The 144,179-nt window shown below is 44.9% G+C and overlaps 4 protein-coding genes across 6 annotated transcripts in view; all 4 read right to left on the bottom strand.

The window, feature by feature from the left end:
* The window catches only part of mgll (monoglyceride lipase), a 19,640-nt gene extending 13,915 nt beyond the window's left edge, over positions 1 to 5,725 (bottom strand). The window contains exons 1-3 of one of the 2 annotated variants that reach the window (XM_029723457.1): positions 5,562 to 5,725; positions 4,214 to 4,358; positions 619 to 725 (exon numbers count right to left, since the gene is read on the bottom strand). In XM_029723457.1, coding sequence (XP_029579317.1) covers positions 619 to 725; positions 4,214 to 4,338 — 232 coding nt within the window. In that variant the 5' untranslated portion in view covers positions 4,339 to 4,358; positions 5,562 to 5,725. Of the gene's footprint in view, positions 1 to 618; positions 726 to 4,213; positions 4,566 to 5,561 lie in introns of those variants that run through there. The other variant, XM_029723456.1, reaches the window with a different exon arrangement.
* A 5,896-nt stretch (positions 5,726 to 11,621) lies between these two features.
* Positions 11,622 to 27,356, bottom strand: slc26a6.2 (solute carrier family 26 member 6, tandem duplicate 2). The gene is made up of 19 exons (XM_029723452.1): positions 26,790 to 27,356; positions 24,562 to 24,701; positions 24,305 to 24,415; positions 23,357 to 23,532; positions 23,013 to 23,177; positions 22,745 to 22,897; positions 22,240 to 22,322; positions 19,045 to 19,192; positions 18,789 to 18,902; positions 16,680 to 16,757; positions 16,501 to 16,596; positions 16,124 to 16,230; positions 15,707 to 15,776; positions 14,803 to 14,895; positions 14,449 to 14,571; positions 14,124 to 14,279; positions 13,833 to 13,887; positions 13,360 to 13,493; positions 11,622 to 12,223 (listed from the first exon to the last, which is right to left on the bottom strand). The coding sequence occupies exons 1-19, from the start codon at positions 26,915 to 26,917 to the stop codon at positions 12,200 to 12,202; spliced, it is 2,154 nt and encodes a 717-aa protein (XP_029579312.1). The 5' UTR covers positions 26,918 to 27,356; the 3' UTR covers positions 11,622 to 12,199.
* A 32,925-nt stretch (positions 27,357 to 60,281) lies between these two features.
* Positions 60,282 to 115,533, bottom strand: celsr3 (cadherin, EGF LAG seven-pass G-type receptor 3). Its single transcript, XM_029724408.1, has 36 exons — positions 115,294 to 115,533; positions 111,015 to 114,900; positions 103,390 to 103,727; positions 102,832 to 103,120; positions 95,887 to 96,109; positions 95,230 to 95,345; positions 95,029 to 95,117; positions 94,462 to 94,619; positions 93,537 to 93,700; positions 93,030 to 93,155; positions 92,734 to 92,903; positions 92,373 to 92,558; positions 91,621 to 91,731; positions 90,910 to 91,078; positions 80,008 to 80,149; positions 77,456 to 77,576; positions 76,410 to 76,593; positions 75,714 to 75,815; positions 75,321 to 75,415; positions 75,009 to 75,218; positions 74,714 to 74,897; positions 72,542 to 72,691; positions 72,235 to 72,421; positions 71,768 to 71,935; positions 71,206 to 71,539; positions 68,726 to 68,900; positions 68,503 to 68,615; positions 66,222 to 66,301; positions 65,897 to 66,023; positions 65,618 to 65,737; positions 65,167 to 65,264; positions 64,760 to 64,851; positions 63,637 to 63,810; positions 63,220 to 63,417; positions 62,061 to 63,018; positions 60,282 to 61,806 (listed from the first exon to the last, which is right to left on the bottom strand). The coding sequence occupies exons 1-36, from the start codon at positions 115,531 to 115,533 to the stop codon at positions 61,779 to 61,781; spliced, it is 10,305 nt and encodes a 3,434-aa protein (XP_029580268.1). The 3' UTR covers positions 60,282 to 61,778.
* A 12,158-nt stretch (positions 115,534 to 127,691) lies between these two features.
* LOC115168304 (DALR anticodon-binding domain-containing protein 3-like) overlaps positions 127,692 to 144,179 on the bottom strand; it is a 34,881-nt gene continuing 18,393 nt past the window's right edge. The window contains exons 9-13 of one of the 2 annotated variants that reach the window (XM_029723454.1): positions 135,742 to 135,868; positions 135,156 to 135,214; positions 134,605 to 134,718; positions 132,902 to 132,970; positions 127,692 to 127,732 (exon numbers count right to left, since the gene is read on the bottom strand). In XM_029723454.1, the coding sequence (XP_029579314.1) occupies positions 127,703 to 127,732; positions 132,902 to 132,970; positions 134,605 to 134,718; positions 135,156 to 135,214; positions 135,742 to 135,868 (399 nt within the window). In that variant the 3' untranslated portion in view covers positions 127,692 to 127,702. Of the gene's footprint in view, positions 127,733 to 132,151; positions 132,581 to 132,901; positions 132,971 to 134,604; positions 134,719 to 135,155; positions 135,215 to 135,741; positions 135,869 to 144,179 lie in introns of those variants that run through there. The other variant, XM_029723453.1, reaches the window with a different exon arrangement.

Here is a 144,179-nt window from a genome sequence, read left to right as displayed (position 1 = left end):
CTGGGTCTTCCTTTCCTGTGGAGGTCCTCATGAGAGCCAGCTTCACCATAGTGCTTAATGGTTTTTGCGACTGCACTTGAACTGGAGTGGCCTAGCCAGTCTCCAGACCTTAATCCCATAGAAAATCTGTGGAGGGAGCTGAAAGTTCAAGTTGCCAAACGTCAGCCTCGAAACCTTAATGACTTGGAGAAGATCTGCAAAGAGGAGTGGGACAAAATCCCTCCTGAGATGTGTGCAAACCTGGTGGCCAACTACAAGAAACGTCTGACCTCTGTGATTGCCAACAAGGGTTTTGCCACCAAGTACTTAGTAATGTTTTGCAGAGGGGTCAAATACTTATTTCCCTTATTAAAATGCAAATCAATTTATAACATTTCTGACATGCGTTTTTCTGGATATTTTTGATGTTATTCTGTCTCTCACTGTTCAAATAAACCTACCATTAAAATTATAGACTGATCCTTTCTTTGTCAGTGGGCAAACGTAAAAAATCAGCAGGGGATCAAATACTTTTTTCCCCCACTGTATATAATAACCTTAGAATCGGTCATTTCTGTAGTGTAAAATAAGTGCTACGTCTGTGGCTCTGTAAGAGGTGCTGCAGGGTGTTTAACTCACCATGGTCGTGTGCAAAGACAAGCAGAGACTGTTCCTTCAGGGTCTGGCCGATCTCATCATACGGCCCACAATGCTCCCCTGCCCCATGGGCTACGAACACCAGAGCCCTGCAAGAAATGGGGAAGGAGAAGTCAGTCACATTACATGCACATAAGCACATGGACACACATTAACACAAAAACAACATCCTTGTGATCACCATCAAGAGTTTCATCAGAATAAACCATCCCACATCCTCCAGCGATAGCAGTTATCAGAACCCCGACACACCCTTGTTTCCCCACAGAGCAGCAGAGTTAAGTGGAACCAGACAGAGGACTAATCTACAAAAACAGACACATAGCCACGAGAAAGAGCAGGGAACCAACCCAGCTTGCCACTGCTGCTTTAGTTCCTGTTTATAACCAGTTTGCAAAACTGAGTGAAGCTCTCAGTCAGTGGCAATTAGCCTGAATGTGTTCAGAGAAGGAGATGTGAAAGGAAGAGTAAGAGAGTGGCTGTTCATTAAACTTCATTGGTATCTCTGTTCCAGTTTCTCTCTCTCTTTCATTCTCTCGTTCTTATTTGAGAGCCTCCTGCTGGCTAGAGCTTCCCATGTACTTGTTGGCTAAGGAGTTTCTCAAAGCGCGCCTTTGTGTGAACATAATGTTCCCAACACACATGGGACAGTAGGACTTCTATAGAGCTAATCTCAGTATATTCGGTGTCTTGAGAATGGTAGTAGGGAGTCAAAATTCTCTCCCTCCCTCAATCTCTCCAAGGAATTTGAAAGCCACTTGTCTCCCAGAATGTGGCTTTGAACCAGGCTTATCAAATGCTGCCTCTAGCCTGAAAGAACATCAAGTTTTCCTGCAGCATGAAACAAGCCAAGATGATAATCATCTTTATGGGATGCAGACTGAACTCTGTTTTATAGGACATGGACTGATATCTATCATGAACAGATTCATTCACTCAAACACAATAAGACTGGTCAATCTCTATGGCATATCAAGCTGCACGTGTGTGGTCGAGGTAGGGAGAGGTTGTAAATGAGCCTTGGCCTGAACACTTGCATCTTAATCAGATCAAGGGACTAAGCTGCTCAACACTCCAGGGCCATAGCCCTGACTACAGACTGTGTGAGACAGGGCTGGGGACATCACAGTGAATACAGCTACAACCAGAACAGCCAAATGAGCACATCGTGGTGTGTGTGTGTGTGTGTGTGTGTGTGTGTGTGTGTGTGTGTGTGTGTGTGTGTGTGTGTAAGTGAGTAGTGAGAGAGCCTAAAAGCAATAAGGCAAATATTCAAGTCAGCCTTGTTTGGTAAGGAAATTATTGTAATCCTGATTCAATTGTGTAAAACATCAATAGTGGAATGACCCACTTAACTACATGCAGTGTGTGTGTGTGTGTGTGTGTGTGTGTGTGTGTGTGTGTGTGTGTGTGTGTGTGTGTGTGTGTGTGTGTGTGTGTGTGTGTGTGTGTGTGTGTATGGACACGTTTTAATATACTTGTGAGTATATTAAATGCTTGTTGAAAAGTCCTCACAGTAATAGCAAACCAACAAAAATTCAGAGAAGTGAGGACATTTTGCCGGTCCTCACTTGTAAAAAGGCTATTTTAGGCTTAGAGGTTAGGGTTATAATTAGGGTTATTGGTTAGGTTTAGGAGTTAGGGTTAGGTTTAGGGTTTAATGTCAGGGTAAGGTTTAGCAGTATTTCTCAAGTAAAAACAATTGCATGAAAACGAGTCATCTATCTTTGAATGACAACAAACACTTCATTGAAGAATCTCTACTGTTGACCAATGACCAACAAAGGGACGTAGACTTCAGCTTTTCCAGAAAACAAAATGGTGTGCACAAACAGCCCCCCCAAAAAACTGCCGAAGACCAAAACTAACAAAAACTTCCCAGAATATCATCATAATATATCCAGGAACTGTTCCGGATGGGAAGCACGCAGATGCCTTTACTCTCTATATGCCCAGTCAGGGATGTTATCAACTGACATGTTTTGCAGAATCGGCATGTAGTTGATATTACAACACATTTTTACACAAGCATTTTTTACATTTTAATCCTACCTTTAAAAACTAAGGGGCTGGATCTCACAAAATCATAAAGGGGAGAATCCATAGCTTGTAGAGATTTACACCAAAATGGTCATTTTTATAAATGATGCCACCACATGAACAGAAAGCCCCAAAATATCTTTCTCTCTGATTTTCCCACCCCCATATGAGATGCCAAATACTAGCCTCGAGTCTAAAGAATAGCATGTGCTAAACAAACAGTGCTCTACTATAAACTGACCCATACTACTGTTAGTCGAAGTTATTCAATTAGCAGTATTCTAGCGACCTGATGGTAACCATAGTAACAGCACTGTAGTAAGACTGTGCTGCTGAGGGGGATGAATGGTTGCTGCAGTAACAGTTGCTAGACCGCAGTGCAGGCATGTAAATGGCTGTTGTTGTTGTGTGAGATGTGGGTGTACTGTACTTACTGTGCCATTGGACTAGCCTGCACTCTGTCTGTACTGACTGTACTGACTGCCATTGGACTAGCCTGTACTCTGTCTGTACTGACTGTACTGTGCCATTGGACTAGCCTGCACTCTGTCTGTACTGACTGTACTGTGCCATTGGACTAGCCTGCACTCTGTCTGTACTGTACTTACATTTAACATTTAAGTCATTTAGCAGACGCTCTTATCCAGAGCGACTTACAAATTGGTGCATTCACCTTATGATATCCAGTGGAACAACCACTTTACAATAATACTTACTGTGCCATTGGACTAGCCTGCACTCTGTCTGTACTGACTGTACTGTGCCATTGGACTAGCCTGCACTCTGTCTGTACTGTACTTACTGTGCAATTGGACTAGCCTGCACTCTGTCTGTACTGTACTTACTGTGCCATTGGACTAGCCTGCACTCTGTCTGCACTGACTGTAATGTTGATTGAATTAGGTTCATTCACTAGCAGTGACATTCTGTAGCCTGGCCTATATGACAGGAGCTGTGTGTGTGATCCGAGACAGATTCTCAATCCGCCCACAAACAAGGAACATGCTTCCATGTTTATAGAGAAGTAAAACCACATCCCCCTGCCAGAGCTAGCATGAGTCAGTTGTAGGCTACTGCAAGCTCCATGGTTTGGTGTGACTCTAGCTTGACTACAGTCCAGATGATGTGTACCTCTGTTTCCAGGGCCAACTCTCTGTCTCTGATGTATTGGCGTCTGTTCCATTTTAAATGGTGTTCTGGGGTGAGGGGGCAGGGACCAAGGACAGGTGCATAATAACTTACTGTATTGAAAACATTATGTTGTATCCTATTTGAGTCTGACAGTCTCTAACAGGCTGGTGTAGCCTCAAAAAGATATTATCTTTGTGGAAAATTCGACTTTTTATTATAGGGCACATAGGATACATAGCAGTGAACGTTCTATTAAATAATAAATGCATTGTTTATCATTTCAAAAATACACGCACAACCTCCGGACATGGCAGGTGACGAAAACAATGTCGTTGTCTTCGATCATCCACGCTCTTTTATGGATTATGCCTCGTTTTACACATCACCTGACATTTCTTCCACTGACCTTGGGGGGCCCTCCGGCTCCCAGTAGCGGCAGAACAAGTGCTGTCCGTCGGCGTTGACGATGTGCTGCAAGTCGGCGTAGGGGACACCTTGCGGAGTCCGCCGCGGAGCTCCTTGTTCGGGCATGGAGGCGCCGAGGACCCACTCTGCAACATAAACACGGAGCACAGATATTAGGTCGGTGCTGTACAGGTAGGACAGACCAGCGAAAAACAAGCACGTGACCAAGACTTTCATTGTTCGCTCTTTTTCATTCATTTGCCGGCTGGCCGGTGGTCAGCAGCAAGCGATTCCGTAGTTTATAAATGTCTTTTTCAATTCAACACAGCGATCTACGTCACGGAAGCGTAAGCCTATGTTCAACTCGCCTCCCCCGGGTGACTGTGGTCACGCTTTACCACAACCCCTCCCCCTTCACGCTCAGCAGATGACTTTTATGGCAAGTGCACATTAAATGGATAGCAATATAGTCTTATGTTACAGTAACAATAGGCAGTGCTTGACTTGGGCACACGCTCACCTCAGCTGAGTACCAGCACCTCAAATGTTCTACTGCTTGAGCTCCTGTGTCTCTTAGAGAATATTAACTCAAAAGTATTGTGGAGCTCCTGTATCTAAATATAAACAGTACCGGCACCCAAAATAATTAACGGAACCTATTTCAGTCCAAGTCCAGCACTGACAATAGGCTACAGTGCAGTCAAGGTGACTGAATGTAGGCTACAGAATGAATGTCGTGCAAAAGTAGCTGTCAGTAAGAATTAACCGCGCTATTTCCTGAGGTCGAGTATGACTACATTTTAATAATAACCTATATCAAGTTGATGTAGGCTTGTGAAAACAAATATAAATGTTAACCAATGTGCGCCTTGGAATAGGCTATGGGTCAATTAACTATTGATGACAGTGCTTCTGATAAGCTATAAATAGATCGACCACAGTCTCAAGGGACATGAGTGGACAGTGTCGACCACACTACCAGTTTTGGCACTGTCGATAGTGGGGTCAAATAGCATACACAAGAGATACATATAGCCAGAAATGCTAGATATACTTTGATGTTATTTTTGACAGCCTATGTCAAAAATATGGGTCCACAGTCCATTGTTTCAACACATACAATTTTTCTACTTATAACAATGTAGCTAAACGTGACATTTTTGTGATTTAACTGGCATACCTGTCACATTTGTTACGTTATTATTAGTAGCAACATTGTATCTGTTGAATAAAATTCAATATTCAGAGGTGGACAGTAAACTCTTGTCTGAGATAACAACACGAAATGGAAACAATGCTTGAGGTCTTGTTTTTATAATGATGATGACTGGCTAAAAAAGTTGACCAACCTTGTGTCCTGAAAGGTCTGTCAAGTTTCTGCTTCCTCTCACACGGCTCTCTTCCTTTTCAGCTCTTTCGGTTGAAGTTGCGTGGCTGCTTGTAGGTAATGCGTGCGAGAGAAAACACCAAATACACACACTGACTGAAACCCATTTCCAGCATGCGGATGGAGCTTCACGTATTAGACCAAAACGCCTCTTGTCCTGCTCTCTCTCTCTCTCTCTCTCTCTCTCTCTCTCTCTCTCTCTCTCTCTCTCTCTCTCTCTCTCTCTCTCTCTCTCTCTCTCTCAATCCACATGTGTTCTGCATGTCCAGAGCAAAACTCCTATTAGCTAGAGGTTCTGGGAACAGAGAATAGGTGATGAAGATAGATTATGTTTTGTCAGAGGCCCAGAATAAACCCATCCATTTGTTATTTAATGTTCATGTTCACATACTGGACTTGGCCAGTTCCAATTATAGATTGTTATGGTTGTGCAACTATGGATCATTAGATATTCAGCTTTTTTTCTATTAAAATCTAATGGTCTCTCTCTTTCTCACACACACAGATACACACATGTGCATGCATGCGCACACGCATGTACACACAAACCCGCACACATGTACAGAGAGAGAGAGAGAGAGAGAGAAAAAGAAAGAAATAAAACATTCATGCATGAATACATATACTTAGTGGAATATGCAGAGAAACTAGAGGAACTAGTGTTATGACACTACTATTGCCTTGGCCACCATTATGTCTCCATTGACTCTTGAGTGCCCTGAAGTAATAACAGGTAAGTTACATACTAAGAATTTAAGAAAAACATTAAGGTACAGAAAGGGTAAGTACTGTTACTGTGATGCACTGGAATGTTGTACATCGATCTGGGTTTGGACATTGTAGACTAATGCATTATGATCCAGAAACATGATATCAAATCACATACAGTCCCAGTCAAAAGTTTAGACAAACCTACTCATTGAAGGGTTTTTCTTTATTTTTACTATTTTCTACATTGCAAAATAATAGTGAAGACATCAAAACTATTAGATAACACATATGGAATCATGTAGTAACCAAAAAAGTGTTAAACAAATCAAAATATATTTAAGATTCTTTTCAAAGGAGCCACCCTTTGCCTTGATGACAGCTTTACACACTCTAGGCACACTCTTGGCACTCTCTCAACCAGCTTCATCTGGAATGCTTTGCCAACAATCTTGAAGGACTTCCGACATATGCTGAGCACTTGTTGTCTTCTTTTCCTTCACTCTGCGTTTTTTTTAAATTGATTTAACCTTAAGTCAGATAAGAACTAATCCTTATTTACAATGACGGCCTACCTCAGCCAAACCTGGACAACGCTGTGCCAATTGTGCGCCTCCCTATGGGACTCCCAATCACGGCCAGATGTGATACAACCTGGATTCAAACCAGGGACAGTAGTGATGCCTCTTGCTCACTGAGATGCAACGCCTTATACCGCTGCGCTACTCGGGAGCCCAAACCATCTCAATTAGGTTGAGGTCGGGTGATTGTGGAGGCAAGGTCATCTGATTCAGCACTCCATCACTCTCCTCCTGGTCAAATAGCCCTTACACAGCCTGGAGGTGTGTTAGGTCATTGTCCTGTTGAAAACAAATGATAGTCCCACTAAACACAAACCAGATGGGATGGCGTATCACTGCAGAATGTTGTAGTAGCCATGCTGGTAAAGTGTGCATTGAATTCTAAATAAATCACTGACAGTGTCACCAGCAAAGCACCATCACACCTCCTCCTCCATGCTTCACGGTGGGAACCACACATGCGGAGATCATCTGTTCATCTACTCTGCATCTCACAAAGACACAGCAGTTGGAACCAAAAATCTCAAATTTGGACTAATGTCCATTGCTTGTGTTTCTTGGCCCAAGCAAGTCTCTTCTTCTTATTGGTGTCCTTTAGTAGTGGTTTCTTTGCAGCAATTCAACCATGAAGGCCTGATTCACGCAGTCCCCTCTGAACAGTTGATGTTGAGATGTGTCTGTTACTTGAGCTCTGTGGAGAATTTATTTGGGCTGCAATATCTGAGGCTGGTAACTCTAATGAACTTATCCTCTGCAGCATAGGTAACTCTGGGTCTTCCTTTCCTGTGGCGGTCCTCATGAGAGCCAGTTTCATCATAGGGCTTGATGGTTTTTGCGACTGCACTTGAAGAAACGTAAAAAATTCTTGAAATTTTCCAGATTGACTGACCTTCATGTCTTAAAGTAATGATGGCCTGTCGTTTCTCTTTGCTTATTTGAGCTGTTCTTGCCATAATATGGAGTTGGTCTTTTATCAAATAGGGCTATCTTCTGTATTCCACTACCTTTTCACAACACAACTGATTGGCTCAAACGCATTAAGAAGTTAAGAAATTCCGCAAATTAACTTTTAACAAGACACACCTGTTAATTGAAATGCATTCCAGGTAACAACCTCATGAAGCTGGTTGAGAGAATGCCAAGAGTGTGCAAAGCTGTCATCAAAGCAAAGGGTGGATACTTTGAAGAATCTCAAATATAAAATATATTTTGATTTGTTTAACACTTTTTGGTTAGTCCATGATTCCATATGTGTTATTTCATAATTTTGATGTCTTCATTGTTATTCTACAATGTAGAAAATAGTAAAAATAAAGAAAAACCCTTGAATGAGTCGGTGTGTCCAAACTTTTGACTGGTATAGTTGATGTTTGGGTCCACCCTGCACATAACGTCAGCAGCCCCAGACTGAGTTTAATGGTTTGAGTGGAAGATCTTGTGAAGTTAATGTCACTTCCTGTTTCAACACAGCCACCACCCTCGGCAGTTTCATAACATAGTCTCTGCACAATGCTTTAGAGAGGCTTAGGTCAGAAGCTTTGCATTCCAAACACCTCTTGACGCTTTCAGAGAAGGCTTTTCAAGATCTATCAGTATAACCTGCCTGATCACTGGTAAAACATTCTTTGACTGTAGTGTGTGTTCCCTGACCAACTACCATAAACATGTACAATCTCCCTGTGGAGCTGTATTAGAGTCACGCTTGCAACTAAACATATCAAATCAAAGTTTATTGGTCGCGTACACAGATTTACACGTTTTATAGCAGGTGCAGCAAAATGCTTATGTTACTAGCTCCATCAGTGCAGTAGAATGTCTAGCAAATGCAATACAAATACACAAATAATCTAAAACAAAATCAGGAAATGGCAGAATGAGTCCAATTAACAATCCAAGGAGACACGTATATTAGAGTGAGCAGTGTCAGAATCCACAAGAAAAATATAAATATGTGGTGTGTATAGACAGTACAGTTGAAGTCGGAGGTTTACATACACTTAGGTTGGAGTCATTAAAACTTGTTTTTCAACCACTCCACACATTTCTTGTTAGCAAACTATAGTTCTGGCAAGCCAGTTAAGACATCTACTTTGTGCATGACACAAGTACTTTTTCCAACAGTTGTTTACAGACAGATTATTTCACTTAAAATTCACTGTATCACAATTCCAGTGGGTCAGAAGTTTACATACACTAAGTTGACTGTGCCTTTGTAACGGCTGTCGTGAGAGAGAGTAGACCAAGGTGCAGCGGAGTTAGTGTTCATCATTGGATATTTAATAGCAGAAAGAACACTATACAAAAATAAGAAAAAACCGACAGCCAAACAGTCCTGTCAGGTGCAAAACACTAACAGAAACAATCACCCACAAAAACCCAAAGGAAAACCAGGCTACTTATGTGTGACTCCCAATCAGCAACAATGAACTACAGCTGCGCCTGATTGGGAGCCACACACAGCCAAAAACAAAGAAATACAAAAACATAGAAAAATGAACATAGAACGCCCACCCAATGTAACACCCTGGCCTAACCAAAATAAAGAACAAAAGCCCCTCTCTATGGCCAGGGCGTTACAGCCTTTAAACAGCTTGAATGATGTCATGGCGTTAGAAGCTTCTGATAAGCTAATTGACATAATTTGAGTCAATTGGAAGTGTATCTGTGGATGTATTTCAAGGCCTACCTTCAAACTCAGTGCCTCTTTGCTTGACATCATGGGAAAATCAAAAGAAATCAGCCAAGACCTCAGAAAAAAATTGTAGACCTCCACAAGTCTGCTTCATCCTTGGGAGCAATTTCCAAATGCCTGAAGGGATCACGTTCATCTGTACAAACAATAGTACATAAGTATAAACACTATGGGACCACACAGCCGTCATACCGCTCAGGAAGGAGACGCATTCTATCTCCTAGAGATGAACGTACTTTGGTGCCGAAAAGTGCAAATCAATCCCAGAACAACAGCAAAGGACCTTGTGAAGATGCTGGAGGAAACAGGTACAAAAGTATCGATATCCACAGTAAAATTAGTCCTTTATCGACATAACCTGAAAGGCCGCCCAGCAAGGAAGAAGCCACTGCTCCAAAACCGCCATAAAAAAGTCAGATTACGGTTTGCAACTGCACATGGGGACAAAGATTTTACTTTTTGGAGAAATATCCTCTGGTCTGATGAAACAAAAATAGAACTGTTTGGCCATAATGACCATCGTTATGTTTGGAGGAAAAAGGGGGAGGCTTGCAAGCCGAAGAACACCATCCCAACCGTGAAGCACTGGGGTGGCAGCATCATGTTGTGGGGGTGCTTTGCTGCAGTAGGGACTGGTGCACTTCACAAAATGGATGGAATCATGATGAGGTAGGAAAATGATGTGGATATATTGAAGCAACATCTCAAGACCTCAGTCAGGAAGTTAAAGGTTGGTTGCAAATGGGTCTTCCAAATGGACAATGACCCCAAGCATACTTCCAAAGTTGTAGCAAAATGGCTTAAGGACAACAAAGTCAAGGTATTGGAGTGGCCATCACAAAGCCTTGACCTCAATCCCATAGAACATTTTTGGGCAGATCTGAAAAAGCGTGTGTGAGCAAGGAGGCCTACAAACCTGACTCAGTTACACCAGCTCTGTCAGGAGGAATGGGCCAAAATTCACCCAACTTATTGTGGGAAGCTTGTGGAAAGCTACACGAAACGTTTGCCACAAGTTAAACAATTTAAAGGCAATGCTACAAAATACTAATTGAGTATATGTAAACTTCTGACCCACTGGGAATGTGATGAAAGAAATAAAAGCTGAAATAAATAATTCTCTCTACTATTATTCTGACATTTCACATTCTTAAAATAAAGTGGTGATCCTAACTGACCTAAGACATGGAATTTTTACTAGGATTAAATGTCAGGAATTGTGGAAAAACTGAGTTTAAATGTAGTTGGCTAAGGTGTATGTAAACTTCCGACTTCAACTGTATATCATTTGGAAAAGAAAATGGTATGTACAGTAGTAGGTATATTAGGATGAGTTGTGTTGAGAATACAGTATGTACAGTTGAAGTGGGAAGTTTACATACACCTTCGCCAAATACATTTAAACTCAGTTTTTCACAATTCCTGACATTTAATCCTAGTAAAAGGGCCCAGTTAACTTAGTGAATGTAAACTTCTGACCCACTGGAATTGTGATACAGTGAATTATAAGTGAAATAATCTGTCTAAACAATTGTTGGAAAAATTACTTGTGTCACGCACAAAGTAGATGTCCTAACCGACATGCCAAAACTATAGTTTGTTAACAAGACATTTATGGAGTGGTTGAAAAACGAGTTTTAATGACTTCAACCTAAGTGTATGTAAACTACCGACTTCATCTGTACATACACAGTGAGTAAACAACAGTATATGAAGTGTATATGAAGTGGCCAGTGTTCAATGTCTCTCTATACATGGGGCATTACTCTTAAGGTGCAGGGCAGAGTTCCGGGAAGGTACCTTGCTAGTGATGGCTGTTTAACAGTCTAATGGCCTGGTGATAGAAGCTGTTTCTCAGTCTCTCAGTATCATGCAAATCATGCAGTCTTTTGTAACACTCTCTCCTGACACTGTGCCTTTAAGCGATATAGGCAGCATGCATATGTTATTGACACTCTGAACACTGCCTTGGGTGGTAGAACATGAGATAACAGCTTAGCTACATCAGTAAATGAAGATTATATGACACAGCACATGCAGATACTATTGAACATTAAGTCATTATTTTGATTGACATTGAACATTTGACAAGGAACTGATATAGACATGACTCTGAACACAATGCATCTCTGCAATATAGAATCAAACATGTACGTTGCCAATCACACAGATAACTAACATTATTCTTCCTACAACAAATATAAAGCTAGATATGAAGAGGAACATGTTTTTAGATGTTTTTTTTATTTGTTAACAATTTAAACAATAAATATACAATAGTTTATTTAGCACAGAAAATGTGAATGTCTTTCAATATAAAAGTTTCCCCAAAGGTGTATCTATTTGCTTATAGGAAGGTCATAGAATAATATTATTCTGTTTCAATGTACATCCTTGGCACATTGCATGGAGTACAAGGCTAACATTCATCTGGGTTTGTCAAGGTTTGTGCGTCTCGTTGAAGTGTTTGTATCTGTCTCTCTTTTTAATACATTCTTTCTTTCATACTTTCTTTCTGTGTCAAAAAATATGTGGACATAATATGAATGTCAAGTATTCTGAGCTTTCTAATAAGTACCCAAGTACCATACAGTAAGACGCCTCCATTATCCTCAGTATTCAGAAATGAGTCGCTTGCATTTCCTAGAGAGCCGAGAGGGAGATAGAGAAAGACAGGCGAGGGAGAGGGAGATAGAGAAAGACAGGCGAGGGAGAAAGGAGGAGAGGAGAGAGTGTTATACCATGGCTGGTTTTGTTAGAAATAGTTAACAACTACTAAAGGAAAAAGCTCCACTCAGGGTCACATCCAATGTGGACCACTCTTGTATAGTCACATAGATGTTTGGGGTCACCCTGCACATAACGTCAGCAGCCCCAGACTGAGATTTTTTATTTATTTATTTATTTCACCTTTATTTAACCAGGTAGGCTAGTTGAGAACAAGTTCTCATTTACAACTGCGACCTGGCCAAGATAAAGCGTAGCAATTCGACACATACAACAACACAGAGTTACACATGGAATAAACAAAACAAACAGTTAATAATACAGTAGAACAAAAGAAAACAAAAAGTCTATATACAGTGAGTGCAAATGAGGTAAGTTAAGGCAATAAATAGGCCATGGTGGTGAAGTAATTACAATATAGCAATTAAACACTGGAATGGTAGATGTGCAGAAGATGAATGTGCAAGTAGAGATACTGGAGTGCAAAGGAGCAAGATAAATAAATAAATACAGTATGGGGATGAGGTAGGTAGATAGATGGGCTGTTTACAGATGGGCTATGTACAGGTGCAGTGATCTGTGAGCTGCTCTGACAGCTGGTGCTTAAACCTAGTGAGGGAGATATGATGGTTTGAGAGGAAGGTCTTGTGAAGTTAATGGCACTTCCTGTTTCAACACAGCCACTACCCTCGGCAGTTTCATAACATAGTCTCTGCACAATGCTTTAGAGAGGCTTAGGTCAGAAACACCTCTTGACGCTTTCAGAGAAGGCTTTTCAAGATCTATCAGTATAACCTGCCTGATCACTGGTAAAACATTCCCTGACTGTAGTGTGTGTTCCCTGACCAACTACCATAAACATGTACAATCTCCCTGTGGAGCTGTATTAGAGTCACGCTTGCAACTAAATGCTAAAACAGAGCTGCCAGCAACCAACACCTAAACCCCACAAAACCAAATGTTTGAAAATAACGATTTGTTTTAGTAAAATAATGTGAGTGTGTTTGTGTGTGTGTGCACGTGTCGTGCCCATGTGTGTTAGTATGTTTCACCTCATCATCTTTGTTAATCGTGGCCCTGTCTGTCTGACAGTGAAGCACTGCATCGTGGATTGAGGAGAAGAGACATGCTTTGCTGACTTTCTCGCTGAAGAACCCTCCACTCTCCAGGTTCTCAATAACACAAGCTACAGAAAGAGAGAGAGAGAGCGAGAGAGAGAGGAGGGAGGAATGGATGGAGAGAGAGTGAGTGAGTGATGTGATCAAACATTCATAATTATGGTTAATCAACATTCTTAACTACATAAACATTGGCCACTTTAGTGATTTTGCCTGTATAATCAGTAATGATAAGCAATTTCCTCAATTACATAAGAGAATGCAAGTAAATAACTCAGAAAACATGGGAAACACAGAAACAACTACAGGAACGCCCACTATTTTCAGCACCCAGGGTATGCATGTTACAGTGCTGTATGTTTAGCGTGGAGGTTTTGGTAAAAGTACATGGAACATGTAACACTCACTCTGACATCCACACAGGACTACCTCTACACCGATAGCACCGTAGTCTCTTTGGATCTGAAGCAGCACCAGAGAGGTCAAAGGTCAGGTCAGAGAGAGCGAGAAAGAGACTGCTCCATTCATTTTGCTTGAATTGTGTCTCTCATTTTGGCAACATTGCATTTAGGCATTTTATCAGAGGAAATAGAGAGAGATAGAGAGAAAGAAAAAGAGGGAGAGAAAGAGCGAGGTGAGCTGGCAGAACAGGTTAAACGGTTGAGTAAGATGGATATCAGTGCATACAGACGACTCACATTGCGTAGAGTCTTGACGCCCACAGTATCCAGGAAATTGACTGGACTCAGTTCCAGGATGATGGCACGAGGAAGGGTGGAGACAGGTTTACTCCCTTCCTCCACTGTGGCCACACCCTTCTCCACCTCGTTCTCCGAACTGTCTGGCTCCCCTTCCTGGACAGGACAAGACATGGATGGATCATCCATAAGACACTCACCCAACACATTACCTGCATATTAATCCAATACTCTCCTAACACATTGACCATATTAGTGGATTTCATTGGAGATATACAAACAGACTGGAATGATCTCTCTCTTCAGTGTCACTCCTCCTCCTCACCCATTCCTGTGCATTCTTCTTTGCATCCTTCTTGGCTTTCCTGGCCTCTTTCTTTTCTTTCCTCAGTCTCTTGGCCTCTGCTTTCTTCTTTTGGGAGATGAGTTTGGTGATGTCAATCCCACTCTGGAGACACAATAGCAAGGGAGTGAGACATTCTATCATCTTTTTCTATTCCTGCCTTGGAACATGACAGCATAATGGGGTTGTAGAGAGGAGAGAGGAATGGATGCCATCTTAACAATGTCTGTCACGCTCGCCATACGCACACAGCAGAATGTAAGCAAAACAGCTCAGGCGTTTTGCCAATTTGTCAAAGTATGCTTGTGTAGTGCATAATAATTCCTGTGACCTCACCTTCTCTGCCAGGGCGTCTTGGTACATCTCAGCATTGGCAAAGTAGAGGGTCGCAGAGGAGCGGAAGATCACCACACCAGGGATCTCATTCACCTGAGAGACAATGGTCATTTATATCAATGCTCTTATTATAATAAAGACTAACGGGGGGAGGGGTGCTGGAAAAATGTTTGCCCGTGCTACAGAAGTCTGTACGTGTCTGCTAGTACAGGACCAGTAAAGGCCCAGTGCACTACTTTTGGGGAAAAAAATATATTTTAAAATCATTTGTACTTATTTATGTTTTTCAGTGGCATTTTTCAGTTGCATCACCCTCAGCACCCCTATTTCCCGCGGCTACGATTGAAACAATACAAAAGTGGTTACCCTGCCACTGTTTTGGTAAAAAGCTGAGGGATGGGCGTGGAGAAATGTATCCACTCTCAAATTCATAGACAGAGCGATGGATATCAAAAGTATAGTTTTAACCATGTTGAGGCTATACAGTGTTTGTTTACATTTACATTGTTTACAAACCTTGGAGTAAAACAAGCTAATATTTTGGGTTCTGATCGGTTACGACAGTTAAGGCATTTGTGAATGATATTCTTCTAAAATCAATAGGTGTATATCATTCCTTTATAAGTCCAAAAATGGATGTTGCAACTAATGATTCTAGTTTTAAGGATATGATTGGGGGAGGGGAAGCTGATCCTAGATCTGTATCTAGGGGAAACTTCACCCCAGACCCTAGTTGAAGTACACCTTACAACTGATATACTGTAGAAAACCAAAGTGAAACCCCGCCAGACATAGACCTGATACCTACAAGTTAAAGACTCCCTCTTGATTGAGTGGCGGTATGATTAGAGAGTACGTGAATACGTACTGTATGTTTTTATATCTTGTTTCCATGGATGCATACCTGATTATAGTCCTCCACTGGTCTGTAGATGTCAGTCTCAGGGACCTGCCCTAGGAGGGAGTACTTCGGCCTTAAACGGACAAATAGACAGGAAGCGATTTAACACACGATTTAGTACACAATTTGGTATGTTTTTTCAAAGATAGTTTCATAAGTGGAGCAGATATGACATCTAGTCCCTTTTAAATCTGTTAAAAGGACTTTTAAGAGTGAATGGGTGGTCTAATGATGTGTGGGGTAGATCCAAATGAGTAGTGTTGGATGTTTGTGGTTAGGTGGAGTCTGTCTGGGATAGTTTTGTGTGTGTGTGTGTGTTAGCATGTACACTCTAGTGTGTGTGTGTGTGTGTGTGTGTGTGTGTGTGTGTGTGTGTGTGTGTGTGTGTGTGTGGGTGTGAGAGAGCGGTTGTGTACTCACAGCTGGGTCCTGAAGATGACCGTGAGCATGGAGAAGGCAATGGAGGCTGCCAGGCCAATGTCAGGGTTGAAGAGCACGGTGAGGATCAGAGTGGCCACCCACACCAGCTAGGGAGAGAGGGAGGGGGACACAGAGGAAAGTTACCACACATCCTCCTCCCTCACCAGACTCTCTCACTTTACCCCTGAGACTTCTGTTTCTACTATTACCATATTACCTCTGTGAGGAAAAACCAATTCAATAAAATCTAACTCATCCTCCCCTTTTACCCCTCTATTCTCTTTCTCTGCTCTCCTCCATCTCTCCAATATATCCCCCTCCCCCTCCTCCCCCTGCCCTCTTTCTCCGCTCCCCTTCTCTCTCTCTCACTCACTCACCATATCCACTTTATTGCTCTTCCACAGAGTTGGGATGTCCATGAACTGCTTCATCATGCCATGCAGGTTCACATAGATGATGGCTGCCAACACGGCCTGGTGGACAGAGAGTCAGCCACCAATCACAATCACACACAGAACCACCTCAGTCTACTAACCAACAGCCAATGGAATGGTACCTTTGGCAGCTCTTCAAAGAGAGCCCCAATCCACAGCATGATGACCAGAATCACCATGGCTGAAAGAGCACTCGCCACCTGGGAGGGAGAGGGAGATGGAGGAGGGTTAAAACAGACAACAACCAGGCCCTCCTGTAATTGCGTAATGTTGTGAATATTGAGCCCTGTCTGTTGAAATGATGTGCTAGACAACTCATTATTTCTGTTTTAATGAATCCAAGTGGGTGTGTGATGTGGGTTTTAATTAACGCTTCAAGTGTTTTTTAATGAACCCACTTACAGTGGGGAAAAAAGTATTTGATCCCCTGCTGATTTTGTACGTTTGCCCACTGACAAAGAAAGGATCAGTCTATAATTTTAATGGTAGGTTTATTTGAACCGTGAGAGACAGAATAACAACAAAAATATCCAGAAAAACGCATGTCAAAAATGTTAGAAATTGATTTGCATTTTAATGAGGGAAATAAGTATTTGACCCCCTCTCAATCAGAAAGATTTCTGGCTCCCAGGTGTCTTTTATACAGGTAACGAGCTGAGATTAGGAGCACACTCTTAAAAGGAGTGCTCCTAACCGCAGCTTCTTACCTGTAAAAAAGACACCTGTCCACAGAAGCAATCAATCAATCAGATTCCAAACTCTCCACCATGGCCAAGACCAAAGAGCTCTCCAAGGATGTCAGGGACAAGATTGTAGACCTGCACAAGGCTGGAATGGGCTACAAGACCATCGCCAAGCAGCTTGGTGAGAAGGTGACAACATTTGGTGTGATTATTCGCAAATGGAAGAAACACAAAATAACTGTCAATATCCCTCGGCCTGGGGCTCCATGCAAGATCTCACCTCGTGGAGTTGCAATGATCATGAGAACAGTGAGGAATTTACATTTACATTTTAGTCATTTTGCAGACGCTCTTATCCAGAGCGACTTACAGTAGTGAATGCATACATTTCATACATTTTTTTTTTTTCCCCTGTGCTGGCCCCCCGTGGGAATCGAACCCACAACCCTGGTGTTGCAAACACCATGCTCTACCAACTGACCTACAGGGAAGGAATCAGCCCAGAACTACACGGGAGGATCTTGTCAATGATCTCAAGGCAGCTGGGACCATAGTCACCAAGAAAACAATTGGTAACACACAACGCCGTGAAGGACTGAAATCCTGCAGCGCCCGCAAGGTCCCCCTGCTCAAGAATACATATACAGGCCCGTCTGAAGTCTGCCAATGAACATCTGAATGACTCAGAGGACAACTGGTGAAAGTGTTGTGGTCAGATGAGACCAAAATGGAGCTCTTTAACATCAAGTCAACTCGCCGTGTTTGGAGGAGGAGGAATGCTGCCTATGACCCCAAGAACACCATCTCCGCCGTCAAACATGGAGGTGGAAACATTATGCTTTGTGGGTGTTTTCTGCTAAGGGAACAGGACAACTTCACCACATCAAAGGGACAATGGACGGGGCCATGTACCGTCAAATCTTGGGTGAAAACCTCCTTCCCTCAGCCAGGGCATTGAAAATGGGTCGTGGATGGGTATTCCAGCATGACAATGACCCAAAACACACGGCCAAGGCAATAAAGGAGTGGCTCAAGAAGAAGCACATTAAGTTCCTGGAGTGGCCTAGCCAGTCTCCAGACCTTAATCCCATAGAAAATCTGTGGAGGGAGCTGAAGGTTCGAGTTGCCAAACATCAGCCTCGAAACCTTAATGACTTGGAGAAGATCTGCAAAGAGGAGTGGGACAAAATCCCTCCTGAGATGTGTGCAAACCTGGTGGCCAACTACAAGAAACGTCTGACCTCTTTGATTGCCAACAAGGGTTTTGCCACCAAGTACTAAGTCATGTTTTGTAGAGGGGTCAAATACTTATTTCCCTCATTAACATGCAAATCATTTTTTAACATTTTTGCAATGCGTTTTTCTGTATTTTTTTGTTGTTCTATCTCTCACTGTTCAAATAAACCTACTATTAAAATTATAGACTGATAATTTCTTTGTAAGTGGGCAAACGTACAAAATCAGCAGGGGATCAAATACTTTTTTCCCCCACTGTATCAATGCAACAGAATAATGTATGACTACTGTCATAATGGGAGGAGTCTGTACCTGAGTCTTGCCCCCAGTGCTTTCCTGTACCATGGTGCGGGACATGGAGCAACTGATTGCAAAGCACTGAAACACCCCTCCAATGGAGTTGCTGAGACCCAGGGCTATCAATTCCTAAACCAGGAAGAGACCACTTTCTTCAGTAAATAGGGGAGTGAATAGCACAACCAGTCATTCACAAGCAGTGCATGCCACACATTACAACAACCACACCCAGAGAGATTTCCAATCACATAGTCATTGACAATGTTTTTACCTGGTTGCTGTCAACTTTGTAGCCATATTTTAGGGCAAAGATCCGTCCGAGGGAGATGGCAATGCCGTAGCCAACCACAGACAGAGCGAAGGCATCACCTATCACCTGCCCAAATAGAGAGGCTGTAGGCATGACAGGGGGCTGTAGACTAGGGAGGAGAAACAAGGGTAACTGTTATTCTCCTTGACAAGGATATCTTTGTGTGATCATGTTGTGTACTGTAGTTTGGTGGTTGTATAGCTAGGTATAATGCCATCTGTACGAGTGGTTGTGTAATTAGACTATGTGAGTGAACATCTGGGATGTGGGCTGTTATGGCTGTGCATCTACTGTATGTTGTTTTGTATCTATGTTGTTTTGTATCTATGTGGTTGTGTATCTATGTGGTTATGTATCTGTGGTTGTGTATCTATGTGGTTATGTATCGAATAGCCCCCGCAATATGCAACTTTTCAGGGAAGTTAGGAACCAATATACACAGGCAGTTAGGAAAGCAAAGGCTAGCTTTTTCAAACAGAAATTTGCATCCTTTAGCACAAACTCCAAAAAGTTCTGGGACACTGTAAAGTCCATGGAGAATAAGAGCACCTCCTCTCAGCTGCCCACTGCACTGAGGCTAGGAAACACTGTCACCTCCGATAAATCTGCGATAATTGAGAATTTCAAGAAGCATTCATCTACAGCTGGCCATGCTTTCCACCTGGCTGCACGCCCCACAGCAACTTGCCCAAGCCTCCCCCATTTCTCCTTCACCCAAATCCAGATAGCTGATGTTCTGAAAGAGCTGCAAAATCTGGACCCCTACAACTCAGCCAGGCTAGACAATCTGGACCTTCTCTTTCTAAAATTATCCGCCAAAATTGTTGCAACCCCTATTACTAGCCTGTTCAACCTCTCTTTCGTATCGTCTGAGATCCCCAAAGATTGGAAAGCTGCCCCGCTCATCCCCTCTTCAAAGGGGGAGACACTCTAGACCCAAACTGTTACAGACCTTTTTCTATCCTACCCTGTCTTTCTAAGGTCTTCGAAAGCCAAGTTAACAAACAGATCACCGACCATTTCAAATCCCACCGAACCTTCTCCGCTATGCAATCTGGTTTCCGAGCTGGTCATGGGTGCACCTCAGCCACGCTCAAGGTCCTAAACGATATCATAACCACCATCGATAAGAGACAATACTGTGCAGCTGTATTCAACGACCTGGCCAAGGCTTTCGACTCTGTCAATCACCACATTCTTATCGGCAGACTCAACAGCCTTGGTTTCTCAAATGACTGCCTCGCCTGGTTAACCAACTACTTCTCAGATATAGTTCAGTGTGTCAAATCGGAGGGCCTGTTGTCCGGACCTCTGGCAGTCTCGATGGGGGTGCCACAGGGTTCAATCCTCGGGCCGACTCTTTTCTCTGTATACATCAATGATGTCGCTCTTGCTGCTGGTGATTCTCTGATCCACCTCTATGCAGACGACACCATTCTGTATACTTCTGGCCCTTCTTTGGACACTGTGTTAACTAATCTCCAGACGAGCTTCAATGCCATACAACTCTCCTTCCGTGGCCTCCAACTGGTCTTAAATGCAAATAAAACTAAATGCATGCTCTTCAACCGATTGCTGCCTACACCTGCCCGCCCATCCAGCATCACTACTCTGGACGGTTCTGACTTAGAATATGTGAACAACTACAAATATCTAGGTGTCTGGTTAGACTGTAAACTCTCCTTCCAGACTCACATTAAGCATCTTCAATCCAAAATTAAATCTAGAATCGGGTTCCTATTTCGCAACAAAACATCCTTCACTCATGCTGCCAAACATATCCTCATAAAACGGACTATCTTACCGATCCTTGACTTCAGCGATGTCATTTACAAAATAGCCTCCAACACTCTACTCAGCAAATTGGATGCAGTCTATCACAGTGCAGTCCGTTTTGTCAACAAAGCCCCATATAGTACCCACCACTGCGACCTGTATGCTCTCGTTGGCTGGCCCTCGCTTCATATTCATCGCCAAACCCACTAGCTCCAGGTCATCTATAAGTATTTGCTAGGTAAAGCCCTGTCTTATCTCAGCTCACTGGTCACCATAGCAGCACCCACCCGTAGCACGTGCTCCAGCAGGTATATTTCACTGTTCACCCCCAAAGCCAATTCCTCCTTCGGCCGCCTTTCCTTCCAGTTCTCTGCTGCCAATGACTGGAACGAACTGCAAAAATCACTGAAGCTGGAGACTCATATCTCCCTCACTAGCTTTAAGCACCAGCTGTCAGAGCAGCTCACAGATCACCGCACCTGTAAATAGCCCATCTGTAAATAGCCCATCCAACTACCTCATCCACATACTGTTATTGTCACGTCCTGACCATAGTAAGTTGTTATTTTCTATGGTAGAGTAGGTCAGAGGAGCAATTTCTATGTTCAGCTTCTAGTTTGGTATTTCTATGTTGGTTTTTGTTTGGCATGACCTCCAATTAGAGGCAGCCGGTTGTCGTTGTCTCTAATTGGAGGTCATATTTAAGTTGATGTTTGTCCCACCTGTTTTTGTGGGTGATTATATTTTGTGAGTAGTGTTTGTTCCTCCTGCGTCACGGTTTGTTGTTTTGTCCTTCAGTTTATTTTGGTATTGCATTAAGTTTCACAGTCTAATAAATATGTGGAACGAAATAGACGCTGCATTTTGGTCCGATCATTTAAACAGCCGTGACAGTTATTTATTTTATTTATTTTGCTCCTTTGCACCCCAGTATCTCTACTTGCACACTCATCTTCTGCACATTTATCACTCCAGTGTTTAATTGATATTTTGTAATTATTTAGCCGCTATGGCCTATTCATTGCCTTACCTCCCTTATCCTACCTCATTTGTACACACTGTATATAGACTTTTTCTATTGTATTATTGACTGTATGTTTGTTTACCACATGTGTAACTCTGTGTTGTTGTTTGTGTCGCACTGCTGTGCTTTATCTTGGCCAGGTCACAGTTGTAAATGAGAACTTGTTCTCAACTAGCCTACCTGGTTAAATAAAGGTGAAATAAAACATGAAAAAATATGTATCTGTGGTTGTGTATCTATGTGGTATCTCTATGTGGTATCTCTATGTGGTATCTCTATGTGGTATCTCTATGTGATATCTCTATGTGGTATCTCTATTTGGTATCTCTATGTGTGTATAATGTTCCTCTCCTCACCCAGAGGGGATCTCTCCCACCACTTCCACTCCATACTTCCCCTCCAGGTTGACCTGCCAGGAGATCACCGTGGCGATGATTATCTGACAACAGACAGACAGACAAAGAGATTAATTCAATGTTTGAATCCACATTCAGTAGTAGTGGACATTATACATTATTTCTAGATCTCTTGTAAAACAAATCAGCTATTAAAGTCAATGTTGTCAGAGAGAGATAGAGAGCAACTTTTTTCACAGTTGGAACTTTGAATAAAATATACTCTATCCATAGATAATTGTTACGGTACTTTGTTGTACTTTCATAAAAATAATGTTTAGCTGTTTAAAATAAAGTTACTATATTTTTGTTCTACATTAACAGTGTTCCTCCTACTCCACTTCATTATCCATTGTTTATGCACAAACAATTTTATCTCAATGCCATTCATTTGGTCTAATATTCACGGTGGGATCTAATCTGTTTATCTTCTATTGGGTGTAGGAGGAGTGGGACTGTGACTCACCCCTAGCAGCTCTACAGGAATGGGTACTGGCAGCTTTTTGCCCAGGTAGGTGTTGAGCTCCTTGACCATGATGAGGCCAATGATGGACACCAGACTCACCACTAGGGTGCCTATGTTGGTTTCTGGCACCAGATAGCACACCTCTATCACCGTCTACACACACACAGAGACAGAGAGAGAGAGACAGAGAGAGAGAGATGGGCATCAGGACATGGGACAGGACACATGCTTGAGTATATGCATTTGCCTGTGTGTTTGTAGTACTTACAAAGATCAGGGCGAAGGGTCCGCTGTGGCGTTTTGGACTGATACCAAAGGTGTACTTGAGCTGAGAGACGATGACGTGGATGGCTGCTCCGGTGGTGTACCCTCTGACCAGGGGCTCAGACAGGTAGGTCACCACAAAGCCAAACTGAACCAGGCCCAGGAGCATCTACACACACATTCACACACACACACGGGAGAAGCTGTCATACAATCTCTGCTAATATAACAGGTAGTTTGGAGACGAGTAATGATGACTAACTTTGCCTGAGACCTAAAGACTTTCTAGGCTTTAGCTCAGCAGGCTAACAGTCTTGTGGCATGCAGTTGAAGTTCAGTCAGATTTACCTGGAAGAGGCCGGACAAGAAAGTAACGGCAGCAGCCACTTTCACCCGCTCCGTGTCTCGAGCCAAAACATCCACCATACTCTGATTGGTGGCGTTAACATACATCATGAAGTTAGAGTCTGGGGCCAAGCGCTCTGTCACTCCCCCAATCATCACACTCATCACTGCATATGTACCTAAGAGAGAGAGGTTTATATACAGTAAAGTAGTTAGTTTGAAATTAATGTTCTGACTAGGCAAAACATTAGTGTTGTGTTCACTGGATGGCAAAATAAGGTGTAGTCATCTCGGGTCCTACTAATCACCCCAAATAACTCCAAACAGGTACCCAAAAGAACCCAAAACAACCCCAAAGTACCCAAAACAACCCCAAAGTAAGCAAAATGACCTTAAAACACCCCAAACAACCCAAAAAGGTACCCAAAACACCACAAAAGTACCCAAAAGAACCCCCAAGGTATCCAAAACAATCCAAAAGTACCCAAAACAACCACAAACAGGTACCCAAAACTACGCAAAAAGTACCCAAAACAACACAAAAGGTACCCAAGAGAACCCCCCCAAAGCTACCCAAAACAACCCAAAACAACCTAAAACAAGCACAAAGAACCACAAACAGGTACACAAAACAACCCATAAGTACCCGAAAGAACCACAAACTGGCCACCAAAACAACACAAAACCACCCAAATGATCAGTTGGTTCACGTTTTGGTTTGGTTTGTGCTATATTGGGTTCAGGATTCTATATTCGATATTGTCACGATAGCAGAGATAATAAAAAAGTATGACTGAAATGTTTGTGCAGGTATAGGTTATTTGGGGTTCTTTAGGGTAACTGTTTGGGGTTGTTTTGGATTGTTTGGGGTGATTAGTAGGACCCATGGTCTCTGTGTGTGACATCAAACATTAAACATGGTTTGTACTCTCTACATAGCAAAGAACTTACCCACAGAGATGTGTTTGGACGACCCAAAGATGAAGTAGATGAGGATGGGGTAAAAGGAAGAGTAGAGACCAAACACTGGGGGCACTGCTGCTAGCAGAGCATATGCCATCCCTACAGTGACACAACATATATTCATATTCAGAAGTTACTCAAAGATGGTTATTATATGTTTATTAAAGAGGGTAACAGGGCAATAATACAAGACACATAAAAGGATGTTTTAAATACAGAGGTTATATTTAGTCAGGCAATCAGACCTTGTGGTAGGTGCATGATGCCTACACTGATGCCTGAGATCAGATCTCCGATGGCGTTGTCTCTGAGGGAGTAGCGAGGCAGCCAGGAGAGGACAGGAACAGACGACAACATACAACTCTTCAGCCTGGGGACAGAACACCTGGGAGAGAAGACACACACACACACACACACACACACACACACACACACACACACACACACACACACACACACACACACACACACACACACACACACACACACACACTGAGCCACAGAAAAGCTAACACTAATGAGACATATGCAGGTCTGTGGTTAAAGAGGGTACAGAGATTTGCCTCTAATGTTCTACTGTTTGAGTACCAGCACCTGGTATCGATTACCAGTTCTAAAGTGTTAACCCTGGTATGATAAATTGAGTACCGATAATCTCTTCAAGCCCTGAAACAGGCACACAGGCCCTACTGAGACATACAGGTGTAGGATCTTAATAATTGACATTTCCTGTTGCGGCATAACTATTTTCCTGCTGTAGCATACTTGCTCAAATTAAGATCCTACATCTGTAGGGGGAACTAAGAGGCACACTCAGATACTCTTAGACATACTGTGCTAGAACAACACTAGGATACACTGAGACTATCCAGGCATTACAGATGGTATTATTTTATTTTTTACTGTAGTCAGTTACGTTACTAGCTAAAATTTTGTAATCAGATTACAGATACTTTTGAAAAATTGGAAGATTACTTCTTGGGTTACTTTTATGGAAGGGAAAGGGGATACCTAGTCAGTTGCACAACTGAATGCTGTCCCGCCCTGACCTTAGAGAGCCTGTTTATTCTCTATTTTGGTTAGGTTAGGGTGTGACTAGGGTGGGTACTCTAGTTTTTGTATTTCTAGGTTGGCCTGGTATGGTTCCCAATCAGAGACAGCTGTCTATCGTTGTCTCTGATTGGGGATCATATTTAGGCAGCCTTTTCCCACCTGTTTGTTGTGGGATCTTGTCTATGTATAGTTGCCTGCGAGCACTACATTAGCGTCACGTTTCGTTTTGCTCTTGATTGTTTTCTGTGAGTTTCATTTAATAAACATGTGGAACTCTATGCACTCTGCGCCTTGGTCCGACCATCATTACAACGACGTTCGTGACAAATGCATTCAACTGAAATGTGTCTTCCGCATTTAACCCAACCCCTTTGAGTCAGAGAGGTGCGGGGTGCTGCCTTAATCCAAGTCCAAATCATTGGTGCCCGGGGAATTAAGTTCAGAAAGTGTGTTTGCAGAAAATACGTGACGACACCTTTCTGTTTTCTCAATGACATTCAATTCAGAATTTAAAAAATGCGCAAGTTTAAGTTTGTTCCACCTGAAGGAGTCTGATGACAAGTCAGAGATCCCTCTGATGACAAGTCAGAGATCCCTATGATGACAAGTCAGAGATCCCTATGATGACAAGTCAGAGATCCCTATGATGACAAGTCAGAGATCTCTATGATGACAAGTCAGAGATCCCTATGATGACAAGTCAGAGATCCCTATGATGACAAGTCAGAGATCTCTATGAGGACAAGTCAGAGATCCCTATGATGACAAGTTAGAGATCCCTCTGATGACAAGTCAGAGATCCCTACAGAGATCCCTATGATGACAAGTCAGAGATCCCTCTGATGACAAATCAGAGATTCCTCTGATGACAAGTCAGAGATCCCTCTGATGACAAGTCAGAGATTCCTCTGATGACATACCAAATGCATTTGATGGATGCCTCTCAAAGTGATGCTTCTGAACTTTTGTATAATTTCAGATAGTAGAACGTGGTGTACTGCAAAAAAACATGTTTTTTTCACCCTGATTTTTGGCAATTCATATGATATGTTGCGAATCCAATTCGTAAAATATGCTACGAATTTGTTGTGCTGAAGATCACAGACTGCATTTTTAGGGGGAAAGTAGTCAAAAAGTAACTGAAAGTAATCAGATTACATTGCTGAGTTTGAGTAATTCAAAAGTTGCGTTACTCATAAATTTGGACAGGTAACTTGTAACTGTAACCGATTACATTTATAAAGTAACCTACCCAACCTTGTGCATTATTATACTGAACAATACTCACTCAATAGTGAGTCATTTCTGAGACACAGCATTCTAGAGACGTCAACACTAAACACTGTTTTGTCACAGTTTCATTTCTTATTAGTTTTTTTTCTCAGTTGTATGCAAGGTTAAAGTAAGGTTATCACCTTACCTCAATGACTCTCTGATTTTTTCAGAGAAAGGGACTCTAACATCTGATTTCTCAGCCAACTGGTCCACTTTTCCCTCATCCAGCACCTCTCTGTGCACGCAGTAGCCCACACGCCTTCTCTCCTCCATGGTTGGGCCTGTGTGATCTGCTAGAGTCCCGTATGTGTAGAGGTCACCTCTGATACTTCCTTCAACCTTGTCTCTCCCTGTGCTATGATGTGATCTTATGACTTAAATGTCTTATGTCTCAATAGAAACTGGCTTCAGGTTGATTCTCAAGGATCAGTTGTGATATCCCATTTGTTGTAGTTTCAACTTGTTGAAAGATGTTTCTCTCCTTCAATGCCGGTTTGTCCAAATATGGTAATCCAAATGCTAGATGTATCTGTGTCCAAACTGTCTGAGCCTTTGTACGACTTTGTTCCAGTTTGAGAGGATATTTTTTATTAATCCCTTTGAGATTCACTGTGTTGCCACACTCTTTTCCTCCTTAGCCTTCTCTGTTACTGAGTATTCCCGCTTGTCCAAGTATCTTGACAGTGGACCTTGAAGACAAAACAGAGATATAGTCGTGAAGGTGGGGAGGACTGAGGAGGAGAGCAAAGTCCCAGTCAATCATTTGTCACAGCTGAGATGGACAGCCAGGCATGCGGTTGGACATTGGAGCTTCAAGCCAAGGCAGTGAGACAGCAGGTCTTCAGAAAGAGACATATGAGGAGCCTTATCTGGGCCTGATTAGATAGAGGACATCATTCAGTCGAGTCAGGGATATTAACATTGTTTTTGCTTGCCCTGTGTGGATGGTGTACGACCAGGTTGTTTTCACAAACTGATACGGCCCCAGTAATGATACTAGGGGACCTTGAGGGATAAATAATGAACTTGTTGGGTTGGAGTTTGTTGGACATTCTAATGTTAAAAACCAAAACTTCTTTGGAACAGGTTATTGTTGGTCCATGTGAAAGGAAATGCCTAAAACGACAATCCTGGATGACCTTTCAACTTTGCCCTCCGGTTCACCCCTCTTGTGGAGTCACTAATATGTAACTATATTTATGCTCTCTGCTAGACTTATTATCTATGGGCAGTTCTTCTGTCCCTCCCTTTGCAGTCAAGTTAAACTGCAAAGTTTAACTTGCAGTTTAACACATTTAGGCTATTTAAAAAATAGCCTAGATGTGCATTTTGATGTATGTGTGTGTATATTCATCACTCCTTTCCCCTCAAATATAATGTATACAGTTTTATTTGATCAAGTGTTTGTTTTAAAACAATCTTTTTGTGGCTTCTCAATCTGACATGGTTTTTGTTTTTAAATGGGTTATGAGAAAAGTCGGCCTCGTTTTGTATGCGGAGCTTTATAACGTCTCCTGTTTATATTGTATTCGGCCCCAGTAATGATACTAGGGGACCTTGAGGGATAAATAATGAACTTGTTGGGTTGGAGTTTGTTGGACATTCTAATGTTAAAAACCAAAACTTCTTTGGAACAGGTTATTGTTGGTCCATGTGAAAGGAAATGCCTAAAACGACGATCCTGGATGACCTTTCAACTTTGCCCTCCAGTTCACCCCTCTTGTGGAGTCCCTAATATGTAACTATATTTATGCTCTCTGCTAGACTTATTATCTATGGGCAGTTATTCTGTCCCTCCCTTTGCAGTTTTCCCTCCCTCTTCTGACATGGAGTGGATATTTAATATTTATTAATATTTCATTTCTATCTGAAGCTTAACAGGGGTGTTGCACCTGATGATATATGTTGAAACAATATTACTTTCTTTAGTATTCAAAAGGTTCACATAGAGTTAAATAGAAATGTTGACTTCACAACTTTGCATTGAGAAAAGACTCCTAATGATAAGTAATCTAATGGGGTGTTGCACCTGTCAATCATTAAAAGTAAACCCACCGTTGTGGAAACTGTGTGTGTGTGTGTGTGTGTGTGTGTGTGTGTGTGTGTGTGTGTGTGTGTGTGTGTGTGTGTGTGTGTGTGTGTGTGTGTGTGTGTGTGTGTGTGTGTGTGTGTGTGTGTGTGTTGGAGTGTCAGTGTGAGTGTGCAGAGTCCTATTTGGTCAAATTGTTAATTTTGTGTATGTATTCTTAGAAACAAGGGTGGCTGAACTTACCCCAGTCTCCCCTATGAAACATCAGGTTGACAAGTTGTCATCAGTCTTGTCCTGGAGGCAGAACTGAGCCATTTCCCCAGCTGCAAAGTCTAAATTGCCCATATTGTAAAAATTCCTGAAAACAAAAATGTGCTTTTTGGTCTAAATGTAAGGTTAGGGTTAGCAGTGTGGTTACAACAAGATATCACAGGATAACGTCAGCTTGGTTTCATTTATTTTTTAATGTCACAATAGTTGACGTTTTTCGCAATACGTTACAGTCAATGGGAAAATATGAATGTCACAGGCAGGCAGACAGACAGGCAGGCAGACAGGCAGGCAGGCAGACAGAGACACAGACAGGCAGACAGGCAGGCAGACCGAGACACAGACAGGCAGACAGGCAGGCAGACCGAGACACAGACAGGCTGACAGGCAGTTAGGCAGACAGAGACACAGACAGGCAGACAGGCAGGCAGACCGAGACACAGACAGGCTGACAGGCAGTTAGGCAGACAGAGACACAGACAGGCAGACAGACAGGCAGGCAGGCAGACAGAGACACAGGCAGGCAGACAGACAGGCAGGCAGGCAGACAGAGACACAGACAGGCTGACAGGCAGTTAGGCAGACAGAGACACAGACAGGCTGACAGGCAGTTAGGCAGACAGAGACACAGACAGGCAGACAGACAGGCAGGCAGACAGAGACACAGACAGGCTGACAGGCAGTTAGGCAGACAGAGACACAGGCAGGCTGGCAGACAGAGACACAGACACAGACAGACAGACAGACAGACAGACAGACAGACAGACAGACAGACAGACAGACAGACAGACAGACAGACAGACAGACAGACAGGCAGTTAGGCAGGGAGACAGAAAGACAGTTTCAAGTTTCATGTCAATAAAAACAAAAATTGACCAATACCCTCTTCAGAGTTCATTCAATAATTCATAACAAGGCTCTTAGTTTTCTAGAACTGCAAGACCATTGTGTCCAATGAAGGTCAAAAACGCTTTTGGTTCGATTGACTTCAGATTTCATATGCCGGGTCCCCAGATCACAAATATGTAACATTTGGGAAGATGAAACTTTTTTAACCCTTTGAAACCACCCCTACGACGCCCAGTTAAGTCACTTCAATGTACAGCTTCCCGGGGACACTGTTTAACGATGCCCTGTCTTTCAAATCTTCACGTTAAGAATTGACCGATAAATGAGAGAGGTTGAGGAAGGACAGGACTAAAAACAAAAACAGAACTATTGTAAAATAGATTGTGTCCGTAAAATGTATATATTATGTATAAGCTGGAAGTAGAAGCCTAAGTATTGTTGTTGTCACAACTTCCGCCGAAGTCGGCTCCTCTCCTTGTTCGACGTCCCCGGCTTTCTAGCCATCGCCGCTCCATTTTTCATTTATCCATTTGTTTTGTCTTGTTCCCTGCATAACTGGTTTTCATTCCCCAATCACACTAGATGTATTTATTCCTCTGTTCCCCCTCATGTCTTTGTGTGAGATTGTTACGTGTCTTGTTTGACGCGCTATTTCTGGTGTGCGTTTATTCCGTGTTTATTTCACGAGGTATGTTTATTTGCTTGCACATTATTGTGACTGTTTGCGAGTTTTGCACTTTGGCATATTGGCTGGAGGTTTTCGATGCAGTTGCGTCCGTCTGTTGGTTTCTCCTGCCTAAATAAAGAATGCGCCTGTTCACAAATCTCTGCTCTCCTGCACCTGACTTCGCTCCCAGTACGCACACCATTGACAGTTGTTCATTAATTTACTCCAATTAGTGTAGTGTAGGGTTAGTGGAAAATAATGAAGGAAAATATATTTTAAAAAGATGTGTGAAGAATATATATATATACACATATATACAGTTGAAGTCGGAAGTTTACATACACCTTAGCCAAATACATTTAAACTCAGTTTTTCACAATTCCTGACATTTAATCCAAGTATAAATTCTATGTCTTAGGCCAGTTAGGATCATCACTTTATTTTAAGAATGTGAAATGTCAGAATAATAGTAGAGAGAATTATTTATTTCAGCTTTTATTTCTTTCATCACATTCCCAGTGGGTCAGAAGTTTACATACACTCGATTAGTATTTGGTAGCATTGCCTTTAAATTGTTTAACTTGGGTCAAACGTTTTGGGTAGCCTTCCACAAGCTTCCCACAATAAGTTGGGTGAATTTTGGCCCATTCCTCCTGACAGAGCTGCTGTAACTGAGTCAGGTTTGTAGGCCTCCTTGCTCGCACACCCCTTTTCCACACATTTTCTATGGGATTGAGGTCAAGGCTTTGTGATGGCCACTCCAATACCTTGACTTTGTTGTCCTTAAGACATTTTGCCACAACTTTGGAAGTATGCTTGGGGTCATTGTCCATTTGGAAGACCCATTTGCAACCCAGCTTTAACTTCCTGACTGATGTCTTGAGATGTTGTTTCAATATATCCACAGAATTTTCCTACCTCATCATGATTCCATCTATTTTGTGAAGTGCACCAGTCCCTCCTGCAGCAAAGCACCACCACAACATGATGCTGCCACCCCCATGCTTCACGGTTGGGATGGTGTTCTTCTATCTATCTACAATCTATCTGCAATATTAAAGCTGATCTACCCCCTAAACATTTTTAAAATATATATTTTTTGACCATTCTACAGATGATGGAAGACTGTTTTTGTGTAACTGCAGGGAGAGAATAAAGGACCATGTTGATTAATTAAGCCATTTCTGTCACGTCCTGGCCAGTATAAGGGTTAATTAGTATTGTAGTTTGGTCAGGACGTGACAGAGGGTATTTGTTTTATGTGGTTCAGGGTTGTGTGTTTGGTTAAAGGGTGTTTGATTTAGTATTTCCGGGGTTTTGGTTTATAGTCTATGTTTATGTATTTCTATGTCTAGTCTGGTGAGTGTGTTTCTATGTTGTGTTGATTGGGGTTGGGACTCTCAGTTGAAGGCAGGTGTTGTCTATCTGCCTTTGATTGAGAGTCCCATATATTAGGGTGTGTTTGTGGTTGTTATTTTGTGGGTGATTGTTCTGTGTTAAGCTTAGCTTGGCCAGACTGTTTGTAGTTGTTCGTTCGTTCGTTCGTTTCTTTGTTATTTTTGTATGTTCATTTTTTGAGAGAAATAATAAATCAAGATGAGCATACACGTACCTGCTGCGTTTTGGTCCTCCTTCACCGACGGCAACCGTGACAATTTCCTGTTGCCACATGGAGCTGAACCTCAACATAGGGCATCTCTATAAGCTCACGATTGCTTGTGTGCAAGGACGGTTAGCTAATTCAACCATGTCGCCCGCGTTGACTGCGATTATGTGAGGGCTGTAGGTAATGCTTTTCTATGGAAAAAAGCCTTGTTCTCGGTGGGACCAAGCTCCAACACATATGTTATATAAACAGCTTCTATTTCCTTTCTTTCTAAACCCACAGCAGAAAGAATGAATGACTTGACAGTATGGTCTTTGTGTGAACTATCAGCATGTGGATTGCAGTCATAATACTATACAGGTACTGTACAACCTTTCACTGAGCGAGGTTGAAAAAACCATCCACATTTACCCTCCTGAATTACACTTCATTTGGAAATGATGTGACAAGAGGGCAAGTCAGTCAGTCATGATTTATTTCTATGTAACATGAACCACACCTTGACATTTGTCTTTCCAAACTTTACCAACCCACCTAGGCAATGCCAGTAGTACAGCAGGCCTGCAATGGAAATGGAAACGAGGATGCCATCGTGGAATGACATCAGCTGAGCTCAACCAAGTCTTATCTCATTGGAGGTGGTCCAAGAGAAACAGCCAACGTTAAACCCACACAGACACCTCTTATCATTGCGCAGGAGGGTCAGACTTGGACATGTCACAGAGATTGCAGACAGACAGACCAACCGACTGACTTAGGCTGGCTCCTCTCCCTATGCTGTCTTTTCATAGCTGAAAAGAAGACTACAGCATGTTAATATTGAGCTCAAAATGAAAAACTTTCCATAGTCCTATGCTACAATCTGAAACCGACATGCACAGTACATTACAATCTGAAACCGACATGCACAGTACATTACAATCTGAAACCGACATGCACAATACATTACAATCTGAAACCGACATGCACAGTACATTACAATCTGAAACAGACATGCACAGTACATTACAATCTGAAACCGACATGCACAGTACATTACAATCTGAAACCGACATGCACAGTACATTACAATCTGAAACCGACATGCACAGTACATTACAATCTGAAACCGACATGCACAGTACATTACAATCTGAAACAACATGCACAGTACATTATAATCTGAAACGACATGCACAGTACATTACAATCTGAAACGACATGCACAGTACATTATAATCTGAAACGACATGCACAGTACATTACAATCTGAAACCGACATGCACAGTACATTACAATCTGAAACCGACATGCACAGTACATTACAATCTGAAACCGACATGCACAGTACATTACAATCTGAAACCGACATGCACAGTACATTACAATCTGAAACCGACATGCACAGTACATTACAATCTGAAACCGACATGCACAGTACATTACAATCTGAAACCGACATGCACAGTACATTACAATCTGAAACCGACATGCACAGTACATTACAATCTGAAACCGACATGCACAGTACATTACAATCTGAAACGACATGCACAGTACATTATAATCTGAAACGACATGCACAGTACATTACAATCTGAAACAACATGCACAGTACATTATAATCTGAAACGACATGCACAGTACATTACAATCTGAAACCGACATGCACAATACATTACAATCTGAAACCGACATGCACAGTACATTACAATCTGAAACCGACATGCACAGTACATTACAATCTGAAACCGACATGCACAGTACATTACAATCTGAAACCGACATGCACAGTACATTACAATCTGAAACCGACATGCACAGTACATTATAATCTGAAACGACATGCACAGTACATTACAATCTGAAACCGACATGCACAGTACATTACAATCTGAAACTGACATGCACAGTACATTACAATCTGAATCTGATTTCTAAAGCAACTGCAATCACATCTTCCACCAAAAACAGTACTATCAATGTCCTGAGGGGTACAATATAATAGTAGTGTCCAGTTTCACAATAGGATATATATACAGTACATCAATCACTGTTGAGGGTAGAGCAGGGAGCTTTATAAGGGAGGTTGTTATGGCAGTAACATGACGGTTTGTGGGAATCTGGGAAAGCTGCCAGAAACACACAGTATGGAATATCTCTATCTCACGCTCTCTCTTATGCTCATTATCACACACACACACACACACACACACACACACACACACACACACACACACACACACACACACACACACACACACACACACACACCTTATTCAAAGACTGTCTGTATGGTTGAAGATAACACAGAACACACAGATAACATCAACAACATCAACAACATCCATTATGATATGCTGTGAGGTAGAGGCCCATACATTTTGATCTCACAGCACAGTCATGTTTTATGATGTAATGGGTATTATGTTTGACTGGATTATGCAATATGTTATGCACCAGTCACAAAGCTATTGTTAAAGGCAATCAACCCAATCAAGCAAATTCTTTGTCTGGGTTGAGGTATAGATTATGTTATATTGTCTGGGTTGAGGTATGGTTTATGTTATATTGTCTGGGTTGAGGTATAGCTTATGTTATATTGTCTGGGTTGAGGTATGGTTTATGTTATATTGTCTGGGTTGAGGTATGGTTTATGTTATATTGTCTGGGTTGAGGTATGGTTTATGTTATATTGTCTGGGTTGAGGTATGGTTTATGTTATATTGTCTGGGTTGAGGTATAGTTTATGTCTCGTGGCATGTAGCCTACCTACAGTACCTCAGAGAGCTGAAGAACAGCTCAGCGTTTGCAAAGCACAGAGGGTTGGAGCAGGAGAATACAGTCACTCCAGTTATCAGAGAGAGGGCCATGGCAGCAGTCAGGCCCAGATCCAGGTTGAACAGCAGGGTGGAGATTAGGGTGGCCAAACACACCAGCTGTAGGGAGAGACGGACGTACGATGTCTTTTTATGACGGCTTATTCTGGTCGGCCATTTTTATGACGTCTTATTACTGACTAGAAAATGTCTTTTTCTGACCACCATACGACCAGCAGGTCATAATTCTGACCACTATAACACTTCATATTAAGGGCTCCTTATTACAGTGTAATTGCATGTGTAATTACAGTGTAACAAGTATTGTAGTTAACTGTAACTAATAGTTAGTGTAATAACATGTAACTGGTAGTAATTGTGGTCTGTGATTACAAAGGTGTAACAATTAATGCTTGTTACAAACGGGAAGCTTTCCACTACATTCACAAACGTTGTGTTTTGTTTCTTCTCAGCTGCGTACGATTCAGTAACAACTGTCACAAAGGTTGTGACTCCTCGTGGATGTGCTGGGTGTCCGAGAGATTATGCTCAGCAGACTAATTACTTAACCATGAATGTGGACTGTTGAAAATATATCTCCAGTCAATGTTATTGCTAGCACTTGCCACCAAAATAAAGTGTACCATCTGGGTTAAGGAAAAACACACTATTTCAAAGCATAGTACGTCACTTGGTATTTGGTATTTTATTAGGATCCCATTAGCTGTTGCAAAAGCAGCAGCTACTCTTCCTGGGGTCCACACAGAACATGAAACATGACATAATACAGAACATTAATAGACAAGAATAGCTCAAGGACAGAACTTGTTTTAAAGGCACACGTAGCCTACATATCAATACATACACACAAACTATCTTGGTCAAATAGGGGAGAGGCGTTGTGCCGTGAGGTGTTGCTTTATCTGTTTTTTTAATCCAGGTTTGCTGTTTATTTGAGCAATATGAGATGGAGGGAAGTTCCATACAATAATGGCTCTATACAATACTGTACGTTTTCATGAATTTGTTCTGGATTTGGGGACTGTGAAAAGACCCTTGGTGGCATGTCTGGTGGGATAAGTGTGTGTGTCAGAGCTGTGTGTAAGTTGGCAATGCAAACAATTTGGTATTTTCAACACATTAGTGTTTCTTATAAAAAGAAGTGATGCAGTCTCCTCAATGTAATGTTTGCATAAGTACAATGTAATTACTAGGTGTTACACGGGATTTAGATAGTTAAAATGAAATGTATCTTGAGTGGTACTTACTTGTAATTAATGTGTACTTATACAGTACATTACGCATCCTGACAACCTGGCCCACATTTTAAAGCTTCTGGAAGTTTCAAAAAGGGCTCATCGGCTGTCCCCATAGGAAAACCCTTTTTGGTTCAAGGTAGAACCCTTTTGGGTTCCATGTATAACCCTCTGAAGAACCAAAAATATTATACCTGGAGAACAGGGAATACCACTTAGCAGTCAAATCTTTTTGCCTTTTTTGTGTACATTTTGAGAAACTGTTGTTTTCCTGCTTTGTTGTTGTGTAGCCTACCAGGGGCACTGTCCCAACTACCATACAGTATGTGACCGATGCGCTCGAGCAAGCAGGCTGCCTGCACACAGAGATCTATTGCTGCACGTGATTCCAATCCAAGTTTTAGCTGGAACTGATATGCCTACCTCCTTATTTAGCTACTGAAATTGAAATAAAATGACAATGCATTATGTTAATTGTTTAAAAGCTTTAAGGGAAAATATAACAGTCATATTTTGGGGGGCAAATTCAGGTGCAATACTTTTTGGACTAATTATTGATGGAAATAAATGCAATAAAAATAGTTTTTTTTTAATCCTGGTGGATTGTAGTAGGACATTGAAATAAAATACATAGGCCTATGTGTTATTTGTTAGATAATGGGCAACTGGACATTTAACACATGACCCTAAGCATGATGGGATGTTAACCACACCTGTATGGAAGCACCTGCTTTCAATATACTTTGTATCCCTCATTTACTCAAGTGTTTCCTTTATTTTGTCAGTTACCATGACATATACAGTACCAGTCAAATGTTGACACACCTACTCATTCAAGGGTTTATCTTAATTTGTTCTATTTTCTACATTGTAGAATAATAGTGAAGACATCAAAACTATGAAATAACACATATGGAATCATCTAACAACCAAAAAAGTGATTACTACATGATTAATCCCAAACCATCTCAATTGGGTTATAGTCGGGTGATTGTGGAGGCCAGGTCATATGATGCAGCACTCCATCACTCTCCTTCTTGGTCAAATAGCCCTTACACAGCCTGGAGGTGTTTTGGGTCATTGTCCTGTTGAAAAACAAATGATAGTCCCAATAAGCGCAAACCAGATGGGATGGCGTATCGCTGCAGAATGCTGTGGCAGCCAAGCTGGTTAAGTGCCTTGAATTCTAAATAAATCAGACAGTATCACCAGCAAAGCACCCCCACACCATCATACCTCCTCCTCCCTGCTTCAGGGTGGGAACCGCACATACGGAGATCATCCGTTCACCTACTCTGCGTCTCACAAAGACACGGCGGATGGAACCAATTTGGACTCATCAGACCAAAAGACAGATTTCCACCGGTCTAATGTCCATTGCTCATGTTTCTTGGCCTCTTCTTCTTATTGGTGTCCTTTAGTCGTGGTTTCTTTGCAGCAATTCAACCATGAAGGCCTGATTTCACGCAGTCTCCTCTGAACAAATGATGTTGAGATGTGTCTGTTACTTAAGCTCTGTGAAGCATTTATTTGGCCTGCAATCTGAGGTGCAGTTAACTCTAATGAACTTATCCTCTGTAGCAGAGGTAACTCTGGGTCTTCCTTTCCTGTGGCGGTCCTCATGAGAGCCAGTTTCATCATAGCGCTTGATGGTTTTTGCGACTGCACTTGAAGAAACTTTATAAATTCTTGACATTTTCTGGATTGACTGACATTTATGTCTTAAAGTAATGATGGACTGTTGATTTTATTTTCTTATTTGAGCTGTTCTTGCCATACTATGGACTTGGTCTTTTACCAAATAGGGCTATCTTCTATATACCACCCCTACCTTGTCACAACACAACTGATTGGCTCAAACGCATTAAGGAGGAAAGAAATTCCACAAATTAACTTTTAACAAGATACACCTGTTAATTGAAATGCATTCCAGTTGACTACCTCATGAAGCTGGTTGAGAGAATGCCAAGCATGTGCAAAGCTGTCATCAAGGCAAAGGGTGGCTACTTTGAAGAATCTCAAATATAAAATATATTTTGATTTGTTTAACACTTTTTTGTTTACTACATGATTCCATATGTGTTATTTCATAGTTCTGATGTCTTCACTATTATTCTACAATGTAGAAAATAGTAAAAATAAAGAAAAGCCCTGGAACGAATAGGTGTGTCCACATTTTTGACTGGTACTGTTAGAGATAGAAGATGTGAGAATAAGTCTTTATTTGTGCCAGAGTTTAGTCCAGTGGCAATGCAGCCAACTATGGACTACATATTCCCACGGGAGACCAGGGTTAAATTCCCGTATCAGACTTTTAATTATGCATCACTATCACTTGTACCCCCCTCTCATTTCACTACTATGTCTATCACAAAGAATAATTTCATTCTCCTTAAAACATTTAAAATCACTACCTGAGTTTTCACCCAACACTCCCTTGGACCGTACTGTGTGGCAAGGATCAGCTGACAGCGAAACACAGGAACATCCGTCCAATTGTGTTGCAGAGCCCTATCGCCAACAGGTCCTACAGCAGGGAGACCACTTATAGCAGTGAAATAGGGGGAGAGAAAAACTGGTCCTTCTGACAGCGGAGTGAGGATAGTGAGTTCATTATGAGATCTCATTTCTCTGTTACCTGGTTGCTGTCCAAGGTGTAACCATGTTTGTGGGAGAACATTCTCCCCATGGAGGATGTGAAGCTGAAGCCTACCGCAGCTAGGGACAGAGCCGGACGAAACAGCTCCTTGGCCTGTCCTAGAGAGGGGAGGGTTGGGTTGGGGGGGGCAGACTGGAGCCACGGAGAGAGAGAGGGGACCTACTGGTAGTGTCATCATATGTTTGTATCTATCCCATGTAGCTTGGGAACATAACATTCTAATAACTTAAGTTTTATATCACAAATAAATTATCTTTCACTATTATTTCTCTACATTGCACAAACAGATGAAGAGAGACAGTAAGACTGACCCAGTGGGTATGTGTCCTACTACCTGGACACAACTCCAACTGCACTGCCAGGAAGGAGGCCAGGGTTACTCCAACTGCACTGACAGGAAGGAGGCCAGGATTACTCCAACTGCACTGACAGGAAGGAGGCCAGGATTACTCCAACTGCACTGACAGGAAGGAGGCCAGGATTACTCCAACTGCACTGACAGGAAGGTGGCCAGGATTACTCCAACTGCACTGACAGGAAGGTGGCCAGGATTACTCCAACTGCACTGACAGGAAGGAGGCCAGGATTACTCCAACTGCACTGACAGGAAGGTGGCCAGGATTACTCCAACTGCACTGACAGGAAGGAGGCCAGGATTACTCCAACTGCACTGACAGGAAGGAGGCCAGGATTACTCCAACTGCACTGACAGGAAGGAGGCCAGGATTACTCCAACTGCACTGACAGGAAGGAGGCCAGGATTACTCCAACTGCACTGACAGGAAGGTGGCCAGGGTTACTCCAACTGCACTGACAGGAAGGAGGCCAGGATTACTCCAACTGCACTGACAGGAAGGTGGCCAGGATTACTCCAACTGCACTGACAGGAAGGAGGCCAGGATTACTCCAACTGCACTGACAGGAAGGTGGCCAGGATTACTCCAACTGCACTGACAGGAAGGAGGCCAGGATTACTCCAACTGCACTGACAGGAAGGAGGCCAGGATTACTCCAACTGCACTGACAGGAAGGAGGCCAGGATTACTCCAACTGCACTGACAGGAAGGAGGCCAGGATTACTCCAACTGCACTGACAGGAAGGTGGCCAGGATTACTCCAACTGCACTGCCAGGAAGGAGGCCAGGATTACTCCAACTGCACTGACAGGAAGGAGGCCAGGATTACTCCAACTGCACTGACAGGAAGGTGGCCAGGATTACTCCAACTGCACTGACAGGAAGGTGGCCAGGATTATCTGAGGATAAAGTGAAGAGAACAGAGGAGAGGAAGTCATCAGACTGGAACTGTCGTCAACAGAAAGACAGACCTTTATGCAATTCTGACTCATTTCTGAATGTGTGTGTGTGTGTGTGTGTGTGTGTGTGTGTGTGTGTGTGTGTGTGTGTGTGTGTGTGTGTCTACCAGCACCAGCTCCCATGGAATGGGCATGGGTAACTTGGTCTTGAAGAGTCTATTCAGCATCTTGACTCCCAGCAGGATCACCATAGAGGTGACCAGAACAGCATGCCAGGCGTTGCAACAGTCAATCAATCAAATCTATTTATAAAGCCCTTCTTACAGTAGCTGATGTCACAAAGTGCTGTACAGAAACCCAGCCTAAAACCCCAAACAGCAAGCAATGCAGGTATAGACGCACATGCTGTCACTCCAGACAGCCCCTCAACCAGCGTCTCTCACTCTCTCCTGCGCATGCATGCATGCACACATTGCGCGCGCGCGCACACGCACACACACACACACACACACACACACACACACACACACAAACCAAGAGGAGCTTACCCAGCCTACAGCCAGAATGCCGCTGTGTCTGTAGGTTGGGATGACCAGAGTAGAGGCAGCTGGTGGATGTTGATATGGAGCGTTGTTGCCATGGTGTAACCATTCAACAGGGCCGAGACAGCCAGCGACACACACCCCAACAAAAACAACACTGTCTGTAGAGTAACAGAGACAATTGACAGTGTGTGTGTGCGTTCACCTGTATGAGGCCACAAAGGAAGGTAAGTTGTACTGCCACGTCTCTGTCAACCCTCCCGCTCCTCAACACCGTTGCTAAGCAACTCCACGTTACACTTCACAGTGCCAATCAGGATAGCAAGAATGGTGAAAGTACCTGTGTCAGTCATACATACAAACATACCGATAGATATTATATTTAAAGCCTTGCATGATTTTCTCTCTCATGGTAAATTGACCCACATTTCACTCTTTTAGCACCTAGCTGAAAGGACAAATAAATGACTCCTCTGTCCTTTCTCCTTCATGACCTGGAAACCGATAAGTGGAGTGTCAATTCGTTATTAGGTGAACGGAGGAGTCTGCCTCTGTCCTCGATTGCGTCTTCCCGCGGAGCATCCTCTGAGTTTACTCTGCCACACACAAGAGAAAATCATGCACACATTTAAAAACAATATGCTACTTATCCTTTTATCACTAAAATACATTTGTACAACTTTAGTCATGTATTTTGGGATTCGTACTCTGTAAGCATCATTTGCCTGATGCGGTGCTAGTGGAGGAGTCTCATTTCATACAAGTGCATTTGTTTCCACGTTTCCTCTCCTCAATTACCTTTTTCAAAAGGATGTAAGGAGAGTACGGAGGACAGAGGAGTTTAGCGAAATCCAATTGAGAATCTTTCCATGAATACAGCGCTGGGGCAAACAAGGCCCCACTGTCACTCACCAGCATTCTGTCTTCTACCTCTCCCAAACCGACCTGGACTTCTTTCTGAACCGCTGCCCCAGGATATCCAGCTGTGTGCTTCATCCAGCATGGCTGTGTGATCAGGCAAAACAGGCTTGAGAGAATTAAGAATAATACTGTCCATCCAAAAGCACAGTGCAGAAACACTCTCCAGCATTGCTAGATAAGGACGGTCAACATTCCCTGACTTCTGCCAATTTTCCATTTGCCAATGTCTCTCTATTTTTGATATAAATAGTTGAGTGAAAAAGTTTAGATATAATTAGAGTGAATGCACAAAAATAATAGCATAGTAATTAAATAGGGAAATATCCAAACAGTGTGTAGTAGAGTAAATACTAAGGTGAAAATAAAACCTGTAGAAAACTATGTGCAGAGAGAATGAGTAGGCCTATGTAACGTGAATGTGAGAGTGTGTGTACCGTACACCATGTGTGCCTGGGAGGGTGGAGTGAAGCCTTGAACTCTACTCAGAATAGCGCCAATCCACCCTCCCGACTCCCTCCCTTCCCAACTGTTCAATGCTACTGAATACCTCCTTTATCAATGGCTCCCATTCAGACAGAGTCTGTATCCCAAATGGCACCCTATCCCTTTTTAGTGCACTATGGGCTCTGGTCAAAAGTAGTGCACTATATGGGGAATAGGGTGCCATTTGGGAAGAGAACCGTGGCTTTAGTAGGGCTTTGCCCAGGAGAAGAATCCAAACAAACCCCATGATCTCCTGGCCCATCTCAATAGCCATACTGTCATATCCACAGGATGACTTAAGCTATCAAGCAAATGTGTTTCTTTCTAAGAGATCAATCTAAAATCCTACAACACCATCGGTGAAATGGTTGGTGGATTACAAGGCATCATTCACGACTACACTGAACTAATCCCTCAAAGCCAACAGTGTGGAGACCTGAGGAAAGCATTCAACACATATACTAAATCACGGAAACACAAAACTGCTTAAAAAGGTCCTGAAAAATGAAAATCCTGTTGTTTTCATGAAATTGGATTATATTTGAATGAAACCAGATCAAAGAAGGGCTACCAAAGTATGAAACATGACTGTTGCTTCTACACTGATAAAGTTTGATCACAGGGTTATAATTGTGTTATGTTCCACCCCATTCTGGAGGACAAAGTCCAAATAGACAATAGTCTCACTATCCACTGATATCAGACACCCACACGTGACACTATGTCAGTTAGCACAGGAGGGCATGTACACTACATGACCAAAAGTATATGGATACCTGCTCGTCCAATATCTAATTCCAAAATCATGGGCATTAATAAAGGAGTTGGTCCCCCCTGTGCTGCTATAACAGCCTCCACTCTTCTGGGAAGGCTTTCCACTAGAAGGAACATTGCTGCAGGGATTTGATTCTATTCAGCCACAAGAGTATTTGTGAGGTTAAGCACTGATGTTGGGCAATTAGGCCTGGCTCGCAGTCAGTGTTCCAATTTATCCCAAAGGTGTTCGATGGGGTTGAGGCCAGTCAAGTTCTTCCACACCGATCTCGACAAACCATTTCTGTATGGACCTCGCTTTGTGTACGGGGGCATTGTCAGGCTGAAACAGAAAAGAGCCTTCCCCAAACTGATGCAACAAAGTTGGAAGCACAGAATCATCTAGAATGTCATTGTATACTGTAGAGTTAAGATTTCCCTTCACAGCAACTGAGGAGCCTTGCCTGAACCATGAAAAACAGCCCCAGACCGTTATTACTCCTCAGCAAACTTTACAGTTGGCATTCGAGCAGGTAGTGTTCTCTTGGCATCCGCCAAACCCAGATTTGTCCGTCGGACTGCCAGATGGTGAAGCATGATTCATCACTCCAGAGAACGCTTTTTCACTGCTCCAGGGGTCAGATGGCGGCGAGTTTTACACCACTCCAGCTGACTCTTGGCATTGTGCATGGTGATCTTATGCTTGTGTGCGGCTGCACAGCCATCGAAACCCATTTCATGAAGGTCCCGATGAACAGTTATTGTGCTGACGTTTCTTCCAGAGGCAGTTTGGAACTTGGTAGTGAGTGTTGCAACCGAGGACAGACAATCTTTACATGCAACGCAGCTCAGCATTCGGCGGTCCCGTTCTGTGAGCTTGTGTAGCCTACCAATTTGTAGCTGAGCCATTGTTGCTCCTAGATGTTTCCACTTCTCAATAACAACACTTACAGTTGACCGGGGCAGCTCTAGCAGGGCAGAAATTTGATGATCTGACTTGTTGGAAAGGTGGCATCCTATGACGATGCCATGTTGAAAGTCACTGAGCTCTTCAGTATGGACATTCTACTGCCAATGTATGTCTATGGATATTGCATGCCTCTGTGCTCAATTTATACACCTGTCAGCAATGGGTGTGGCTGAAACAGCCGAACCCACTAATTTGAAGGGGTGTCCACATACTTTGCATATACAGTGCCTTCGGAAAGTATTCAGACCCCTTGACTTTTCTACATTTTGTTACGTTAGAGCATTATTCTAAAATTGATTAAAATATGTTTTCCCTCATCAATCTACACACAAGACCCCATAATGACAAAGTGAAAACAGTTTTGAATTTTTTTCTAATTTATTAAAAACAAAAAAATCTTATTTACATAAGACCCTTTGCTATGAGACTCGAAATTGAGCACAGCTGCATCCTGTTTCCATTGAACATCCTTGAGATGTTTCTACAATTTGGAGCCCACCTGTGGTAAATTCTATTGATTGGACTTGATTTGGAAAGGCACACACCTGTCTAAATAAGGTCCTACAGTTGACAGTGAATGTCAGAGCAAAAACCAAGCCATGAGGTCGAAGGAATTGTCCGTAGGGCTCCGAGACAGGATTGTGCCGAGGCACAGATCTGGGGAAGGGTACCAGAACATTTCTGCAGCATTGAAGTTCCCCAAGAACACAGGGACCTCCATCATTCTTAAATGGAAGAAGTTTAGAACCACCAAGACTCTTCCTAGAGCTGACCACCCGGCCAAACTGAGCAATCGAGGGAGAAGGGCCTTGGTCAGGGAGGTGACCATGAACCAAATGGTTACTCTGACAGAGATTGAGAGTTCCTCTGTGGAGATGGGAGAACCTTCCAGAAGGACAACCATCTCTGCAGCACTCCACCAATTGCAGCACTGACCCGCTCTGCCCATTCATCGCCATTTACCCGTTGTTGTCTTAGCTCTCCTGATCAACACCTGTGATTGCTTTTGTGCCTTTCTTTAATGTTAATATGCCTTGTCTGCTGCTGTCTTGGCTAGTTACTGTTTTATTTCACTGTAGAGCCCTCAGTCTCGCTCAAAATGCCTTAGATAGCTCTTTCGTCCCACCCCACACACATGCAGAGACCTCACCTGGCTTAACTTGTCCCTCCAGAGACAAAACATCTCTCATCATCACTCAACGCAAAGGTTTACCTCCACTGTACTCACATCCTACCATACCCTTGTCTGTACATTATGAATCTATTCTCCCACGCCCAGAAATCTGCTCCTTTTACTGTCTGTCTCCAACGCACTAGGCAACCAGTACTTATAGCCTTTAGCCATACTCTCATCCTCTGTTCCTAGAGAGGTAGAGGTTAACCCAGGCCCTGTAGCCCCTAGATCCACTCCTATTCTCCAGGCACTATCATTTGTTGACTTCTGTAACCGTAAAAGCCTTGGTTTCATGCATGTTAACATCAGAAACAACTCCCTAAGTTTATTTTATTCACTGCTTTAGCACACTCCGCCAACCCTGATGTCCTAGCTGTGTCTGAATCCTGGCTTAGGAAGGCCACCAAAAATTCAGAAGTTTCCATCCCCAACTACAACATTTTCCGCCAAGATAGAACTGCCAAAGGGGGTGGAGTTGCAATCTACTGCAGAGATAGCCTGCAGAGTTCTGTCATGCTATCCAGGTCTGTGCCCAAACAGTTTGAGCTTCTACTTTTAAAAATCCACCTTTCCAGAAATAAGTCTCTCACTGTTTCCACTTGTTATAGATCCTCCTCAGCCCCAGCTGTGCCCTAGACACCATATGTGAATTAATTGCCCCCCATTTATCTTCAGAGTTTGTACTGTTAGGTGACCTAAACTGGGATATGCTTAACACCCCGGCCGTCCTACAATCTAAACTAGATGCCCTCAATCTCACACAAACTTTCATGGAACTGAAACACGGCACCCTCATAGATAGCATCCTGACCAACCTGCACTCTAAATTCCTCTGCTGTCTTCAACCAGGATCTCAGTGATCACTGCCTCATTGCCTGTGACCGTAATGGGTCCACGGTCAAACAACCACCCCTCATCACTGTCAAACACTCCCTAAAACACTTCAGCGAGCAGGCCTTTCAAATCAGCTGGGCTAGACAATCTGGACCCTGTCTTTCTAAAATTATCTGCCACAAATGTTGCAACCCCTATTGTTCAATCGCTCTTTCGTATCGTCTGAGATCCCTAAAGATTGGAAAGCTGCCGCGGTCATCCCCCTCTTCAAAGGGGGTGACATTCTAGACCCAGACTGTTCCAGACCTATATCTATCCTACCCTGCCTTTTTAAAGTCTTCGAAAGCCAAGTTAACAAACAGATCACCGACCATTTCAAATCCCACCGTACCTTCTCCGCTATGCAATCTGGTTTCCGAGCTGGTCATGCGTGCACCTCAGCCACTCTCAAGGTCCTAAACGATATCATAGCCTCCATTGATAAAAGACAATACTGTGCAGCCATATTCATTGACCTCGCCAAGGCTTTGGACTCTGTCAATCACCGCATTCTTATCGGCAGACTCAACAGCCTTGGTTTCTCAAATGACTGCCTTGCCTGGTTCCCTAACTACTCCTCAGATAGAGTTCAGTGTGTCAAATCGGAAGGCCTTGTCCGGACCACTGGCAGTCTGTTTGGGGGTACCACAGGGTTCAATTCTCGGGCCGACTCTATTCTCTGTATACATCAATGATGTCGCTCTTGCTGCTGGTGATTCTCTGATCCACCTCTACGCAGACGACACCATTCTGTATACTTCTGGCCCTTCTTTGTACGCTGTGTTAACAAACCTCCAGATAAGCTTCAATGCCATACAAAACTCCTTCCATGGCCTTCAACTGCTCTTAAATGCAAGCAAAACTAAATGCATGCTCTTCAACCGATTGCTACCCGCACCCGCCCGTCCAGCATCACTACTCTGGACTGTTCTAACTTAGAATATGTGGACAACTACAAATACCTAGGTGTCTGGTTAGACTGTAAACTCTCCTTCCAGACTCACATTAAGCATCTCCAATCCAAAATGAAATCTAGAATCGGCTTCCTATTTCGCAACAAAGCATCCTTCGCTCATGCTTCCAAACATACCCTCGTAAAACTGACTATCCTTCCGATCCTCGACTTCAGCAATGTCATTTACAAAATAGCCTCCAACACTCTACTCAGCAAATTGGATGTAGTCGATCACAGTGCCATCCGTTTTGTCAACAAAGCCCCATATACTACCCACAACTGCGACCTGTATGCTCTTGTTGGCTGGCCCTTGCTTCATATTCGTCGCCAAACCCACTGGCTCCAGGTCATCTATAAGTCTCTGCTAGGTAAAGCCCCACCTTATCTCAGCTCACTGGTCACCACAGCAGCACCCACCCGTAGCACGCTCTCCAGGAGGTATATTTCACTGGTCACCCCCAAAGCCAACTCCTCTTTGGCCGCCTTTCCTTCCAGTTGTCTGCTGCCAATGACTGGAACGAATTGCAAAAATCACTGAAGCTGGAGACTCATATCTCTCTCACTAACTTTAAGCATCAGCTATCAGAGCAGCTTATCTATCATTGCACCTGTACATAGCCCATCTGTAAATAGCCCACCCAACTACCTCATCCCCATATTGTTACTTATTTTTTTGCTTCTTTGCACCCCAGTATCTCTACTTTCACATTCATCTTCTGCACATCTATCACTCCAGTGTTTAATTGCTAAATTGTAATTATTTCGCCACTATGGCCTATTTATTGCCTTACCTTATTAATCTTACTACATTTGCACACACTGTATATAGACTTTCTATTGTGTAATTGACTGTACGTTTGTTTATCCCATGTGTAACTCTGTGTTGTTTGTGTCACACTTCTTTGCTCTATCTTGACCAGGTCGCAGTTGTAAATGATAACTTGTTCTCAACTGGCCTACCTGGTTAAATAAAGGTGAAATAAATACAAATAAAAAACAATTAGGCCTTTATGTTAGAGTGGCCAGACGGAAGCCACCTAAAGACTCTCAGACCATGAGAAACAAGATTCCCTGTTCTGATGAAACCAAGATTGAACTCTTTGGCGTCACGTCTGGAGAAAACCTGGCAATGCAGGATTGGCTTCGGGACAAGTCTCTGAATGTCCTTGAGTGGACCAGCCAGAACCCGGACTTGAACCCGATCGAACATCTCTGGAGAAACCTGAAAATAGCTGTGCAGCAACGCTCCCCATCCAACCTGACAGAGCTTGAGAGGATTTGCAGAAAAGAACGGGAGAAACTCCCCAAATACAGGTGTGCCAAGCTTGTAGTGTCCTACCCAAGAAGACTCTAGGCTGTAATCGCTGCCAAAGGTGCTTCAACAAAGTACTGAGTAAAGGGTTCGAATACTTATGTAATTGTGATTTTTTTGTTGTGCTATTTTATAAAAAATAAAAGCAATAACATTTTTGCTTTGTCATCATGGGGTATTGTGTGTAGATTGATGGAAAACAAATAATTTAATACATTTTAGAATAAGGCTGTAACCTAACATTGTGGAAAATTCAAGGGGTCTGAATACACTGTATAGTGTGTGTACAGTATGTGAACGTGTTTGTGTGTTTCAGCAGCTGTGATACATGTTCTCTCCTAACACTGGTGTCATTGTGGCACCAAGGCAGCAGGGAATATGTGTGTGAGATTGATTGTACAGGTGAACTCAGGTATCTGTACAAGTGAGCTGGTCAAAGCTCAGGTGTATGTGATTATGTGTACTTTGCTGTACTGATATGCATAATGGTCTTTGGACAAATCATCCATTTGCCACATCACATATTAACACATTAAAGACTATAACTGATTGTAGAATATAAAGTGATATGACTAAAACAAATAGTCTTAAAAAAAAACATTATTGGGAAAGAATTATTGTAAACATATGCCACATTATATTGAACATTAAAGAGATTCTCCAGTACTTTTGTATACTTTTTAGCCAGTAGTTCTGAAAGTAGTGCCCATGAGCCAAAAGTGGTCACCAAAAATGTCTTACTATGTCACATATCTGCCAATATGTGCACCATGTCATTGCTCTCTCTCTGCTGTGTTTGCATCCTGCTAGCTGTCACTCAAATAGCGAGGGGCTGAAGATCATTGGCTAGAAATTGCTAGGGGGCTGGCACTTGTGGGGAAACGGCACAGCACAGCTTCCAGAAAAACAGTCGCTTTCAAACTAGGATTTAGTGGCTAATTGAGGTAAGACTGTTGGGCGTGTCCAGAACATTTTGAATGTGGTGGCCAAGGTGGGGCACAGACCCAGTTTAGGGGGGTCAGAACGTTTTTAACCTTAATCGATGCAAGGTGGATTTTCTATATAATTATGATGGTTCATTGCATTAAATGCTTCAGATTAGGTTTAGTAAATTTCGCTGTTCAAATAAATCAAATGATTGTTAGTGTTTGGTCAGGATTTAATATAATCTATTAGCAGTAAGATCACTTGAAAGTGCCATCCTTCCGTGACAAATTTCTTATGAGTTTTATAGTAAAGACATGTATTACCATTAGTAAAAAGGTATTACCTTTAAATGTGAACACAACCATTCATGTTATCATCTGATTGTCAAACAAAACACTTAAGTAGGTTACCTGCGCGCGTTCGTCTACTCCAAAATATGTCCAGCATCCGAACGGTGCACTACGCACCCTCCATTTGAAAAGGACATCTATTACAAACATTAAGTTAATGACATTCAGCCTAAAAAGTAGTGTGTATTCATAGTTGCCACAGGAAGCCATGTTTCCCCCCCAAAAATGACAATGAAATAAACACATTTCTCATCCATGTTTCATCATTTTCCTTCAATACGCAGCGCCCCTCTGGTTTTGTATCTGTAGCCTATGTATCTGATGTGGTCTGGCCAAAAATAATATGACATGTCATATAGCATCAGATACTGTTCATGGGTTACAAATATTAAGACAGAGGGGCACTGTTTCACTCGCTCGGATGCTTTCTCCAGTGAGATAGATGAGGATTTCTTGGTCAAAATGATCAATATATTCAGAGACGACATATCAGATCTCAGAATGTATGGGAGGGGCAATCAGATTTCAGGGGGTACCACCCCCTGGACATGCCACTGGGTAAGACAGTAATTCTGCTCATAAACTCAGAAAAAAAAGAAATGTCCCTTTTTCAGGATCCTGTCTTTCAAAGATAATTTGTAAAAATCCAAATAACTTCACAGATCTTCATTGTAAAGGGTTTAATGCTTGTTCAATGAACCATAAACAATTACTAAACATACACCTGTGGAAAGGTTGTTAAGACACTAACAGCTTACAGACGGTAGGCAATTAAGGTCACAGTTATGGCAACTTAGGACACTAAAGAGGCCTTTCTACTGACTCTGAAAAACAGCAAAAGAAAGATGCCCAGGGTCCCTGCTCATCTGCGTGAACGTGCCTTAGGCATGCTGCAAGGAGGCATGAGGACTGCAGATATGGCCAGGGCAATAAATTGCAATGTCCGTACTGTGAGACGCCTAAGACAGTGCTACAGGGAGACAGGACAGCCAGCTGATCGTCCTCGCAGTGGCAGACCACATGTAACAACACCTGCACAGGATGGGTACATCCGAACATCACACTTGCGGGACAGGTACAGGATGGCAACAACAACTGCCCGAGTTACACCAGGAACGCACAATCCCTCCATCAGTGCTCAGACTGTCCGCAATAGGCTGAGAGAGTCTGGACTGAGGGCTTGTATGCCTGTTGTAAGGCAGGTCCTCACCAGACATCCCCGGCAACAGCGTCGCCTATGGGCACAAACCCACCGTCGCTGGACCAGACAGGACTGGCAAAAGTGCTCTTCACTGACGAGTCGCGGTTTTGTCTCACCAGGGGTGATGGTCAGATTCGCGTTTATCGTCGAAGGAATGAGCGTTACACCGAGGCCTGTACTCTGGAGCGGGATCGATTTGGAGGTGGAGGGTCCATCATGGTCTGGGACGGTGTGTCACAGCATCATCGGACTGAGCTTGTTGTCATTGCAGGCAATCTTAATGCTGTGTGTTACAGGGAAGACATCCTCCTCCCTCATGTGGTACCCTTCCTGCAGACTCATCCTGACAATGCCACCAGCCATACTGCTCGTTCTGTGCATGATTTCCTGCAAGACAGGAATGTCAGTGTTCTGCCATGGCCAGCGAAAAGCCCGGATCTCAATCCCATTGAGCACGTCTGGGACCTGTTGGATCAGAGGGTGAGGGCTAGGGCCATTCCCCCCAGAAATGTCCGGGAACTTGCAGGTGCCTTGGTGGAAGAGTGGGGTAACATCTCACCACAAGAACTGTTGTTGTGAGCTTTGCAGTGCATTGTTAATTATTTCATGCCCTGTGTGTCTCTGTTGACAGGATTGAGTGTCTGTTGACAGAGAACAAAGCCAGAGGAAAACAAACACTTGAGAGCCAACAGAGATGAGAGGGGATAAAACATGAGATGAGGAGGAGTGGGAGAGGATGCAGAGCAAGAGGAGAAGGAGCTGGCCTTTTAAACAGTAATGGACCAGAAGTCAACACACAGACAGTGAAGCAGGTTCAGATAGTAGTGCTATTAAATTAAGTGGTGGGAAACCTTCGTTGGTTCACAGACAATGCCGTAACACCATAGATCCTATAACCTGTGATGACAGAGCAGAGAGATCACAGATCATTACTTTAGTCCATAATAACACATGACAACAATGTTACCTATCACTACGAAAGTACCTCTCTGGTGGGTGTGCAGGGCTCCTCCTCAACTTGGGGGTCTTTCCTCGTCCCTCGGGGGTCCACTGGCACACCTCAGCCTCGTTCTCCTGGCTCTGGCGACGCCGAGGCATCCCTCACGCACCACTACACACACCCCTCCTTTCTCACTTTAACCTTTCAGCAGACAATGCCTTCTGTCCAACTGTGCTTACAGTAAATGACTTCACCAATCAGCCCCGACTCCCTTCAGGCATCTATAGATTCCTTCCATGAGTCTTCTCTCACTCTGCAGACTACCGTTGAATTACAGGTCTTTCTATTGAAACAAAACAAATCCAGAGATTTCCCATTGAGCCTGTCAGAAGCAGTGTGTATGTATTCACATATACAGTTGTTTTTATACGTCATTGGTCAGAAGGCATCACCTCCTTCCATCCTCTGGCTCTTCAACTACCACTCTCTCTCTCTCTCTCTCTCAATAGTTTACTTATTCGTTCACCTCTGCTGTCCATTTCCATACTCAAACTCTTCTCTCTCTCTGGTTGCCTTCTTTTTCTGATTCAGTCTCCCTTTATCTCCTCAGTGAAGATGGTACTCTGATGGGAATCGGAGATGTGAATAAAATATTCATGTTCACCTGCTGCAGTCTTGCCCCCCTGTAAACTTGTGCATTGAACCCCATCGAGACCCCCCCCCCCCCCCCCCCCCCCCCGAGGAAAATGTCAGATGCTTTGACAATGAATTTTGTAAAGTACACAACAGGTCATGTTGTCTTCCGGACAACGCTGGTGAAAAGACTCTTTCACACGTCCCTCTTTCACACATCTTTCTTCCAGTTCTATGCTACCCGCTACCAGCTGTAACCCCTGTCCACAGACAACCACCCAGCCCCTGTCCCTAGCCCCAACTTCAGGCCCAGCCCCCATCCATATCTCCAGCCCTACTGCGTCTATGACATGGGAGAAGAGCGCTCCCTGCTGGCTGAGTCCGGTACTGGCCAGCCACAACAAACACCCTCTGGTCAGGGGGGTGGACATCAGGCCTGGGCTCAGCATCCTTAGGGCGGTCAGAGGGGCAGTGTGAGCTAAAGCCACTGACCACTGAGACTGGAGCTGTAGACACTCTGCTGCCCTCTACCTCCTCCCCCTGGTACTGCACCCTGATGAGTGCCAATAACAGCTGTCTGTCATCTCGACTGGCTAATGTTATCCGGGCTGTCTGTATGTCCCCCCAGGCCTTCCTCCCATACGGCAAGGGTGTTGACTATCCTCTAGTGAGCGGGGACTGTTAGACAGGGGCTGGGTGGGGCTAGGGCCGCAGTAGGGGGCTTGTCCTCCGAGTTGGCCACGGTGATCATATTCCATACTGCTATCCTTCCATCTGTGGCTGCACTGAAGAGGAACACACCTGATGGAGATAGAGGTGAGAGAACGTTAGGCAGATGTTATTATTATGATTGGCCAACAACAACAAGCTACACGAGCCACGCTCCACTCTCGTGAAAAGCAAGAGCAGCTGCATAAATGATATAATTTCTCTCTCTCTTACTGCAGCAGTTGCGTTCGGATCTGTACGGGCCCTTCCGGACAAGTCAGTTAAAATTACAAATACCTGTGACCCCTGAAAATTATATCAGATCCGACCCAGACCTGTGACATTCCGCTCGGGTCCCGGACCAGGTCTAGGTTACAGGTGAACCGTGAAGACCTCTACCTCAAGCATTTGACTAGTAAAATAATGTTAGGTAAATCCCACGTCTGCAGTGGCCGTACAGCACTACGATATGGCCTCCGCAGAAGTCAGGGCATGTATACTTATTGCGCTTTGCAGAGCAGAGCTGTTGTGATGGAAGTGAGTTTGTGTTTATACTGGACCTCCCGCCCCCACCTACCGTCAACCAATCAAGTCAATGCAGAGCTATACCGAGCCCTCCGCATTGTTACAAAATTTGGGAGGCGCACGCGATGTGGTACGGAGCTCAATTTAGCCTCTGCGTGCATCACACCCTCCATACGGCGCCTCCAACCTCATTTTTAGATTGAGCATGAATTGAGCATGAACCTCGTTTCTGGGTCCATTTTCAGTCTTGTGTCAGTTCTGCTTTCTCTCCCACTGATCGTCCAATCGGTGGCTGGCCACCTGTATCACCTGACAGGACTCTCCATTTCCTACAATCAGCAGCCTGAAGCACTGCATCTGAGCCCGCATATACAAACAGTGCAAAGAGGCACTGTGTTGCTGTCCTTCCATCCAATCGTTTGACTGCTGTCAGTGTCCGAACATTAGAGATGTGGTCGGTGAGGAACGACAGCACTCTGACAGTACCGGTCTGCAGTCGGACCACCAGGAGGATCAAGCTGGTGTCCTCTCCTCCGGTCACCAGCACCTCCCAGCAGCCCTCTCCAGCCTCCACCACCACCAAGCAACACACACAGCCCACTCACCTGCCATGCAGCCCATCTCTCAAGCCCAGGCTCCCTGCCTGGCTGGATACCTCCCCGGAGAGTTGAGAGGCCAGGACCACCCCCTGCTTGATGAACACCAGGGTCCCCTGGTCCACTGAGAGGCCATCCTGCTGGGGGCAGTCGCTCCAGGACCAATGGCCTCCTCCACAGGGCACTGAAAGCAGCCTTTCCTGCCTCACAGGGTCCCAGACCACAAGTTGGACCGAGTGGAAGACCATGATCACAAAGTGGGCCTCTTTACCACTCCCAGACCCAGTCTAGTTCCTGGACCCTCAGGTCCTCTTCAGAGTCCTTGGGTTCCAAAAGCAGAACTCTCTCCAGCCACTCCATCCCCCTGCATGCCCGATGCACCTTCAGAACCTCAAGGCTCTCTGGTCCGACCCAGAGGACTTACACAGCTATCTCTACCTGCGCTGTACAGCTGCCCGCAATGCTCACACACCCACATCACCCATTGCTTCCCGTGCACCCCAAACAGAGAGCTCACAGGCTGGAGGGCCAGCCTCTCTCTTATCCTTATCCCCCTCTCTGACTGTCACATCCCCCTTTCCATCATTGCTTTCAACTGTCCCATTATGTGCCTCTCTTCCAATCTCTTCATACCTATGCTCTGCTCCGGCTCCAGCCTCTACCTTCTAGCACTCAGCCTTAGCAGGCGCACAGCCTTCCCTCCAAACACTACCACCTCATCCTCTGGGTCACGGGTCTGTCCGTCTCTTGGCTGTGGTTTGGGACGGATCCCATGGATGCGGTAGTTGTGGAGCAAGCTCAGTGAGGTGCAGGCTTTGGGCTGAGGTTGGAGGCAGTAAACTGTCAGGATCGGACCCTCACATGTATGGACATATGCAAATGTCATTATTTAAAATAAAATCTTCATGACAGAACAAGGACAAAGGAAGATTGTCCTTGTGTGGCTCAGTTGGTAGAGCATGGTGTTTGCAACGCCAGGGTTGTGGGTTCGATTCACACGGGGGACCAGTACGGAGAAAAAAATGTATGAAATGTATGCACTCACTACTGTAAGTTGCTCTGGATAAGAGTGTCTGCTAAATGACTAAAATGTAAAAATGAGAAAGGGTGCAGTTGTTTATACATTTCTTGGAACATGGCCCAGATCAGATTGATAATGCTAGGGTTATGATTAGGCAGTAATGACCAGAGAATTAGGAATTTGAATATTAGTAATTTAATAGGATCTCTATGGTACGGACGGTCTTGTATTCTCTAGCCAGGGATCCCTCCCTTAGGAACTCCAGAGCAGTGACACTACCAGGGCTGCGGTCTCCATCATCACTGAGCTCCTCTCCTCAACTGTACCTGACAACCTGGGACACGTACAGAACAATTAGCTAGTAATCCTCTTATTCAAAAGCCTTTTTCTGTAGTGTGACAACATCAACTTGCTAGATACTAGCTATGTGTGTGTGCTGTAACATTACAGTGATAATTTGTGGCTTTAGCCCGTTATGTTAGTCTTTCTCTTATGAATGAGAATCAGAAAAAAACGAGTTAAATTTACAATAACTTCAGATTTATTGTCAACACCAAGGCAGGAAAACACAATATGAGAAACACTTTTCACGTCGCTTCAATACAGCTATGACCGGAAGTGACTTTTCGTAGCAGGTTAGGAGAATTACAGGTTAAGGTTAGGAAAAGAGTTAGCGAAAGGTCAGTGGGTAACCTCTGCCCTGACCTTCACCAACCCATTTTAAGTGTTAACTTCAATGAGGTAGGGACGTCTCAAGGGTCCCGGATTAGAAAATGCTCGTGTAACCTGCTACAAAAATCACTTCCGGTTGTAACTGTATCGAAGTGTCGTGAAAAGAGTGTGTACCAATAGCTAGCTAGATGACATAATGCTAATAACTTTGTACAATAAAAAATAAATTATAACGCTAACTAGCATGCTAGCAATGTCAGGGCTACTGCTGTATTAGAAATACTATGGCTAGCTATTTACATATCTATATAGGAGAACCCTTTCATTTCTTGCAAATCATTTTATCCATTTCGTGTATTGGTTCTATCTAGCCACCCATGTGTTTCTCCACTGCCAGAGTAGTGTGTACGCCATGGATCCAATCAAATATGTCTACACTGACATGCATCGCAATTGCAATAAAGTTGATACCCATTGGTTAAAAACTAGTCGAACGTGCTATTTGCGTAAATTACGCAGATTTGTTGTTTACATTTTGTATCCTGGCCACTCAAAGTGTTTTTCTGTGCTATTATTGTCTGTCTGGTTGCATGTGTGTAATATAAAATGTACATAAAATACGTGCATTTAAAGGGGAAAGCCAGGTTTATTAGTTTGACAGTAATGCTAGCTAGCCATCTTGCTAACAAACCTGCTAAGGTAGCAAGCAAGGCATTCGATAGGTCTTAGGTGGATGCAAACATTTGGAATCCTTGCGAACGATGACTGATGCCTCTAAAAATCTCAACCTTGTTGCAGGTATTCATATACATTTGAATGTCGTTCTGATGTGCTTCCTTCCATTTCAAACCAGGAAAACAAATGATTTTGTGCGTGATTAACAATCACAGAATCGACCACTGCACCTGTTCATCATGTAATTTGATTTAACAGTGGACAGCCATCTGTTGCTATAAAAACATTCCAAAACAGTTGGTTATCCAAGTAAAGATGATGCTCTACTATGGATTACAGTACCATTCATGACAATGACACATCCAAGTAAATACATGCGCCTAGCAGTTCTTCCAAATGATCAGGTCATCAAATTGGACGAAACCACACAACCCCTCAGCTCCACCCCGTTGCCTTGGCAACCAACAACCATGTCGTACCTCACGCCCAAATTCACCATGCAGCAAAAGCTCTACTTCCTGCAGAGGATTCAAAGCGTGGCACAGTCCAGGACTTCAGGAAGGACACCAATACCACGGTGCATTGCAAAGCTGTGTGGGGCGAGGTGGTGAACGCCTTCAATGCCGCCTTCCATGACTGGCCACCCAGCTCGGTGGGTACCATGAAGACACTGTGGAAGAGACTGAAGGTGAGGTGTCGCCAGGTGCTGCACCGGCGCCAGAAGCAGGTGGTCACTGGCCTGCCTGTCACGGTCCTGACCAAGGTTCAGCGAGAGATCACGGCCATGGTGCCCAACCTCATCTCCAACCAGGACGACGTGGACAGAGAGGAGGGCTACACCAGCCTCTGGCCTGGCTCCCCCCACTGCAGGTGATACCACACTACTCAAATCAAATGTATTTATAAAGCCCTTCTTACATCAGCTGATATCTCAAAGTGCTGTACAGAAACCCAGCCTAAAACCCCAAACAGCAAGCAATGCAATGTCCTGACACTCCGCTAAGATGAGGTCATCTACATTGAGTTTACACACGTATATTTGTTTTCCTCAGATGATAGAATGATGTGGTGTCAACCAATCTGCTCACACACATAGTCCAAAATTATTTGCACCCTTGATAAAGATTAGCAAAACAAAATACTAAAATAAATACAAATATTGTATGCTCCAAAAAATTATATGATTTTATATAAATAAAATGGATTGGCACCCCTGTTTTCAATACCTCACTTTACGTAGCCAGTAGATTGACCTGCTTGCTTACAGCTGCACTAGGGTCGTACAGACTTCCTGTGTAGATCAAGACACCGCGAACCGGAGCGAGATATGGCTGGGAAAACGTACCTTAATCCAGGAATGAGAAATGTGTTTGAAGTGTCCCATTATCTCAACTGTTACCCTGAGAAGATTGGACGACTGCTAAAGTAGCGGACGTTCAATCTTCTCGGTGTAACAGTTGGGATGAATTATTAAATATTAAAGCATTAGGCCTCACTAAAGGCATCAGTCATACAAAAGCTATACTTAAATCTGAACTGGTTCTCTAGCAGATTAGTAAGAATGGCTCACCCCGTTTTTAAGAATGGCCTTTTTCCCTTTATTCAGATTACAACCTTTCACTTTCAGTTATTTGAAAATTAAATAATCTACAAAATGTCGATATTTTTTAACAAGCCATAGAAAGTTGGTTGCAATTTCAGTTTAATCCATCAGAAAAAAAACAGAACCAATATTACAATAGGGTAGCTGACGTTTTTACGGGCTCCTAAACAAACTGTGCTATTTTGTTGGTAAATTATTTTGTACATAATGATGCTGCCACCACCGTCCTTTGACCAAAAAGAGCTTCTGGACATCAGAACTGGACAAAGATTATTTCTTTATTGAGTCCGACGTGAAGGATATACTGCTTTCGAGACCAGGCCCAAATCCTTTGGCCTTTTGGCAAACTCCAAGCGTGCTATCATGTGCCTTTTACTGAGGAGCGGCTTCCGTCTGGCTACTCTACCATAAAGGCCTGATTGGTGGAGTGCTGCAGAGATGGTTGTCCTTCTGGAAGGTTCTCCCATCTCCACAGAGGAACTCTGGAGCTCTGTCAGAGTGACCATCGGGTTCTTGGTCACTTCCCTGACGAAGGCCCTTCTCCCTGGATTGCTCAGTTTGGCCAGGCGGCCAGCTCTTGGAAGAGGTTTGGTGGTTCCAAACTTCTTCCATTTAAGAATGTTGGAGGCCACTTTGTTCTTGGGGACCTTCAATGCTGCAGAAATGTTTTGGTACCCTTCCCCAGATGTGTGCCTCGACACAATCCTGACTCGGCGCTCTACGGACAATTCCTTCAACCTCATGGCATGGTTTTTGGTCTGACGTGCACTGTCAACTGTGGAACCTGATATATACAGGTGTGTGTCTTTACAAATCAAGTCCAATCAATTTAATTTACCACAGGTGGACTCCAATCAAGTTGTAGAAACATCTCAAGGACGATTAATGGAAACAGGATGCACCTGAGCTCAAATTCGAGTCTCATAGCAAACGGTCTGAATACTTATGTAAATAAGGTATTTCTGTATTTAATTTTTTTATACATTTTCAAAAAGTTCAAAAAACCAGTTTTTGCTTCGTCGTTATGCGGTATTGTGTGTAGATCGGGAAAAAAAACTGTATTTGATCAATTTTAGAATAAGGCTGTAATGTAACAAAATGTGGAAAAAGTGAAGGGGTCTGAATACTTTCCGAATGCACTGTATAGCTCAGTATTTGTACAGTCACAATGAGGTAATGTGTCTTCTCAACTAGATCACATCTCCATAGACAATCCTCTCTGTATGATGATCTTACATATGAAAATGTCGATAGAGTTCTTCTATTATAAGAGCAGAATGTCTGACAGTGCAGTTAATCTAACCCAGTGTCATGTCTTCCCCACGAGTGTGAGAGTAAAGACCAGGTAGCCATGAGTATCGGCATCACCTCCTTTACAGCACTAACAGGGAGTGGTGGTTCTGTTATAATATAATATAATAATATAATATCCACCCGGCACAGCCAGAAGAGGACTGGCCACCCCTCATAGCCTGGTTCCTCTCTAGGTTTCTTCCTAGGTTTTTGCCTTTCTAGGGAGTTTTTCCTAGGGAGTTTTTCCTAGCCACCGTGCTTCTTTCACCTGCATTGCTTGCTGTTTGGGGTTTTAGGCTGGGTTTCTGTACAGCACTTTGAGATATCAGCTGATGTACGAAGGGCTATATAAAATACATTTGATTTGATTTGATTTGACCCCTCCGGGCCCCCTCCACCAACCAGCCCAATGCCTCCACCCTCACCCATAGTGGATCCACTGGTTCTGGGACGTCCCCTTCCTGCCCTTCTCTGCCCATCCCAGCTGCCTCATCTGCTAGCCTGCTCACCTCTCGCCCTGTGAACTTTGATCTGCCCTACACCCCCCCGGGCAGTGGCAGGGCGAGGTGCGGAGGACCCACGGTATGGGCCGCGCATGTTGGAACTGTCGGAGCTGGAACATGAGCAGAGGATGTGGCTTCTACAGATGGAACAGAAGGTTCTAGAAGATAAGAGACAGGCGGTGAGGCAGAAAGAGAAGGCCTACAGGCTAAAAAATAAATACTATCAGGCTAAGCTGAAGAAGATGGGGGAAGAGGTACGACCGCCCTCTAGTAGCGAGGACATGGAGGATGAGGATCACGATCAAATCATTTGACGTTTTACTTGCTTTTTACATTTTTATTGCTCTTATTTTCTGACAAAGATTTTTTTCCGTTAATGATTTTTTCCGTTTTTGACAGTTTCAGGTTTTAGTGATTTTTGTTTTAGTATTCCTTCTCACTGCTGCTCAGAATCTGGGGGAGTTTTGTTGTAATGGGCTGGGGTAGATGTCTGAATATGAAAAGACACCTGGCAAATAAAAATACCTGAGAGAGAAAAGCCTCTGGAAACAAACTGTCAAAACTGGTCTCTGCTAACACTTGTTTTCATCAGGGAATGTCACTCACAGAAAACACATCTTGTTAGGAATAGTTCTTTTTTTAATGTGCAACATTTCTCTTGTATGGTTTCCACGGTAAATGAGGAGCAGCTGTTTCAAATTCCCCCCATGCCTACTGGATAGCACATACCCCAGAATAAACAAATTGACAAAGACAATCCCCCATCCCAACCTCTCTCTATCCCTTCATCGTCACACTTCAATGTCTTTCCTCTTGTCATCTCACTCGTTCTTTTCTCTCAATGCATTTTGTCACAGTGGGAGAGTCAGGCCATAGGAAACATTACATCCTCTCACACAAAATTACAAAGTAATAAATATGATCGTCATAAATAAAATAAAATCTTATGTCTGTACAAGTTAAAGGTACTGCAATAATAAATCATGTGAAAAAATAACTGCCCAGTAGCTAAATAGCTGGAGCAGCTAAACATAGATGGAACATGGGTAAGGATGGATATTGGGGGTACCCTGGGGACCTTTTTGGCAATTATAGTGTCACATTTATAATAACATACCACCAAAGACATGAAATGATATTACAGCAGGTAATTGAAAATAGATATTTTACACTTAAATGAACCATATATCCTCAGGCAGAGAAAGTTTTAGATGTGGAACCAGATCTGATATAATACTTTGTTTTGACTGATATGTTTTGTTTGTGATTTGTAGTAGCACAGAAAGATATATGATGCTGTAGAATAGATGATCGACATTCAAATGCAGTGGGTCTTGGATTAACAGAACAATTATGTCTAAAGAATGAGATAATCAAGCCATCATCAAGCCTTGCAAATATCAAAGTATATCTGCTTTCTTTCTTGTTCACAATCATTTGTTCTATCAAATCTCGCTTTCCTAGAATTCCTTCCTATTTACAATCACCCGCCCCCAACATCTTCCTCATCCTATCACGTCTCGTAATCTCATCCAATCAACACTAACCAACCCCGGTCCCTAGTTTTAGAAACATAGTTGACAGGTTTGAGGAAAGGTTTCGGGATAATGGTAGTGGAATTTGGGATTGAGTTAGGGCTATCGCCCATAGCAACAGATTCCATTCACATCTCCTTCACAACCGCACATGGACACAATCTTCCAAAACGTCACAAGAGATTTTTTGTTCCATCTCTGTTGAAAAAGATACAAAATGTATAAAAATGTTATCTACAGGTTCATCTTTTTCTTAGCAGATCGATTCCGATCTTTGTGTTCATGTTGAAATCTGAGGATGGAAGTTCGTTAAAACCTAGTGGCTGAGGTAGCCACCCCTCTGTTTCAATCATATAGCCCTCCTCCCCATACTGGTTGCTACTTGTGACCGAAAATACTTAACAGCAGCACCAACCCAGCACCTTCAAACTCCCTCTCACTGTCTCTGCCTTCCTTCAACACATATCCTCCAGTATCCCAAAGTGCTTCAGCAGCCCAGGGGCTCCTTGACCTCTGCCCTACCCCCGCGCAGTCCTTGGTAACCCCACTAGACATGCATTGTGGGATTTGGAGGGTGTCATCAAGACTGTCCTTCACTTCTGTTTACTCTGAAGAGGCAAGAGAGACCACAATCAGTGACAAGGGAAAATAACATCATGTTATTAATTCTACATAAATCTCCTGATATGTAGGCTATGACACATTTAGAATCCAAATCACCACATCTTTGATGGGGACCAAAAAGAGGGATGACCAAAAAGGGGGATGCGTGAGGATAGAGAGAAAAAGAGCAGAGCAGGAGTGTGAAGAGAAAAGGCAGCAGGTAGATGAAGGTGAGTGAGTGATTGAGTTCAGGACTTACTCAGAGTCTGGGGAAACCTCAGAGATGCTGTGGGAGGTGGCGGAGTGGGGCGGGGAGGGGGAGGGTCCCTGTGCAGATGAGGGGTCTGGGGGGGTGAGCACAGAAGAGCTGAAGGAGGCCAAGATGGAGGACAGGATGTCCAGGTGCTCGCTGGACGGGTGGCGGCTGGGGGGTGCGCCGAGGGCAGGGAGGGGGTACCTACATGGGGGAGCAGAGTCCAGCCGGCCGCGACGAGGTAGGGGGGACTCCTGGGGCTCCTCGCTGATTGGGGGTGGAGGGGAGGAGGGTGGGGGCTGGTCGGGGTGCGAGGGCTGACGGGGGGGTAGTGTGCGCAGCCACTCCCTGCAGGGCTGGGACTGAGTCACCCCACCGCCCCCATTGCCCTCCAGCTGCTCGCGGGAGCGGCTGCTCATTAGCGCTCCTCCCAGGTGTTCACGAGAGGAGGCCTGGCGTCGCATCAGGTTGTTTAGCTGGGAGCGCGACCCCCCCAGACTCGGCTCCACACCTCCATTCCCACTCAAGTCCTCCTGGGAGGCATGGGCGCTGTGCTGCTGGATGTCCAGCCTGTCTCTGGAGCTGCTCAGGTTCTCCCTGGAGGCTCTGTCCAGGCCCGGCTCACGGCGGCGGGGGAGCAGGTCCAGGTTGTCCCGGGAGCCCTGGCGGTCCAGGCGGTTCTGGGACCCTCCTCCAGCCTGGCGGCCCAGGGGGTCTCTGGAGAACTGGCGGCGAGCCAGAGAGTCTAGGTGCTCCCTGGAAGAGTAGCGGGAGGCGGGCTGGGACAAGGAGCCCGTGCCGGACAGGGAGCCTGTCCCAGAGTACATGCGGCCGTAGGAGGCTGCCGGGACGCCCCTGTGGCCCAGGGTGGAGGTGCGGTACCAGGAGAGATCGCTGGGGACCCGGCCCATGGTGGAGAGACCCTGCAGGGCCGGCGGACAGCCAATACGGTTCTTCAGGATGCCTGAGACAGCAGGGAGAGATGAGAAAAGAGAAAAGGTTAATCATGTGTATGTATTTTGGCCTTTGAGTCTACATGAATCTGTATGTGGAACCCATTGGTAATAAATGCCGGTCATCAGCACTCCAAAGTCAACCATTGATACCCACAGACCAAAATAGTATCATCTGGTCCAAGGGCGAGGTTACTGAGGTTGTGACTCACCCTTGCGGTGGCGGCTGGGCTGTCCTGTCAGGCCGTTCTCGTCCCCGCTGGTCAGCGCTGCGTCAGGTTGGTTGTTGTTTGAGCCATCCTTGCTGTAGTCAGCCCCTAGGCGGCGCTCTGAGCCCCACTTCTGCAGGGAGTGGACCTCGCACTCCTCCAGCGCTGGCCAATAGGAGAGCAGGTCATTGCCGTCTAGGTCTGACACACAAAGATGGACAATCGCCAATGGCCAACAACTCTAAATAAATCACAACTGAATCCAATATGAGATAATGTTTTGTAGAAGTGACAGGTAAATGCATAAGGATTTTTATTGATTTATGGATATTGGTTTCTGACATTTATGATATCTGTATGTATTCATTTGTGAATCTATGAGTCTATCCAGTCTGACATTTTCTTAGCGTCTGTGTGTACCTTTGGTGCTATTGTGGGCGGGCTCTGTGAGCAGCCGCTCGCTGTGATTGGTGCGTTTAAAACGCCGCTGGATGCGTCCACGGAGACGAACGTTGTCCTCACTCTCGGAGGAGGGGATGGAGAGACTACGTTCCCCTTCCAAAGAGACATCTGAGTCTGTGTCTGAGTCCTCACCTGAGAGGAGAGACAGAACGACAGAGAGAGAGAGAGAGAAAGACAGAACGACAGAGAGAGAGAGAGAGGGAAAGACAGAACGACAGAGAGAGAGAGAGAGAGGGAAAGACAGAACGACAGAGAGAGAGAAAGACCGAACGACAGAGAGAAAGAAAGACCGAACGACAGAGAGAGAGAAAGACAGAATGACAGAGAGAGAGAGAAAGACAGAACGACAGAGAGAGAGAGACAGAGAGAGAGGGAAAGACAGAATGACAGAGAGAGAGAGGGAAAGACAGAACGACAGAGAGAGAGACAAAGACAGAATGACAGAGAGAGAGAGAGAGAAAGACAGAACGACAGAGAGAGAGAGAGAAAGACAGAACGACAGAGAGAGAGAGAGAGAGAAAGACAGAACGACAGAGAGAGAGAGAAAGACAGAGAGAGAGGGGAAAGAGAACGACAGAGAGAGAGAAAGACAGAATGACAGAGAGAGAGAGAGAGAGAGAGAGAGAGAGAGAGAGAAAGACAGAACGACAGAGAGAGAGAGAAAGACAGAACGACAGAGAGAGAGAGAGAAAGACAGAACGACAGAGAGAGAGAGAGAAAGACAGAGAGAGAGAGGGGAAAGAGAACGACAGAGAGAGAGAGAGGAAATACAGAACGACAGAGAAAGACAGAATGAGGGAGAGGGAAAATACAGAACGACAGAGAGAGAGAGAAAGACAGAATGAGGGAGAGGGAGAGAGAGAGAGAGAGAGAGAGCACCAATAAAAACTTAAAAGTGGTCATGCACATTTTATCATTTTAAGTGTATTGTATACAGTATTAAAACCCTAGTTGAGTGTTTATGAATGTGTTTATTTCTATTACAATGCATGTGTGTGTGCACACGTGGGCAAGACTGTGTGTGTGTGTGTGTGTGTGTGTGTGTGTGTGTGTGTGTGTGTGTGTGTGCGCCAGTGGGTACCTCTGTCTCTATGGAACATAGCCACGTCCAGGTCTGTAGCTCCAGTATGTCCCAGATTGTGTTCCAAGGTCTGGCGGGCCAGCAGGTTCTCTCTGTGGGAGGACAGGAGGTGTTAACCAGAGCATTTACACATGACATCACGCACACTGAGACACTGGACTGGTCACTACATTAACCAGGCTCCATATAAACCTTATTCACAAACAGTGGAAGTCTGCAGTACATGTACACAATGAGCCGGTTTTCCAGACTCTGACTGAGCCTACTCCTGGACTTAAATGCATGGTTTATGGAGAATCTCCATTGAAATAGCTTATAGCCCAGGACTAAGCTGAGTCTGTGTCTGGGAAACTGCCCCTACATATTTCAGCCTCACAGATCCTGTGCATCTCAGATGGCTTACTGACCGAGCGCTGCTGACAGAGGAGATGGTGGAGGCTCCGAGGGTGATGCGGTGCAGCCCGCTCTGCTCCAGCAACGACGCATTGTTGTAGGGGTTCTGACCCTTGACACAAAACACCCACGTGTTGAAAAATACATTCAGGACTAGAGCACACATCAACATTCCAGGTCATACCGCGCTAGTCGAGTCTGAATTAGTCAGAGCAAACAGCAACAATCATTCCCCAGATGAGTCAGTGGTAGAGAACAAATGTATAGACAGCAGGCTAAGCACAGTGCATTGTGGAATGTGGGTCAAGTGAAGAGCCCTGAGGGGGTCATGTTAAGGGAAGACCAGGGTGTGCTGATTTGGATTGGGGGGGTGATGTGTGTGGTAGAATGGGGCCAGTTGATGTAGATGGGTTCCTTGTTGGTGTAGTGGGCTGTGTGTGTGGGGGGGGGGGGGGGCATGCTCACAGGGTTCTGTGGGGCTCTAGGTGCATCCTCGTTGGGGCTCTTCTTGCCCAGACATGACAACTTCCAGACCTCCTGCACCTCCACGTTCAGCACCGTGAATACCAGGAACATAGCAAGACCCTGGGAAGAGGGGAATGTATACATTAACACACCACCAAGTACTCACCAGGACTAGAAAGCAACTCACACAGTCTAATAAGGCACACACACACACACACACACACACACACATACACACACACACACACACACACACACACACACACACAGGGTCAGTACCTGCAGTAAGCATAGTACAATGAAGATATAGTGGAAGGCCAGAATGCTGTTGTTGACAGCCATCAGCCCAAAGAACCAGGTAGAGGTGGCCAGGAGCAGCAGCAGGATGGCACCGCGTATAGTGGCACTGGAGAGACAGAAGGAAAAGGAAAAGAATAGAGAGAAAAAAGAGAGAGAGCATGTCAAACAATGAGAGAGACACAGAGAGGTTTTTTATCAAAAAAGCTTTTATGGCTGGATTTAAAGGTATACTGTTTTACTGCAATAGAATTGTATTCAGCAGAACCCGGCCATGTAATATGTTCAACCTCTCTGGGATACTCACATGACAGGTAGTTTCTTGGTCTCTTTCTGGGAGGGGTTGCAGGACATGCGAGCCACAATCAGAAACATCACACCATTCATCTGCAGCAAAGAGACAGCAACGAGGCAGACATGAGACTAGATAAAACTACAACTACAGAGGTATAGAGGCAAACAAAGTGACTGACACAGAACTAGAGGTATAGAGGCAAACAAAGTGACTGACAGAAGTAGAGGTATAGAGGCAAACAAAGTGACTGACACAGAACTAGAGATATAGAGGCAAACAAAGTGACTGACACAGAACTAGAGGTATAGAGGCAAACAAAGTGACTGACACAGAACTAGAGATATAGAGGCAAACAAAGTGACTGACACAGAAGTAGAGGTATAGAGGCAAACAAAGTGGCTGACACAGAACTAGAGATATAGAGGCAAACAAAGTGACTGACACAGAACTAGAGGTATAGAGGCAAACAAAGTGACTGACAGAACTAGAGGTATAGAGGCAAACAAAGTGACTGACACAGAACTAGAGATATAGAGGCAAACAAAGTGACTGACAGAACTAGAGGTATAGAGGCAAACAAAGTGACTGACACAGAACTAGAGATATAGAGGCAAACAAAGTGACTGACACAGAACTAGAGATATAGAGGCAAACAAAGTGACTGACACAGAACTAGAGGTATAGAGGCAAACAAAGTGACTGACAGAAGTAGAGATATAGAGGCAAACAAAGTGACTGACAGAAGTAGAGATATAGAGGCAAACAAAGTGACTGACACAGAACTAGAGATATAGAGGCAAACAAAGTGACTGACAGAACTAGAGGTATAGAGGCAAACAAAGTGACTGACAGAACTAGAGATATAGAGGCAAACAAAGTGACTGACACAGAACTAGAGATATAGAGGCAAACAAAGTGGCTGACACAGAACTAGAGATATAGAGGCAAACAAAGTGACTGACACAGAAGTAGAGATATAGAGGCAAACAAAGTGACTGACAGAAGGAGAGATATAGAGGCAAACAAAGTGACTGACACAGAACTAGAGGTATAGAGGCAAACAAAGTGACTGACAGAAGTAGAGATATAGAGGCAAACAAAGTGACTGACAGAAGTAGAGATATAGAGGCAAACAAAGTGACTGACACAGAACTAGAGGTATAGAGGCAAACAAAGTGACTGACACAGAACTAGAGGTATAGAGGCAAACAAAGTGACTGACACAGAAGTAGAGATATAGAGGCAAACAAAGTGACTGACACAGAACTAGAGGTATAGAGGCAAACAAAGTGACTGACACAGAAGTAGAGATATAGAGGCAAACAAAGTGACTGACAGAAGTAGAGATATAGAGGCAAACAAAGTGACTGACAGAACTAGAGATATAGAGGCAAACAAAGTGACTGACAGAACTAGAGATATAGAGGCAAACAAAGTGACTGACACAGAACTAGAGATATAGAGGCAAACAAAGTGACTGACACAGAACTAGAGATATAGAGGCAAACAAAGTGACTGACAGAACTAGAGGTATAGAGGCAAACAAAGTGACTGACACAGAACTAGAGGTATAGAGGCAAACAAAGTGACTGACACAGAACTAGAGGTATAGAGGCAAACAAAGTGACTGACACAGAACTAGAGGTATAGAGGCAAACAAAGTGACTGACAGAAGTAGAGATATAGAGGCAAACAAAGTGACTGACAGAAGTAGAGATATAGAGGCAAACAAAGTGACTGACACAGAACTAGAGATATAGAGGCAAACAAAGTGACTGACACAGAACTAGAGATATAGAGGCAAACAAAGTGACTGACAGAACTAGAGGTATAGAGGCAAACAAAGTGACTGACACAGAACTAGAGGTATAGAGGCAAACAAAGTGACTGACAGAAGTAGAGATATAGAGGCAAACAAAGTGACTGACAGAAGTAGAGGTATAGAGGCAAACAAAGTGACTGACACAGAACTAGAGGTATAGAGGCAAACAAAGTGACTGACAGAAGTAGAGATATAGAGGCAAACAAAGTGACTGACACAGAACTAGAGATATAGAGGCAAACAAAGTGACTGACACAGAACTAGAGGTATAGAGGCAAACAAAGTGACTGACACAGAAGTAGAGATATAGAGGCAAACAAAGTGACTGACAGAAGTAGAGATATAGAGGCAAACAAAGTGACTGACAGAAGTAGAGATATAGAGGCAAACAAAGTGACTGACAGAAGTAGAGATATAGAGGCAAACAAAGTGACTGACACAGAATGACACAGAGTGAGAGGGAGACAGTACCAGGATGACGATAGCGATAGGTCCAGCGAAGCTCCAGATGAGTTTGTCATATATGGAGATCCAGCAGAAGTCTGGGTTTCCATAGCCCTCAGGATCCAGCCCTACCGCCAAACCTGAACGAGAGTAAGATGTGTTTTTTACTTTGTGTTCTTACTAGTATCAGTGAAATCCATTCTAAATCAGGTCTCTGTAGGGAACTGTGTGTGTGTGTGTGTGTGTGTACCTGTAATGATAGCAGGCACGCCCCATCCGATGGCATAGTAGAACCTCATGGCTCCATAATTGATGTTGCGTGCCTCTGTCTGCATGCGGTAGATATGGAGCCCCTCCACAAACAGCCAGGCAAACGTGGCCATGAACAAATAGTGCAGCAGGATGGCCACCACCGTACACAGGAACTAAGAGAGAGGACAGTCAGAGACATGTATAGAGATTATGTTATGACAACTTTCAATGTATTCATATGGGTCTGTAGCCGAGTTCAGTGACTATTTTCCCATTGGGCTTCTATTGGTGGGTTTGGCCGAAATTTGTTTAACTTCTCTGGGCTAGGTGGGACGTGACCGTCCCACACTATTCAACAGCCAGTGAAATAGCGGGCGCGAAATACAAAACAGCAAAAATCTCATAATTCCATTTTCTCAAACAATCAACTATTTTACACCATTTTAAAGATAAGACTCTCGTTAATCTAACCACATTGTCCGATTTCAAAAAGGCTTTACGGCGAAAGCATAAAATTAGATTATGTTAGGACTTCACAAGAAAATCCACACAGCCATTTTCCAAGCAAGGACATGCATCACAAAAAACAAAAGTACAGCTAAAATATTCACTAACCTTTGACGATCTTCATCAGATGGCACTCATAGGACTTCATGTTATACAATACATGTATGTTTTGCTCGATAAAGTTCATATTTATATCCAAAAACAGCATTTTACATTGGCGCGTTATGTTCAGAAAATGTATTCCCACCAAAACCTCCGGTGAATGTGCACATCAATTTACAAAAATACTCATAATAAACGTTGATAAAATTTACAACAGTTATTGAAAGAATTATAGATACACTACTCCTTGACGCAACCGCTTTGTCAGATTTCAAAATAACTTTACAGAGAAAGTACATTGTTCAGTATTCTGAGTACATAGCTCAGCCATCGAAGTAAGCTATACAGCTACCCGCCAAGTTCTCGCATCAACAAAACTCTGAATTAGTATTATAAATATTCTCTTACCTTTGCTGATCTTCGTCAGAATGCACTCCGAGGACTCCTACTTCCACAAGAAATGTTCGTTTTGTTCGAAATACTCCATATTTATGTCCAAATACCTCCGTTTTGTTTATGCATTCAGATCACTATCCAAAGGCATAACGCACGAGCGCAGTACCAGAGACGAAAAGTCAAAATGTTCCATTACCGGTCGTAGAAACATGTCAAACGTTGTTTACAATCAATCCTTAGGGTATTTTTAACATAAAACGTTGATAATATTCCAACCGGACAATAGCGTATTCATTCCAGGAGAAAAAGAAGGAACGGCGCACTCTCGGGATCGCGCATCACCAAGCCCTTTGTCCATAGGCAGTCCACTCATTGACTGAGCTACTATTCTCTGCCCAGTAACAGGAGAATGATGAAAAAACTTTCTGAAGGCTGTTGACAGCCATTGGAAGCCTTAGGAAGTGCAACGTGACCCCACAGACACTGTAGTTTCGATAGGGATTCAAAAGAAGAACTACAATTCTCAGATTTCCACACTTCCTGGTTGGATTTTTCTCAGGTTTTTGCCTGCCATATGAGTTCTGTTATACTCACAGACATCATTCAAACAGTTTTAGAAACTTCAGAGTGTTTTCTATCCAAATCTACTAATAATATGCAAATATTTGACTCTGGGCCCGAGTATTAGGCAGTTTACTCTGGGCACGCTTTCCATCCAAAATCAAAAATACTGCCCCCTATACCCTAAAAAGTTAAGGCCTTTGGCTTTCAGACCAGTTAGAAAATATTTACTGGGAGAGAGAACGTACGAAATCTGGTGTTATGCTGTAAGCATCACAGTGCAAAACACCAATGAACACCAAGGCAGAGAGATGTTCAGCCTTGGCACATGTTCAGCCAGATGGTCATTTTGTCCACCCACTCAAACAGAAAAACCTTTCAGTCAGTTTGACTGGAAATGATCCAGATTGTGTAGATTAGCTAGTTAAAAATAGTAAATGGGATATTAAAGGTCATTGAAGACAATGATATAACATACTGTTACTGTACATACGATACACAGTTGGAACACAGTTGTTGAACGTACCCATGCATACTGTGCCATCTTGGTTGGGTGCACACACACCCATGCACATAAACACACATAGCCCCATGCACACTGATCTCTCTCTGTCTCTCTCAGACCCCCCCACACACACACCCATGCACATAAACACACATAGCCCCATGCACACTGATCTCTCTCTGTCTCTCTCAGACCCCCCCACACACACACCCATGCACATAAACACACATAGCCCCATGCACACTGATCTCTCTCTGTCTCTCTCAGACCCCCCCCACACACACACCCATGCACATAAACACACATAGCCCCATGCACACTGATCTCTCTCTGTCTCTCTCAGACCCCCCCCCCCACACACACACACACACACACAACACACACCTAACCTACCCACCCACACATACCTGCTGCTCGGTCTGGTTGATGCCGAGCAGGAAGACGAGCTCTGAGAGCAGCATGGCGGCAGCCATGTTGGAATGGATGGAGCGGGTGTTGGACTTGAGGCCCCGGAGGCAGGACAGCACCAGGACGGTGAGCAGCAGGGCCAGCATGGACACAGACAGGGAGAAGTAGGTGACCAGGGCCAGGGTCTCCAGATCCCCCTCCAGCTGTTCTCTCTGGGAGCTGTCCATCAGGACACCAAAGGTGCCCAGCCTCTGACACTGGCAACGCACGTGGGACGTGTTCCTGTATACTACGATGCAGTCCCTCACCGTCCAGCAACCTCCCACCTCCAACCTGGAGAGAGAGGGGGGTGGGGGGAGACAGACAGAGAGTGAGCGTCAGAGTGAGAAGGGGTGGATAGGGGTAGAGAAAAGGTGGGTGGGAGAAAGTCAGGATGAAGAAAAGAGATGGGTTATTAAGAGAGAGAAAGATAACGGCATCAAACACACTACAACTCCCAGTTGACAGTATTTATTTCCCATAGAGCACAAGCCCCCTCAAGTCATGTAAAGCTCTACTCACGGGCTGCTGTGGTTCCACTGGACACACAGGGGCTTGCTGCGGTTGGTAGTTTCCAGCAGGCGGAACTCCAGCAGCAGGGGCGAGTCCAGCGGACCCCCGACAAACGTCTGGTTGTTGTAGATGGACACACTGACCACTGGAGAGTTCATCACTGGATGTCTGGGGAGTCTAAAGGAGAGGAGGAGTGACGGAGGAGAGAGGGGTGAGAGAGAGAGAGAGAGAGAGAGAGAGAGAGAGAGAGAGAGAGAGAGAGAGAGAGAGAGAGAATTTGTTTTAGTAGGACAGACGTAATAGCCCTAACACTGTTTTATGGTCCACCAAACACACAATACTGTTGGCACAATTCCAATGTTGTGCTTTGAAAAGTCCAATGAAAACATAAATAAACAGTCAGAAATACAGACTCCTGGTAAACCAGATGTCATGAGACAGACACTGGAGGACAGGCATATACAGTACACACACACCTGACTCCTCGGCGGTCAGTGTGGTACTTGGGGGGGAGTGCTGCTCCAAGGCTACGATAGATCAACATGATGACAATGGTGACAGGCGGCTCCAGTAGCGAAACAGAATGCCTGGCTGCAGCATAGTCTCCCGTCTGATTGGCCAACATACTGACAGGGGCAGGAGCTGTGTTCTGTGAAGCTGAAACTGGAAAATGCACAAGGTATAAGAGGAGTGACATAAGGTAGGTATGTGCTTGTGCTTGTGTGTACAGTATGTGTGTTTGTGTGTTTCAGTGGCTGTCGTGTATGTGTGTGTTCTCCTTACGTTGGTGTCGTTGTGGCACCAGGGCAGCAGGGGGCAACATCACATGTGTGTGGGGGTCCCAGAGAGCCTGGCCGCGGAACAGAGGGCTGTGGTAGCGAGGGAAACGTCTGCGCACGTGGGTGTGGTTCTCAACGCGGTCCAGGTTCATCACTGAAACACGAGCATACACACAGTCCATGACTCCAGGTTACACCACACAACATAACACAAATAACCTGATGAACAATGTTGTTGGTTTACTCACTACTCAGCAATAAAACAAGTATTAAAGTCAAGGTCGGTCGTCGGTCATCACTGTGTGGTTTCTACACTTGTTTTTGATATTTAGTTGTTCCTGCCAAAACCAACCCCTGGATCTCTACATGCACTGCTGTGAACAGGGTTCTCTCCTTCGTTTTTACACAGGAAAAAGACTAGGGCTACACACTTGCATGGATTGACTACATGGCCAAATAAAGCAGGAACAACCACTCAATACAGAAAGGTAGACCTCGATTGACACAATGAACTTATCCCACCACATACAGTGAGGGAAAAAATATTTGATCCCCTGCTGATTTTGTACGTTTGCCCACTGACAAAGAAATTATCAGTCTATAATTGTAATGGTAGGTTTATTTGAACCTACCATTGAGATACAGAATAACAACAAAAAAATCCAGAAAAACGCATGTCAAAAATGTTATAAATTGATTTGCATTTTAATGAGGGAAATAAGTATTTGACCCCTCTGCAAAACATGACTTAGTACTTGGTGGCAAAACCCTTATTGGCAATCACAGAGGTCAGACGTTTCTTGTAGTTGGCCACCAGGTTTGCACACATCTCAGGAGGGATTTTGTCCCACTCCTCTTTGCAGATCTTCTCCAAGTCATTAAGGTTTCGAGGCTGACGTTTGGCAACTCGAACCTTCAGCTCTCTCCACAGATTTTCTATGGGATTAAGGTCTGGAGACTGGCTAGGCCACTCCAGGACCTGTGCTTCTTCTTGAGCCACTCCTTTGTTGCCTTGGCCGTGTGTTTTGTGTCATTGTCATGCTGGAATACCCATCCACGACCCATTTTCAATGCCCTGGTTGAGGGAAGGAGGTTCTCACCCAAGATTTGACGGTACATGGCCCCGTCCATCGTCCCTTTGATGCGGTGAAGTTGTCCTGTCCCCTTAGCAGAAAAACACCCCCAAAGCATAATTGTTCCACCTCCATGTTTGACAGTGGGGATGGTGTTCTTGGGGTCATAGGCAGCATTCCTCCTCCTCCAAACACGGCGAGTTGAGTTGATGCCAAAGAGCTCCATTTTGGTCTCATCTGACCACAACACTTTCACCCAGTTGTCCTCTGAATCATTCAGATGTTCATTGGCAAACTTCAGACAGGCATGTATATGTGCTTTCTTGAGCTGGGGGACCTTGCGGGCGCTGCAGGATTTCAGTCCTTCACGGCGTAGTGTGTTACCAATTGTTTTCTTGGTGACTATGGTCCCAGCTGCCTTGAGATCATTGACAAGATCCTCCCGTGTAGTTCTGGGCTGATTCCTCACTGTTCTCATGATCATTGCAACCGCACAAGGTGAGATCTTGCATGGAGCCCCAGGCCGAGGGAGATTGACAGTTCTTTTGTGTTTCTTCCATTTGCGAATAATCACACCAACTGTTGTCACCTTCTCACCAAGCTGCTTGGCGATGGTCTTGTAGCCCATTCCAGCCTTGTGTAGGTCTACAATCTTGTCCCTGACATCCTTGGAGAGCTCTTTGGTCTTGGCCATGGTGGAGAGTTTGGAATCTGATTGATTGATTGCTTCTGTGGACAGGTGTCTTTTATACAGGTAACAAGCTGCGGTTAGGAGCACTCCCTTTAAGAGTGTGCTCCTAATCTCAGCTCGTTACCTGTATAAAAGACACCTGGGAGCCAGACATCTTTCTGATTGAGAGGGGGTCAAATACTTATTTCCCTCATTAAAATGCAAATCAATTTATAACATTTTTGACGTGTTTTTCTGGATTTTTTTGTTGTTATTCTGTCTCTCACTGTTCAAATAAACCTACCATTAAAATTATAGACTGATCATTTCTTTGTCAGTGGGCAAACGTACAAAATCAGCAGGGGATCAAATACTTTTTTCCCTCACTGTAAAGGGTAAGAGAGCAGATGGTTCTGTCCTGGGGGGGACTCACCGATGTTGGGGGCGACCAGAGCCACGGGGTTCAGGTAGGTGAGCTTCATGTTCTGGGCCAGGGTCTGGGCATACTGCTCCAGCAGATCAGCCAGCCCTCCTGCCCCTCCCTGGGCCTGAATCTGGGCCCGCCATAAACTTGCACTGCCTGGACCCAGCACCGCACTGCAGCCCTGCAGAACATTCTGGAGACGGAGAGGGAGATTCAGTTCCTACACACAATCTAATAAAACAGTGTCTGCATTTTCCAAACTCCACTAAAAGGTTTTACGAGCGTGTTGCCAGGCAACCCTCACCTCGTTGAAGTTTGCGTCCTGGGTGGCGGTCAGGCCGAAGCCCGTCTGCAGACTCTCGAAGGTCAACAGGCGGGACAGTAGCCGCTCGGCAATCTGGAGGTCATTGCCATAGAGACGGGGCGTGGCCTCGGTGACATCACGGAGCTGGTGGGCCAGTTTCTTCTCCATGATGGTGCTGAGCTCTGTCTCGTTCCGCTCAACCAACTCCAGCTATGCACACACACACACACACACACACACACTATTTTAGACACCATTCCGTATTGTACAGTTCCAACCAGTATGAGCAATGGGGTAGCGGATTATTCTTACTGCTGCATTGAGCTCCACAAAGGGAGGAGAGGTACAGTTGTAGAGATCCGGCTCCAGCCAGCCCCTCTCCACATCACAGTGTCTGATAGCAGCACCTGGAGAGAACAGACACAGACACTAATACCTGTATAACACATCCACAACACTAAAAAGCAGCACAGGGGATACATTCAAACACAGATACTAGGTTTCAAAGGAATGGGGCGTTTATCTGCCTATAGTCAGTATAGATCATGAGTCTTCTAATGGGAGATGTTATCCTCTTTCCTTCTTTGGAAGATTCAGGAAATATACAGTATACTGAACAAAAATAGAAATGCAACAATGTCAAAGATTTTACTGAGTAACAGTTCATATAACTACAGAGAAAGTGTAGAGTGTTGAGGGACTGACCCACGGATCCTTTAGGACAGGGCACGGCAGCTGGCAGGTTGAACTTGGTTCTGGGCCACCAGATACCCAGGGTGATGGTCTTAGGACAGCCGTCATAGATGACTAACAGACAGAGAGAGAAACAGGGGCAAAAAGACTGTTAGTATGCTCAATATTACAGTAAAAACTGTGTATGAAGGCAATGACAATCTCATACTAGTTTGAGAGGAGAGAGGTTTGACAAGAGAGAGATGTCTTTGAGAGAGAAAGAGTCTTACAGCAGGGAAAATAAGGGAATCAGAGAAACGAGAGGCACAGAGAAGATGAGAGAGAAGACGTGGGAGGAAGAGAGAAAGAGAAGGGAGGGGAGAGAAGACATGCGAGGAAGAGAGAAAGAGAAGGGAGGGGAGAGAAGACATGCGAGGAAGAGAGAAAGAGAAGGGAGGGGAGAGAAGACGTGCGAGGAAGAGAGAAAGAGAAGGGAGGGGAGAGAAGACATGCGAGGAAGAGAGAAAGAGAAGGGAGGGGAGAGATGACATGCGAGGAAGAGAGAAAGAGAAGGGAGGGGAGAGAAGACATGCGAGGAAGAGAGAAAGAGAAGGGAGGGGAGAGAAGACATGCGAGGAAGAGAGAAAGAGAAGGGAGGGGAGAGAAGACGTGGGAGGAAGAGAGAAAGAGAAGATCACAGGTAGGAGGAGAGGAATCCCTCGGTCTCACCTTCGCAGCCCTTCTGTGTGACTTCAGCGAAGGGGTTGTCGCACATGTTGCACTGTCGACCAATCACACCAGCCCGACACTGGCACTGGCCACTCTCTGGGTCACATGACCGGGAGAAGGAGCCCACAGGGTGGCAGTCACACGGCAGGCAGGAGTCACTGCCCCGCAGGCGGTAGTGGAACTCCTGACACACACGGATATATACGCAGAGATAGGTACACAGAGAGACAGACACACACATACAGAGATATAGACAAACAGGAAACAGATATACACCCAAACACATGTAGACATAACATTCAGACCAAAGACAACCTCATCCAAATACACAAAGAACAGACATAGCAAAGTCACATACATATACACGCAAACATTCACATATACAGGCATATACATGTACATAGACGCACACAGACAGATACACAAATGCGCACACATCAACATGAAAAAGAGAGAGGGGAAGATGAAAGCAGACAGATGTACAGAAAAGAGAAGGATTTAGAGAGAAAAAGAGATACGTAAGGAGACATGGACAGACAAACACAAAAAAATATTGTCAGGTGGCCGTTTAGAAACACCAGTATGTTAAATCTCATCTTAGAACAATTCAACATTTAAATTACAATACTCAATATAATACTATACTGTGAGAAAACGGAGCTTCTGTACTGTCCTTGAAACAGGATTTAAGATGGGGTCACAGTTTGGAGGGTGGTATGAGGGATAAGGGGGGTCCGTTGGCATTAAGAGTGTTAAGGGTAATGGGGATGCTCAGATTACAAGGTGAAGCTGCTGATAATGCCTCATAAGGCAACGCCTGTTTGATAGCAGTGTCAGGTTAGGATCAGTATCAAGGATTAGGGTCACAAACAGGGATTAGAAGACAGTAGGTAAGGGTGGTATACGAGGATTATATGTCTGCTGAGGTATGTAAGAGCATGGATCAGTGCCTGGGATTGCGATATGAGTTGATTAACGGTATGAGTATTTACTGCTGATATGTGTGATTGTGCGAGCGCTTGTGTGTGTCGTGGCGGGCAGGTCACCTTGCAATGGCAGTGGCCACTGGTCTTGTTGCAGTCGGGGTCCAATCCTTTACTGGTGTTACAGTGGCAGGGCCCACATGTTGGAGAGCCCCACCAACCTCGTGGACACTGGTGGTCAATCCTACACAGGCCCCCCCCCCCCCACACACACACACACACACACACACACACACACACACACACACAGTGAAACACACGCACGCACACACACACACCCACAGTGAAACACGCACGCACACACACACACCCACAGTGAAACACACACACACACACACACACTCGCCCCCCCCACACACACACACACACACAGTGAAACACACGCACACACACGTTAAAAGTGGTAGTTCTCCCAATTTCAGTCTCTGTCTGCTATATAGGCCACAGTGCCTAGATCAAAGGGAAATTAGGAAGTGACAAATCTGTGAGACCTAAAGCTGGGAGGGAATTTCACATTGGGGTGGGGTGACACCTGGTTCACATATACACTGTGTTTTATCATCACAGAGAAACTTAAGTCTGCTCTTATCCTCTCCTGGGGATTAGGACATATCTGCTGAGAAACAAGGACAACAAAATCCACTTTGACAGATAGACAGAGCAGAGCACTCCCCAGTCTCAGGCACTGCTATGGTGTACTGTTACTAACATTAGAAACACACACAGACATTTGGGACTCAGTCATATAGCTGGGGTTCAGTCATCCAAAGTTGATCTATAGTTATAGTGTTTACTGACCTGTCTCCATAGTCACAGATGGACAGTATGTTAATAATGTTAATGTATTTAAAGTTGATCTACAGTTGATGTAAAGTTGACACTGACCTGTGCTGACAGTATTGCCCATAGTGGTTGATCTATGGTTGATCTACAGTTGATGTAAAGTTGATAGACTGACCTGTGCTGACAGTATTGCCCATAGTGGTTGATCTATGGTTGATCTAAAGTTGATGTAAAGTTGATAGACTGACCTGTGCTGACAGTACTGGCCATAGTGGTTGATCTATGGTTGATCTACAGTTGATGTAAAGTTGATAGACTGACCTGTGCTGACAGTACTGGCCATAGTGGTTGATCTAAAGTTGATGTAAAGTTGATAGACTGACCTGTGCTGACAGTACTGGCCATAGTGGTTGATCTATGGTTGATCTACAGTTGATGTAAAGTTGATAGACTGACCTGTGCTGACAGTACTGGCCATAGTGGTTGATCTATGGTTGATCTACAGTTGATGTAAAGTTGATAGACTGACCTGTGCTGACAGTACTGGCCATAGTGGTTGATCTATGGTTTATCTACAGTTGATGTAAAGTTGATAGACTGACCTGTGCTGACAGTACTGGCCATAGTGGTTGATCTAAAGTTGATGTAAAGTTGATAGACTGACCTGTGCTGACAGTACTGGCCATAGTGGTTGATCTATGGTTGATCTACAGTTGATGTAAAGTTGATAGACTGACCTGTGCTGACAGTACTGGCCATAGTGGTTGATCTATGGTTGATCTACAGTTGATGTAAAGTTGATAGACTGACCTGTGCTGACAGTACTGGCCATAGTGGTTGATCTATGGTTGATCTACAGTTGATGTAAAGTTGATAGACTGACCTGTGCTGACAGTACTGGCCATAGTGGTTGATCTATGGTTGATCTACAGTTGATGTAAAGTTGATAGACTGACCTGTGCTGACAGTACTGGCCATAGTGGTTGATCTATGGTTGATCTACAGTTGATGTAAAGTTGATAGACTGACCTGTGCTGACAGTACTGGCCATAGTGGTTGATCTATGGTTGATCTACAGTTGATGTAAAGTTGATAGACTGACCTGTGCTGACAGTATTGCCCATAGTGGTTGATCTATGGTTGATCTACAGTTGATGTAAAGTTGATAGACTGACCTGTGCTGACAGTACTGGCCATAGTGGTTGATCTATGGTTGATCTACAGTTGATGTAAAGTTGATAGACTGACCTGTGCTGACAGTACTGGCCATAGTGGTTGATCTATGGTTGATCTACAGTTGATGTAAAGTTGATAGACTGACCTGTGCTGACAGTACTGGCCATAGTGGTTGATCTATGGTTGATCTACAGTTGATGTAAAGTTGATAGACTGACCTGTGCTGACAGTACTGGCCATAGTGGTTGATCTATGGTTGATCTACAGTTGATGTAAAGTTGATAGACTGACCTGTGCTGACAGTACTGGCCATAGTGGTTGATCTATGGTTGATCTACAGTTGATGTAAAGTTGATAGACTGACCTGTGCTGACAGTACTGGCCATAGTGGTTGATCTATGGTTGATCTACAGTTGATGTAAAGTTGATAGACTGACCTGTGCTGACAGTACTGGCCATAGTGGTTGATCTATGGTTGATCTACAGTTGATGTAAAGTTGATAGACTGACCTGTGCTGACAGTACTGGCCATAGTGGTTGATCTATGGTTGATCTACAGTTGATGTAAAGTTGATAGACTGACCTGTGCTGACAGTACTGGCCATAGTGGTTGATCTATGGTTGATCTACAGTTGATGTAAAGTTGATAAACTGACCTGTGCTGACAGTACTGGCCATAGTGGTTGTCTCCACAGTCACAGATGTATCCGTGTGATGAGCTGGGCTTTCTGTGGCACTTGGCATCATTCTCACACGGGTTCAGCTGGCACGCTTCTATGCAGCCCTTACCATAGAAACCTACAAAACACACACACAGTCATTACCATAGAAACCTACAAAACACACACACAGTCATTACCATAGAAACCTACAAAACACACACACAGTCATTACCATAGAAACCTACAAAACACACACACAGTCATTACCATAGAAACCTACAAAACACACACACAGTCATTACCATAGAAACCTACAAAACACACACACAGTCATTACCATAGAAACCTACAAAACACACACACAGTCATTACCATAGAAACCTACAAAACACACACACAGTCATTACCATAGAAACCTACAAAACACACACACAGTCATTACCATAGAAACCTACAAAACACACACACAGCCCTTACCATAGAAACCTACAAAACACACACACAGTCATTACCATAGAAACCTACAAAACACACACACAGTCATTACCATAGAAACCTACAAAACACACACACAGTCATTACCATAGAAACCTACAAAACACACACACACACAGTCATTACCATAGAAACCTACAAAACACACACACAGTCATTACCATAGAAACCTACAAAACACACACACAGTCATTACCATAGAAACCTACAAAACACACACACAGTCATTACCATAGAAACCTACTAAACACACACACAGCCCTTACCATAGAAACCTACAAAACACACACACAGTCATTACCATAGAAACCTACAAAACACACACACAGTCATTACCATAGAAACCTACAAAACACACACACAGTCATTACCATAGAAACCTACAAAACACACACACAGTCATTACCATAGAAACCTACAAAACACACACACAGTCATTACCATAGAAACCTACAAAACACACACACAGTCATTACCATAGAAACCTACAAAACACACACACATTCATTACCATAGAAACCTACAAAACACACACACAGTCATTACCATAGAAACCTACAAAACACACACACAGTCATTACCATAGAAACCTACAAAACACACACACAGTCATTACAATAGAAACCTACAAAACACACACACAGGCATTACCATGGGAACCTACAAAACACACACACAGTCATTACCATGGGAACCTACAACACATGTACACAGGCATTACTATGGGAACCTACAACACATGTACACAGGCATTACCATGGGAACCTACAACATGTGTACACAGGCATTACCATGGGAACCTACAACACATGTACACAGTCATTACCATGGGAACCTACAACACATGTACACAGGCATTACCATAGAAACCTACAAAACACACACACAGGCATTACCATGGGAACCTACAACACATGTACACAGGCATTACCATAGAAACCTACAAAACACACACACAGGCATTACCATGGGAACCTACAACACATGTACACAGGCATTACCGTGGGAACCTACAACACATGTACACAGGCATTACCATGGGAATCTACAACACGTGTACACAGGCATTACCATGGGAACCTACAACACATGTACACAGGCATTACCATGGGAACCTACAACACGTGTACACAGGCATTACCATAGAAACCTACAAAACACACACACAGTCATTACCATAGAAACCTACAAAACACACACACAGTCATTACCATAGAAACCTACAAAACACACACACAGTCATTACCATAGAAACCTACAAAACACACACACAGTCATTACCATAGAAACCTACAAAACACACACACAGTCATTACCATAGAAACCTACAAAACACACACACAGTCATTACCATAGAAACCTACAAAACACACACACAGTCATTACCATAGAAACCTACAAAACACACACACAGGCATTACCATGGGAACCTACAACACATGTACACAGGCATTACCATAGAAACCTACAAAACACACACACAGGCATTACCATGGGAACCTACAACACATGTACACAGGCATTACCGTGGGAACCTACAACACATGTACACAGGCATTACCATGGGAATCTACAACACGTGTACACAGGCATTACCATGGGAACCTACAACACATGTACACAGGCATTACCATGGGAACCTACAACACGTGTACACAGGCATTACCATAGAAACCTACAAAACACACACACAGTCATTACCATAGAAACCTACAAAACACACACACAGTCATTACCATAGAAACCTACAAAACACACACACAGTCATTACCATAGAAACCTACAAAACACACACACAGTCATTACCATAGAAACCTACAAAACACACACACAGTCATTACCATAGAAACCTACAAAACACACACACAGTCATTACCATAGAAACCTACAAAACACACACACAGTCATTACCATAGAAACCTACAAAACACACACACAGTCATTACCATAGAAACCTACAACACATGTACACAGGCATTACCATGGGAACCTACAACACATGTACACAGGCATTACCATGGGAACCTACAACACATGTACACAGTCATTACCATGGGAACCTACAACACATGTACACAGGCATTACCATAGAAACCTACAAAACACACACACAGGCATTACCATGGGAACCTACAACACATGTACACAGGCATTACCATAGAAACCTACAAAACACACACACAGGCATTACCATGGGAACCTACAACACATGTACACAGGCATTACCGTGGGAACCTACAACACATGTACACAGGCATTACCATGGGAACCTACAACACGTGTACACAGGCATTACCATGGGAACCTACAACACATGTACACAGTCATTACCATGGGAACCTACAACACATGTACACAGGCATTACCATAGAAACCTACAAAACACACACACAGGCATTACCATGGGAACCTACAACACATGTACACAGGCATTACCATGGGAACCTACAACACATGTACACAGGCATTACCATGGGAACCTACAACACATGTACACAGGCATTACCATGGGAACCTACAACACATGTACACAGGCATTACCATGGGAACCTACAAGACATGTACACAGGCATTACCATGGGAACCTACAACACGTGTACACAGGCATTACCATGGGAACCTACAACACGTGTACACAGGCATTACCATGGGAACCTACAACACGTGTACACAGGCATTACCATGGGAACCTACAACACGTGTACACAGGCATTACCATGGGAACCTACAACACATGTACACAGTCATTAACATGGGAACCTACAACACATGTACACAGGCATTACCATAGAAACCTACAAAACACGCACACAGTCATTACCATGGGAACCTACAACACATGTACACAGGCATTACCATGGGAACCTACAACACATGTACACAGGCATTACCATGGGAACCTACAACACATGTATACAGGCATTACCATGGGAACCTACAACACATGCACACAGGCATTACCATGGGAACCTACAACACGTGTACACAGGCATTACCATGGGAACCTACAACACATGTACACAGGCATTACCATGGGAACCTACAACACATGCACACAGGCATTACCATGGGAACTTACAACACGTGTACACAGGCATTACCATGGGAACCTACAACACATGCACACAGGCATTACCATGGGAACCTACAACACATGTACACAGGCATTACCATGGGAACCTACAACACATGTACACAGGCATTACCATGGGAACTTACAACACGTGTACACAGGCATTACCATGGGAACCTACAACACATGCACACAGGCATTACCATGGGAACCTACAACACGTGCACAATTGAATATAAAAAGGGAGTGGCTCCTAATCCGTGACCGGATCTTTTATTTCTGAGGCTTCATATTTGTGAGTGAGCAAATTCTCACAGTATCTCCACAGAATTTGGGACTTAGATACATAGCTAGTTAAATAAGAGTTAAAAGGCAAAAAGATGATATTCGCAATGTCACTAAGCAAAAAAAACTACAAAAACAGCAATAGCCACTACAATGTCAAAACATAGGTTCAGTACCATTTGCTTGATATTATGGACCCACGACTATGGTGTATCAACATTAGCATGCTAGCGACGCTATAAAATATTTTTATAACTAACCCTCACTGTTCTATACTAAAAAATATAAATGCATGTTTCATGAGCTGAACTAAAAGATCCCAGAAATGTTCCATACTCACAAAAAGCTTATTTCTCTCAAATGTTGTGCACAAATTTGTTTACATCCCTGTTAGTGAGCATTTCTCCTTTGCCAAGATAATCCATCCAGCTGTAAGGTGTGGCATATCAATAAGCTGATTAAACAGCATGATCACCTTGTGCTGGGGACAATAAAATGCCACTCTAAAATGTGCATTTTTGTCACACAACACAATGCCACAGAGGTCTCAAGTTTTGAGGCAGTGTGCAATTGGCATGCTGACTGCAGGAATGTCCACCAGAGCTGTTGCCAGAGAATTGAATGTTCATTTCTCTACCATAAGAATTTGGCAGTAAGTCCAACTGGCCTCACAACCGCAGACCCCGTGTGACCACACCAGCCCAGGACCTCCACATCTGGCTTCTTCACCTGCAGGATTGTCTGAGACCAGTCACCCTGATGAAACTGTGGGTTTGCACATCCAAAGAATTTATGCACAAACTGTCAGAAACCATCTCAGGGATGTGCTTGTCGTCCTCACCAGAGTCTTGACCTGACTGCATTTCGGAATCGTAGCCGACTTCAGTGGGCAAATGCTCACCTTCGATAGCCACTGGCACACCGGAGAAGTGTGCTCTTCACGGATTAATCCTGGTCTCAACTGTAACAGGCAGATGTCAAACAGTGTGTATGGCGTCGTGTGGGCAAGCGGTTTGCTGATATCAACGTTGTGAACAGAGTGCTCCATGGTGGAGGTGGGGTTATGGTATGGGCAGGCATAAGCTACAGACAACGAACACAACTGAATTGTATCGATGGCAATTTGAATGCATAGAGATACCGTGACGAGGTCCTGAGGCCCAATGTCGTGCCATTCATCCGCCGCCATCACCTAATGTTTCAGCATGATAATGCATGGCCCCATGTCGCAACGATCTGTACACAATTCCTGGAAGCTGAAAATGTCCCAGTTCTTCTATGGCCTGTACACTCACCAGACATGTTACCCTTTGAGCATGTTTGTGATGCTCTGGATCGACGTGTACAACAGCGTGTTCCAGTTCCCGCCAATATCCAGCAACTTCACACAGCCATTGAAGAGGAGTGGGACAACATTCCACAGTCAACAGCCTGATCAATTATATTCGAAGGAGATGTGTCACGCTGCATGAGGCAAATGGTGGACACATACTGACTGCTTTTCTTATCCACGCCCCTACCCTTTTTTTTAAGGTACAGTATCTGTGACTAACAGATGCATATCTGTATTTCCAGTCATGTCAAATCGATAGATTAAGGCCTAATGAATGTATTTCAATTGAATGATTTCCTTATATGAAATGTAAAAAAATGAAATGGTTGCGTTAATATATTTTTTATAAATGTTTTAGCTTGCTAGCTAGCCAGAATTAGCTACCTAGCTAGCAAGCTCTAGTCTAGTCCAATGGAAACCGATGCAACCCTGCTGGCTACATGGCTAGCTAGATGACCAGTGGGGACAGTGAAGTTCATATGATATTCAAGCATCTAATAAGTGCCATTGTGCAGAAAAAACTGTTTGATGAGCTAGCTAAGTTAGCTAGCAAGGTATACCTGTTATCAAAGAGGATGCTAGTTAGCTTTGCATGCATGGCAGGACCAGTGTTGTCAAAGAAAGTAGAGACCGCCTCTGGTGCTGTCAATATTACAACCAGGACAGACTGTTCTATGGGACGCAAAAGCGCCGACACATACACAGATGCAGCTCTCATGCATTGCAAGGATATTTTATTAGCTGTAGTTAATCATAGTCAATACACATAAATTCACATAGCTATGAGTGAGCATGTTGTAAACTGTAAAGTTTCTAGCTAGATGCGTCATCGCCAGTATCTTGCTATTGCATAAAAAAGTGCATACGACAAAATATATCTCACTACGTTGCCTATTTAGTCAACAACTTCTCTGACATTTGGCTCGTAGTTCTTGAACAGGAAAGACGTGGAGACCATGTTTAGTGACCTACCAGATCACAACAAACAGAACAGCGAGGGGGAGATAAACATGATGGTTAGGGAGAAATCAACCATATCACCACTAGGTATCATCGTATCACCACAGATCAAATTGATTTCAACAGTACTTGATATAGAGTCCACTAGCTTGCTGCACTGGTGTAAAATGTCTATTGCATATGATTTGTGTATAAACATACTTGGGACATTTTGGAAAACACTTATGGATCTCTTAGGCACACATGCATCTATGTATTTTCTCTGTAAACTGATTATAAAACGGACTCACATTTCTGGGGTGAGGTGGGTTTAACTAAATGAGAAATGGCAATCCAGGAGAAATGTAAATACTGCATCATTTGTTGTATCAACTGCCTTCTTACAGTAAGATCAAACCAATTTTATTTGTCACATGGGCTGAATACAACAAGTGTAGACCTTACAGAGAAATGCTTACTTACAAGCCCTTCACCAACAATGCAGTTTTAAGAAAAATAAGTAAAAAATAACATAATTAAAGAGCAGCAGTAAAATAACAGTAGCGAGGCTATCTACAGTGGGTACCGGTACAGAGTCAATGTGTGGGGGCACAGGTTAGTTGAGGTAATTGAGGTAATATGTACACGTAGTTAGAGTTAAAATGTCTATTCATAGATAATAAACAGAGAGTAGCAGCAACATAAAAGAAATGGGGGGACAAACAGTCTGGGTAGCCACTTGATTAGCTGTTCAGGAGTCTTATGGTTTGGGGGTAGAAGCTGTTAAGAAGCCTTTTGGACCTAGACTTGGCGCTCCGGTACCGCTTGCCGTGCCGTAGCAGAGAAAACAGTCTATGACTAGGGTGGCTGGAGTCTTTGACAATTTGTAGGGCCTTCCTCTGACACCGCCTGGTATAGAGGTCCTGGATGGCAGGAAGCTTGGCCCCAGTGATGTACTGGGCCATACGCACTACCCTTGTGCCTTGCGGTCAGAGGCCGAACCAGTCAGGATGCTCTTGATGGTGGAGCTGTAGAACTTTGAGGATCTGAGGAGGCATGTCAAATCTTTTTAGTCTTCTTACAGGGAATAGCCTTTGTCGTGCCCTCTTCTTGGTGTGTTTGGACCATGATAGTTTGTTGGTGATGTGGACACCAAGGAACTTAAAGCTCTCAACCTGCTCCACTACAGCCCCATCGATGAGATTGGGGGCGTGCTCAGTCCTCCTTTTCCTGTAGTCCACAATCATCTCCTTGGTCTTGATCACGCTGAGGGAGAGGTTGTTATCCTGGCACCACACGGCCAGGTCTCTGACCTCCTCCCTATAGGCTGTCTCATCGTCGTCGGCAAACTTAATAACGGTGTTGGAGTCGTGCCTGCCCATGCAGTCATGAGTGAACAGGGAGTACAGGAGGAGATTGAGCACGCACCCCTGACGGGCCCCCGTGTTGAAGATCAGCGTGGCGGATGTGTTGTTACCTATCCTTACCACCTGGTGGCGGCCCGTCAGGCAGTCCAGGATTCAGTTGCAGAGGGAGGTGTTTAGTCCCAGGGTCCTTAGTTTAGTGATGAGCTTTGAGGGCACTATGGTGTTGAAAGCTGGGCTGTAGTCAATGAACAGCATTCTCACATAGGTGTTCCTTATGTCCAGGTGGGAAAGGGCAGTGTGGAGTGGAATTTCCCAACCGTGAAGCATGGGGGTGGCAGCATCATGTTGTGGGGGTGCTTTGCTGCAGGTGGAACTGGTGCACTTCACAAAATAGATGGCATCATGAGGAAAGGAAAACTATGTGGATATATTGAAGCAACATCTCAAGACATCAGTCAGGAAGTTAAAGCTTGGTCGCAAATGGGCTTTCCAAATGGACAATGACCCCAAGCATACTTCCAGTTGTGGCAAAGTTGTGGCAAAATGGCTTAAGGATAACAAAGTCAAGCTATTGGAGTGGCCATCAGAAAACCCTGACCTCAATCCTATAGAAAATTTGTCAGCAGAATTGAAAAAGCGTGTGCGAGCAAGGAGGCCTACAAACCTGACTCAGTTACACCAACTCTGTCAGGAAGAATGGGCCAAAATTCACCCAACTTATTGTGGGAAGCTTGTGGAAGGCTACTTGAAACGTTTGACGTTTCGGCAATGCTACCAAATACTAATTGAGTGTATGTAAACTTCTGACCCACTGGGAATGTGATGAAAGAAATAAAAGCTGAAATAAATCACTCTCTCTACTATTATTCTGACATTTCACATTCTTAAAATAAAGTGGTGATCCTAACTGACCGAAGAGAGTACATTTTTACTAGGATTAAATGTCAGCAATTGTGAAAAACTGAGTTTAAATGTATTTGGCTAAGGTGTATGTAAACTCCCAACTTCAACTGTATGTGCATTAATACATACTACACACAAAAAACGCTTTTAGCATAGAGCTGTTCACACAAGATACATCGGCCGCTATTCAATCCTATCGCAGGTTCTAGGAATTGCGGCTTTTAAAGGCAATGTGTTTGTAGAGATCCAATTCATGGTAAATGCTGCAAATGTTGGCTCAATTGGAAATGGCCTTTTATTAAAAACCTAAGTGCCTATAACATAGCACTCAGTCACTATAAAAACCTATACAAAACAGCAAAACACCACAGAGCCCTACTGTCCACACACATACAATATTTATGCATCAAAGAAATCCATATAAAACTAGTGCTCTTTTCACAAACACCGTTTTCATCAGAAAAAACAAAGTTTCCTGTTGAGTTCTTCTCACATCGTTTTCTTTAGCGGACCGAGTTTAGAATAAGCTCCCTATAGAACCAGGTGAGTGCTGTGAACCTCTTTCTGTGAACAGCTCTTACAAAAGTCCCTCACAAAGGATCCCGCACCTATTAAATGTGTTCTTGCATTCACAATATAAGGATATGTCACTACAGATTCCTACACATAATAGCCCTCACCATGGAAACTGACAAAGACAGAGATGTTGGCCTTGACTGCATACAAATGCACACAATGACACCATCATTGCCGTGGCAAGCTGCATGTTCGGGAAATTAACATACACTGCATATACAAATGTATGTGGACACCCCTTCAAATTAGTGGATTCGGCTATTTCAGCCACACCTGTTAAATGGCAGGTGTGTAAAATCGAGCACACAATCATAACATCTCAATAGACAAACATTGGTAGTAGAATGGCCTTACTGAAGAGCTCAGTGACTTTCAACGTGGCACCGTCATAGGATGCCACCTTTACAACAAGTCAATTCGTCTAATTTCTGCCCTGCTAGAACTGCCCTGGTCAACTGTAGGTGCTGTTATCGTGAAGTGGAAACGTCTTGGAGCAACAACGGCTCAACCGCAAAGTGGTAGGCCACACAAGCTCACAGAACGGGACCGCCGAGTGCTGAAGCGCGTAGCCTTTAAAAATTGTCTGTCTAACACTCACTACTGAGTTCCAATCTGTTTCTGGAAGGAATGTCAGCACAAGAACTGTTCATCACGAAATGGGTTTCCATGTCTGAGCAGCCGCACACAAGCCTAAGATCACCATGAGCAATGCCAAGCGTCGGTTGGAGTGGTGTAAAGCTCGCCGCTATTGGACTCTGGAGCAGTGGAAACACTTTCTCTGGAGTGATGAATCACACTTCACCATCTGGCAGTGACGGATGAATCTGGGTTTGGCGGATGCCAGGAGAACACTACCTGCCCGAATGCCAACTGTAAAGTTTGGTGGAGGAGGAATAATGGTCTGGGGCTGTTTTTCATGGTTCGGGCTAGGCCCCTTAATTCCAGTGGAGGGAAATGTTAATGCTACAGCATACAATTACATTCTAGACAATTCTTTGCTTCCAACTTTGTGGCAACAGTTTGGTGAAGGCCCTTTCCTGTTTCAGCATGACAATGCCCCCGTGCATAAAGCGAGGTCCATACAGAAATGGTTTGTTGATATCGGTGTGGAAGAACTTGACTGGCCTGCATAGAGCCCTGACCTCAACCCCATCGATCACTTTTGGAAGGAATTGGAACGCCGACTGCGAGCTCTAGGTCGATTCAACTGCAATCTATCAAAACTAACCCTATTTCATTTTCATTGCACCTAATTATCCTGTGCATGCTAAAAAGCAAACAGGCGAACACAAACAAACACAGCCCCACACTGACAGCAGATGTCCTTATGTCAGTGCCCTGTCGTGCGGTGCCCTATGTGTACGTACAGTATGTGTGCCTGTATAGTATATAGTGTGTGAACAGCGCTGTAACTCTCTCGTGCGTGAAAAAGCCCTTAAGCTAATTCAGCACTGGCGTACTCACAGCCAAAGATGAGAGGGAATTATTCAGAGCACTTCCGAGTGGCGTTATGAAACTTTGATTTGTCTCCTCCTGACGCTCATTGGCCAGCTCCATATGTACTGTAATGCTCATTGTGCTGATGAAAGCCAACACCGTGGTAATGAAGCACTTCTACACTATGCTAATAGGGAGAGGTGTTTGTTGTAGATGGTGCTAAAGGGATGCCAGCCTCTGTATTTCCTCTCCTCCCCCTGCAGCGCTCACCGCTTCCTCTCTCCTTCTTTTTTCACTCTTTCTCCATCACACCTCTCAAACTTTCTTTCTCTATATAATCACCTCACCTGATAGTTTTGTATAATTTGCCAACAGAGAAATAAACATAGGTCTTTTTGCAAATGCTAAATGCCTGCACATATACACACACACGCATTTGCTGACTCACAAACACACAAATACATATTCTCTCTCTTGCAGTATCTTACCTGGTTCGCACAGACAGGTGTGGCGTTCCCAATCGTCACAGCAGCGGCTGTGGGGCAGGCAGGGGGAAGAGACACAGGGGTTGCCAACGCTACAGCCCGTCTCCACTTTGACAGCCCTGGAGGGGCGGGGCAGGGGCGTGGCATCTGGTCGCACCCCCAAACGAACCCCCTAAAACAGACGAAATAGGTGTCAAATACAGTCTCATAAGAACATAGACCAATATACCATACATAGACCAATATACCATACATAGACCAATATACCATACATAGACCAATATACCAAACATACATAGACCAATATACCATACATAGACCAATATACCATACATAGACCAATATACCATACATAGACCAATATACCATACATAGACCAATATACCAAACATACATAGACCAATATACCATACATAGACCAATATACCAAACATAGACCAATATACCATACATAGACCAATATACCATACATAGACCAATATACCATACATAGACCAATATACCAAACATACATAGACCAATATACCATACATAGACCAATATACCATACATAGACCAATATACCAAACATACATAGACCAATATACCAAACATACATAGACCAATATACCAAACATGCATAGCATACATGCTAACACACAAAGTCTATAAGAGTCCCAGAAAGAATTATGGGCATCGGTTAAGATACAGTTGCCATTGTGATCGGAGCCTTACCTGGATGCAGCCCCGTATCCCGTTCTGCACCTCCCCCAAGCCCAGGACTCCGCCCACATGGAGGTGTTTCACTTTCAGCCCATGGATCTCATTCCCCACTATCACTGTGCCCTGAGAGAGAGAGGGAAGAAACAGAGAGAGACAAGATAGAGTACACTGAAAAATGGATCATTTTAGTCAGTTAACAGACGCTGTTATTCAGAATGACTTCAGTGCATTCAAATAGATGGAGTTAGAGAAAGAGAGGGGGGAAGAGTGAATATGTGAAAGAACAGAACAGAATAGATAGAAAGGGTTAGACAGGTTTAGGGAGAGAAAGAGTGAGAGACACAAACATATTTCAACGAAAGCAAGTGAACAAGAAGGATACAGGAGAGACCATGAAAGAGCAAGACCGTGTGTGGTGCTACATGGCTGGAGTGAATCTTTACAAACCCAGGTTTTAACAGCAGCAGTGGGCAGACATTACACTGGCTTTAGGATTGGATATTGGGATTAACAACCTACAGGATTAAAGGGCCAATGAGAGGTTAGGATTTGCATTGAGACGTCTGCACTGCTGAGTCATATGGGGGTTTAGTGGGTCACTGGTCATTCTGGTCACGACCTTAATGTGTCTCTCCGGGTAAAAGTCACCTTTAGGTACAGATCTAGGATCAGTTTACCCCTTCCCAATCATAGCCCAATCAATTAAGGGAAGAAAGGTGAATCTGACTTTAAATCAGTGTGTAGGGACAATTTGTGACTCTCACCTGGAAGAGGCCAAAGTCGAGGCGGACGGTAGCCACGTAGCGCGTCTCCCTCCCGCTACGGACGTCTCGGAGCTCCAGCTGCAGGTCGTGCCAGCGCCCGTCGCTCACCTGCACCTGGTCCAGGCGCAGACGCACCGGCAGCGTCGACCCCTTGGTCACCGAGAACACCAGCTGACCACTCACCAGCTGCAACAGAGACACGTGTAAATAATCCACACAAATATGGTTTGGAATCCCCCTGCAGGTTGCTATTACTCCAACATAAATGGACCCATTTCCAAAGACAGACGGACATATAGACACAGATAAACTAGTGCAGGTTAGGTAGCACAGGTAAGTGTTGATGTATGTGTGTACAGACCTGGAAGACCAGGCTGGTGTACTGTCCAGCCTGTGCCTGCAGCAGGGTGCCCTCCCTGGCCCGCGTCCTGAACACCAGCCCCAGGTACCAAGGTGTGGAGATGGTCACGTCATTCTTCAGGTCCCACCAGAGGGCACTGTTTCCCAGGAAACGATGTGGGTGGGGCATCACTGTAGGGGGGGCAGGGAGAAGAGGTATGGTCAGTGAGGTTAGTATTAGGTGCGCGTATACGTCCGTTTATAAAGGACTGAGAAAAGCCTATGTTTACTGGACAGGTATGTCAGTGCTTATCTTACCATGGCTGCAGTCCTTCCCTCCAAACCCTAGGGGGCAGTCACATGAGAAGGTCTCCCAGCTGACACGACACGTTCCTCCGTTCTGACACGGGTCGGAGTTACAGAAGGGCAGCTTGGCACTACATCCTATCAGAACCAGGGAAAATCATTACATCTGTGTTAACAAACTCAATCAACTTAGCGGTTAGTGGTTTCTATTGACAACACAAACACAGACAGGTATGCTAAAGACGCTTTGTGTCAAGTCTACAAAACTTAGTGCACTGTGTTCACAAAATATTATACTTTTGGGAACAGAAAACTGTATTGAGATTGAATTTTTCATCGATGAGAAAATGAGTAGAACGTCAGCCCAGTTTCATCTCGCTCCATCTTCTTCATCTGCTGGCCACTGTACTTCCTCTCATCACCATATTTGGTGGTGAGTGAGTGGAAGTTCCAACTGGGTTTCTACCCCCTGTAAAGTATCTGAGTTTCCACTTGTATCTGTGAGTATGGTATACAGACCAGGTAGGGTTCCATTGTTAGCGATGTATCCCGCCAGGTCCAAAGGTCTGTTGTCGATGTGGAGGTCTTTCATACAGCCAATAAACTCCCGGGTGTGAAACGGGAAATGATCTGGCATGTTGGGCACTCCGCCCAAAAACAAGGGACCGGTGAGATCCAGAGATCTGAGAAGGGGGAGAGAGAGGGAGAGAGGGAAAGAGAGAGAAGGGCGAGGGATAGAGAGAGAAGGTAGAGGGATAGAGGGAGAAGGCAGAGGGATAGAGGGAGAAGGCAGAGGGATAGAGAGAGAAGGCAGAGGGATAGAGGGAGAAGGCAGAGGGATAGAGAGAGAAGGCAGAGGGATAGAGGGAGAAGGCAGAGGGATAGAGGGAGAAGGCAGAGGGATAGAGAGAAGGCAGAGGGATAGAGGGAGAAGGCAGAGGGATAGAGGGAGAAGGCAGAGGGATAGAGAGAGAAGGTAGAGGGATAGAGAGAGAAGGCAGAGGGATAGAGAGAAGGCAGAGGGATAGAGAGAAGGCAGAGGGATAGAGGGAGAAGGCAGAGGGATAGAGGGAGAAGGCAGAGGGATAGAGAGAGAAGGTAGAGGGATAGAGAGAGAAGGCAGAGGGATAGAGAGAAGGCAGAGGGATATAGAGAGAGAAGGTAAAGGGATAGAGAGAAAAGGCAGAGGGATAGAGAGAGAAGGCAGAGGGATAGAGAGAGAAGGAGGATGGAAGAGAGGAGCACAACACTATTAGATGTTGTCCTTTGACCTTTCCTCAGCGCTTACAGAGCACAGCAGCAGCGGTGAGTGACTTGTCAAGTCCAGACAGCATTGTCAGGCTTAAGTGGCAATGCTGAGGGTTTAACCCTGACACTGACATGCACGTGACGTGCACGTGTGTGTGTCTCTATGGGTGTGTGTGTGTGAGATGGAGAGACTTACTTCTTGGAGCTGGTCTGCTTGCCCTGAGCAGCACAGCTGTAGTTGCCAAGCTGCGTTCCGAAGCGTAGTGACACTGCTGTGTCACAGTCGTCCACACTGACCACCGCCACCTTCTCATCAGATGGACCCTGGGCCTCCCCACTCACACTGCGCTTGGGCTGGGGCAGACACAGGGACAGTCAAATTTAACAGACACACACACGCACACAAACAAACAGTACATACACACAGTACACACAGAGAATACACCAAAACACCTTGCTGTACTCTTGCTGCTTGTGCTGCTACAAAGACAGAGAGTAAAATGCAGTACACACACAGTGGGCTATCAGAGAGAGGGAAAAATATGTGACATAGAAAGAAACACAGACACTGAAAATGGGCTAAGAGGGCAGGGGAACTCACAGCCACACTCACAGAGTGAAAGACAAACCTGTACACACAGCCATACCGTACTTACACTGTGCGAGGGCTGAGAAAAATGTAGAAGGGAGAAATTCTAACAAATGCATGGTATGTGCAGATATTAAGGGTTACACACACACACACACACACACAGGGACTCACCTTGTTGTAGTAGTGGATGTGGACAGTGTGCCAGTTTCCATCGGCCACGCCCCCAGGTAGAAAGGGGCTCACCTGAGTGGACAATTCACCTGGGGACAGACAGGTCAGAGGTCACACCTAAAACCAGGGTTTCCCCCTACCATTGTATAGGCGGGGCACACCCACAAAGCCATACGCATACAGATAGAGATAGACACATACCTGTGGAGTACTTGAGCACCACCTGTCCCTCGAGGATCTCCAGAGCCAGGAAGTCATGTTTCTCATTGAAGCGTCCGTTGTAGAAGAGAAGGCCACTGTTCTCCAGAGTGGCAAAACTGTAACACAACCCACAACCATGTTAGGGAGCTATGAGTAACCCCACCATCACACACACGGTACATAGTACAGCATAAGCTGTAGGGTTCACCGCAAATCTCTAATGCAAGTGTACATGAGTATATAGAACATTGTGGTATATAATAAATAAAAGATCTATGCCTGCTGAGAGAGGCTGGGACGGATCACCTCGTGTCTTAAAGCTAATGTACCTCTGAGTCATGGGATTTAGTTAGACCTGAGATCACATTTGTGACCACTTCACCCTAGCAACCACGTCTGACCAATCAGAACACACCAAGGGGCCACACCAGGTCCCAAGTTGGGCCTCTAGGAGTGGGGGAGGGGACAAAGAGAACAGGATAGAGGGTAAAATATAAAAATATAAATGACATGACACATGAAAGAAAGAGCAAGAAATTGAGAAAGGGTCTAAAAAGAAAGATTGAAAGAGAGAGTGAGAGAGAGAGAGAGAGAGAGAGAGAGAGTGAGAGAGAGAGAAAGAGAGAGAGTGAGAGAGAAAAGAAAGTCAGTACTCACGTGAGAGAGATGGAGAGGTGGAATCTCTGGCGGAGGCCTCGGAACATGATAAAGGATTTAGGGGGGAAGGAGCGTGCGGTGACAGCGCAGTAGGGCCGCTCGTACCCTCCTGCGGGGCACTCGCAGCGGAACCCCCCTCCAGACAGCTCCCTGCACGTCCCCCCATTCCTACACACCCCCGGGACACAGCGACCCTGACGCCTGTCCCACTCACACCGATCGCCTGGGAAGGAGAGGGGATGCAGCGTGTTAGTGTACACATACAGTACAAGTCCAACGTTTGGACACACCTACTCATTCAAGGGTTTCTCTTAATTCTTTTATGATTTTCTACATTGTAGAATAATAGTGAAGACATCAAAACTATGAAATAACACATATGGAATCATGTAGTAACAAAAAAGTGTTAAATCAATCAAAATATATTTTATATTTGAGATTCTTCAAAGTAGCCACCCTTTGCCTTGATGACAGCTTTGTATACTCTTGGAATTCTTTCAATCAGCTTCATGAGGTAGTCACCTGGAATGCATTTCAATTAACAGGTGTGCCTTGAAATTAATTTGTGGAATTTCTTTCCTTCTTAATGCGTTTGAGCCAATCAGTTGTGTTGTGACAAGGTAGGGTTGGTACAGGAAAGGAAAAACCATCAAGTGCTATGATGAAACTGTCTCTCATGAGGACCGCCACAGGAAAGGAAGACCCAGAGTTACCTCTGCTGCAGAGGATAAGTTCATTAGAGTTACCAGCCTCAGAAATTGCAGCCCAAATAAATGCTTCACAGAGTTCAAGTAACAGACACATTTCAACATCAACTATTCAGAGGTGACTGTGTGAATCAGGCCTTCATGATCGAATTGCTGCAAAGAAACCACTACTAAAGTACACCAATAATAAGAATAGACTTACTTGGGCCAATAAACACGAGCAATGAACATTAGACCGGTGGAAATCTGTCATTTGGTCTGATGAGTCCACATTTGAGATTTTTGGTTCCAACCACCGTGTCTTTGTGAGACGCAGAGTAGGTGAACGGATGATATCCGCATGTGTGGTTCCCACCGTGAAGCATGGAGGAGGTGTGATAGTGTGGGGGTGCTTTGCTGGTGACACTGTCTGTGATTTATTTCGAATTCAAGGCACACTTAACCAGCATGGCTACCATAGCACTCTGCAGCGATACACTATCCCATCTGGTTTGCGCTTAGTGGGACAACCATTTGTTTTTCAACAGGACAATGACCCAACACACCTCCAGGCTGTTTAAGGGCTATTTGACCAAGAAGGAGTGTGAAGGAGTGCTGCATCAGATGACCTGGCCTCCACAATCCCACGACCTCAACCCAATTGAGATGGTTTGGGATGAGTTGGAATGCAGAGTGAAGGGAAAGTAGCTAACAAGGTTTAAACATATGTGGGAACTCCTTCAAGATTGTTGGAAAAGTATTCCAGGTGAAGCTGGTTGAGAGAATGCCAAGAGTGTACAAAGCTACTTTGAAGAATCTTAAATATAAAATATGTTTTGATTTGTTTAACACTTTTTTGGTTACTACATGATTCCATATGTGTTAATTTATAGTTTTGATGGCTTCACTGTTATTCTACAATGTAAACATTTTCTAAATAAAGAATAACCCTTGAATGAGTAGGTGTGTCCAAACTTTTGACGGGTACTGTACGCACGAACATACTGTACATACATAACTAGTAGGCTAACAACAGATGCAAACATGCACCAAAAAAAGTACAGGATACGTACAAATATTGACAACTCACATGAATGGAATAATGTAATCACGTAAAGCCCTATTTATAATGCCATTTTTTTTTATTCATTACATAAAAAAAGAAACACTCTACAAAACTCCCACTGTATATACAAAGGTATGTGGACACCCTTCAAATTAGTGGAGGAGGCTATTTCAGCCACACCCATTGCTGACAGGTGTATAAAATTGAGCACACCCATGCAATCTCCATAGACAAACATTGGCAGTAGAATGGACTTACTGAACAGCTCAGTGACTTTTAATGTGGCACGGTCATAGGATGCCACCTTCCCAACTAGTCAGTTAATCAAATGTCTGCCCTACTAGAGCTGCCCCGGTCAACTGTAAGTGCTGTTATTGGGAAGTGGAAATGTCTTGGAACAACAACGGCTCAGCCGCGAAGTGGTAGGCCACACATGCTCACAAAACGGGACCGCCAAGTTCTGAAGCGCGTTGCGCGTAAAACTCCTGTCCTCGGTTGCAACACTCACTACCGAGTTCCAAACTGCCTCTGGAAGCAACGTCAGGACAAGAACTGTTCGCTGGGAGCTTCATGAAATGGGTTTCCATGGCCGAGCAGCCGCACACAAGCCTAAGATCACCATATGCAATGCCAAGCGTCAGCTGGACTGGTGTAAAGCTCGCCGCCATTGGACTCTGGAGCAGTGGAAAAGCATTCTCTGGAGTGATGAATCACTCTTCACCATCCGGCAGTTCAACGGCCAAATCTGGTTTTGGCGGATGCCAAGAGAACGCTACATGCTCGAATGCATAGTGCCAACTGTAAAGTTTGGTGGAGGAGGAATAATGGTCTGGGGCTGTTTTTCATAGTTCAGGCTAGGCCCCGTAGTTCCAGTGAAGGGAAATCTTAACTCTACAGTATACAATGACATTCTAGACGAGTCTGTGCTTTCAACTTTGTGACAACAGTTTGGGCATTGTCTTGGAGCAACAACGGCTCAGCCGCAAAGTGGTAGGCCACACAAGCTCACAGAACGGGACCGCCGAGTGCTGAAGCGCGTAGCCTTTAAAAATTGTCTGTCCAACACTCACTACTGAGTTCCAATCTGTTTCTGGAAGCAATGTCAGCACAAGAACTGTTCGTTGGGAGCTTCATGAAATGGGTTTTCATGTCCGAGCAGCTGCACACAAGCCTAAGATCACCATGAGCAATGCCAAGAGTCGGTTGGAGTGGTGTAAAGCTCGCCGCTATTGGACTCTGGAGCAGTGGAAACGCGTTCTCTGGAGTGATGAATCACACTTCACCATTTGGCAGTGACGGATGAATCTGAGTTTGGCGGATGCCAGGAAAACGCAACCTGCCCGAATGCCAACTGTAAAGTTTGGTGGAGGAGGAATAATGGTCTGGGTTGTTTTTCATGGTTCGGGCTAGGCCCCTTAATTCCAGTGGAGGCAAATCTTAACGCTACAGCATACAATTACATTCTAGACAATTCTATGCTTACAAATTCATGGCAACAGTTTGATGAAGGCCCTTTCCTGTTTCAGCATGACAATGCCCCTGTGCACAAAGCGAGGTCCATACAGAAATGGTTTGTCAAGATCGGTGTGGAAGAACTTGACTGGCCTGCACAGAGACCTGACCTCAACCCCATCGAAAACATTTTCGATGAATTGGAACTCTGACTGCTTAATCACCCAAGATAAGTGTCCTACCTCATTAATGCTCTTGTGGCTGAATGGAAGCAAGTCCCTGCAGCAATGTTCCAACATGTAGTGGAAAGCCTCAGAAGAGTGGAGGCTGTTATAGCAGCAAAGGGAGGACCAACTCAATATTAATGACCATCATTTTGGAATGAGATATTCGACGAGCAGGTGTCCACATACTTTTGGTCATGTAGTGTATTAAATGTATAGATGAACCATAGGAATGTGTAGAGGACTCATCTTCATATCTGTGCCATTATAGCATCTGTGACAGCATGGGCAGCACCACTGAGGCTACAATCCATCAGAATCCCCACCCAGTTGACTACTTTAAAATGTCTGAAGCATGGTGGAAGCACACAATGGAGCTGCCCATGCTATAACCGCCTTCTGGCCACTAGAAACCAACATGTCTCACTAGAGGCTTCTATCATTCTCTATGGGATGAACCAACATTTCCTCATACAATTCCTTTGCCAGGATTTCTCAAAATATGACTGTCACTGCAGGCAAACCCATTTGTGTGGGCAGTAGTCCCTACTGAATGCCCAGCAAATAAAACTATATCACTACAGGCAAAAATATACATATAGTCAGACTCAGCAGATTGAGTACAATACCCAGCTAGAGAGCTCCAGCCAGCCTCCCTATCAATGAGCTGGTGTAAACACAGTCTGGGGATGAACTGGCTTCATCCTGCAGACACACTGCTCCTCCAGGCCCCCAGTTTAGAGGCCTGCTGAGGTCCATGGAGACATGCAGATCATGTTAGAGCTGCAGGCTAGGCCTTTGTATGGCGGGCCTAATGGTGTCTCGTTGGTACAATATTTGTTCAGCGTCAAGGCACTTCTATGGTGAATGCAGCCACTGGCATGGTTTAAAACAACCACCAAGCAGACGACCGTGCTCGGTGGGCGAGACTGCAGAGTGCCTTGGTCTTTTTCTCATGCATGTATGGACACCCACGCCGACACACACACAACCTGACTGACTGTACCCCCCGGTATGATGTGCAGTGTTAAAATATGGTAGGGTTCTGTGTCTAAAAGCATCAAGACTTTAAACGTCTTTCACCCCTCCTTTCTACCCACCCAGGCAACAACATTCACTGCCAGCTGGTCCTGCCAAACACACACCAACACTACCAATCACCCCCAAGACACACACACAAAAACCACCACCACCAATTATATTATTTTTCTCTCTCTCTGGCACGTGCATGCTCACACACACACACACACACACACACACACACACACACACACACACACACACACAAACACACACACACACACACACGCACCAACTTATTAATATTAAAATAAATAAACAAACATTAATAATCATGAATTATTTGTCTAGTGATACAGACAGACAGACACACAGACAGACAGAGCAAACGTCTAGTAACCTGAAGGTTGCGTGTTTGAATCTCATCACGGACAACTTTGGCATTTTAGCTAATTACTTCATTTTAGCTACGACTACTTAGTATGTTAGCTAACCCTCCTAACCCTAACCCTAACCTTAACCCTTTAACCTGAATCCTAACCCTAACCTTGATCCTAACAACCCCTAACCCTAACAATTTGCCTAGCTAACATTAGCCACCTAGCTGATGTTAGAGACAACAAATGTGAATACATAACATATCATACGTTTTGCTAATTGGTAACATATTGTATAAATTACATTTACTATGTTATGTCTACCACTGAGTCCATGTTGCCCTGGCAAAGAACAGAAGATCCTATTCTTTTCACTTCACTGACTCTCCTATAATTGTTTGGTGTACAACTCTGCGCTCAACACACTCGACACACTCAAGGCCCACTCAAACCATTAGGGAGCACAGTTTAGCTTCTACATTCATATTCTCCACAGACTTACATGGATATGGAGCAATTACTGTACAAAAGCTTTCCCTAAGATAACAAGACAGTTATGCTCTTGTTATAAAAAACGACTCTACATTCTACTGGTGCTTCTCTATTCTCTTTATTCTGGACAAACGGAGCACTATTTCTGTCCTCTTCCCCTCTCCCTCTTTTCTTCTCCACACTCCCTGTCAATCCTGACTTCCCCTTTTCCTCTCTTCCTACCTTATTCTCTCCATCCCTATGCCTGCACATCCTTAAAACTATCTTCCTATTGCCCTTCATCCCTATCTCTGCTTCTTATTTCCCCTGCTTCTTATTTTCTCCTCCCTTCCTCATTCTCTCTGTATCTCGAGCTAATGCATTCACACCCCTTCATTCATGGGATGTTTTATTCATCAAAGCCATCGCTTCCCCTACGGCTCCTCAACCTTCCCCTCCTTCCCTCCCACACATGGTACATCCCCCAGAGGCCATCTCTCTACCTCCTTCCTTCTCTACCTCCTCTGACTCTTTCGCTCTCTTTTTCTACCTCCTTCCCTCTCTCCTCATCTTTACCTCCTTCCTTCCCTGTTCTCTCTCTACATCCTTCTCTCCCTTTTTCTCTCTCTACTTCCTTACCTCTCTTTCTCTCTGTACATTAGTCCCTCTCTCTTTTTCTCTGCCTAGTTCTCCTCTCTCTGCCTCTGATGCTTCCCTTTCTTCTTCCAAGCTTCGCCCCTCCCACTCCCTTTAGCCCCCCTTTTCCCATGTGGCTCAGTTGGTAGAGCATGGCGCTTGCAAGATCAGGGTTGTGGGTTCCATTCTCACGGGGGACCAGTAAGAAAATGGATGCACTCACTACTATAAGTCGCTATGGATAAGAGCATCTGCTAAATTACTTAAATGTAAATGTAAAATGTATTCTTTGCTCCATCGCTCCCTCTCTATACTCCCCCTCTTTCCTTTATCTATAAATACTCTAAGTAGTTCTCTTTTCTCCATGGGAATCATTCTGTCTATTGCAGAATCCTTATTAAATGCCTGTGTTAGTTGTCTGCAGTCCATTGAAACAACACAGTGACATTTCATACAAAAACAGGCAATACAGAAAATCCTCAAAACCCTCCTCTCTATTTCCCATCAGTCTCTATTTTCTATTCATCGTTGCGATCGCTTTCTTCATTCCCCGTATCTCTCTCGCCCTCTTTCTAGTTCTCCCTCTCTCCTTAAGTCTCTAACTTCTCTCTCTGTAAGAGTTTGAACAGCGCTTAAGGCTCCTTCTCACTTCTGAAAGAAAAGGGCTGGTTCACCCCAAGCTTTTTTGATGTGAAATGAAATAGAACATGAAACACCTCTAACATATTCATGGGATCTATCCTCCATCACTTCCACCATAACACAGTATTGCAGCTATTCCCATGGGAAAGGAGGAGGGATGTGAAACACGTCTAGTCCTGTGTCCTTGTGAGGACACAACACTCCTCTGTTTCCAGAGACACACACACACACACACACACACACACTCACACACACATTTTTCATAAACAGTCAGAAAACGTCACGCAAAATGTCAGACACAGTGAATCAGACATAAGCATACACACACACACACACGCAGTGACTAAACACCTATTAGCTGTGTAGTCTACCTGTGTAGTCTTCTCTACAGATACAGGTGTAGCCTCCCTCTCTGCGAGCACACACTCCTCCGCTGAGACAGGGGTTGGAGTAACACAGGTTGATCTCCGTCTCGCAGTAGTCCCCAGTGAAGCCTGCGGGGCAGCGGCAGCGCAGCCCGGCGATGGGGTGGATGGGCCGGAACAGGATGGAGGGAGAGGAGATGAAGGGAGCAGAGCTGTTGAAGCGAAGCACCGAGATGCACTTCATGTAGTTCTGACACGGCTCTCGCAGACACACATTGTCGTCGAACGGGAGCACCTGTTTTACAACACACACACACAGATAGTTTCAATTCAGTGGACGGGTTGGGAAAAGAGTGAGAGTGAAAGAGAGCGAGTGTGTGTGTGTGTGTGTGTGTGTGTGTGTGTGTGTGTGTGTGTGTGTGTGTGTGTGTCCGTCCATGAGTAAAATGTACTCTTGTAAGTGTGTGTTCAGTGCGTACATCTATGTATCTTGATGCGTAACCACATATGTCTAATGCTATCTGTGTTTCTGAGTTGATCTGTCTGTTCTTCCACCTCCCGTACCTCCATCTTTGCCAGGGAGGTGAGGTGCGGACGGTTGAGGTAGAGTTGCTCTTCCAGGGCCTCTGAGGGTAAAAAGTTACCCCCGGGCAGCGCAGCGGTGAAACTGACATTCAGGATGCCCCCTGCCTCGCCGTCCGGCTGGATGTTGAATACAAAAACATCCTCCGGAGGGATGGACAGCACCGCCGACACCCCCTCCAGGAAGTGACCCAGCAGTGGGGACAGGAAGTGCTGCTGGGACATGTTTTGGAGGCGCACTGTCACGCTGCTGCTCAACATGTCCTCTGTGATGATGAGCACTCGTAGAACGCACTGGGCCGAGATACTGTGGACTCCGTCTGAGAGAGAGGGAGAGGGGGATGGGAGGAGAGAGAGGGGGTGAGGTTGCTATGTCAATCTGTAGAGATACATATATTTAGGTAGCATGAGCAGCCGTCATACAAGTGCATAATCTTCACACACAGAGCAATTTATCCTCCTTTTATCTTCGCTTTGTCACAGGATAATTACACTACTTTTCCAAAGATTGCTCAAAATAATTACAATAAAAACAATGATGAAAGTACAATATAATAAAAAGATAATACAAAAAGTATACAAAAAGTATACATTAAATTCAGTATAATACTACTAGAACAGTTACATGCATGTGAATACAAAAACTGCAGGAAATAGATTGTCTGTAAAGAGCTTGGAAGTGTGGAGTACTACAGGGCAAATAGGAAAGAAGGAGAGAGTGAGGGTCGGGGGAGCTACTGAGAGACAGGAGAGAGTGAGGGTCGGGGGAGCTACTGAGAGACAGGAGAGAGTGAGGGTCGGGGGAGCTACTGAGAGACAGGAGAGAGTGAGGGTCGGTGGAGCTACTGAGAGACAGGAGAGAGTGAGGGTCGGTGGAGCTACTGAGAGACAGGAGAGAGTGAGGGTCGGTGGAGCTACTGAGAGACAGGAGAGAGTGAGGGTCGTGGAGCTACTGAGAGACAGGAGAGAGTGAGGGTCGGTGGAGCTACTGAGAGACAGGAGAGAGCGAGGGTCGGTGGAGCTACTGAGAGACAGGAGAGAGCGAGGGTCGGTGGAGCTACTGAGAGACAGGAGAGAGTGAGGGTCGGTGGAGCTACTGAGAGACAGGAGAGAGTGAGGGTCGGTGGAGCTACTGAGAGACAGGAGAGAGTGAGGGTCGGTGGAGCTACTGAGAGACAGGAGAGAGCGAGGGTCGGTGGAGCTACTGAGAGACAGGAGAGAGCGAGGGTCGGTGGAGCTACTGAGAGACAGGAGAGAGCGAGGGTCGGTGGAGCTACTGAGAGACAGGAGAGAGCGAGGGTCGGTGGAGCTACTGAGAGACAGGAGAGAGCGAGGGTCGGTGGAGCTACTGAGAGACAGGAGAGAGTGAGGGTCGGTGGAGCTACTGAGAGACAGGAGAGAGTGAGGGTCGGTGGAGCTACTGAGAGACAGGAGAGAGTGAGGGTCGGTGGAGCTACTGAGAGACAGGAGAAACGGGAGAGAGTGAGGGTCGGGGGAGCTACTGAGAGACAGGAGAGAGCGAGGGTCGGTGGAGCTACTGAGAGACAGGAGAGAGCGAGGGTCGGTGGAGCTACTGAGAGACAGGAGAGAGCGAGGGTCGGTGGAGCTACTGAGAGACAGGAGAGAGTGAGGGTCGGTGGAGCTACTGAGAGACAGGAGAGAGTGAGGGTCGGTGGAGCTACTGAGAGACAGGAGAGAGTGAGGGTCGGTGGAGCTACTGAGAGACAGGAGAGAGTGAGGGTCGGTGGAGCTACTGAGAGACAGGAGAGAGTGAGGGTCGGTGGAGCTACTGAGAGACAGGAGAGAGTGAGGGTTGGTGGAGCTACTGAGAAACAAGAGAGAGTGAGGGTCGGTGGAGCTACTGAGAGACAGGAGAGAGAGAGGGTCGGTGGAGCTACTGAGAGACAGGAGAGAGTGAGGGTCGGTGGAGCTACTGAGAGACAGGAGAGAGTGAGAGTCGGTGGAGCTACTGAGAGACAGGAGAGAGTGAGGGTCGGTGGAACTACTGAGAGACAGGAGAGAGGGTCGGTGGAGCTACTGAGAGAGAGGAGAGAGTGAGGGTCGGTGGAGCTACTGAGAGACAGGAGAAACGGGAGAGAGTGAGGGTCGGGGGAGCTACTGAGAGACAGGAGAGAGTGAGGGTCGGTGGAGCTACTGAGAGACAGGAGAGAGTGAGGGTCGGTGGAGCTACTGAGAGACAGGAGAAACAGGAGAGAGTGAGGGTCGGTGGAGCTACTGAGAGACAGGAGAGATTGAGGGTCGGTGGAGCTACTGAGAGACAGGAGAGAGTGAGGGTCGGTGGAGCTACTGAGAGACAGGAGAGAGTGAGGGTCGTGGAGCTACTGAGAGACAGGAGAGAGCGAGGGTCGGTGGAGCTACTGAGAGACAGGAGAGAGCGAGGGTCGGTGGAGCTACTGAGAGACAGGAGAGAGTGAGGGTCGGTGGAGCTACTGAGAGACAGGAGAGAGTGAGGGTCGGTGGAGCTACTGAGAGACAGGAGAGAGTGAGGGTCGGTGGAGCTACTGAGAGACAGGAGAGAGCGAGGGTCGGTGGAGCTACTGAGAGACAGGAGAGAGCGAGGGTCGGTGGAGCTACTGAGAGACAGGAGAGAGCGAGGGTCGGTGGAGCTACTGAGAGACAGGAGAGAGCGAGGGTCGGTGGAGCTACTGAGAGACAGGAGAGAGCGAGGGTCGGTGGAGCTACTGAGAGACAGGAGAGAGTGAGGGTCGGTGGAGCTACTGAGAGACAGGAGAGAGTGAGGGTCGGTGGAGCTACTGAGAGACAGGAGAGAGTGAGGGTCGGTGGAGCTACTGAGAGACAGGAGAGAGTGAGGGTCGGTGGAGCTACTGAGAGACAGGAGAAACGGGAGAGAGTGAGGGTCGGGGGAGCTACTGAGAGACAGGAGAGAGCGAGGGTCGGTGGAGCTACTGAGAGACAGGAGAGAGCGAGGGTCGGTGGAGCTACTGAGAGACAGGAGAGAGCGAGGGTCGGTGGAGCTACTGAGAGACAGGAGAGAGTGAGGGTCGGTGGAGCTACTGAGAGACAGGAGAGAGTGAGGGTCGGTGGAGCTACTGAGAGACAGGAGAGAGTGAGGGTCGGTGGAGCTACTGAGAGACAGGAGAGAGTGAGGGTCGGTGGAGCTACTGAGAGACAGGAGAGAGTGAGGGTCGGTGGAGCTACTGAGAGACAGGAGAGAGTGAGGGTCGGTGGAGCTACTGAGAGACAGGAGAGAGTGAGGGTCGGTGGAACTACTGAGAGACAGGAGAGAGTGAGGGTCGGTGGAGCTACTGAGAGACAGGAGAGAGTGGGGGTCGGTGGAGCTACTGAGAGACAGGAGAAACGGGAGAGAGTGAGGGTCGGGGGAGCTACTGAGAGACAGGAGAGAGTGAGGGTCGGTGGAGCTACTGAGAGACAGGAGAGAGCGAGGGTCGGTGGAGCTACTGAGAGACAGGAGAGAGTGAGGGTCGGTGGAGCTACTGAGAGACAGGAGAGAGCGAGGGTCGGTGGAGCTACTGAGAGACAGGAGAGAGTGAGGGTCGGTGGAGCTACTGAGAGACAGGAGAGAGTGAGGGTCGGTGGAGCTACTGAGAGACAGGAGACAGAATGAGGATGTTGACATTGTGGGGGGAGGGGAGCAGTGGCAGCTGGTTTGATTACAGGATTATGAGGACGCTGACTCCCTACTGACCTCACACTCACATCACACACACACACACACACACACACACACAAGGCGCTAATAAATGAACAGCCAGGGGGTCGACTAGGATTATGAGAGGAAGGCTCAAACCAAAATATGATTCTTCATGTTCAAGAAATAATATGGGGAAAAACAGTGGAGAATTTCTCTCATTGTAAAAAGAAAAAGGAAATGTCAAAACAGAATACAAAATAGGGAATACTGCTCAGGCAAAATATATTTTACATTTGAATAACTTGCAAAAATGAATATCTAATTACTTTTGTTATTGAAATGAGACATGGATCGTAGTCAAGGAGGTAATTTTTTGTGATTTGCCCCCCTTGCCTGGCTTATTTCCGGCTAGCAGCTACATAGCTAACTCAGAAACAGGTACACACAATGAGCTACAATAGAGGCTAATCCACCTAGCAGCTAGCTAAGTCGGGAGCAGGTAGGCTACATACACTACAATATAACTGAGCAATCAGCAATAACTTAGGAACAGATACTGTACATACAGCACAATAATATAACCCAGCTAGCAGCTAGTAGCTAACGCACTCTGAAGCAGGTACTGTAGCTACACAGTGTACAACAAAACCCAGACCTAATACATATAGCTACTGGCCCTCTGAGGCTAAGCTACCTTTCTAGCGCACATCTTTAAACTTTTATAAATCTCCCCAAAGCATAAATGGAGGTTATTTTAGCATCTTTAGCACTGAGGTGAAAACAAGCGTTTGTAAATAACACTTTGTGGGCTTCTTTTTTCTCCTATCCGTGTTTTTCGCGTCATGACTCCACACTTCAAACGGAGGGGTGGCGTTTTAGGTCTGCTGGGTTGAGAGGGGCTATTCCAGGTACACTTGGCTAATATAGTTTTACAGCCTCCTAGATATAAGCAAGGCTTCCTTTCCTAAACCTAGGGCTGGAAATAGCAAGTTGACTGCTACCCACGTCAGTAGCTATGCAGTACATGCCCAAACCTTTTTAAAGAGATGGAGCCTTGCCTTGCTCCTTGCTCTGTCACTTTAGCCAAGCCTGAACCTGCTGTGAGACGGGAACAACTTCCATTTCATGTTCACACACACAGCTCCCTGTCCCTCCAGTCATATCAGGGGAGACTGAACAAGTGTTGGCCTTTTCAAATGGATGGAAATTGTTTTGGGCATGCAGAGTCACCTAGAAATAACAATTGTAGGTCCCCAGGAGGGTTAAATTATGAACACACAATGTGGCACAGACTCACACACACGGAAACACACACACACAACCATAGAAAGAAACACATCCGTAGCCAATCTTGCTTGTGTGAACACAGACACACACATACACACTACAGACAGTGGTCTGACAGATGATTTCCGTGCTCTGTTTGTTCTAAAATCCCTTCTCCCCCTGAGGTCTGAACACTCATTATTCTCAGTGCAAAGTAGAACGGAATAAGCCACACAGTCAAAGAGCTCTCTACAGGCTTATACTGCATCTTTACAACACAGTGTCTAATCTCCCATTAAACCACATACATGGATATACACACACACACACGGTCACTTTACACACACATCAGGCATCAGCATAAAAGTGCATTTTACAGACTTATGCTTATAGTCTCAGTGATCTGATCTATCTATGTTTTATCTTCACAGGCGCACAGACGTATCTACCACGCCACGTTTACAACTACTGTATGTATATAACGGGAAATTACTCATCTGTAGCATACACACTACCTCACATTGACTATACTGTCCTTACGCTTGCACACACAAATACACCTGGACACACTCACTACAGGATGCATTAGGGTGTGTTGAATAAGTAAAGGATGACCCTGCTGTCTATTGTGGTTAAAGTGCATTACAGAGGGATTATATTATTATTATTTATTTGTTGTATTTTTACCCCTTTTTCTCCCCAATTTCGTGGTATCCAATTGGTAGTTACAGTCTTGTCCCATCGCTGCAACTCCCGTACAAACTCAGGAGAGACGAAGGTCGAGAGCCATGCGTCCTCCGAAACACGACCCTGCCAAGCCGCACTGTTCTTGACACACTGCTTGCTTAACCCGGAAGCCAGCCGCACCTATGTGTTGGAGGAAGCACTGTACAACTGACGAGAGAGTCAGCTTGCAAGCACCCGGCCCACCACAAGGAGTCGCTAGAGTGCGATGGGAGAAGGACATCCCAGTGGGCCAATCCCTCCCCTAACCCGGACGACGCTGAACCAATTGTGCGCTGCCTCATGGGTCTCCTGGTCACGGCCGGCTGTGACACAGCCTGGGATCGAACCCAGGTCTGTAGTGACGTCTCAAGCACTGCGATGCAGTGCATTAGACCTCTGCGCCACTTGGGCTGCCAACAGAGGGATTATTTCATGTGAAAATCCTACAGCTGGAGCAGGAAGAAAAGGATCTCTTTACGAACACTGTAAACTGTGTCAAACTATCTGGCCATCCCTTGCATGACCAGTCAAGAACACATTTATATATGTTGGACGGTAAACGTTTACAACACACGTTTTATAGAAAGCGCAAATCAAATCAATATTATTTGCCTTTCATGTTTAAATCTCTCTGTCTACACCCATATGTACTGTATAGTATAGACACACACAAACACAGATACACCCGCAAGCACACAGATTCACACACACACACACACACACACACACACACACACACACACACACACACACACACACACACACACACACACACACACACACACACACACACACACACACACACAAAAGAGGGGAAGTGGTGGTGGTGTGTGTTGGTGTCCCAGGGGAAGAAGACAGACAGATGGACAGAGACAGATATCAGATGAGTCCTGCTGTCCTGTTGGGATCTTAGACCGACTGGCTATATTACATCTTAATCTCCCCACTCTCTAGTCTTAGACAAGAGCACGAGTCAAAGCCAAGCAAGTGAGAGAGAACCAGAGATAGCCACAGCCCCAGAGAGAGAGAGAGAGAGACAGAGAGAGAGAGGGAGAGAAAAGAGAGTGATACAGAGAGCCCATGAGAGACATAGAGAGGGAAAAGAGAGTGATACAGAGAGCCCATGAGAGCCAGAGAGATAGAGCAAGAGACAGAGAGCATGAGAGAGAGAGCGTGAGAGCCAGAGAGAGAGAGTGAATGTGAAGGGAGGGGAGGAGAGGGGAGGGGAGCCAGGCAGACACAGACAGCAGCATATACAATGAATCTGACAGACTTGCTCTCAGACTGACTGTATTTCATTATAATCTCATAACACTCCAGCCCTGGAGGAGAGGAGTGGGCAGAGAGAGGCTGAGAAAGGCTGAGTGTGGGAGAGACGGAGGGAGGGTGAAAAGGAGGGAGGGAAACGATGAACAGAGAATCCTACTGCAGAGGGAAAATTGAAAGGGGCAGGTAGAGAGGGAGAAAGAGAGATGCACAAACACACACGCACATACGATCACGCACACATACACAGACAAACAAACACAGATAGACAAACAAACACACACTCTTACTCAAAATCACACACAAATAGGCATTAAGCACCCACAATGCAATTGGAATAAAAGCTCTGTAAATAGGCCAGCTCACACAAAAAACACTGCCCATATAAAACCTATTTATTAACAAACTAGAAATGCATGACTGTTGTACAGTAAAATAAATCATAAACCATTGTTACCAGGCAGTTTATCATACCATGGCACATATCACCTCTTTCATTTATCTCAATACAAATACATGAATAATGGAACAACAGCCTAAGTATTTGAAATGCCCCTTTACCGCTCAGCCATTCCCATTTTCTGACCAGCCCTTCCTCCACACTATTTCTGTCCCACACACACACACAAACCACACACTCTTTCACACACAAATCTCTCTGTCCCCGTCCCTCTCTCACACATCCAGCCACACTCTCTCTCTCTCTCTGTCTCACCTGTGACAGTGATGAGCATGGGGGCCACCAAGGCTCTGTTGTTGTCCAGCTTGCGGCTCAGCCGGATCTCCCCGCTGCTGTGGTTGAGAAGCAGCAGGTGCAGCTCGTTGCCACGGTCGATAGTGTAGTAGAGGCGGTCGCTCACGTCCGGGTCGTGGGCCGGCACCCGTCCGATCCCCCCACTGGGGAAACTGTTGGAACGGTTGGACACAAAGTTGTTGAAGATAATCTGGAAGTCCTGGAGCTGGGGCCGGTTGTCGTTCTGGTCCACCAGCCGGATGCGCACCGTGGCCCGGCTCACCAGGGGGGCTGAGGTGGCCTGGACCACGATCACGTACTCTGAGCGGGCTTCGTAGTCCAGGTCGATGAGGGAGGTGAGCTCCCCAGAGAAGATGTCCATCTGGAAGATCTCAGGGATGTTGCCTTCTACGATCTGGTACATGATCTGGGCGTTGGCCCCCTCGTCTGGGTCTGTGGCTGTAATCTGGGCCACCACTGACCCCACAGCGCTGTTCTCCTTCACTAGAACCTCAAAGTCGTCTGCTGGGAACACGGGCGCGTTGTCGTTGACATCGAGAACTGTGACCTGGATGTGGACGGGCGTCCGCTGTGGAGGCACACCACGGTCCACTGCGTACGCTGTCAGCTCATAGAAGGGAACGCTCTCGCGGTCCAGACGACGGACCGTGCGTACAATGCCCGATGTGGGCTCGATGGTGAAGTCTCCATCGCCATCCTCCCCATTCTGGAAGGTGTACTGGACGCGGCCGTTGGCGTGGGCATCTCGGTCCGTGGCGGATATCTGTAGGACGCTAGTGAAGGGTGGCGCGTCTTCACTGACGGTGCCCTGGTACCTGGGGCTGAGGAACTGTGGTGCATTGTCATTCACATCGTTCACATTCACCTCTACGTAGGTGGTGTCAGACTTCTGTGGGATGCCGTTGTCCCGGGCGGTGATGGCCAGAGTGTAGGTCATCTGGTCTTCGTAGTCCAGCTCGGCCTGCAGGGTGATGGCTCCGCTGGACGGGTCGATGCGGAACTGGGGGATGTTGTCCTCCAAGAAGTAGGTGATACGAGCGTTCTCACCGACGTCATCATCCGTGGCACTGATGACCACGACCGTGCTGCCCGGCGGCCGGTCCTCGTTCACAGACACTGAGTAGTGAGCGCTCTGGAATACAGGCCGGTGCGTGTTGGCATCCGTGATGTTGACGTGGACTTGGCACGTGTCGTGTAGTGTGCGGTCTGAGGCGGTCACAGTCAGAACGTAGCGCCGTTCCTGTTTGTAGTCGAGTGGCAGCGCTAGAGAGACCATCCCCGATCCTCCGGCTGTGCTTATGGCAAAGCGGTTACGCGTGTTGCCCCCCGTGATCTGATAGGTGACCGCACTGTTGACATCACGATCGACCGCGGTCACAACGACCACACTGGTGCCCACGGCCGCGTCCTCATTAAGCCTCACAAAGTACTCTTTCTGCAGGAACTCTGGCCTGTTGTCATTGACGTCCATCACTGTTATGGTCACGCTGGCTGTGGCAGAGAGAGGTGGGACGCCATAGTCTCTGGCATCCACCCCAAAGAAGAAGTGTTCCACAGACTCCCGGTCCAGAGCCGAGCTGACCGTCACCCAGCCGGTGGCAGAGTTGATGGCAAAGGGCGTGTCAGGGCTAGTGCCAGTCAGCCTGTACTCCAGACGGGCATTGTCCCCAGAGTCGGTGTCGATGGCCTGGATGTGGAGGATGGAGCTGCCCACGGGGGCACTCTCCAGCACTGACGCCTGGAACGGTGTGGACACGAAGATGGGAGGGTTGTCGTTAACGTCGGTCACCTGCACGCTGATGATACCTGTATTGTTGGAGAGGGGCGGCCGGCCGTTATCCTGGGCCCGGACCCTCAGAGTGTACTCCCTCTCTGCTTCAAAGTCCAGAGGGGCAACTACCTGGATCTCCCCTGTCACACTGTCGATGTTGAACTGGCCCCGGCTGTTCCCACTGATGATGTTGTAGTGGACGGCCGCGTTGCTATCCTTATCATGGTCCGTAGCACTTACCCTCAAGATCTCCGAGTGGGGCCGGACATCCTCCCTGACCGCCACCACATAGCGCTTCTCGCTGAACTGGGGAACGTTGTCATTCTCGTCCAGCACCGTGATGAAGACCTTAACGGTGGCTGAGCGCGGCCCGGGCTCCTTTCCCTGGTCACTGGCCTCCACGTGGAGGGTGTAACGCTCGTTGGTCTCCCTGTCGACTGCCCCCCGCGTAGTGATCAGGCCTGAGCGGGGGTCAATCTCGAAAGCGGCGCGAGCGGTGGCTGCAGTGTCTCCTATGAAGCGGTAGCGGATGTTGGCGTTGGACGGGGCATCCAGGTCAGTAGCTCGGAGCTGCAGGATGGGGTAACCCTCTTCCACGTTCTCCCGGATGGTTTCCCGGTACTCTGCATGCTCAAAAATGGGCGAGTGGTCATTGCGGTCGGCCACGGTGATGGCCACCATGGTGGTGCCAGAGAGGCGTGGAGAGCCGTGGTCTGACGCTGTGACCCGGAAGTAATGCAGGTCCATGTGCTCCCTGTCCAGCACCTGGGAGGTGGTGATGAGGCCCGTGTCGGGGTCGATGTGGAAGTAGTCAGTTGATCTGCTGTTCATAAGAGGGGCCATGGTGTAGCTGAGCCTGCCTACATCACCTGAGTCTGGGTCTGTGGCTGAAATGGCTATGACTGAGGTGCCTGGGGGCTGGTTCTCTGGTACCTGCACCTGGAAGTTATACAGGGAGAAGTGAGGGTGTCTGTTGGCAGCACGCCGAGCGCGTCCCACCACCGAAATCTCTTTCTCTCTGTCCTCCTCACCTCTATCTTTCACTATGTGCCTTTCCAGGCTTCTCTCTCCCCTGGAACTGTGCCTTTCCTCCTCTTCTTCCCACTCTCCCTGTGTGCTTTCATCCCCCTGCCACTCTTTGTTCCCCCCTCCTCCTGCTCCACTCTGTGCCTGTGTGTGCCTGGCCCTCTCCTGACCCTTTCCTCCCTCTCCCTCTCCCTCTCCAGTTTCATCTGTTTGGGCTGTGGCTCTCTTTGTTATTCCTTCTGACTCCCACTCCTCCACTTCCTCCCTCCAAGCCTCTCTGGCCTGTCTCTCCCCCTCCCCCACCTGTAATTCTCCTTCCCCAGACCCCTCTTCAACCTCGACCCCCATATGCCTCCCTCGCAGACTGACACCTTCTTGTTGTAATGGCACCAGTTTACTGGATTTTAATTGCGTGCGTGTGCCCCCCTGTACAGTGGTTAAGCTGTCGACAGCACACGCAGCGTGGAGGCACTCTTCCGGGAACGACCCCTGCTGTGTCTGTGAGCACGGTCCACTCAGATCCCCAGACACCTGTCTACTATCGGCATCGTTACTTTCGTCACTCGTTAGAACATTCTCCTCTTTGTTCTCCTCGTTGCTATTGTTGTTGTGGTTCTGGTTGTCATTTCTGATGTTGTTATTGTTATTGACGTTGTGAACACTCCCGAAAAAGATTGGCTGAAAGTGGTGAGCCAAATCTGCGTGTTTACTTTGGGAATCCTGTGTAAAGGTTTTCATGGGAGCTGTCCACAGTGCCTGTGGTGCTGAACCCGTGTGCTGAGAACGGGTAGTGTGGTGGGGGCTAGCTTGTGGCCGGGAATGTGAGTCATCATTCCGTTTAGTCAGGTTGAGCTCGATGGAGAATGATGAAGGGGTTGGGGTTACGATATCCTTGTGAGTAATACCAGACTTAATTGCACGGGCGTATGCCGAGAATGATATAGTGAAAGCAGTGATGGAGGACATTACAGGCGTGACGAGAGCTGACTCACTGTGAGCTGGCTCGGACTGAGGGTGAGGATTAGTGGCTCGAACAGACAATTCTGCTGCCTGTATGTCGTCATGGAATAAGGAAAACGAGTTTGTAGAGCTAAGTGAATTTATGTTTTCATTAGCGGTATGCCTACCGTTAGATAGAAAACAGAGGCTCTCCGTAATATTTGTGGTGGGGGAAAAGTGGATGTCGACATTACTCCCTGCTATGCTCCCCCCAGGTCCAATAACGTTGGCTGAAGGTCCTCCCCCCACATCCATCTGCTGCAAACCACAACACCTCGTTACGGGGAGAGACCCCCAGGGTAACCCCTTGCTCTCTACACGGGATTGAGAGGTCTGTTCTCGGCCAGCCAACACTGATAATTTCTGTGGAGGAGCAGCCCGCACTTTAGGCTTGGTTGTTAGATAAACAGAGGCAAAATCATCCTCCGGATCATTTGCGTTTACGTGATTGTTGACTTGTGCCTTCTCTCCGTCCATCCTCTGGCCCACACCCATGGGATGCCCAGGACTGGGCACTGCAGGCGTGTCTCGGGTACGACTACAGTAACAACCTGTGAGGGCCATCCGCCCTTCAGTAATCCCGGGCGACTGGTAACATCTGGCCGCGCTGCCTACGGCGGCTGAGGTGAGGTGGCATGTGTAGGGCCCTTGCGCCCCGCTTCTCCCTGTTCTCCCAATGGTCATAGTCAACGAACGATTGCAACCATTGCTTGTGAGATCGATAGCATTGTGACTGCCCACATGAGAACAATCCCCGGTGGCCACCTCGCCGGAGTTCAAAGCATTATCGGCCAAATGAGAGTGAGGGCCCCATGTCAGCTGTCCAGGTGGTTGCTTAGCTATATATATGTGCTGTGTTGGAGAAAGTGGGTGGCGGAGAGGCCTTCTACACCTTTCAGAAGCCCCTCTCACGTCCCTAGCTATCTCGAACGCCTCGCTCTCAGGTCCCGGGTGGTGGCCGCGCACAAAAACTCTCCTGGTGTCGGGTTTGGAGAGCAGCAGACAGGATGGTAATCGCGCGCACACTCTAGTCCTTTGTACAAACCGCATTTTGCCATTTTGAACAGGGTAAGAGAAAACAGGTGAAACAACGCCCCTCTCCCCACTGCTGCTCCTGCTCATACCTGCAGGGTCGGGAAGCATGTCTCCATTCCACGCTCCTGTCGCCCACCCTTCTTCCGTGCACAAGGGTCCAAAAGGGTCTCCGTGCGCTCCGTGCCATATAAAAAGACTCCACACTGGGCATTCTGGTCCCGATGGGAACCGCTGTAACGTCCACCTGGGGCGAATCACCGAGCCGCTGTTGCTCGCCAAGACCCCAGCTTCCCCGGGATGGCTAGGTGTCTCAGGGCAGGGTCCCGGGCTCCAGCGGCAGGGCCCTGCTGCCTTCCCCGGGATAACTGCTAACAAAGGGCTGAGGAGCAGGTGGAGAAGAAGTGGCGAGAGCAGGCAGGAACCCAGTAGCAGTGCAGCCATTAGTCTGGTAAGATCCTTTCTCCTCTCCCCCTTTCTCCCTCTCACCCCTCTCTCTTTCTCTCTCCCTCTCTCTCTATCTTCGAGTGCGTCTCTTCCTCTCTTCCGTCGCCGGCTAGGTCGCCAGCTCCAGCGGCACCGCTCGACACCTTCCCCCGCGCTCCCCGGTCTCTCCTTGGGCCCGGGAAGTTGTCATTTACTCGCTGTGTTCGGTAGAACTCGGGCTGTCGGCGTCAGGGGTGCAGCATCTCTCCCTTTCATTCATATCCAACATGGCTCTCAGCAGACCCCGTGGTACTACCATCCTCGCGTAACACTCTCCTCCTCTCTACACCCCTCCCCCTCGCTACTCTCTTCCTCCGCCTCCCTCTCCCTCTCTACTCACAGAAATAAGAGAGAATGGTTTATTCCAGCGCGCAGGGGTGTTACCCCACCCGTAGCCGCCATATCCACAACTGGAAGCGACTCTATATCTCACAATCATCTTTTAATAAACCCATCTCAATAAATTACATTATAGCCTTATAGCCTATATCAGAACCTAATAGCCATGTAGCATATGAAACCAAATGCCATTTTGGTGATAATGAGAAATATTTAGGCTTTATTAAATATGAAAGTATAACACAGAGAGTACTGCAAATTGTGTTTATTATTGCACATGTTCTGTCACTCGTAACCTAATACATTATAAAGACAGTTAGGCTTATGTTATGTACGGAATGAGCTGGCTGAATTGAGCCTCTTCATGACGCCATGCTCTGCCTAAACATCAATGAGTAATTTACAGTAGCCTAGCCTAGGCTACCCCCTATTCATTGCTTTTCTTTCGATATAATCATCACCCTTCACTTATTATTTTAGTTAAACATGAATTTATATGGATATGACCAAATATATTTCCTTGTATTTGCAAAGTGGATGAAAAGTAGTTTATATGAAAATATCACTTTTATTCCCACTTTAATCACACAATTCATTCTGCTGGTGAATTATACAACCTATAAAATGAAATCCCCACATTTCGGAAATGGCTGAGGGAGGGAAGGCGTGTCTGGCAGCCTTGGCTTGTATCGTCGGATGTGCTGTGGCACAAAATTGATATGTTAGGAAAACCAATCTGTATTTCTCTCAGTCTGGCTGCCTGTCGCCGCTGCCACGGTTGGAGCGGATCCACGCATTTTGAAATATTCATGCTCCAACCACAATAATATTATGGACAAAAAAACGCCAACCCCCGCGCTCTATGCATTTGCTCTCTCCTGATATCCGAGCCGAGCTGAGAACAGTCAGTCAGTAGCCGCGAGGAGGCGAGGGTCAGGCCGTTAAGGCAGGCAGCCCTGTTGGGTGTCATTGCTCGATCGCCTTGCTCGCAGACCAACAATATTTTCTGTGAAAAGTAGGTTATGCTGGCGAGCCGCCCTCTCGGTGGTTAGGACGGATAGGCCTACATGTTATCTCGCGCAAAGCAGTCTAGCCAAAGTGGCACTTGGGATATCATAGTAAAATAGTGTGAGGCAATTTACCAGGTTACATTAAAACTGGATATCATTCCATGATATTCCTAGATTTAATATAAATAATGTATCTGGATAAACACACTTTTGTATTAATGGAAAGTTCTTGAAATGTGAAGCGACGTCAAAGCGGGGTGTTGTAAAACTCTAGCCGTCCATAGTCTCAATGGTGACTCCCTGTTTAAATAAAGGTGAAATAAAAAAATGTAAAAATAAAAAAATGATAAACGACGTGAACGAGAGGCTTGTAGAATCATGACTCTTCCGAGTTTTCAGTTCATCGTTGGCCGGTAGTTGGTCCTGCGTGCTCTGGGAATGACTGACTCAAATGAACCAAACTAGTAGAAAGATTCGTTATTTTGATTGAACGAGTCGAAAAGAGCCGAACTTCCCATCACTACAATACATTCTAAAATGCACGCGTGCCCACACACACGCACGCAGACCTATACGTGCATAAACGAGATACATATATAATTAGCTGATACATTAGTGCACTTAACCGTCAAATGAATGTTGCATGGCCAGAGCAATGTTGCATTAACGTAGTTGGTTGGCCTCTGGATAAAAGCATGTGTTATTTTCTTGTAATTTCATACATTTATTCACGCGCAACCCATATTCTGAGTAGGAGGTAAGTATTTTGAGTAGGAGCTATCCTTTAACTTAACAGGTCTTATGTGGACTCAAATGGTCCGAGTGATGCAGCAGGCCTATTTGGAGTGCCGCTGTCTGCTATAATGAGGTCAATCACAGAGCTACTAAATATGACCCAACATTTCAAGTAATTTCTCGTCGGAAAGATATCAATGTTGTGGACTGCTCAGACTTAGAGTTCTTTGTTTAAAGTGTTCAACAAGGCTTAATTTTTTTAGAGTTCTGCCCCTGAACAAGGCAGTTAACCCACTGTTCCCCGGTAGGCCGCCATTGTAAATAAGAATTTGTTCTTAACTGACTTGCCTAGTTAAATAAAGGTTAATAAAAAAAAATTTTTTTTTAAATGGTTATGTAGGCTACTTTCAGCATAGTCGACATGGTCGCTGTCCATGGTGCTGTAGTGCTGAAACGTCCATAGCCTGATCGACATGGTCGCTGTCCATGGTGCTGTAGTGCTGAAACGTCCATAGCCTGATCGACATGGTCGCTGTCCATGGTGCTGTAGTGCTGAAACGCCCATAGCCTGATCGACATGGTCGCTGTCCATGGTGCTGTAGTGCTGAAACGTCCATAGCCTGATCGACATGGTCGCTGTCCATGGTGCTGTAGTGCTGAAACGTCCATAGCCTGATCGTGCGCCCATCTATCCCACATTTTTGTCTTATTTTATTACTTTTGTGGGTCTGATGGACCCAGAACATTTTGGGGTTTTTAAGTCTTTGTCAATGCAAATGCTCAGATATTTGTAGGCGGGAACATGATCAATGGGAGAACCATCCAAATAATAAATATGTAGTTCATTGCATTCATTTTCGCACCAGGCGATCAATTAACCTATCAGTTCTAAACATGTATATTGCTTCTCTATGCTGCCTGTAGCATGATTGTTTTTAATGCGCACATATAGGCCTATGAAGGACAGCTGTTGGTCGGAGAACGTCTCCAGAGTCGCAGAGTAGCATATTAATCCTGCTGTAGAATTCATTGCGGCCAGCCAGCTGGTCAAACAAGCGAGTCACTCAGAAGAGTCATTCAAAAACAACGAATCGTTCGCAAACTGTACATCACTAATTTATAGACACCCTTTTCAAAAAACGGTTGTGTCCAAATTTAACTGGGTGGCTCCCCTCCACGCAACCGTGGATCCATAAGCGCATCCTCACTGGGAGTCCCCTATCTATCCGCCACGAGCTGCTTTTCAACGGTGTGAGTTACCATGGGAACAGCGAAAGTGGGAGTACTTTTAGCCTGTGGTGGATTATACCCCGCGGAGGGGTCGAGTGTGCAGGGAGGGAGGGGCACTGTGGAGGCTTTCTTCACTCATTTTGCCTGCCAGTCACATACTCCTTAGCCTAATTGCATGCCCCCGGCCCCTCTCTCCTTGTCTGACCAGGCCCGGTGCCACAGAGTCTCCAGACCCTTTCCCCCTCCCTGAAATCCTGAGCGGCAGGTGGTAGCGGCGGCACGGTTTACATCTGGCCTCGACTGGAAATTATGCTGCAGTATATATTCACGAGAGGTGTGAGGGAACGCACATAGATTGACGGATAGGCTAACCGTGTCATTTGCCAATGCCAACCAATCGCCTGTTGTCATCGACATCGATCATTTATGGGAAAAGACCAGGGCCCTGGCCGTCCTGCCACTTAGACAGGTCGACACAGAGGGTCGCTATCCGAGAAGACCCACTCCATCCCTCCTCTCTCTGATGGCATATGGCAGCAGCTGCGTGGCGCATGTGGGGTGATTGTGTGAATCTTGCAACAGCTTATATAGGGCCTATGGTTTGCGCGTGAATAATACAGCAGTAAGCCTCTGCACACTACGCTGACGTGAATACCAAACAGCCAAGAAAGATAAAGGGCCCTTAGCGCTCCTTGATCTCACAGTTGATTAGAGACCATTCATTTATTCATTGTTCGGGCCTTGAGTCCTATTGAAACCTGCTTCCTCTCATGTTTGAAGTGTGTTTTCCTTCTTGCCTTCAACAGAGTCAACCAAAAGGATGATGATGTCATTAATTATTTGGTGAGATTAGCCCTATGTGATAAGGCCACATGGTCCATATGTTTGTTATCTGGCTGCTAGTTTATTAGATTCAGACATGGGCCTAGAGCTTGGCCAATTTGATCATGAAATTACTGGCTCTACCATCCTTTACACAAACACATCAATCCACCATTCTGGGTTCCATTATAAATCAACACATCAATTCACCATTCTGGGTTCCATTATAAATCAACACATCAATCCACCATTCTGGGTTCCATTATAAATCAACACATCAATCCACCATTCTGGGTTCCATTTTAAATTAACACATCAATCCACCATTCTGGGTTCCATTATAAATCAACACATCAATCCACCATTCTGGGTTCCATTATAAATTAACACATCAATCCACCATTCTGGGTTCCATTATAAATCAACACATCAATCCACCATTCTGGGTTCCATTATAAATCAACACATCAATCCACCATTCTGGGTTCCATTATAAATTAACACATCAATCCACCATTCTGGGTTCCATTATAAATCAACACATCAATCCACCATTCTGGGTTCCATTATAAATTAACACATCAATCCACCATTCTGGGTTCCATTATAAATCAACACATCAATCCACCATTCTGGGTTCCATTATAAATCAACACATCAATCCACCATTCTGGGTTCCATTATAAATTAACACATCAATCCACCATTCTGGGTTCCATTATAAATCAACACATCAATCCACCATTCTGGGTTCCATTTTAAATCAACACATTGAAACAACCATGTTGCTAGGGAAAACATTTGAACAAATTGGAAAGGGTTCTCTGTCATATAAACATCTAAAGCAAATATAATGAAAATCTCTTGATATGATGAAGAGAGAGGTTTACTGACACACATACACACACACACACACACACACACACACACACACACACACACACACACACACACACACACACACACACACACACACACACACACACACACACACACACGCTCGCCCGCCCACCCACCCACCCACCCACCCACCCACAGTTTTATTCAGGTCACAGAGTTTTGTTTATAAAACAAGTGATGAGAGAGACCGTGTGGATGGATGAAGGGAAAGTGACAGAGACAGAAGTACATTTTCAGTGTGGGCAAACAACGGTAAACACATTTTTTAAAGGATGTTCTGGGTGAGTGTGTGCCTTAAGTATATTGTATGCGTGTCAGAAAAATTGTGCATGTGTATTTGTGTGTGTGTGTGTTTGTAGTTTTTTAGGCCAGCTGTGTGTTGTCTCTTATCAGCCAGTGACCCAAATCACTGAATAAAGAGAAAGGGAGAGAGAAAGGGAGAGAGAAAGGGAGAGAGAAAGGGAGAGAGAGAGATGGGGGTGAAGAGCGGGAGAGAGAGTAAGTTGACATTTAAAAAAGAGAATGATGAAAAATGATGCAGCACAGATATAAATATCAGACCTTGGTATTCCCTAAACAATGCTTTTACCATTGCTCTCTCACTACATGAACACAATCCCCCCAAGCCTATTCCCATAGATCGCATCAAACTGCCATGGCACTGATTATGGAAATGTTCTGAAGAATGTGAACATTCAGATAGAACACAGATGTGAAAATGGCTAGAATGAAATCTTTCACCATGAGGAAATATGTCAGAACATAAATCCCTATTGCCATATTACCAATGACAGACAAAAGTTAACCCTTGAAATACAATGTCTAAACACAGAATCACATAGTCACTGCAATAAATATAGATTGAGATCTAGATCAGTAGGCTACATGATGAGGTCATGAGATTCTAGAGCAATATTTGCCAGGTCTAAGAGCTAGCAGAGCCACAGCGGCGTCAGGCTGGATCAATCCAAGCTGGATTCATATCAGATGAGATTAGGCTGGATGGAGGATCCCTATCACACTACTGTGGTCTGGGTTGCATCAGACTGGCTCCTGGTGGCCGCTGGCCCAGGTCGCACTGGAATCTGGATCCATTTCAGATGGGAACCCTACCAATACAAATTGCATCAGCAGCAGCAGCAGCTGAATGGCTGGATCTCTATCACTGGGTATTGTAGGTATCACTATCAGCAGAGATCAGTAGGACTTTATGAGACTTCATCAGCGTTAGCTAAAGAAGTGTATTATCCGTATAAGCAGAGCTACTAAACTAGAGTCCTGGAGGGCTTGAACCCAGCAGGGGGCATCCCAGCCCCAGCCTCATGCTGACTCTAGATCATTATTGCTGGATGTGCAGTTACTTTGATATAGGAGCTTCTCAACCATTTGGCTGGTTAAGAGGATATTGGATTAAATGAAAGTGCTGGGAGAGGGTCAATATCCATGCTGGTACCTCTTCCCCTTTGACATCAGTTGAACAGTGATGTGATCTGATCAGCTAGTAAGCATGTGAATGTTTGAATGTAGACTTCAGATTGCACACACACATAGCATGCCTACATAAACGTCTGAGAAAACAGAATCAGGAAATAAATGATTAAAAACAGTTAAAGCAGCAGTCAGCAGGAGAAACAATAGCAAGGCTTTCTCCCCACCCCTGTTTCCTTAAAAAGCTGAGGGATGGGGCTGAAGAAATGTAACCACTCTCAAATTCATAGACAGAGCTGTGGATGCAAGGACTGACCATCCGTCACAGGCAGCGTGTGGTACCAACATTGGGGAGGATGGCTCATTGTAATAGCTAGAATGGAATGAATGGAACGGTATCTGGTTTCCATGAGTTTGATACCATTCCATTCACTCCATCCCAGCCATTATGAGCCTTCCTCCTCTATCTCCTCATCTCCTGAACCATCCATATCAATTCTAGTTTTAACCATGTTTTAAGGCTATATAGTGTTAATTTACATTTACTTTGTTTACACATATTGAAATAAAATAACCTTATATTTTGGGTTCTAATGGGGTACAACAGTTAAACTCAGCTCATGAGGCAATTACGTTATATTCTACAAGAATCTATGCTTACACACCATTCATTTATACATCTAAAAATGGATGCAGCAACTGCTGATTGTCCCTTTAAATAATCATAATGCACTAATTCAGAGAATCATTAAAACAATGGATGTTTGGTCTCATTTGCTCACAATTAGGTATCCAGCATAGAGAAATTCAAATTCAACCAGTTCCCTAATTTGTATTCAACCAGGGTAGAGGGAGGATGAGAGAAAGGAAAGGGAGCCACAGAACGAGAGAAGGAGAGAGAGGCAGAGAGGGCTGGATGACAGCTGTTGCATGAGGAGTTTATCTGATTAAATCTGTCCATCTCCGGGCCCCTGCCCCTGCCATCAACCCCAACCCCCACAAATGTATGTTCTCCTCTCACCACACTCTGCACATTCAAAGACACTATGTGACTCGCTCAACAGGAGCCACATTCACTTGGAAATAAGCAAGCCTGATGTGCAAAATTGCCCGTGTTATAAAGACACAATTTATCTTTCGGATAGAATCCCTATCAGTCTCTTCGTCACAGTCACCACTGCCTCTGTGTTCAAAGTGGCTGTGACTGACATTAAGAAGCAAATATCCTGGATGTTCTAACTGATATCAGTCACTGTGTTTTTGTGTTACACATAATTTATGTTATCTCTCTGCTCCTCAGTCTCGCTGTTAGCCTCCCTCCACCCCAATCTCCCATCCTGTCGTTTCCTGGCTTGGTAGGGTATACCCAGTCAGTCGGCTAAAGCACTTAAATACACATCAATATCAGTAGCCTAGCCTAGCCTACTACCTCCCTCTTTTTCTCCCTCCCTCCCTCCCTTCCTTCTGTGCTCTCTCCTGCACTCTCTCTCTCTGGCAACCACAAAGAACTCTATTCTCATGGGCATCCCTGACCTCATTCATCTCCCTGTTTTCCCCCTCCTTTAAGACAGTAGATTTGCTCATAGCATTTACTCTGCATGCTCTCCTCCTTTCCCTTTGCATTCATCCCTCCATTTTTGAACTCCTTTCATGTTTGCATCCCCTTTTCTCTCTCTCCTCCCTCTATTGTCTCTGGCCAACCAAGGCCTGAGGGGAGTGATTGACAAGCAGGCAGGGCAGGCGAAGGGGAGAGACATGATAGCAGGAGATGAAAAGCAAGGCTGCCTGCTGGTGGACTGTCTGTCAGGTGGTTGAAATATCTGTCAGTAGACCTCCACCCTGTGGCTATGTTCATGTACTGCATGACCCCTGCCTCGTCTTGTCAGACTTCTAAAGCCAGACTTGCTTAACTCATTGGCTGTGGGGAATGGGAACACGGGAACACACACACACACAACCGTTTCCAAACTGCAATAACCAGTCCCATATTCCCAGGATTTAAAAAAGCTAAAGTCATAGCATTGCATCATGTTGCACCAGAAATCTAGCCAGTATATGGCAATCTGAGTATGAATTTACTCACAAATATGAAACAGAATGGTGAATAAACTATGGGAAATTAACTAGGCTTCAGTGCTGTAAACATACTGCCCTCTATTCCCCTGCTAAATGGATAAATACAACTGCTGGAGTCAGAAACAGCTGATTCCACACAGTTCAGTGTAACACTGAACTTTGTCACCCCATACATCTGCTCTGTAAAACCCTGTCTCTCTCAAGAGGTTTGGTCTGGCGTCAGCAAACCGTGTCTCCACCTTGCATCGGGAAGACTGTGGGGGTAAAAGTGCAGAGGTGTGTGTATGGAGATATGGTGTGTATTTATTAGGCACTAAACGGATGGAAACAGAATTAAACAGGGAGTGACTACTGAAACATGTCCAATCAGAAAGGCTCAATTTCATTTTACATTGCAAAGCATTTTACTAGTGTGTCATAATGAATAGTTCAGTGGAGGCTGGTAGGAGGACAGGCTCATTATAATGTCTGGAATGCTATAAAACCATGTTTGACTCCATTCCATTCCAGCAATTACAGTGAGCCTGTCCTCCTATTGCTCCTCCCAGCGGCCTCCTCTGGAATATGTTTACCCATGGTGGTGGTGGTGTTGGGAGGCCAGACAGCTGAAGCCTGTGGAGAGCTCCAATGACAGCTGTTCCATCTCATTATGGGGGGGGGGGGTCAAAAGGACACCGGGGGGAGGGGGAAATAATCACTACATCTTTCATACAGAGAGCATAGAGCTTGGTGTGGCAGGACCAGCTAATGATGAGGAGAGAGCTCTTACATTCCCCAATTATTCTCAATCGTCGCCAACGTGGGGAAGATTCTAATTGTGTGGCCCCGTCACCCATTTTAATTGCCTAGGATGAACTTGAGCATCCATGTACCTTTCTTTTATTAGCGCTATGATTGGGTAAATTATCTGATATTGCCTACAAATGAATTATTCTCATAACCAATTATTTCCGTAATCCCCAGGCATTATCTAACCATCTATAGATTTTCCCTGTAACTTGTCACACTTAAAGCTGGAATACTTATCTGCTAAATACATTTTTGGACTTATAAATGAATTATATATACACCAATTGATTCTTGAAGAATATAACCTATGCCTCATGAGTTTAGTTCAACTGTCGTACCTCATCAAAACCCAAAATATAGTTTGTAAACAATATATACTTAACTAAAATATAAATGCAAAATTTAAGATTTTACTTCTTTACAGTTCATATAAGGAAATCAGTCAATTGAAATAAATAAATTAGGCCCAAATCTATGGATTTTACATGACTGGGCAGGGGTGCAGCCATGGGTGGGCATTGGAGGGCACAGGCCCACCCAATCAGAATGAGTTTTCCCCCAAAAAAGGGCTTTATTAAAGACAGAAATACTCAACACCCCTCCCCCCTCAGATGATTCCGCAGGTGAAGAAGCCGGATGTGGTGGTCCGAGCTGGCGTGGTTACACGTGATCTGTGGTTGTGAGGCCGGTTTTCTGGCAACAGCTCTGGTGGACATTCCTGCAGTCAGCATGCCAATTGCACGCTCCCTCAACTTGAGACATCTGAGGCATTGTGTTGTGTGACAAAACTGCTAATTTTAAAAGTGGCTTTTTATTGTCCCCAGCACAAGGTGCACTTGTGTAATGATCATAATGTTTAATCAGCTTCTTGAGATGCCACACCTGGCAGGTGGATGGATTATCTTGGCAAAGGAGAAATGCTCACTAACAGGGATGTAAACAAATCTGTGCACATTTCAGAGAAATAAGCTTTTTGTGCATATGGAACATTTCTGGGATCTTTTTATTTCAGTTCATGAAACATGGGACTAACACTTTACATGTTGCGTGTATATTTCTGTTCAGTGTAAACAAACACTGTATAACCTCAAAACGATCATTTTGATATCATGGATGGCCAGTCCATGCATCCATAGCTCTGTCTATGAATTTGAGGGTGGTTAATCTTCTTCAGGCACATCCTTCAGCTTTTACCAAATCAGAGTCAGGGTGACCGCTTTCTAATTGGTTCAATTAAGGATTCTAGCGTTAAAATGACCAAATAGTGGAACACAGTGCTGCAATATGACACATACAAACCTTCACACAGCAGTGGGGTCACCGAGGTCAACACTCATTTATTGATCAAATCAGTGAAGGTGAAAAATATATTGATCTGATGCACTGTTGACAAACTTTGTGGATGAGAGTTAGAGAGAGCAAAAAAAGAATCTGACCCAAGATTCACGCACACCACCAACACACAAAACATACACGATAATAAATGTCCAAGATATGACACGGAGCGACAATGGAGAAGTGGGGTCTGGTGCAGTGCAGTATAGTATGTACTATGGCACAGGATAAGCACTGCAGTGGTGGAGGGTTAGTCCATGGCACATATACAATGCATTCGGGAAGTATTCAGACACACACACACACAATACCCCATAATGACAAAGCAAAAACAGGTTTGTAGAAATGTTTGCAAATTTATTAACAATACAAAACAGAAATACCAAAAATTACTGCATTGAAGGTCCCCAAGAACACCGTGTCCTCCATCATTCTTAAATGGAAGAAGTTTGGAACCACCAAGACTCTTCCTAGAGCTGGCCGCAAGGCCAAACTGAGTAATCGGGGGAGAAGGGCCTTGGTCAGGGACCAAGAACCCGATGGTCACTGACAGAGCTCCTCTGTGGAGATGGGAGAACCTTCCAGAAGGACAACCATCTCCGCAGCACACCACCAATCAGGTCTTTATGGTAGAGTGGCCAGACGGAAGCCACTCCTGAGTAAAAGGCACGTCAGTCCGCTTGGAGTTTCCCAAAAGGAACCTAAAAGAAAAGACTACAGCCATGAGAAACTAAATTCTCTGGTCTGATGAAACCAAGATTTAACTCTTTGGCCTGAAAGCCAAGTGTCACTTCCAGAGGAAACCTGGCACCATCCCTACGGTGAAGCATTGTGGTGGCAGCATCATGTGGGGATGTTTTTCAGTGGCAGGGACTGGGAGACTAGTCAGGATCGAAGGAAAGATCAACAGAGCAAAGTACGGAGATCCTTGATGAAAACCTGCTCCAGAGTGCTCAGGACATCAGACTGGGGTGTAGGTTCACCTTCCAACAGGACAACGACCCTAAGCATATAGGCAAGACAACACAGGAGTGGCTTCGGGACAAGACTCTGAATGTCCTTGAGTGGCCCAGCCAGAGCCTGGACTCGAACATCTCTGGAGAGACCTGAAAATAGCTGTGCAGCGACGCTCCCCATCCAACCCGACAGAGCTTGAAAGGATCTGCTGAGAAGAATGGGAGAAACTCCCCAAATAAAGGTGTGCCAAGCTTGTAGCATCATACCCAAGATGACTTAAAGACGGATTAAAGATGGCGCCGAAGAACATGGCTGATGTTTTACATTCTCAACTAATTGTGCAAATTTGTTATTTTCTTTGCATTTTGTGTAACTTAGTGTACATAATGTTGCTGCTACCGCCTCTTATGACCGAAAATAACTTCTGGACATCAGAAAAGCGATTACTCACCACGGACTGGAAGAAACTTTTTCCTTTAATGAGTCGGACGAGAAGGATATCCTGCTCTCACTGAAACAGGCCCAGATCCACACCTTTTGCCTGAAGAAAATACAGCGGAAAAGGGGACGCAGATCGGGGATCCTTCTGAGAAGCTGGAGGTGAGCGAGTAAACTCCCAATGCCTTCCATTATTCTTGATAATGTGCAATCGTTAGAAAATAAAATTGATGACCTATTAAGATAATCCTACTTATGGGACATTAAAAACTGTAACATCTTATGTTTCACCGAGACGTGGCTGAACAAAGATACAGACAATATAGAGTTGGCAGGATTTTCCATGCACCGGCAGAACAGAGACTCTACCTCTGGTAAGACGAGGGGTGGGGTTGTGTGTTTTTTTGTCAATAACAGCTGGTGCGTGATGTCTAATATTAAAGAAGTCTCGAGGTAATGCTCGCCTGAGGTAGAGTACCTTATGATAAATTGTTGACCACATTATCTACCAAGAGAGTTCTCATCTGTATTATTCGTAGCTGTCTATTTACCACCACAAAGCGAAGCTGGCACTAAGACTGCTCTCAACCAACTCTATAAGGCCATAAGCAAAGAAGAAAATGCTCACCCAGAAGCGGTGCTCCTAGTGGCCGGGGACTTTAATGCAGGCAAACTTAAATCAGTTTTACCAAATTATTACCGGCATGTCACATGTGCAAACAGGGGAAAAAAAATCCTAGACCACCTTTACTCCACACAGAGATGCATACAAAGCTCTCCATTTGGCAAATCTGACCACAATTATATCCTCCTGATTCCTGCTTACAAGCAAAAACTAAAGCAGGAAGTACCAGTGACTCGCTCAATACGGAACTGGTCAGATGACGCGGATGCTACACGACAGGACTGTTTTGCTAGCAGACTGGAATATGTTCCGGGATTCAGCCAATGGAATTGAGGAATACACCACCTCAGTCATTGGCTTCATCAATAAGTGCATCGACGTCGTCCCTACAGTGACTGTACGTACATATCCCAACCAGAAGCCATTACAGGCAACATCCGCATTGAGCTAAAGGCTAGAGCTGCTGCTTTCAAGGAGCGGGAGACAAATCCGGACGCTTGTAAGAAATCCCACTATGCCCTCAGACGAACCATAAAACAAGCAAAGTGTCAATACAGGATTAAGATTGAATCCTACTACACTGGCTCCGACGCTTGTTGGATGTGGCAGGGCTTGAAAACTATTACGGACTACAAAGGGAAACCCAGACGTGAGCCTACTAGATGAGCTAAATGCCTTTCATGCTTGCGTCGAGGCAAGCAACACTGAAGCATGCACGAGAGCACCAGCTGTTCTGGATGACTGTGAAAGCACTCTCGGTAGCCGATGTGAACAAAACCCTTAAAACAGGTCAACATTCACAAAGCCGCTGGGCCAGATGGATTACCAGGACGTGTACTCAAAGCATGCACGGACCAACTGTCAAGTGTCTTCACTGACATTTTCAACCTCTCCCTGACAGAGTCTGTAATAGCTACATGTTTCAAGCAGACCACCATAGTCCCTGTGCCCAAGGGAGCGAAGGTAACCTGCCTAAATGATTACCGCCACGTGGCACTCACGTCGGTAGCCATGAAGTGCTTTGAAAGGCTGGTCATGGCTCACATCAACAGCATCATCCCGGATACGCTAGACCCACTCCAATTCGCATACCACCCCAACAGATCCACAGGTGACGAAACCTCAATCGCACTCCACACTGCCCTTTCTCACCTGGACAAAAGGAACACCTATGTGAGAATGCTGTTCATCGACTACAGCTCAGCGCTCAACATCATAGTGCCCACGAAGCTCATCACTAAGCTAAGGCCTCTGGGACTAAACACCTCCCTCTGTAACTGGACCCTGGACTTCCTGATGGGCCGCCCCCCAGGCGGTAAGAGTAGGCAAAAATACGTCTGCCACGCTGATCCTTAACCTGGGGCCCCTCAGGGGTGTGTACTTAGTCCCTTCCTGTATTTTCTGTTCACCCAAGACTGCGTGGCCAAACAACTCCAACACCATCATTAAGTTTGCTGACAACAGTGGTAGGCCTGATCACCGACAACGATGAGACGGCCTATAGGGAGGAGGTCAGAGAACTGGCAGGTGGTGCCAGGAAACCTCTCTCTCAATGCGAGCAAGACAAAGGAGCTGATCGTGGACTACAGGAAAAGGCAGGCTGAACAGGCCCCCAGTAACATCGACGGGGCTGTAGTGGAGCGGGTCGAGATTTAAGTTCCTTGGTGTCCACATCACCAACGAACTATCATGGTCCAAACGTCCCAAGACAGTTGTGAAGACGGCACGACAAAACCTTCCCCCCCCCCCAGGAGACTGAAAAGATTTGACATGGGCCCAGAGATCCTCAAAAGGTTCTACAGCTGCACCATCGAGAGCATCCTGACCGGTTGCATCACCGCCTGGTATGGCAACTGCTCAGCATCTGACCGTAAGGCGCTACAGAGGGTAGTGCGAATGGCCCAGTACATCACTGGGGCCAAGCTTCCTGCCATCCAGGACCTATATAATAGGCGTGTCAGAGGAAAGCCCATAAAATTGTCAGACTCCAGTCACCCAAGTTATAGACTTTTCTCTGCTTCCGCACGGCAAGCGGTACCGGAGCACCAAGTCTAGGACCAAAAGGCTCCTTAATAGCTTTACCCCCAAGCCATTAGACTGCTGAACAATTCATAAAAATCACCAACGGACAATTTACATTGACACCACCCCCCCGCTGCTACTCGCTGTTTGTTACCTATGCATAGTCACTTCGCCCCCACCTACATGTACAGATTACCTCAACTAGCCTGTACCCCTGCACACTGACTCGGTACCGGTACTCCCTATAAATAGCCTCGTTATTGTTATTCTTATTGTGTTACTTTTTATTATTACTTTTAATTTAAGCCTACTTAAGTATTTTCTTCTCCGTGAACTGCACTGTTGGTTAAGGGCTTGTAAGTAAGCATTTTACCACGGTAAAGTCCACACTTGTATTCGGCGTATGTGGCAAATAAAGTTTGATTTTTGATTTGATTTGACTCGAGGCTGTAATCACTGTCAAAGGTGCTTCAACAAAACACAAAGTAAAGAGTCTGAATACTTAAGTAAATGTCATATTTCCATTTTTTTTGTATACATTTGCCAAACATTCTAAAAACCTGTTTTTGCTTTGTCATTATGGGGTATTGTGTGTCGATTGATGAGGGATCAAAAAAACTAATGTAATCAATTTCAGAATAAGGTTGTAACGTAACAAAATGTGGAAAAAGTCAAGGGGTCTGAAAACTTTCCAAATGCACTGTGTGTGTGTGTGTGTGTGTGTGTGTGTGTGTGTGTGTGTGTGTGTGTGTGTGTGTGTGTGTGTGTGAGAGATATAGTGAAACATATCTATTTGTATTATTCAAGTTGAAGGAGGGGGGAAGGTAGGGGAACAAATGGCTCATGGCCAGGAGCAATATCTATTGATGAGGGCGGGGGCAGTGCTTACAGTGTACATGCAGAGTCTGTGTAAATACCTATGGCTCTGGGGCAGTGTTTGTTAGTGGAAAAGAATCTATGGTATTGTATAAGGGAAGACTGAAGATGATCATTGGTTCAAAGGCAGTGAGTATCTATGGTAGAGGCTGTATCTGTGATACATCAGAGAAACTGGTGATAAGACTGGGCAGACAAATACTTCACTGTAGGGTGAATCATTTATACACGTTCTTTTATCAACAATAAATAGAGTGGGTGTAATATAGGGTGTAAGTATATGGGGACTCAAAGGGCTTCAATTTGGAGAAAATAAAAGGCTATTGCTAACTACAGTATTACCTTTGGGCAGTAAAAGTGACATTTCTATGTCTATTTCATCTATGGGATAGGCTAGTGATATTTTTGTCCGTTAATGGGCCTTATATTTGGGCAGTTCATGGGGCTATAGTTGGGGTATTTGGGTCAGTTCTTGGGGCTATAATTCTGGCTATAGTTGGGGTATTTGGGGCTATAGCTGTGGAATGGGAGGAAGGTGAAGAGTGTCTAGTGCGCTATGGTAGAGCTCTCTTAGTGCTCTCAACAACTGCAGCCGACAAAACATCTGATTGAAGAGGTGAGGCAACGGCTCCTGTAGAGGGGATATAGAGAGACAGATTGAAAAAGAGCGGGGAGGGGATATGTATGGAATGAACTTGGTGTGAACTGTAATCAGTTTAAATAAAAAAATCAGCTGTGCCGTCTATCAGTACACCATGTTTTCAGGCCTGGTATGGTCGGTCATAGGCCATTAACACAATGTGACAAACATCGAGGGGCATCACACATGCAAACAGATATGTAATTCTGCATACTGCGAGACCACATGCTGTAATTAAACCTAACCTAAATTAACTACCCCCACCGTCAACACAGACAGACAATCATAGCGGAAAAATGAGAGAGTGCTCACCCCAAGGACGTGGACTCTGTTGTAATAGGAGCTAAAATCCTTACTGAGGGACACCAGGAACTTGCAGATCTGGGAGACACATTGCAATATTAAACATACATTATATGAGCATTCATTTACCTACTGTTCAAGTCAAAAGTTTGGACACCTACTTATTCAAGGGTTTTTATTTTGACTGTTTTCTACATTGTAGAATAATAGTGAAAACATCAACTATGAAATCATGTGGTAACCAAAAATAGTGTTAAATCAAAATATATTTTATAATTCTTCAAAGTAGCCACCCTTTGCCCTGATGAGAGCTTTGCACACTCTTGGCATTCTTTCAATCAGCTTCACCTGGAATGCTTTTCCAACAGTCTTGAAGGAGTTCCCACATGTGCTGAGCACTTGGCTGCTTTTCCTTCACTCTGCGGTCCAACTCATCCCAAATCATCTCAATTGGGTTGAGGTTGGGTGACTGTGGAGGCCAGGTCATCTGATGCAGCACTCTATCACTCTCCTTCTTGGTCAAATAGCCCTTACACAGCCTTGAGGTGTGTTTTGGGTCATTATTCTGTTGAAAGACTAATGACAGTCCCACTAAGCCCAAACCAGATGGGATGGCGTATCGCTGCAGAATGCTGTGGTAGCCATGCTGGATAAGTGTGCCTTGAATTCGAAATAAAATCACTGACAGTGTCACCAGCAAAGCACCCCCACACCATCTCCATGCTTCAGTGGGAACCACACATGCGGAGATCATCTGTTCACCTACTCTGTTTCACAAAGACACGGCAGTTGGAACCAAAAATCTCACATTTGGACTCATCAAACCAAAAGGACAGATTCCCACTGGTCTAATGTCCATTGCTCGTGTTTCTTGGCCCAAGCAAGTCTCTTCTTCTTATTGGTGACCTTTAATAGTGGTTTATTTACAGCAATTTGACCATGAAGGCCTGATTCACACAGTCTCCTCTAAACAGTTGATGTTGAGCTGTATCTGTTACTTGAACTCTGTGAAGCATTTATTTGGGCTGCAATTTCTGAGGCTGGTAACTCTAATGAACTTATCCACTGCAGCGGAAATAACTCTGGGTCTTCCTTTCCTGTGGCGATCCTCGTGAGAGACAGATTCATAATAGCACTTGATGGTTTTTGCGACTGCACTTGAAGAAACTTGCAAAGTCTTTGACATTATCCGGATTGACTGACCTTCATGTCTTAAAGTAATGACGGACTGTCATTTCTCTGCTTATTTCAGCTGTTCTTGCAATAATATGGACTTGGTGTTTTACCAAATAGGGCTATCTTCTGTATACCACCCCTACCTTGTCACAACAGAACTGATTGGCTCAAACGCATTAAGGAAAGAAATTACACAAATTAACAAGGCCCACCTGTTAATTGAAATGCATTCCAGGTGACTACCTCCTGAAGCTGGTTGAGAGAATGCCATGAGTGTGCAAAGCTGTCATCAAGGCAAAGGGTGGCTACTTTGAAGAATGTCAAATATAAAATATATATTTATTTACTCAACACTTTTTTGGTTACTACATAAATACATGTGTTATTTCATTTTTGATGTCTTCACTATTATTCTATAATGTAGAAAACAGTAAAAATAAAGAAAAACCCTGGAATGAGTAGGTGTGTCCAAACTTGACTGGTACTGTATATCAACTGATATTTCAAATGCACTTGTATATTATTTTAAATCTCACCTGTTCAGTCTTCAGGTTGACTCTGGCCCCTCCATCACACTCCAACGTCTGTCCTGTTTGGTCGAGAAGCTCAGAGAATGGAATGAGGTAATTGAACAGAAGAAGCCACTCCCCCTATGAAACAGGAAAAGACACCATGACTGTGGAGAATAGCAATCTCTGGAGGACCAGAGTACAAATGAAACACAGATATCTAGGCCCATATTCACAAAGCGCCTCAGAGTAGAAGTGCTTGGAGGAATCCAGGATCAGGTCCTCCCCATCCCACAGGAGGTTGGTGGCACCGTAATTGGATAGAACAAGCTTGTGGTAAAAACTGGAGCGGAATCATGGAATGGTATAAAATACATCAAACACATGGCTTCCATGGTTTCCAGGTGTTTGATGCCATTCCATTCGCTCTGTTCCGGCCATTTTTATGAGCTGTCCTCCCCTCAGCAGCCTCCTGTGCCCCATGCATGTAATGACCTAAAAGGCAAAACTGATCCTTGTTCAGCACAGGCTCTGTAATGTGTGCTGTGGAGCAGTCATTTAACCAATTATAGGCCTACCTCTTCTTTTAGAGCTGAGAAGTCCAACTGGGAACCCTCTGGGATTTCAGGGTAAAGTCCTGTGGGATGCAAATAAGGAGGAACTGAACATGCAGCATGAGAAAGACCGAGTACAATGTAGGATGTACATGTTTGCTTGGTGTGGTCTGCACTAGTACGCATATACAACATGGCAGTGTAAAGGCGGCAGGTAACCTAGCGGTACAATTGTGTGGTTCAGATGGCTCAGTTTGTGGTTTGACTACAACATAACACATACGCAATACAGTATGTGGCCTTTGCTGGGTCACTTTGGATAATGGCACGTTCAAAACAACTGCGCTCAAACCATGACGTTAGTGATCTTCAGGTCTGAAAGTTGGAGCTCTAGAAAGAGACCTGTGTTCCCTAGTTGGATGACCGTTCAAATACATTATTCTCAGTTGGAGCTAATTTATTTCACAGTTCCCAGTTGTTTTGATTGCACTGAGGTCGGAAGTCTGAGATTTCCCAGTTGTTTCGAATGCGGCATTATCAAGTCAGTCACATCTGCTAAAGGACATCATCACATCCATCATCCAGTTGCCTTGCGTGTCCCCTGTCTCACCTTTCTCCACAACGCGCTCGTAGCTGTCAAATAGGGTGTGCAGCCGTGCACAGTTGTACATGACGAAGACTCCGCCCCTGGGGCCCTTGGTGGACACGCTGCCTTCCCTCTGCACATCCAGAGTGACCTGTGTGTGAAAACAGCTATCAGTCTGCCAGTCAGCTCTGACTCAACACAACCCCCCTGCAGAGCAAGGTAGGCCAGCACGCTACAGAGCTATACCAGTTCATATACAGTATGAAGCCTTAGAAATAAGGTTCATGAAATCAAAAACTTACTAAGATCAGATAACATTCATATATTAGCCATTTCTGAGACTCACTTAGATAATTCATTTGATGATACAGTAGTAGCAATACAAGGATATAACATCTATAGATGAGACAGGAATACTTATGGGGAAGGTATCGATATATACTCACATACTCCATATCCCTGTAATGCTTACATAAGATCTTATGTCAAGTGTTATTGAAGTGTTGTGGTTGCAGGTTCACCTGGCACATCTAAAACCTTTTCTTTTGGGGTGTTTCTATAGGCCACCAAGTGCTAACAGTCAGTATCTAAGTAATATGTGTGAAATGCTTGATAGTGTATGTGATGTAAACAGAGAGGTCTACTTTCTTGGGGACCTGAATATTGACTGGTTTTCATCAAGCTGTCTGCTCAAGAGGAAGCTTCTTACTGTAACCAGTGCCTGTAATCTGGTTCAGGTTATTAATCAACCTACCAGGGTGTTTACAAACACTACAGGAACAAGATCATCCACATGTATTGATCACATTTTTACTAATGCTGTACAACTTTGTTCTAAAGCTGTATCCATACTCATTGGATGCAGTGATCACAATATAGTGGCTACATCCAGGAAAGCCAAAGTTCCAAAAGCTGGGCCTAAACTATTGTATAGGAGATCATACAAAAGATTTTGCTGTGACTTATGTGGATGATGTTGAAAATACACTACATGAGCAAAAGTGCGTGGCCACCTGCTCGTCTGTATGGACCTCGCTTTGTGTACGGGGGAATTGTCATGCTGAAATAGGAAAGGGCCTTCCCCAAACTGTTGCCACAAAGTTGGAATCGTTTAGAATGTCACTGTTACGCACGCCTCTTGGAGGAGGGAACACAACACCCTGCTACTCTCAACTCCCCGTGGAGTGAAAGAGGTATGTGATTGTAGGTGCGGGTAAGGATGACAGAGGCAGAGAAGTTTACCGTTAACAGGGAATTTATTCCGTCACGGTAATTTGGGGAAAAGGGGCTGGACGGAACCAAAGCAAAGAAAGTAAAAAAGTTAGAGCCCCCTCTCCTACCCACAACTTATCTATTCTTAACGCCACCTGGCGTGCTAACCAAAATACAGGGGGTGGTCTGCCCAGGTCTTACCTCGTGTGCATAGACAGAGTACATACTATGGGTATATGTATGCCCGCTGGCCTCTTGCCTAAGCACTCCCAAGGTGCCTTTCCCTTCCCCCTGGGAACAAATGAAACAGAATAATACAAACAATTTCAATAATCAAAACAGTCCTTTTGACATAAACAACCAACACAGGACATACCAATCAGCTCTCTCTGAGCAACAACCAACACAGGACATACCAATCAGCTCTCTCTGAGCAACAACCAACACAGGACATACCAATCAGCTCTCTCTGAGCAACAACCAACACAGGACATACCAATCAGCTCTCTCTGAGCAAAGGAACACTGGCTTTTATACAGCTGGAGGGGGAGTCTGCAATTGCAGACAGCTGTATCCCTTAACGAGAGGGCGGGATCAGACCTCCAATCTGCAATGGGGGCGACCAATCAGCTGCTTGGGGGAATCGAGGAAGCCATTTCCTGAAATGCATGCATGCATACATACATACAAACAAACAAACAAACAAAACAAGCCCACAACAAACACAGAAACTGGGGAACGTAACAGTCCCTGTATGCTGTAGCTTTAAGATTTCCCTTCAGTGTAACTAAGGGGCCTTGCCCAAATCATGAAAAACAGCCCCAGACCATTATTCCTCCTCCACCAAAACTTTACAGTTGGCACTATGCATTGGGGCAGGTAGCGTTCTCCTGGCATCCGCCAAACCCAGATTTGTCTGTCGGGCTGTCAGACGGTGAAGCGTGATTTGTCACTCCAGAGAACACGTTTCCACTGCTCCAGAGTACAATGGCGGCGAGCTTTACACCACTCCAGCCAACTCTTGGCATTGCGCATGGTGATCTTAGGCTTGTGTGCAGCTGCTCGGCCATGGAAACCCATTTCATGAAGCTCCCAACGAACAGTTATTGTGCTGACGTTGCTTCCAGAGGCAGTTTGAAACTCGGTAGTGAGTGTTGCAACCGAGGACAGATTTTTTTACGCACCACAGGCTTCAGCGGTCCCGTTCTGTGAGCTTGTGTGGCCTACCACTTCACAGCAGAGCCATTGTTGCTCCTAGACGTTTCCACTTCACAATAACAGCACTTACAGTTGATCGGGGTAGCTCCAGCAGGGCAGAAATTTGAAGAACTGACTTGTTGGAAAGGTGGCATCCTATGACCGTGCCACGTTGAAAGTAACGGAGCTCTTCAGTAAGGCCATTCTACTGCCAAAGTGTCTCGAGGACAAGTACATTAGAGTGTCTAGTTTGAGAAACAGATGCCTCACAAGTCCTCAACTGGCAGCTTCATGAAATAGTACCCGCAAAATACCAGTCTCAACGTCAACAGTGAAGAGGCGACTCCAGGATGCTGGCCTTCTAGGCAGAGATGCAAAGAAAAAGCCATATCTCAGACTGGCCAATAAAAATCAAAATATTAAAATGGGCAAAAGAACACAGACACTGGACAGAGGAACTCTGCCTAGGCTATATATATATATATATATATATATATATTTATATATTTATTTATATATATATATTTATTTATATTTATTCATATATTTATTTATTTATATTTATATATATTTATATATATTTATATATTTATATATATTTATATTTATATATTTATATATATATAAATATATATAAATAAATATAAATATATATATAAATAAATATAAATATATATATAAATAAATATATAAATAAATATAAATAAATATAAATATATATATAAATAAATATAAATATATATATATAAATAAATAAATATATGAATAAATATATAAATAAATATAAATAAATATAAATATATATATATATATATATATATAAATAAATATATATATATATATATAAAATAAATAAATAAATAAATATATATATATATACTGCTCAAAAAAATAAAGGGAACACTTAAACAACACAATGTAACTCCAAGTCAATCACACTTCTGTGAAATCAAACTGTCCACTTAGGAAGCAACACTGATTGACAATAAATTTCACATGCAATTGTGCAAATGGAATAGACAACAGGTGGAAATTATAGGCAATAAGCAAGACACCCCCAATAAAGGAGTGGTTCAGCAGGTGGTGACCACAGACCACTTCTCAGTTCCTATGCTTCCTGGCTGATGTTTTGGTCACTTTTGAATGCTGGCGGTGCTTTCACTCTAGTGGTAGCATGAGACAGAGTCTACAACCCACACAAGTGGCTCAGGTAGTGGAGCTCATCCAGTATGGCACATCAATGCGAGCTGTGGCAAGAAGGTTTGCTGTGTCTGTCAGCGTAGTGTCCAGAGCATGGAGGCGCTACCAGGAGACAAGCCAGTACATCAGGAGACGTGGAGGAGGCCGTAGGAGGGCAACAACCCAGCAGCAGGACCGCTACCTCCGACTTTTTGCAAGGAGGAGCAGGAGGAGCACTGCCAGAGCCCTGCAAAATGACCTCCAGCAGACCACAAATGTGCATGTGTCTGCTCAAACGGTCAGAAACAGACTCCATGAGGGTTGTATGAGGGCCCGAAGTCCACAGGTGGGGATTGTGCTTACAGCCCAACACCGTGCAGGACGTTTGGCATTTGCCAGAGAACACCAAGATTGGCAAATTCGCCACTGGCGCCCTGTGCTCTTCACAGATGAAAGCAGGTTCACACTGAGCACATGTGACAGACGTGACAGAGTCTGGAGACGCCGTGGAGAACGTTCTGCTGCCTGCAACATCCTCCAGCATGACCGGTTTGGCGGTGGGTCAGTCATGGTGTGGGGTGGCATTTCTTTGGGGGGGCCACACAGCCCTCCATGTGCTCGCCAGAGGTAGCCTGACTGCCATTAGGTACCGAGATGAGATCCTCAGACCCCTTGTGAGACCGTATGCTGGTGCGGTTGGCCCTGGGTTCCTCCTAATGCAAGACAATGCTAGACCTCATGTGGCTGGAGTGTGTCAGCAGTTCCTGCAAGAGGAAGGCATTGATGCTATGGACTGACCCGCCCGTTCCCCAGACCTGAATCCAATTGAGCACATCTGGGACATCATGTCTCGCTCCATCCACCAACGCCACGTTGCACCACAGACTGTCCAGGAGTTGGCGGATGCTTTAGTCCAGGTCTGGGAGGAGATCCCTCAGGAGACCATCCGCCACCTCATCAGGAGCATGCCCAGGCGTTGTAGGGAGGTCATACAGGCACGTGGAGGCCACACACACTACTGAGCCTCATTTTGACTTGTTTTAAGGACATTACATCAAAGTTGGATCAGCCTGTAGTGTGGTTTTCCACTTTCATTTTGAGTGTGACTCCAAATCCAGACCTCCATGGGTTGATAAATTGGATTTCCATTGCTTATTTTTGTGTGATTTTGTTGTCAGCACATTCAACTATGTAAAGAAAAAAGTATTTAATAAGATTATTTCTTTCATTCAGATCTAGGATGTGTTGTTAAAGTGTTCCCTTTATTTTTTTGAGCAGTGTATATATATATATAAAATAAAATAAAATTTAGGCAGCACTATCAAGGTTCTTATTAGCCATTTCCAGCCTTAGCTGAGATGACAAACAATTAGTTTTTACAGCACCTTACACAACATGTGTCTGCTCATTTCCCTAATCACCCCATTCACTCTTTCCAATTTGAAATATAGTTGAGTAGTGGAGACCAGAGTCTATCAAACTTGGGCTGTCTCTTGCGGAGGTCATAAGTGAGCTTTTCAAGAGGGAGAAAGTCAACAATCTGGTCAATCCACATTTTAAATGTAGGAGAAGTATACATTTCTTAGCAAAGTATGTGATAGTCATAAACACATTTTCTCTGTCAGGATCAAGAACAAAGTCCCGCTGGGCATTAAGATAGATACACAGGGTCATATCAAACTGTACATCTAGTATTTTCTGTGCAGCAGTATGTATAGATTGGCAAAATCTGGCACGCTCTCTACAGCTCCAAAATACATGCATATAGGTTCCACTTTCAGAGGTACATCTCTTACAGTTAGAAGAAATGTCTGTTTTCATTCTATGGAGTCTCATTGGAGTGTAATTAGATTCTTTCCTTTTTACATTAGTAGAGGAGCAGTATACGCTGTCGCAAACCTCCGCCCATAACTCATCACTGATAGTCAGACCAAGGTCCTTTTCACAGATTATTTTCAAAGGAGTAAAGGAGGAGCCTCCATTCTCAGAAAGGAGTCTATAGATATGAGATTTTGCCTTTAATGGATTGCGCTGTGACAAGAAGAGTTTCAGCTTCATTCAGCTGAGTTCTAAACCTCCTCTTGGAAGTAAATGAGGAAATGACGTCTAATTTAAAGATATTTAAAAAAAAATTGAATCTTGGCACATTGAATTCACTGCAGAGCTCTTGAAAGGATTTCAGTGTAGTGGTTTTCTGATGAAATAGGTCTGAAAAGATCCTGATTCCTAGAGTATGCCAAAGATTAAAGTTGGCATCACTCAGGGCTTTTGGCAAGTCTGGGTTGCATACTATAGGCGAGTGAGAACATATTGGGGAGGAAATGCCCAGGTATTTCTTACAGTCCCTCCACGCTAGTAGGGTGCTGTATATCAAAGGTTTTGGCATTGTTGCCCACTTCACTAAAGTTATTAATGAATATAATTGAGCTTAGGGGCAATGAACCACAGGATTGGGCTTCTATCTGAATCCACGTTGAGTCTTGTCTGTTTGTGATCCATGTTAACATGTTGAGGATTTGGGCAGACCAGTAGTACAATTGAAGGGAGGGAATGGCAAGACCACCCTTAGGTTCAGGTTTCGATAGAGTGGAGAACTTGATCCTAGGATTTGTATTGCCCCATATAAATGTGGTGATGCTTTGGTTAGTTGTTTTGAAAAAGGAAACTGGGAGATGGCATGGGAGCATCTGAAATAAATAGTTCAATCTAGGGAGGATGTTCATACGGATAACATTAATTCTTCCGACTAAGCTAATTGGAAGGGAGATCCAGGTTTGGAGATCGTTCTTGATTCGATCCAGGAGTGGAAGATAACTTTCCTTCAAAAGGCTATTCAGATCTGGTGTTACAAAGATCCCAAGGTATTGAAACCCCTGTGTCTTCCATTGAAATGGACATAGTGTCTTCATAGAGCTGATGAGTGTAAGATTGAGAGGGCAAACAGTGGATTTGTTAAAATGTATCTTATATCCTGAAAACTTGCCATACTGAGCAATTGTGTCTAAAATGGGAGGGAGGGATTTCTCAGGGTTGGATATGTAGAGCAAGACATCATCCGCGTAGAGCGAAATCTTGTGCTGCAGGCCGCCTGCAGAAACACCCATAATACTTGGATTGCTCCTTATCAACTCTGCCAGAGGCTCCGCCCCCAACAAGTAGAGCAGGGGGGACAGCGAGCACCCTCGTCTTGTGCCCCATCCCAAAGGGAATCTGTCAGAGTTCAGTCCGTTAGTAGTCACCATGGCATTTGGATTAGAGTATAGTGATTTGATCCATTTAATAAAGTTTGGGCCCATATTGAACCTTTCTAAGACTGAGAACAGAAAGCTCCACTCCATCCTGTCGAACACCTTCTCAGTATCCAGTGAAGCCAGCAGGACAGCAGGTCTTCTGTGTGTTTAGTTCATCTATAATATCAAAAAGACAGTGAATGTTATCAGAAGAGTACCTGTCTCTAATAAATCCAGTTTGGTCCACCTTTATTATTTGGGGAAGAAGAGTGTTTAGTCTTTTGGCAAGCAATTTGGTAATTATTTTGTAGTCCAAATCCAACACACATTTGGGCCGGAAGGACGAGCAGGATAGAGGGTCCTTGTCTTTTTTGAGCAACACTGTAATGTGAGCTGTGTGCATAGAGTCTGGGAGAACTCTGTTTTTGCAAAAATCATCCAGCATTGGCATGAAAATAGGGCTAAACTGGGGCCAAAAAGCTTTTGTAGAACTCTGGGGAATCCATCTGGGCCTGGGGACTTGTTAGGTGGCATGGAGGTAATTGCCTCCAAGATCTCCTCAGGAGTGAAGGGGGAGTTGAGATCTTCTTGGTCGCTCTCTGATAGTTTAGGTAGCGAGATTCCCTCTAGGAAGGAATGGAGTTCTGCCTCCGTATGTTTTCTCAGAAGTATATAGTTTGCAGTAAAAATCATGGAAAGTTAAATGTATCTTTTTTGGGTCATATGTGACCTTGTCCTCTGCTGTTCGGATAGCCATGATTGTACGCTCTGACTGCTCTTTTTTTAATTGGTAAGCAATCTACTCAGCCTATTGCTATACTCATGGTATTTCTGTTTAGTAAAGAAAACAGGGGTTTTTTTATCTCTTGAGAATACTCAAAGTTTAGTTTGGCTGTTTTAAGTTGACTCCAGGAGGTGCTGTCTGGTGAGTTTATGTACTTTTTCGCAGCGTTCCAGCTCCCTCTCAAGATCTAGCCTGTGTGCTTCCATTGCTTTTTTCTTAGAGGAAGCATATGCAATTAGATGACCTCTTAGTGTGGCTTTGGCAGCGTCCCACATTGTGGCTGGAGAATCTTTGTCGTGTGTAGTTGTCTATCCATGTAGTTACCAGTGTATGCAACGCTTCGTTTGATAACATGAAGGTGTTGAATTTCCAGCTCTTTGACCTCAATGTTTTTGCAGAGGTCAAAGCGGAGGTGGACTGGATTGTACAAGTGGCTGTACAAGTGGCTGAATTTATGAAAATCTTGTAATCTATACAGGAGTAGGTGTTATGGACATTAGACTAGTATGTAGTCCATAGATGAGCTATTAGTCTCTCTCCAGATATCCATCAGTCCCATCTCTTTAGTAAGAGAGTTCAACATCTTTGCAGATCTAGGATTTGTGGTGGGGACTTGAGATGATTTGTCCAGGGTTGGGTTGAGGGTACAATTAAAATCTCCGGCCACCACGCCAAAGGAAACACAATGCTCATTGAACAGGGTTATCATTTTGACATGAAAGCAGGAGTATCTGTATTAGGGGCGTATATATTTAAGATAGTAATTGGTTGTCCATACAGTGACCCAGTTATCAAAATAAATCTCCCCTCCGGATCAGATATGTTTTTGTCAATTATGAATGGAACATTCTTATGGATAA

Source organism: Salmo trutta, chromosome 30 (assembly GCF_901001165.1).
Source record: "Salmo trutta chromosome 30, fSalTru1.1, whole genome shotgun sequence".
Taxonomy (NCBI): Eukaryota; Metazoa; Chordata; class Actinopteri; order Salmoniformes; family Salmonidae; genus Salmo; species Salmo trutta.
The sequence above is the reverse complement of the archived record's forward strand: the minus strand, read 5'-3'. Positions and strand labels throughout refer to the sequence as shown.

Bases quoted from the DNA above. Each gene is read 5' to 3' on its own strand.
- slc26a6.2 (XM_029723452.1), bottom strand. From the start codon at position 26,917: ATGGAGGAGAGAAGGCGTGTGGGCTACTGCGTGCACAGAGAGGTGCTG. The intron at 16,231-16,500 runs GTGAGTGAGTGA...CTCTCTCCCTAG, and splicing joins AGAGCAATAAAGTGGATATG to CTGGTGTGGGTGGCCACTCT. The intron at 13,494-13,832 runs GTGAGTGTTACA...CTCTTTCTGTAG, and splicing joins AGTCCTGTGTGGATGTCAGA to CTTGTGTTATTGAGAACCTG.
- celsr3 (XM_029724408.1), bottom strand. From the start codon at position 115,533: ATGACCATTGGGAGAACAGGGAGAAGCGGGGCGCAAGGGCCCTACACA. The intron at 103,728-111,014 runs GTGAGACAGAGA...CCTCTCTCTCAG, and splicing joins CATGCTCATCACTGTCACAG to ACGGAGTCCACAGTATCTCG. The intron at 68,616-68,725 runs GTACACACACAC...ACTCTCGTTCAG, and splicing joins CGTGCCTGCTATCATTACAG to GTTTGGCGGTAGGGCTGGAT.